At 39.3% G+C, this 131902-nt stretch overlaps 3 protein-coding genes and 1 long non-coding RNA gene across 9 annotated transcripts; 2 read left to right on the forward strand and 2 right to left on the reverse strand.

Annotated features, from left to right (window-relative positions):
• Nucleotides 1-11746: 11746 nt before the first annotated feature.
• LOC147601836 (uncharacterized) lies at nt 11747-15192 on the reverse strand. The gene is made up of 3 exons (XR_015257723.1): nt 15135-15192; nt 14741-14797; nt 11747-13468 (listed from the first exon to the last, which is right to left on the reverse strand). It is a non-coding gene; the product is annotated as an uncharacterized LOC147601836 (long non-coding RNA).
• A 32859-nt stretch (nt 15193-48051) lies between these two features.
• CIBAR1 (CBY1 interacting BAR domain containing 1) lies at nt 48052-69777 on the forward strand. Its single transcript, XM_086741016.1, has 8 exons — nt 48052-48190; nt 50216-50450; nt 52968-53036; nt 57618-57719; nt 61437-61541; nt 62662-62775; nt 63422-63541; nt 68958-69777. Exons 1-8 carry the CDS (start codon nt 48159-48161, stop codon nt 69063-69065), a joined length of 885 nt encoding a protein of 294 aa, XP_086597142.1. The 5' UTR covers nt 48052-48158; the 3' UTR covers nt 69066-69777.
• A 3801-nt stretch (nt 69778-73578) lies between these two features.
• On the reverse strand, nt 73579-80287 carry RBM12B (RNA binding motif protein 12B). 6 transcript variants are annotated; one of them, XM_086741015.1, is made up of 4 exons: nt 80095-80287; nt 77059-77104; nt 76818-76985; nt 73579-76315 (listed from the first exon to the last, which is right to left on the reverse strand). In XM_086741015.1, exon 4 carries the CDS (start codon nt 76285-76287, stop codon nt 74191-74193), a length of 2097 nt encoding a protein of 698 aa, XP_086597141.1. In that variant the 5' UTR covers nt 76288-76315; nt 76818-76985; nt 77059-77104; nt 80095-80287; the 3' UTR covers nt 73579-74190. The 6 variants fall into 6 exon arrangements, with proteins under 6 accessions (XP_086597141.1, XP_086597136.1, XP_086597139.1 ...); XM_086741010.1 differs by lacking the exon at nt 76818-76985; XM_086741013.1 differs by having other exon boundaries at nt 76818-77104.
• Nucleotides 80288-81694: 1407 nt separating this feature from the next.
• Nucleotides 81695-115125, forward strand: TMEM67 (transmembrane protein 67). Its single transcript, XM_086742480.1, has 28 exons — nt 81695-81908; nt 83787-83875; nt 85350-85443; nt 86925-87024; nt 87475-87544; nt 87655-87729; nt 88985-89047; nt 91427-91581; nt 91703-91811; nt 93680-93766; nt 96265-96330; nt 98542-98698; nt 99091-99214; nt 100657-100762; nt 102736-102792; nt 102898-102996; nt 103477-103575; nt 103936-104022; nt 104767-104866; nt 104968-105107; nt 107421-107561; nt 108041-108121; nt 109419-109535; nt 110700-110816; nt 110899-111003; nt 111368-111470; nt 114014-114156; nt 114606-115125. The coding sequence occupies exons 1-28, from the start codon at nt 81722-81724 to the stop codon at nt 114684-114686; spliced, it is 2952 nt and encodes a 983-aa protein (XP_086598606.1). The 5' UTR covers nt 81695-81721; the 3' UTR covers nt 114687-115125.
• The last annotated feature ends 16777 nt before the right edge of the window (nt 115126-131902 follow it).

The following is a 131902-nucleotide window of genomic DNA, read 5'->3' on the forward strand; positions in this document are numbered from 1 at the left end:
GCTCTGCATGTGAAGACTCTGTGGCAGTTTCTTTGATTATCCTTAGTGCTATGTCCATTTTGAGATCAGTCAGATGTTCTCATATGGAAAGTTCCACTGTCAGAAAATGTAGAAAAACAGTTCATGTAAATGCACAGACTTCAAGAGTCTTTCAAAACTGACTTCTTGTCTGTATGGAATCACCAAGCCTTTTAACAAAACTCTACCCAACTATGGTCACACCAAGATTTCCATTTTTTTAAATAAAATATTTCTATTCCTTATCAACAAAAGTCCTCAGAATTTCCCTTAAGTGGGAAACACTCAGATTCCCTCTTCGTACTCCCCAAACCAACTTAGTTATTTTTCCAGATCCTGGAATTTCTCTAAGATGGCAAATACCCTCAACAAATCTGATTAATTAATTAATCCTTCCCTGCTTTCCTATCAGTCACGATTCTACAGCACTTAACTCACACTTTTGTCCAGGCAATTATATTTCACAAGGCTGCATTAAATCCTTTAAAATAGTTTGGAGAATCATAAGCTCTTACAACTTTAAAACCATTTAAACTCAGTTGGATACAGATTAGGATGAGGATTCTCAGCTGTGGAGCTCACTGTAGCTCCACTCATTCGCTGGACCACTGTCAACCTATGAATGAGCAGAAAATCTTGCTTATAGTTACTGCACCTCCAGATGATCATCCAAATATAGCCTAACCAGCAAAATAAAGCTTAATTTTTAATTCACAAACAGAAAGGTCTGCACTTTGAGAAAGGACCTGGTTGTTCTGAGTAACAGCCTTGAAAGACATTCTTTATTTTAGATGTCCCTCATATCTCTTCACTAGTTGCAAAATGATATTAATAAGAATCAGCCCTAGAACCAGAACATTTCATTTTTATTAGTCAGTGTAAATGATCTGTTTAGTACCCTGCTTCTGACAGGTCTTGGGTTTTCCGTTAACATGCACCAAAACCTGTCTTACGAGCGTTCAGCAATAACATCCTGAATAATCTCATCATCCTTTATCATTAAAAAGTCATATCTCAAAACTGGAGCATTGAAATAACAGTCTTATATTTAACCCCTCAATAACTCAGCTACCTGAATAATTTCCAAAATATATCTTTCCTTCCCCTAGGCTTTCATTAGAATGACAAATATCTGTGTTACTACGTGAGCTAGAAGTTCCTTGGAACAAGGCGTCTTCCTTGCAACGTTATCACCAGCTGATGCCAGAAGCTGGATGAGGGATTTGTTTGCTTTGTAAGGCTGGCTTTCATCGTCCTGAATTCAACACTAACATCTTGCTAATCCTGCGTTTAAATCTATGAACGCTAATGCGTCTCTTTTTGGATCTCCTCACTGAAGTATCAAAGGCTTAGAAAGGCTAACAATAATTTCTCCATCTGCAGGGCTCGCAAAAAAAAAAAAATAGGATTAAAATCTTTGCAGTGCATAGGTTGTAAATTATGTATTTCTCTGGACATTACTATGAGTAATTCTGCTTTACTTGGAGTGCTATGATCCAAAGTCTGAAAAAGATTAAAGGATTAATTTCCTTCTTGATTCATTACTGCACGTTTTGTTCCTTTTTTCTTATGTTTCTACTCTGTTTATGTACTAAAAATATTTTATTCATGGATCCTTACGCAATTGTCCATGACCATGGCACAAGATACATTCAAATACCTTGAGGCTTCAAATACAAATCTCATTTTATACCAGTCAGGATTACATAGACATTAACTGCATCATGTTCTTTTATGCTGATGGTATGACATCAAAACAGTTAAGAGTCTTCAGGTTCAAATTCTGCAGCATAATACTGACTTTCCTACTGCAAAATGTACAGATGCAGGTCTGGGCTGATTGCTCTAGAAGGCTCTGTATGTGACTGACTTTTGTCTGGAGCTTTTTCACTTTTCTTTCTTCCATAGCCACAGAGTTAAAAGGGCTGTGGGTGGGGGACAGGGTGGGGGGCAGGAGGAAATACTGGAAACCTACAGAAAAATTTTCAAGGGATCATAATATCTTGCATTAGCAGCTTTTTCATCACACTGCCAATTATGATCAGAATACAAGTTATTTTTGCCTAGGTAAGAATTTGCAGTGCAGTTGGAATGGCACAAGATTCTGCTAATGCACTCGCACAAATGTATAGTCATAGCATCCTATAAAACCTCTAATTAGTTCAGATATGACATTGCTCTCTATTCCGGTTTACTAGCAAAGTTAAGAGATGGCGTGTGCTTGTTTTGAATACATTAAACACTTTGTTCTGATTAGATTCTATGCACACTTCACAGAGGAAAATACATCTGCTCCATCAGTGATATAAACCGGGTATTTCCTCAGGGGTGTGTAAAGTGTGTATAAATCTCTGCATCTGCCTGAGATTTGCATAGATGCCGGTACATAGGTCACTTGTGCACTTAGTTTTCTTTGTGATCTGGGAGTAATGCTGGTTAGCTCTCAATGCTGTAATGAGATCATAGACATTTTTTGCTTACATGTATAGAGCTTTATTCTGTTGTGCATAGGGCTCTATGTTGCATTCCTGGTTGAGTCCAGTGTTTTTACGTATTTAGAATGAAAAGCGTACATTTCTGGCCAAACAGTATTACTGGCCAGCGTTTATGCACCCAGATTAGTTTCATCTTTCATGTTAAATTAGTAATTCACGTATTTTGTCTATCAAGTAATTGTAAGAAGTCTCTATGTTGAAAATATTCAAAACAGCTCACAGAAAAGGACCCTTTTTTATAGTCTATTGTCTCATATTAACTCACTTTTTTTTTCTCAAGGAATTCCCTCTGCAGCAATCCCCACTGTAAGCCATTAGTTGAGCACATCTGCCCACTCTAATGACCACTCTAGTGTACACATACCTGACTGCCATCTAATTTAGACATCACCCATAGGACACTAATACTAATGTCTCCTGGGCCAGCTAAGTCCTGGATTATTGACTAGCTACAGTTATCACTTCATTTGGTCTTTGGAGGTGAACCAAGTGCACCTGAGGTCATAAATAGGTGAAATTATTATACAGCTTGCAGAGGAACCAAGTATTTTTGTTACCCTAATAAGAACCGAAAATATACTTTCTAATTTGTTTTGACAGAGAATCCAATTGCTTTGCCTTTATGCAATGTCCCCTTTGTGCAGCTACGAAAATGCAGCCAATTAGGCATAACATTCTTTTTCAGTATGAGCAGCAAGTTAAATAAATTGATGCCATTTAAAATTAACACAAAAAAAAAAGAAAGAAAATTGGTGGTATCAAATGTCTGATAATCAATCTTTTATTTTATAAAGAAAAGAAAAAGGAAGAAATCAGGGCTGCTATTTCTAATTGAAATAGTAAATAGAGATGTGATAAACAATGGGGGTTATGATTGCTGCCTATAAATACGTTGGGGGGAGGTAAACACACAGAGAAGAAAGAGCTATTTAAGTTAAAGGAAAATGCTGGCATAAGAACAAATGGGTATAAATTGTTCCTGAATATGTAAGACTGGATTTAGAAGAAGGTTTTGAGCCTTTGGAAGAGTGCGTTCTCAAACAGCCCTCTAATATTGCAGTGGGGCAAAAAATTACATAATTGGGGTAAATTGGAGCTTGATAAAGAAATTCTGTAGCCTGTTTTCATTTGAGAGGAGGAGACTGCACACAATAATCCAGGATTTCCCTTTCAGTCCCAAATTGGCAAAAATTGTGTTTGCGCACTAGGTCAAATTCAGATCTGCTACAGAAAGCACAGCTCAAGAGATATTTGTGCCACTGCATATTTTTACACTGAAAGCTAATCCACTTATCTCTAGCAAAGCAAGAAATCACCTTCTTCCCAACCCTAAGAGACAAACTGGAGTTGATACCAGTTCTGAACTTGGCCCATTGTGGAGCAGATTCAAATATGCTCATTTATAATGGAAGCTGTCTAGTACAGCACCCTTTGGGGTAAATGCTCACTTGTAGGAAGCAAATGTGACAGAATGGAAAATTCTGGGTTTTCTTCTGCTGTGGATACTTATATACATATTAGTCTACACAACACAATCTCCATTCCAGAGGGAAAAATGTTAGGACCACATCAGAATGCAGCCTGGATTTCAACAGCTGTAGATTTATGAGAGAAGATAAATACTTGCTTAAGAAACAATTTATTTTTGTCCAAAAAAGGGAGCAGCCGAACACATGAACAAATGTATGTGAGTTTTCATGTATATCAGCAAATCTACAACAGTTGAGTGGGCTTGACCCTATACATCTCAAACCCCAATTGCCTTAATGTGAGCTTGTCATTTCCAAGCAATGTTTATAACCGGATTCATGCCAAGATGCCTGCATCAGAAAATCGAAGTGGATACAGTGCTATAAGATACTATTTTGATAACAAAGTATAAAGATAAAAGAAAAATAGTGTACCAAATCTCTGTCTCTTAATTTTTGTTGATTTCAGGGTAAGAAGTAGATACGTGGCTTTCTTTAACCAAATTGCTAAGAAAACCTGTATTGCAACAAAAAGGTCAATGCTAAAAGCGATGTGTTTTCCTTTAGAAGTGTGTTACTTTCACCTGCTATCATCAATGATTGTACTGAACATTGTGCAAAATCCTGGGAAAAGATAGTTATTTATTCACATTTCTTTGTTAGATGTTTTTCATTGCATGAAGAGTCATCAGCGATCAGCCCCTCACCTGCCTTTGAAGCTGGGTGAAAGCTGGCAACTGCTGAAGTATCTGCACAAGAGGGGATGAAGAAGGTAGCTGCCTATTCCTCTGATCCTCTGGAGAGATGGATAAGATGTGCAGAGACACACAGGAGTCGCTCCAAATGTGCAAACCTCCCTTGTTCTCATCACAAGCAACAAGTACCACAATAAACGGGAACTGATGAGGCTTTAAAAAAAAAAAGAAGAAGAAGAAGAAGAGGAGTAATATTGTTACAAACAGCAGTGTCATCCCCAGAGTACCACTGCAGCTCAGAGAACTGTTGTTCTGGGAATGGCTCTGCTATTAGTACTAAAAATTAAGCAGTCTCGCTAGATGAGGCTAACAGTTTTTAAACTGTCACAGTGTTTCATATACAGTATCTCGGTTTCCCAATTCCATTTTCTCATTAAGAAAGCCAGAAAAAAAATGACTGCAGTAATTAGTTCTCCTTCAGCTTTTTTTTTTCTTTCTTCTAATTACACTGGCTCCCCTTCCCCTGCTTGTATACATCAAAAAATTTCACCAGATTGAGAAGGAATTTTACAAAAGCCCTGGCTGAAGAATCAGGACCAGTGTCAGAGCAACACTGAGTCATTCTTTCTCCTATACAACAGCAGTACTAGAGATTTGAGCTCATTCCTTGAACACAGGAACACTGATCAGAGCCAACACAGCGGTTTAGCATCCCTAACCATTTGTACTGGGTTTGGCTGGGATAGATTTTCCTCATACTACCTATTATGGGGCTGTGTTTTGGATTTGTGATTAAATAATGTTGATAACAGGGATGTGGCAGTTTTTGTTGAGCAGTGCTTGCACAGCATCAAGGCCTTTTCTGCTTCTCACATCACCCCACCAGTGAGTAGGCTGGAGGTGCACAAGGAGTTGGGAGGGGACACAGCTGGGACAGCTGACCCCAGCTGACCAAAGGGATATTCCACACCATATGACATCATGCTCAGCAATATCCACAAGTTTTCTCACTTTTACCCTTCTGATTCTGCCCCGCATCCCACTGGATGGGGGAGTGAGCAAGCAGCTGTATGGTGCTTTGCTGCCTACTAGGGTTAAACCACCTCCCCATTCCCAGGGCTTTGCTCCTTGTTGGTACCCTGCTTTCTCCCCCAGCCACATTCTGCTTCTGCTGAGGACAACAGCCACAGCTGGGGCAGTGAGCAGTCCCCACCTGCCCAGCCGGGGCAGGGACCTGCCCGGCTGGGCAGGCAGGGACCCGTTGCTGCCCCAGTCATGGCAATTGAAACTGATGCACAGGGTTCCTAAGCATCTCCATCAAATCCTGCCTTCCCGCCCAGCTGCAGCAGCAGCTGTGCATGGGAAAGCCACATGCCTGCGATCACATTTTTTGCACACGGACTCCAGGCTTGCTAAGGCTTTTGTTAACCCCAAGGTGAAATAAGGATAATGCCCCTTCATCAGTGTTTTCCCCAATCTTACCTTCCTTTCTTGCTTCTCAACCACAAAAATGCCTGTTCTTTAGACACAACTTCATCACTCGGTATTTTACAGGGGAAAAAGGAGAGAGGAAAGAAATTGTTATTATTTTACAATTACCTTTACAAAACGGTAAGCACGTGCAAGGAGAAAGGCTGAGCAACAACAGCAGTACAGCTGCAGTGGCCGTCTGCGCTTCACATCCCCTGTTCAGCCTGCACTCATGCAGACTGTTGGTTTGACTTCCAAAAAAATCCCATTTAAATAATTATGTACCAAAAAAAAAGCTCATTTGCACTGCACAACACTAGATGTCATTTGATTCCATCAACTTGAGATGTTCGCTGCATTGCACGGACACCTGCGTGAAGAAACAGCTGTCTCTCTCTCTCACTAACACATACACATAATGTTCACCTGCAAATCCCCATCTCTCCTTTCTGGAATAAATTTATAGCATTAAAATGTAGGCATCTCTCAGAATTTTTAGAAAGGTCTGAAGTCCAAAAACTGAAATAATGAGATGATGCTTGGGTAGAAAAGTCTGTCATGCTATTTCATTATTATTATGATTCTTGAGAGGTACAACAGGAGTCCCAGCCTGCACTAATTGGGTAAATTATCTTAATGGAAGTGATGTCTGTCAAAACTGGATTTCACACAAACTACTTTCACTTGGCCAGCCAGCCACTGGCTGTTTAATTGATTGAGCTACCTTTCATCTTGTATCTAAACAAGGAATAGTTCCACACGACATCAGCCATTCTCTGAGCCTCCTATTAATTTCTCGACTTTGGTGTCCTGCAAGTGCTCAGCCCTCCTCTCCACTCAATAAATAAAAGTCTAGAGAGTGGACAAATTACCATTGTTTGTGCAGACTGCCAGAGGATGTGGGGATCACAGCCAAAGTGCTCTCTGGCATCCTCATCTGCATTTCTTTCCACCTCAGCGTGCACAAGGGTGTGCCTGAAAGCAGCGCCCGCTTCAAGAGCAAATGCAAGACAAGGCTTTTGCTCTGTCCCCAGTCGCCACTGGGAGAGTGCAGACAGCCACGTTTCAGCCCATGCCTCCAGTTCTGCTGTCTTTCCCTGCCCTTGCTCCTGCCTGTTGGGGCCTCTTGCCATGGGAAAAGCGAGAGGAGAGGGGTCACAAAGGACATCTTCAGGGAACAACAAGACAACCCTGCGAGCGTGCCTCAGCCTGAGCTGAGCCCTCCTTCCCAGCCCATGCCAGCGAAGTCACCGGTCATTCGCTTCCACTTACAGTCATTGTACATGTCTTCTTCTGCCCTGCCTCCGGGTGTGGCTGGCCAAGTGCCCAGTCTTCGGGCAAATATGTGACAGAAAGCATTAGATTTCAATGGAAAAGCTTATTGATTGACTTTATTGTGAAACTTTTAGAAGTTTTTGGAGGAAGAGTCATACAACTGAAAGAACTGACCTCTTATAAGGCAGAATATCCTCACTTTACTATTGGTTTTGGAAATGTCTTTCTAGGAAAGTTACAGATCTGAGCTTAAAAAATGCGGAACTTTTAATAAAAACACAGATTTTATTTTATTTTCTGTTTATACACCAGATTTATTTAAATAGGTTCTTAATACTGTTGCTTTGAATTGCTGAGGACATCTCAGTTTAGTTTAAAATTATTTAAAGAAAAAATGTAATACATATAACTATACAATCTTTGACTATTATTCCGTTCAATCAATAGCAAAAACTAAATCTAAGATCCCAGTATTATTAGATGCATAAATCTGCACCTGCCATGCTCTAAGTTCCAGCTCTGCAGAGCTCTGCATGATCAGGATTTCCTAAGACATAGCAACAGAGCATTTTTATCCTCAAATTTTGATATCATGAAGAAGACAAATGTTTTTTAAAATGCGCTACATTTTGCTCTTCCTTGCATTGGTGAAAATCTAGACTAACTTGAAGTGAGTTTCATCATCCAGGACTTCCTGAGTAGCTCGCAGTAGAATGCACTCAGTTCTCTACGTTAACTTGTCTCATCATTGAAAGCTTTTTAGCATTTTTGTACTTGCTCGTTTTGCAAGCATGTATTTTTCTATTGTAGTTTACCAAAAAAAAAAAAAAAAAAGAAAAGAAAAACATAATTTTTGTGGTTTCTTTGCCCATTTAGATTCAAGCACTATCACTGATGGTATCTGCACTCCATTGGAAGTAACATTTGGTCAAGGGTAGAGGAGTAGAAATATAATTTTGTTTTTCCCCACAAAACTAGCAGAAATATTTAAGAAAAAGAGAAGATCACTTGGAACTAAAAACCTGGCTTCCTCCTCTGCTATGAGAACTACAAATTTCTCTGTGATTAATGACAGGCCAGGGCTGGAACCTGTAATGATGATAACAGGCAAGTGAACAATAAAGGAATGAGCTTATGAAGTAGAAAAGTAATTCTTTTGGTGCATTTCTCAAGCTGCACACACCACACCTGCTAAACACCTAATCTAAGTGAGAATGCTTCAGGAGATATTGCCTTTCTAATCATAAAAACGCCAGGTCCAATCCATAGGTGTTTTCCATACAACCTGCTATTTCTTTCACAGACAAGATAGGGATGGAGGTCCAGGCAGGTTCCACTTTCTAGCTGATGCCCTAATAGAACATGTCTCTGTCATTCCAAATGTATTTCACTGTCTAATCAGCAGGAATTCTCTCCCTCAACCCGTGGGTTGTTGTTTTGTTTTTTTTTTCTTTTAATTTAAATAATGCCCTATTGCAATTTCATTCAACCATATTGATGTAGAATTGCCACATTTCCTTGCCTTTGTTTTGACTTTCCTCTTCCTGACCCTCAGATATAATTCCACCTTCCAGCTGACATCTTAATAAAACACAACTCCACCATTCCAAATGTGTTTTCTATTCCAAACAGATGCTTCTAGTTTCACTAATAAGACTCTGGTATTTGTATAAAACTGACTGTAAAACATTTTTGCACCTTGTCCTCCTTTTTGTCACAGATAGCATTTGGAAAACCTGGACAATCCTAACAAATCTTAATAGCCAAATACCCCTCTTATGCCACTGCATGAATATTTATCTCCTCTAGTGCTTATATACATCTTGTCTATCTATTCTGCGCTTAAACAAAGTCAGCAATGCTTCCCAGCAACAACACCATAATGAATCCCATTACCTTAATCAAAACTCTGCCTTTCTGTAACTTCTGGAAGTCACTGAAGCACTTCAAAAAGCCAGACTAGCATTTCATTTGCTTCATTTTGCAGAAAAAAAAAAAATGTTGGACTCACATCTTGAATTGTTCTCCTTTAATTTTTTTCTCTTCCTGTTTAGTTTCTGCTTCCTTTTCTGCTCTCAGTCAAATTGTACAAGAAGACTCAGATTATGCCATCAGTCAACTAGATCACACTCGTATCAGCTTTATTTTAGGAGGGAAAATGGTTGGTTGTATAACAGTACCCAGTTGCTTGCACCCATCACCTCTCTTTTACATATAACCCCTATCAGGACTCATCATGTGCACCAGAACTGCCATCTAAATCCTGTACCAACTGTGACCAGCTAATAACAAAAATCACTGCAGTCATCTGTTTGGTGTTCGGGCTCATAGTTGCTCCCACCAGTGGAAGGCGGAATCTGTTAACTAGCACTTGTTCTGATCTACAGTGCTGAAATCTCCCAGGCTTAGATCTGAATTGGTGGCACTACAGTTTTTGGAAAAACAAACAAACAAACAAACAAAAACAAAACAAAACAAACTATACTATGTTTGGCTTCACTCTTTTAACTCTTGGTCACTGACATCCTTCCAATTATTAGTCTCTTCTGCAACACCGTGTCACTCAGTAAGCTCTCTCTTCTCCCAGTTTTTTCCTTGCTAAGACAATTTGCAGCCCACCATCATCATACATCTATCTCTTTGAACACATCTACTTCTCTTTCTCATCCAGCTGTGAATTTTCATTTTCTAACAGTACTCCCAGAAAAAATAATATAGCAGCAACCTTTGTAATCTTAAATATTTCTCAATACGTACAATAGCTTAAAGCACATCAGTCCCATCTGCACTGTGCAGATGCCTAGACCACTGAAGACTTACTTTCCAGTCAAATGATACCCTTTTGCACTCTTGGCTCACTCATTTTCTTTCTCACCTTTGTGGTGCTTCACTTCTGGCCTCCTATAAACAATGTATTTTGTATAGCGCTTTTAGATACAATCTTTGTGCAGTTGCTAACTTTGTTTTTCAAAATCACCCTGATCTGCAATTGATACCAGTAGATTTTCAAAGCAAAACTTAGTCACTTAAAAATGGTTTCAAGTCTCCAGCTTCAGAATTACAATAAAAAAAAAAAACCTATAATATGTTTTTGCTTCCACACTCTTACCTGAAAGATTGTAAGTTTAAAATTACATTGAATTCATTCAGCTTCAAGTTTTTCCTGCATTCCTGTCTGCAGAAAAAATCTACAGAGTGGCACAATTTATTAACCTCTGTTTGCTGATACAGCAATAGTAGTAAGGATTCCGATTCTTACTTGCTACATTGAAATAAATTAATAGATTTACTCTCAGTTACACCACTTTAACACAAATCACAAAGCCTGACCTGAAGTATGTAGCATCTCAGGAGAATCTGTAACACAAAAAAAAATCAAAAGATGAGTTGGCTTTCCTCCAAGAAGGAAGCTAAGTGCCAGAAGAACAAGCAATATTACCAGCATTAACATGTTTATAGCTTTTTATATTCTCAGCTGTGCCCAGGATCTGCTGGGAAGAGCTAAGAAAAAGCTGCTGCAAAGAAATCAGTTTTGACTCCCTGACTCTGGATCTAGTTCCACCACACTCTCAGTTTCAGCTCTGTTAAAATACACTTAGGGTCACTCAGATTTTCTATTTGCTGGTGTAAGACCTATGGGAACATCTGCTAGTCAAGGGCAACCCCAGCATAGGAGACCCTCCTCATTCACAGAGACCCCATAATCCTGTCTCTGGGAGAAGGAGAAGGTTGGCTTGAAATTAAGTATGCTCATCCTACACCTCTAACACTAACACCATCTCAGGTGAGGGCCAGGCTTTCTGTGCTGCTGGGGCAAAGCAAGGTCCCCAGGTCCAGATGAAGGAACACACCCCAAGCTTTCCTCTGGCCGTAAAAGTAGTCCATCAGGTGAGTCACAGAGGATAGCTGAAAGGAGAAATCACTCACCAACATTGTACAGACAGGAGCTACTGCAGTAGCTTACACACTTTGGGATTCACAGAGCACAGTCACCCCTCAAAGCTTTTCACAGACCATAAGAGTGTCTACAATTTTCGCCATTCAACTCATTTCCATGCATCAGAGATATTAACATGCTCTGCGGTCCCTGAACCATGGGATAGGAATGACCGGACTAAGTACTTTTCATTCTTTTGTCTGAAGATGTGTCATAGTTTAGCCCCGCTCAGGAGCAAGCGACACAGTGTCTCTCTCACTCCCCCCACCCTCTGAGGGAATAGGGAGAGATAATATAACAAAAAAGGCTCAAGGTTTGAGATAAGGACAGGGAGAGATCCTTAAAGTTACCATAACGGGCAAAACAGACTCAACTTGGGGAAAACAATTTATTTATTATTAAAAGCAAAGCAGGATAATGAGACAGAGAACAAAGTAACTTCCCCTTCACCCATCCCTCTTTCCAGGATTAACTTTATTTTAAATTATCTCTACCTCCTTCCCCTGCCCCGAGTGGCACAGGGGGGAAGAGGGAATGGGGATTACAGTCAGTTCATCACATGTTGCTTTACGCCGCTGCTTCATCATCAGGGGAAGAACTCTTCACGTTCCTCCCCTGCTCCATCATGGGGTCCCTCCCATGGGCTGCAGTCCTTTGTGAAACTGCTCCAGCATGAGTTGTTTTTGCACAGGGTGCAGTCCCTCCAGAACGGCTGCCCCAGCAGGCCTTCCATGGGCCACAGCCTCCTTCAGGCATTCGCCTGCCCCGGTGTGAGGTCCTCCACGGGCTGCAGGTGGATCTCTGCCCCTCCATGGGCCTCCATGGGCTGCAGGGGGACAACCTGCTTCACCATGGTCATCGCCACAGGCTGCAGGGGATTTCTGGCCAGGAGCCGCATTACTCCTCCCCCTCCTTCTTCACTGACCTTGGTGCCTGCAGCCGTTCCTCTCACAAGAAATTCTTAACAATCCGCTCAGGTTCTCTTCACATCTCCTCTCCTCTCCACTTCTTGCAGCCAGGCCAGGCCAAGCCGGGCCCAGTCGGCCGCCCAGCAGGAGGCCAGAGGGTGAGGCCTGCAAGGCTCACAAGGCTCATGCCTCCCCCTCTCTGCCCCCACTCAGCTTCTTCGCATCATCTTCCTTTTTTTTTACTTATTTTTCCCCTTCTTAAATACGTTATCGCAGAGGCATTATCAGGGAACATTCCATCACCAATTGGCTGGGCCCTGGCCAGCAGTGGGTCCGCCCTAGGCCTGGCCGAGTCCACCAGACAAAGGGGAAATTTCCAGCAGCTTCTTTCAGTAGCTGCCACCGTAGCCCCTCCACTAAACAAAATCAACACAAGATGAAAAGCAACAGTTGTGTTTCACACAAACAGATGTTGGAAACAAAGAAGAACCCAAGATAAGACTAATTAGAAGCCGGACTGGTCCAACTCTTCCACAGAAGAGCCTGCATGTTTCTAGAGCACAGTTGCTGCCAGCTATCACAGCAAGCAACACTACACTCACTTAAAAATTATGTGAGTAAACCCATTTATTCATTTGTTTTAATTAGTTCTTTATGATCACGGAAACATTTACTATTATACCTATATTCTCTCTTATTCAAAAGCTGTGTTCACAACTTCTAAAAATATGTCGTTACTTCATCCTCACACAGAAATTTTCCTTGTAATGAAGCAAGCAGAGACTTTTGAAGACTCTGTAATGGTTTGAAAAAGGAAATGTTAAAATTATCTGAAGTTTGAACTGGGATAATCTCTGAATTAAAATTCCTAATTATGCCATTAGATAACTTAAGACCATTCAAGAAGACCTATTATCACCTACTGTGCACACAGCATAAAACTGGCTTTCAGCTGAAAAGCAAAACCATCAAAGTCAGACAGAAAAGGACTGCCTTGTGAGAGGGGCACAGCCTTCCTCTACAGTGTGGGCTAAGGCAGAGAAGGGTTCCCCACAGTAGTCTACAAATATACTTTTAATCACGGACATCATGATGGCAATAAGGCTTGAGAAGTTAAACCAGTCTGTCTGCCAGCCAGTCTTTCTCTTCTCTTGGACATCCCAGCAGGAGTCCTAATTAGACAGCTCTGGTTAGCATAAGCCTGTGGAGGAAGTGACATAAGATGATCTAATGTTTCATGGCTATATGACAATAATAACTTTCAGTCATCCAGAATCTGGATTTGAACAGATCTGCAAACAAAGTTCTCCGTGCTCCTTAATTCTGTAAGGCATCTACTCTCCCAGTTGATTTTAACACGGTTTGTACTTTCACCACCTAAATTCAGATTAACTCTTACCATATTTGATGGAAGCAAACAGGCTCTTCAAGAGGGTGATTTCTGAGGAATAAGGTTAGATTTACACTAGTTTACAGAAAGAAGTATTTAGCCTTTCCAGGCCTAAGTTGTAACTATTCAACAAAAGCTCTAACAAAAGGTAGACTACCTTCAGTGACTTGGTACCCTGTGTTGTTGTTACACAGCAAAGTCAGTGGGAAATTCTACATCCATTAAAGGCAATAAATTCCCCCTGCAGTGCAGACAGCCTTTCACTCAGTGAGCTTTGAAGTAGTCCACAGTTAGAAAGTTATCCAGCCCCAAAATCTGAAAACTAGGGTTCAGAGCAGGCACAGAAGCCACATGCCCATTACTACTGCACATGATTCAATAAAATTGCAGGAGAACACACCTTTGTAAATATTTTTCCAGAGAATAATAGAAAATTCTTACAAGCAATTCCAAGCCTTTTCATGCTTAAATGATATAAATTTGAAGTAACTCCACTGGAATTCATGGAGCTCCAGGGCTGTAAAATCTGTATCAGTAATCAGACTCTGATTTATTCATTTTTTGGCATACCTACCAAGTTTTCTTTATGTATCTGACTAGACTTCTAGGCATAATTTCACCAAGAGAATAAGCATTATTTGAATTTGTAGACTAAATGATTGCATGTCCTGGGAAATACTTCTGGCAGGTGCACTTTCATCTAAAGCAGATTTAGCTGGGGCATCGTTGCTGAGATTGTTGGCACCTGGCTCTTTATTGTATAACAATCCAGTAAGAGTTACGGCAAAAGAGCGAATCAGTTTTGGAGCAGATAACGTGCATTAGACTCTGGGTATCTGTAAACCCAACATACCCAGCTGCATTCTAGGCGTTAAAGAGTTATATATACCCACTGGAAGTATACCACAGTTCTGGCAGAAGTTCAAGAATCTCTGAACTTGTATAACCCCCAGAAGACTTGTTTAATAACCAAAGTGAGGGGGAAAAAAAAGGGTTAGCATATCAGTCAATTTTTGTTCTTATATAACAAGGCCTTTTTTTCAGCAATGCAACTGAACTTTTACTATGAAAGCCATAAATTACCTTCAAATGCAAAACTTGCAGAAAACCAATGCTGGACAATCCCAGGAAGAAATTGGTCTAAAAGACAAAACAGAAAGTTAATGAGTTAAAAAACAGAAAAAGACAAAATAATGGATATAATATCAAATGTATTTAAGAAGGGACAGAACCACAACAGTAAATCAGAAACTGTAAAACTGATAGCAGACAGAAAATAATTAAATATAAGAGCATGCAATAATTAATTTGTGCAATCAATAAGTTAACAAGTACTTTATTGGTATAAACTGTCCATTCCCCATATGTCAGTTGAAATGAACACATTCTGTGCTGAAAACTCATGCCCCTTTCAAAATCCTCTTTATTTCACAAAAGTTAGTAGAGCTGATGCAGCACAGGTTCTGAGATGACTTACTCTGTTTTGACTTTGTATTTTTCCACAGACTCAGGTAGTTTTGAGAGCAGAATCAGCCCTTGTTGCTAAAGTAGTAAATCTGCATAGTGGACACTTCATGCCTGAGATAGAGACAGATTAACTTCACAAGAAACAGATTAATTTTACAAGATACATCCACTACTATAAAAAGACAAGCACTGTTTTGTAGCAGATCTCACCAATCTCTTACTCAAACATCCTGGGGGTCTTGGGGGCCTGGAAGTGGTCACCTGCAGGGACCCATGTGGATCCAACTCCTTTACGTTCAAAGTGTTGACTGCTTCTTTCTTCTGGACACCTTTTAACTTTCTTCTTGGTTCTTTCTTTGAGGCTCACTTCAGTAGTTGCTTTTCCTCTGTCAGCTGTTACATTTCTTTCTACATTTCATCTTTCTAAGAACACTTTCCCCAGATTTCCTGTTCTGCTCCTTGTGTCACATAACAGCACATGCCAGCACCTATGCTTGACTTTGCAAGAGAAAAATGCTCAAGAAAAAATTATGCTAACTATAGCCCATGTCAGCTACCACCTGTTTGTCCCACCCTCCTTGAAGGCCCTCTTGTAATAAATGACGTTATCAACATCAAGGCCTGGCATGGCACATGTCTGTGCCATTTCAGGCTTACTTGGTGGCGGCCAAGGTGCTGTGACTGACCATCCAAAGAAAACCCCACCAGTGATATTCTTCCTTCTTTCAATGCATTCCAGTACCTGCCACTGTGAAATACAACTATCAAGGCCATTCTTGCTGTTTCCATAGCATTTCTAATAGTTGTTGAAAATTCACATGTTCTAATATTTCTTTTAAATGAGACAATTTTGTATCAGTTGCATTTAAGGTTATATTTTGATACCAGCACAGTATTTAATGAGTCATCAACTAGAAAACACAGGTGGTTTATACAAAAAAAAAAAGATGGCATCCAATAACAGCTTCACTGGAGTCAGTAAACACAGTTTGACTGGAAATGTCATTAATTAAAGCATATTCACACATTGTTCTGAAACACACACATCCTTTTCATACATAAGCTAATGCTGTTTTCTTATACTTCTGCAGACTAATCTTAAAATGATACACCAGGCAATCACTTAGCTGAGGACTTGATCCCGGATAAAAGTGAACAATTTCCATCAAGTCTGTACTTGCCACTCTTTATCCATAGCGGAATCCAACAGAATTCTTCTGATCTCAGTGGGGAGGACTGTCTCCACCTCAGTGCATCTGCTCCAAGTGCCATATGCAACTAAGAACAAGGGAGCATTTTTTTTTCTTTTTACTTTTTAATACCTTCAGTAACGCTTGATCTTTTAATTTGGGTTGGTTTGTTTTTTTTTTCCAGACAGGCAACATAATTCCTAGAACCACTGTTCCTGTACAATAGCTTGGCTTTTGTTCAGTTAGGAGGACTTAACTATCTTGGACAACACTGCAGCCTCCAGGTAATTGGCAAGGGCTCCAGCAGTCATGCTACTGACTTGCCTGAGTTCCCCAGTTCCTGCTTCATCCCAATGCCATGGCTAGCAAGCAGGATTAGCCAGACTTCATATATGAAGCCACTGTGAAGCCAAGTCAACTATCCTGTGTCTAGGGTAGACAAAAAGGATGTGTCATGTAGCCTGAGTGTTGAACATTGGATGAGTTCAAGCTTTTTTTTTTTATTTTATTTTCATATTTCCAGTATCTTTGCACGTGGGTTTCATATCTCGGCCAATATGTGCCACTCTCTATCTGTCTTTTATTTAAATAAGCACTGGACTCTGGCTCCTTTGTAAGAATGTCTTTCCAAAGGGGAACTACTACCTTTCCTTTTAAACTCCTCACAGGTGTGTAAGTTTAGTCAGGTGCACCTTATACTCAATGCTATACATCTACCAGCAACCAAAGGAAACCTTGAAACCAGACATTTGAAAGTACTCGTACTCAAACAAGGCTAGAGATGCTGTGAGGTTTATCATTTTCTCAGTCCCAGTCAGGCTCCATTTTCATTTTTCTGCAAAATAAAAATGAAATCCTCAGCCTCATTAATCTATTTTCCATGCATTTATATTTGAAAAATTAAACTTTTTTTTTTCTGGTCTTTTTTCCCCTTCTCACTTTTAGCTGGTGGGGCTTGCCTTTTTGTTATTTCTGGGATGTCTCATCCTCTGAAGTCTCAGCATGTGTTTTTTTCCTTTGGCTCTCTGTTACTCAATTCCCAGCATTTCATTCTACCAGGTGCAGCAAACATGCTACTTTATCCATCTTTTCAACATTTGCTTCTAATGTATGCCTGTTTACCTGGTGGTGTGTAGCTGACACTGTCTTTAGCATGCCTTGAATCCATCTGTCTGTTGGACCATATGGTTGTAATTTATTTGGCAGCCACGCTCCTAATCGCAAATGGAGCATCCTCAAGTCTCTTCTATTCCAGGAGATGCAGCAATTCCTTATTCAAGCATTAGGATTATTGGGAGATTCACTTCTCAGGCTTTCCCTTGCTGCTTTACAACTTCTCTCAAAGTCATCTTCAGCATTCAGCAGTTCTCCCTGGGGATGGCCGGCAACACGAAGCCTTTGTGCAAACCCTAATGCCAGATGCAATCATTTATAATTTTTCCTGTGACATACAGGCCCAAGTCACAGCCAGTTTCTGTCAGAGAAACATCTGTCCTATCAGCACCCAAGCAGCTGTGCTGGGTCTTTTTACCGTAAGTTGGAAATACTTCTGTCAATTGGTGAAACGATCATAAGTTTGGGATAAGAAGGGTCCATTTCACAACCTACTCCATAGTCTAGAAATCCTCTAGTGAGTTTATTACTTCTGTATGTGGACTGCTGGTCATATAAGTTATACTATTCCTAACACACATCTCTACATCTTCTCTTATCTTAAACCATTATACACCACTCTGTAATCTTGTCAAGGCTTTGTTTATTCCTGAATTTCCCTGAGGATAAGCTCATGCTGTCAACTTGATTTGTGCATGTTCAGGCACTATCCAGCTTTTATATAAGTCTATAGACTTGTGACACACTACCACTTTCCATCTCAAACTTTTCCCTTCTTCCACTAAATCAGAGAGGGTTAGGTCTTGTGCTTGCAATACTATCTTGTCTAAGCTCTCTGTCCTTTTTAGTTGAGATGATGGATCAGGCCATCTCTTAAAGACTTTTTGGCTTTGTATGCTGAAGCTAAAGGAGGGAGGTGTACTCTCTGCTGGCTGCATGCCCTTTTCTTCCAGATCAAGAGCTGGTTCCTCACTGCACAATCTGAAACAGGATTCTGGCAGTGGCTGATCTACCAGAGTGTCTTTTAATGCTGCCAGCTGTCAGCCTGAGCATAAAGTGACAGCAACTTTCTCTGGATGATTTTGCTCATCATCACATACCCCATGTGAGGTGTTTTCCCTCCATAGTAATCTGGCCCACCCACAAGCTAACCAACATACCCTCTACTTTTTTGGCTGTGTCACTTTAACAGTGCCATTCAAAAAGTGTTTTCTGTGGTTTTGGTTTGAGCGGGAAGTCCTCATGGTCTTCCACTGCTTTTTCTTCATCCATTACCAAACCACAGACAGAGAAAGAGACAGATCCTGACCTCCTACTGTGACCTCTTTGTTCAGTTGTGGCAGTGACCACTTGGTTAGATCAGGGTTTGATGCGTGTCCCTTATCAGCCTTTCCTGATAACAGATGCATCACCAGGTATGCCACAAGTATGCCTCCTGACATGCCATAGGGGACCAGATGGAGAGATATACATTTGAAGCATGAATTGCTAACTTCCAGTTATTTCCAATCTTTTGTATGGTAAAGTATGAGGAGATAACCACTCCTATTTCAAAACAAAATTATCTTAGCACTTGCACCTTCTTACATTCAGAGAAAGAAATTGTGATCCTTCAAATCTCTAGTCTGGGAAGGTTATCTCTCTCAGTTCAGTTAAGCTTCAAGCCCACCCAGAAATGCCAAATCTATTGCCAAAGTGATAAATGTGGGTACTCGGCAGTCAACAGCCAAGATAAAAAAGTCCATCCTCTAACAGACAAGGTTTACCAGAACATACACAACTACGCAGAGCTAAGCGATGATATGTAGCCTCTGTTAATAAAATCTCACCAGTCTGTTGGCCAGATGTCCTGTGAGTCTTGAGAATCTGGAGACGGTCTACAGCAGAGATCATGCAGATTCAACTCCTTTAAGTTCAAAGCATTCACAAGTTCAAAGCATTCACAAGTTCTCTGTTCTGGTCATCTTTTATAATTTTTTTCCAGTTATTTGTTTAAATCTGGTAATGCCTCCGCTTACCTCAGCAGTCACTTTTCCTCCCTCAGCTATTGCATTCCTTTCTTTATCTTTACAAGGAGGCTTTTTTTGGCTTTCCTTATCTCCTTCTGTTTTGCTTAGGGAGTCTTAGATAATGCAATGGCAACAGCTACTCTTCTTCATCAGGAAAGGAGGAGGAAGGTTCAACCATAAATTAATGATGTTAGCTGTTGCTTATGCCAGCTACAGGCTACTTGGTCTACAGCCTCCTGACTTAAAATAAATTATAGAGTAATTTAAATTTAGGTTTTAATTGTTTAAATCTAGCCACACTTACTCATCACTAATAATTCTTCAATTCATCAGTATTCAATAGATATCAATAGCTTTTAAAATCCAAGCCAAGTGTGGCTACGAATCTGTTTATCTGTTTTTCTGTTGAAGTATTTAAAGGATTCCTGCTCTACACATGTAACGTTTTCCTTTACATAAGCATCATTCATGCTCTGTCATATCATGTCATCTGGATGCTTTATAAATAATTCTTCCTAGCATTTCATCCAGTTCATCTAAGTTTTATTGACTTTTTTAGGACCATCCCCAAATTTGCTTTATTCTCTTCCTTTGTGTGGTGGTTTTAATCAGTGACAGTTTCAATCTGGAAGCTTTAACCAATATCCTCATTACTGGGTGTGTTTGCAATTCCTGGGTGTTCTCTCACACAGTCTTGGAGTTTTTTTACCTCTTCCTTTGAAAAATTGTTCCTTTACACTATTCCATCTTTATCTGACACAAGTAAGATAAATGTAATGAACTCCCTGACATCTTCTAAAGGGAGAACATACACAAAGAAATTTTTCAGGTTTTTGGCAGCCTGTTCATCTGTCATAACCATTTGTTTAATTCTTTGAAAGCTGGTAAAAGCCATCACTTCCTTTATAGGTTTGCTGTTCCTAATATACTTAAAGGTTTCTTGTTGTTTGTGATAATGCCTCTGTAGAGTGATTCGCCATATCCCATTTCATAAGGGGAAAAAATAAGTCTTTAATTATTATGTACTCCAGACAACACAAGGTAACAATTCAAATATGCAAACACATGTTCAAAACCATGGAGAACAAGAAAAGGACTAGGAATAGCCAGCATGGATTTACCACAGGCAAATTCTGCCTAACTAACGTGATAGCTTTGTATGATGAAACGATTGACACAGTGGGCAAGGAGAAGCAGTAGGATAATTTATAGGTTGACTTTAGCAAGGCCTTCGTTATGGTCTTCTACAGCCAAGTTGGTGAGATATTGGCTGGATAAGTAGACGATGGAGAGAAAACTGTCCGATTGCCAGGCTCAAAGGCTTGTGATCAGCAGCACAAAGCCTAGCTAGCAGCTGATTACTAGTGGCATCTCTTGGGGATTAAAACTAGGGTCAATGCTGTTTGATGCAATTATTAAAGACTTAGAAGACACTCTCAGTAAATTCACACATGAGATCAAACTGAGTGGAGCAGTTGATATGCTGCAGGTAGAGCTGCTATGCAGAGAGACTTTGACAGGTTTGAGAAAAGGGCTGGCAGGAGTCTTACAAAGTTCAAAGGAGTTAAATGCCAAAACTTCCAAAGTAGATGTAATAATCCCATGCAGCAGAACAAGTTGAGAAAAAAAAATAAAATGGAAAAAATAAGCTTTGCCAAAAAAGACCTAGGTGTCTTGGTGAGCAGTACATTGAACACCATCAGCAGCATGGCCTTGCAGCAAAGGCCAACATATGCTAGTCTGTTCTAGCAGGACTGTAGCCAGCAGATTGAATCAAGTGGTTCCTCTGTTTGGCACTAATGAGATCACATCTGGAGGACTGTGTCCAGTAGGAGTTCCCAGTGCAAGAAAAACATGGACATACTGCAGCAAGGCCAGTGAAAGGCCATCAGTATGGTCAGGGCTGGAGCACAAGATGCATGAGGAGAGGATGAGAAACTTTATTCTGCCTGGAGAAGGAAGGCTCAGTGGGGCATCTTACTGCTATCTTCAGCTACCTGATGGGAGGGATGAAGCAGATGGAACCACTCTCTTCTCAGAGGTGAATGGAGATACAACCAAAGGCAACAGACACAAGCTGGACTATACAAAATTCCCATTAAAGATTAGGAAAACCTTTCCCACTACAAGAGTGGTCAAATGCTGGACTATGTTGCTCCAAGTGGTTATGGATCCTCCATCTTCAAATTGTTCAAAACTTGACTGGAGGTGGCTCTAATTAGACTGTCTTCAAGCCTTCATGCCAACCTCTATCTGTAAATATCACGGTGAGAAGTCCCAGGCTGTTTCCACTTTCTCTGAGATTTTTCTTTGCAATCCAAAGCTCCCAAATGACTCCTATTCCTGTAACATTAAATCTTCTGCAATGACAGCTGTGCTAGAAAGAAACTGGAATGGCTGAGATGTGCATCTCATTAATACAATTCAGTAGCTTCTGAGAAGCAGGTGACTTCTCTGAGGCAGAAGCTGGGTGCTTCTCAGCAGCTGTTTGTTATATATAGTACCTACATATATGGTACCTAAACTAAAGATGGCTTAGGTATGTCTTCTCCAAAGTATTCATTTTTTCTAGCTGATATTAATGCTTAGCCTGCATCCTTTCCCATTACTAGTGATCGGTAGCAGGAGGGTAGTGAGATAGTGACATAGTTTTAGGAGTTCTCCTTCCCACAGTTCAGATCTTATTCAGATCTCCTCTTGTATTTTGAAATTTTCCTCTCAAGCACCCCAGCATGATTTCTGAGTTAGTCTGAATTTCCACTTTGGTTACCAAGACCAACATTGACTCTTGTGTTGCATCCATTCTCCCTCTGCTTTTATTGTCACTTTGGAGAGGAGACAGAGAAACTACGTAGCTCCTATTATTTACAAAAGTGGTAGGGGGCATGTTTGCCCCAGAATAAATTAAAATAACTCAACACCTGTTAATTCAGCTACACTTTTGAATAGAAAGAAGTAGATTTGCCATTTATAGTCACAAGCATACACTGTCCAAAACAACAAACAAGAATAGCTCTCCACTTCCTCAATGGTACCTTTAAAGCTGACATTACAGTTAGCAAATCAATTGCCTCCTGACATGAAGAAGGGACAGAAGTTATCCAAATAGAGTAAATTCTGTAATTCTGTAATTCTGTAAACAAGTAGTCTTCAGCCTGGAGAAGAGGAGGCTCCGGGGAGACCTGATAGCGGTCTTCCAATACCTCAAGGGGGCCTACAGGAAAGATGGGGAGAAGCTGTTCAGTAGGGCCTGTTGTGATAGAACAAGGGGTATTGGGTTTAAATTAGAAGGAGGTAGGTTTAGATTAGATATTAGAAAAAAATTTTTTACAATGAGAGTTGTAGAGCACTGGAACAGGTTGCCCAGAGAGGTGGTGGATGCCCCATCCCTGGAATCGTTCAAGGCCAGGCTGGATGAGGCTCTGAGCAACCTGATCTAGTCAGGGATGTCCCTGCTTCTTGCAGGGGGGTTGGACTAGATGACCATTGAAGGTCCCTTCCAACTCTAACTATTCTATGATTCTATGATTCTCTGCAGTGGAGCTAATGACCCCATATTGATCTACATCTCAAGGGATGTAGATCTACATCTCACCTTCCACAGGGATTCTTTGATGTCTTTTAAGGACATCTGAGGATTTCCTCTTTAAGGATGTCTTTTAAGTAGCCTTCCCTTTGGTGAGGTGCCTAAAAGAGCTTCTTTCCTCTGCTTTTTTTACAGAACGTATAAGAACACAGTAACTGTAAGACTTCTATCTCTTTGTTAAATTTAGTAGAAATCAGTCACTAAATTGAAAAATTAATTGGGCAGACAAGCATTAAGGCACTAAGGCACACATATTCATATGCCTTTGCAAACATAATACACACACACGTATATGCCTGTTACCACATAAATCTCATTTCCTTAAGCAAGCAAAATAAAAATGTCTTCACAGAAACACACCAAAAAAGTCCAATGAATAATACTCATCCTCAGTGCTTTCATTAGAGAAGATTATTTTCAACAAAACAGTAATTTAGGAGCAATTATTAATATTTCATATCAGCAGACTACCCAGTGCCTACCAACAGAGACAGCACACAACTATGCTATAAAACACCAGGAAACAACAAGAAGAAAAGCAAGGTAAATCACTACCTTTTATTTATGTTATTTTTATTCTTCCAATTATGAAAATCGATTTAAGAGATGACGATCCCAGCAGGACTACAAAGGGTCTGTGTCAGCACTTCCAGCTGTTCTAGCCCTCCTTAACAAACACACGCAGTCGCTGCTCTCAATTACTCAACGTTCGTTGCAATCACCCCCACTTCCAGCTCCCCCCACCTAGCTGGAGAGGACTCCAGGCAGTAATACCCTCCTCTGCCCCCATGACCTTGGGCAATATGGGACGGGCCACAGCACCACCTGTGCCTGCTATCAAACTCATACTTCTAGCTGTGCCCACAAGGCAAGCATTAAAAATAGCTGGCAATATTGACAGCTCCAAGTCAAAAATTCATGGGACGCTCTTTAAGCTTGCTCATGTGTGTTTTCACTCAGTGCCTGTGCAAACAAGCAGCACATCATGCCCAGCCACTGCCATGTCCTCCCCACCGCCTGATCACTGCCCTGACCTTTTTGTCGCTGGGACCATCCGCCTCAGTCAGTGGAGACCGTGGGTGTCATCCATACGAACCAGACTTGCTGGCACCGGGCTGAAAGGTTAGCTTCTGCATGTAAAATGAAAAAAGCTGAAGGTCTTGAAGGATGTTTCAGCAGTAAAACTTAAACTGATGTAAAAACTGATACAGGGGAATCACTGCAAATGTGTACTGTAAACGCTGTCATATTCACTTAAGCCTAGTTTGCATCTTCTTTGTTTGTACCAATATCTATCAATTAAACTCAAAATTTAGTCAATATTCACAGATAGATTTCCACAGATTTATGTAACATTGTGACTCAAAATTGGCTTGGTTAAACTCATGCAGGTTTTGAGGCTAGAACAGGAGTAAATTGCTAGTATGATCTTTCCAACTGCCAGAGTATAAAAATTATATATTCTAAAGAATACTAATCATCTAAAAGAATTCTAAAATTATTCTAAGTGAAAATTATCATCTCTTTGGGACATGAAAGTTGTAGAGGCAAGCTTCATTAAAATGCGTAATTAGGTACAGGAAATACAAAAGACTGATCATAAAGCAGCACAAACTAAAGCCCTGATCTACTAAAGGTATTCCTGAAGGATTATCCCAGAGTCTTAAAGAGGTGATTTGGATTTGATCAAGAGATTTTAAACCAGTGAAGAAAATGAGCAGAATTTAGGCTGTAGTTATGCCAATGGGAGCTTAGTAACTTAAGTGTTGCAAGAACTTTGTTCTACATTTATAATATACAGTGAAATTTGCACATTGGCATTCAGGATGAAAGCCATGCATATGCAACTTTAACTTATACTTATCTGCTTTTCTGTACTTTCATAGCATGAAGGGTATTCTTCCTCCAGCCTTCCGTCAGCTCCCTCCTACTCAAGTCATCACTGAAAGTTCTATTCCATTATTTTTCCTTTGAGAAGTCTAGGGCAAGAGAGGTAATGAAAAGAAGCTGCACTGCTCTATTTGTACCTTGGTGCAGACTCATGTTGCCGTGTTATTGCCCTTCTCTTTCTTCTGGTGCATTCCCTGCTATTTAGCATACGATAAACATCATGAGTACAACTGTTAAGACAAGGACATGTTCTTGTTCTGTAAGGTGCCTACCATATTCTAAATGCTTACAAAAATACAAATGATAATATTGTACAGCCATACCTGCCCACTTTATCTTAAATGATTCTAAGTAAATCCTTTTCACCTATGGGTGATAGTGTAAGTCTGGCAAGTTAGCAGGGAGCTTAGTGAGTAAAAGGATGGATAATTAAAATAGCAATTTCTGTAAGTTTTTCAGAAATTAATTAGACTGACATACAACAGAACACTTTGTCTGTCAGCCAATTAAAGTAACTTCAGACATTAGTTAAGCTGTTTACAAAGCTGTAACTTCCCTCTGTGTTCAGCTAAAAACATCTTTGACCATCAGGGTAAGACAAAGCCTGCTGAAGTTAGTTCAGACAACAGCAGTTCCAGCAGAAAGACTGCAATTAAAGGAGCAGATATCATTTCACAGGCTAAATGAAATACTAGAAAGATACTTGGGACAGACTAGGATACAACCATTTATTATTCATAACAGATTAGTATTTATTTCCTTCTGCAGCTTTTTCCTACTAGAATAACAGTGGTGCAGTTAAACAGAGCATGGTCTATAAACAGTTTAGCCAATCGTGTATGTTTTTGACTGGTAATATCACTGTCTATTACATTTTGTAGGGTTTAGAATCACTTTTATAAAACTTCTATTTGATTAGTTTGACCTGATAAATTTCACCTCCCAGATTAACTTCTGCAGGACATTTCCATAAGGAGAGGTTTCTTTTTAAACAGCTAAAAGTCAAGTCCTTGTTGTTCTCTGCATCACAGAAGTGAAAATCACTGTGCATCTCTTCGAGTCCCCAGTACCGCATGGAGAGCAATATGGGTGGGATCCTACCCCAGGTTATCCACAAGGTACTCTTCCCTAGAGGCTGTGCTGTAGATGCCAGGAGCCAGGAGGCTCTGCACATAGACACAGCAGGCTTGTTGAAATAAGAAGGTGAGAACTGAGTCACTGAGCCTTTTGTTTAAACTCTTTTACAGGACTGTCCTGCAAGAACTCCACAAAACTGCATCCCCATCAACTGAAAAGGAGCTGATCTGCGGTTATCCTTTTTTCTTTGTAACACAGACCTCAAAAAGACATTCAGACTTCAGCATGTGACATCATCTTCCCTGTGCCACCTCGGTAACACAGCAGCTTTACTTTCCCTGGGCTAACATATACATATCCCACTCCAAAGTAGGCTTCTGTAAGTGGCATTTTGCTGTCAGCTTCTGACAGCCCCGCTCACCCACATGCACCCACAGCTGGGACCAAGGTCACAACCAGGTAGGACTGTGGCAGCAGTCAGTGGTCCTGGCACTCACGGTATTCTCACAAAATATTGCTCTGTCTCTGCCACGGCCTGTAAACCCTCAGAAAGCACACGCACATCTGCGCCAAGCTCTGACAGTACACATGTGGATGTTACAGGACTGCCACCTCACAGCATGTTACACTGGACAGAGGGATGCTGTATTTGATTTAAATATTTTTTCATTATCCTCAGCCAAGAGATGCTTACTCTCTCTTTTGTTTAACACTGTCTTAATGAGACTCTTTCTATTTTACACTAAAAGTGAGCAGTTTCATCCTGCTGCAGAGTTGTCCTTTTCTTTTACACGCATACATTAGGTCTAATTTGCAAGTATATCTAAAATTTCCTTGGAGATGAAAATCAGTCTTATCTTAAACTACACAGTACATTCCACATATAATATTTTGCTAAGAATCGTTGTGTACTTCCCTACCCACCATTTATTAATAGGCTTACGATCTGTATTCATCTTTAAATTCCACCAATTAATAGACTCAAGCCTGGAAAAACTGTGGGTAAAATTTTCATAATGTGCAAAATCTGATAAGCAAATCATTTTACACTGAGGAATTTAACCCAAGACCAAAGAGATTGTAAGAATAGATTTGTTGCAAAGGCTTGAAATAAATTTATTTAGTTGGATGAGACAACTTTCACAGGCATTCATTTAAACACTAAACTTCACTAGCTGCATAGAGTTAAGAAATGTGCTACAAACCTCTTCAACTCCTACACAAGCTGACTCACACGAGATAAGAAAACTATTAGTTCTTAAAAGAACTCTGTATTTTTTCATTATTGTTCCAATGACTTCCCTAGTTTTGAGGGGCACAATTTCAGAAGTGTACACTATAGAGAAAGTGATACTTGAAGATGTATGGGCGACCAGGTTACAAATCAAGGAAAAGAGTCCTGGTGACAAGTGGTTTATGTCACCATCTCAGCTGCAAAATTAATCCAAAACACAGTAATTTATCCAGCTGCATCCGTTATTTTTCCCACTAGCTAGCAGCCCATTCCAAAGCAAGCACAATCATTGCTGTGAATTCCGTCCTTTCACTGCATCCCTCTCATCTCATTTTTCTTTTTATGTTGCTGCCATTTCAAAACTTGTGCTGCATGTCCTCAGTTCATTTGCCCACACTAGTCATTTGTGGGTCCAAATGTTATTTTCTGAAACCCAGAACAGAAGTGTCAGACCTATCCATGACTTGAACCTTCAGGGGACTATGATTGCAGGGGTGCTGCTGTACCACATACACCAGTTAGTTTATACATAGCATTAGAAAAATAAACCAAATTATTGAACCATATGACGTGGATTAAGTCTTGTACAGGTAGCTCAACAAGAAATTCAGGAACACCAAACAGTAGTCCAGAACAAAAATGCTTATAAGAGAAAGCCTGCTGTTTTCGTGAAAGGAAGGACAAAAAACTACTCAAGTAGAGGTTTGTGGGAAACAATCAGAGAGAGGACTGAGAAGGGGGCTCCACAAAAGAGCTAAGCAGAGGAACCCAAGTGGCATGTGATGAGGAGCAGATGCAGAAATTCCTTAATGTGCCAGTCAGGTATAGAAAGAGTTGACGGTACGTCTGAAATGTGAAAAGAAAGAAGGGATGGAAGAAAGAGAACATCGAGTTTGGATTGAGATTAAATTTGAACTGAGAATGTAATGGGAATTGCTCAAGTCTGGATAGGGTTGTAGAGAAATTGAAGAAGGGGAGGAAGGGTATGCAGCAGGTTTTTTGATCCATCCTGTCATCAAGAATGGGAATTCTTGGGTCAGTCTTGAAGATGCTGAAAAGAAACAAACAAAACTCTGTGCTGACCTGGACATTGATATGTAGAAATAAGATTAACTGCAGCTACCACTTGATCTATTGATTAGATGCCACCAGATGATGAACTGCGAGCTAATGGCAAGCTATTACCCAATTCAGTCTAGGAGCAGTGGAATAAATCAATACAGACCAGATATCTGACTTTTTTGCTGGTTTTTGGGAGAGAAAAACCTGCAAGTTGCTACATTATTTTAGGGATGTACAATACAGATTTGCACCTTAGGAACTACATTTTGCTCTTAGATTTCATGGGACACTTATGTTGGATATCTGGAGAATCAAGGACACTTAGTGAACAATCTAGACCAAATGGAGTTGTTATGTTTGTGAGCAGCAGGCTTCAAGGATATCGCGGAGGCCGCCTGTGAGAAAGTGATGAAGCAACCTTGAAAAGAGGAGGAAGAGCTGGTGTACGTGACTGAAAGCAGAACGTGAAGCAGGATGCAGGTGGAGAGGACTGTGCGTGTGAACAAGAGAGTTAACGAATCATATTTTAGCTAAGAGTGCGTGAACAGATATAATTAACCAATTAGTAAAGAGCTTGTGCATGATAGGGAACTAGAAGGCCTATATTAACCAGGATGTATCAACAATAAAGTGGCATTTGCTTGATCATACTGGTTGTGAGCAGTGTCCGTGACTTCCGCGTCAACACATTTAAATGTTTTTTCTCTGCTGACTTTAGTGGACTGACTGGACCATCATTATAACAGCCTTAATCCCAGAAGTAGCAGCTTCATTGTTCAAGCTACACAATGGATTTCTGCCTGAGAGGTAAAAAGCGGGAAGTCTGCACAGTGGGTGCAGATAATACCTGGAACTTTTCCATCGGTGGAACAGCCAGCTTAAGTCAACTGTGGAATTCTCATTAAAATTCTGGAGCATGTAACTTTCATCCTGTCCCTTATGCAGAGATTAGACCTTGTTGCCCTTTAAACTTAATGAATTTTGACAATGTTTATGACATTATTTCTAGAAGGTAGAAGAAGAATATTTTTGCAATTGTCACTTTGAATATTTGGGGAGTTATAGTGCTCTCAAGTTGAAAACCCAAATTGTAGGATCAGCAATATCAGTGACCAGAAGTCATATACTTCAGTGCTGGGAATAAATAAGATATTATTGTCTCTCCAGATCTGAAAACTCGTTGAGATGACAAAAATGAAAAGAAAAGCATCAGTTCAAAACACTATGGCTTCAGTTTAACATGTTTCATTGCAGCAAACAATGGAAAAACATGGACGTACTGCAGCAAGGCCACTGAAGGGCCATCAATATGGTCAGGGCTGAAGAATAAGATGTATGAGGAGAGGATGAGAAACCTGGCTCTGTGGGGCATCTTACTGCTGTTTTCAGCTACCTGGAAGAGTATAAAGCAAACGGAGCCACTGTCTTCTCAGGGGTGAACAGTGATGTGACCAGAGGCAACAGACACAAGCTGGAATATACAAAATTCCCATTAAAGACTAGGAAAACCCCTTCCACTACAAGGGAGGTCAAACACTAGACCAGGTTGCCCTGAGAGGTCATGGATTCTCCATCTTTGAATTTGTTAAAAAATTTCAGTTGTTCAGTTGTTTAAAATTTAATAACTGAATATGGTTCTGAGTAATCTGATCTAATTGGACCTGATGTCCACAAATTTTTCTAATCTATTTTGAAGCTGCTGATACTGTCTCCACAGACTTCTGTAGCAAGTAAATCCAGTAGTTCTGTCTTCAAACTAAAGAAAGTATTGTTTCCTCTGTTTTAAAACAGCCTTCTATTGGCTTCCCCAAACTCCCTGTATTTCTAATACTGAGGAATTTGCTAAAAAGCGATTCTGCATTCAGCTTGTCCAGTATCTCCACAGTTTCCTAAAGCTTAATCATACCCCCACAGCTTGCTTTGTCTCCTGCTTGAAGAGCCTCAGCCTTTACAGTTTCTCCTCATAAGGCAACTACTCCATTCTCTTAAGCATCTTAGCTGTCTTCTTTGTACCTTCTTCGCTCTGTCCTTGATATGCAGAGATCAGAATGGTGTTCAGAAGCCAAGATGTGGATGCTACAAGGTATTATATAGTGATAAGGTTAACATCCCCTGCCTTATTCTGAATATCCTTTCTGATGATTTGTCATGGGATAATAGAATCATAGAATAGTTTGGCTTGGAAGGGACCTTTAAAGGCCATCTAGTCCAACCCCCCCTGCAAGAAGCAGGGACATCTCCAACCAGATCAGGGGGCTCAGAGCCCCATCCAACCTGGCCTTGAATGTTTCCAGGGATGGGGCATCCACCACCTCTCCGGGCAATCTGTTTCAGTGTTCTACCACCCTCATTATAAAAAATTTCCAACATTCTGTCAGCTATTTTTGCTGCAGTACATCAATCCAATTTAAAAAAAAATTGGTTTAGTCATTAAACAAAAAATAATTAATGTCATCACGCCATCTATTAGTCTTTCTGAGCTATACTGTGAGCTTATTGATTTACCTCAGCCTCAGTCTTGATGCTACCAAATAGTGTCATGTTTTGAATAATGTTACAAGTTCCTCACAACAATGAATGTGTCTTCTTTTTTATTGCAAAGTGCCCATGATAATCTTTAGCATCCTTCAGGCCTGGTACAGCAGGAATGAGAATAGCAGGTACAGTTTGAAGTGTGAACTACTGCACTTTGGGGCTAATAACAAGAATTTTTGTTACCAGTTATTTTACTAATGCCGGATAGAGAGAAATAATGAGGGGGTTTTAACTGATTATATGGTTGATCCTAATCAAAGGTGTCAACCCTGGAGGTGATTTTGGTATGATAAATCACGCAATTTAGGATTAATTGGATAATGCATGAAAAGGATTGGCACTACTGCCATTGCCACTACTGCCAATGGTAAATCCTGATTTGGAATGCTATGCATCAGCTTCGGACCCATTTTAACGAAAATTGGAAGATGCTAGAATGGTCTAAAAGAACAATTGGGAAACAAAATTAAAATAGTTAAAGAGCTCAGATTATTAACCCAGCAAAAAGAAGTCTCAGCTGAGATATCATTACTCTCTGGGGATATAAAACGGGTAACTTCAGGGCTGGAAAGAGCTATATAAATCAAAGCAAAACACCAACACAAATAGCCGTGAATAAATTTACATCAAAAACTGAAGAAGGTTTCTAACTGGAAGGAAGAGGGTAATGGGTTGCTACAGGAGGATATAATGTGTAGTGACTTCTTAAAAATTGCCCTCCCTCTTCAGGATTGTGCAGATGTACTTGAACAGTTCTTGAGAGCAATCACCTTCCTCAGCCCAGGACAGTCTAGCACCTTGACCCATTTCTCTGTCATAACAAGTTTAACAAACAAACAGAAGTTTCTGTTGGGTCTACTGGTCTCATAAAGAGGCCTCAGCAAACACTAAATCTCTGCAATTCCAGAAACTAGACAGTGAGGAAAAAAAAACCTCCCATGAAAGGTTACAAGAAGGTACAAAAGAGTCGAAACAAGATCAATATTTTTAGCTTAAAGACTACGGATTTTGTCAATCTGCCAGATTGCTGCTGTCTGTATCTGCCCTGAACTTGCTCTTCTCTCTCTCTTTCTAAAAGCAATGCTGTGGTAGAGGAATTCTGTTCAGCAAGAGACCTGTTCAGTCTCAGCTGGAGAACTTTGTTTAGCTGCCTTCAAATAGCTGTTTAGAGAATTCAGAGAGAAGGCACATGCCTGCACATACACATGCAGAAAACCAGTTTTGGAAAGTATCCTCTTGTGAAAGGACAGGAGTAGTAAATTTGCCCACCTTGGGGAAATAATCTGACATCTGCTCACGTATGTTGATGACCAGGACATCATGAAGAGAAAGGTTCTCACACTGTGAGATTCCTTAAGTTCTCCCTTCCAAGTGGAAAAGTACATGGTGAACTGTAGAATATGATTTCTCAGGAAGATAAGAGGCCATTTACAGAGGAAGAATCAAGGATCTCGTTCTAGAAGTTATCAAACTAGAGACTCAATACGTGCCAAAAATAAAGGTGAAGTCCTCCTTTCCCTTTAATTATTTTCATATTGTCTGCAAAATTTTTCACTCAAATATTTCACAGGTCAAGTATGGAGAGGAACATAAAGTTTTCACTATCCCTCTCCTCATGCTGCAGCGCTTATTCTGGAAACCAAGGAAGGTAAATTTTGTTATTTACAGCTCCTGATGATGCTACAAGAAGTAACACTTTGGAGCTTCTGGGAGAAATCAGCGGTTTTTTTGATTCATTTTGCTCTCCTATGTCAGTGCCTCTCCTTCTTATTAGAAGTCATTGCAGCAAAATTATTTCCACTGCAAAACTGCTTCATAATTTTTTCAGCCCTCTGCCTGGGTTTTTCAGTACATACAGCAGTCCTAAGGAAAACATGGGAAGGCAAATATTGGCCTAGAATATCAGATAAAGTCTATGAAGTAGGAGCATAACAAGACCAATCCACCTTGGAAAACCTCATCTTAAAATTTTTGTTTATTCAGTACTGCTGGATTCATCCACTTTGATAAAAGTTTTCAGACAGTACAACAAATCATGATTATACATCAGCTAAGTGCTTAAATTGACTCTTTTTCCATGGCTTGAGCAGGAAATTATGACCACTCTACTAAGAAATTTCACAAAAATCCTTCTTATGGAGAAATATAACTTTTTTGTTTGAGAGATGCAGAGGTTCCCATGAATCAGATAATTCTGCCTCTTGGCAACTTTTCAAAAGTTACCAACGTCAGGCAGAAAGTCAAAGTGTTATGAACTGCATGAGGGCAAGCCCTCCAAGGGAAAGAAGAGAAAAGCTTGAGGACACAAGTACAGGCCCTGCAGGGATGCTTTCAGATCAAGATCCCTTCTGACTCATTTCTGGTGTCAGTTCGGTATAAGTTAATGATCACTTTGATTTTTCAAAAGAAGCCAAAATGTCTCTCAGCTGACTACTAAAGCTGTACATGGCATATTATTAACCAGATAAAGGCCCAATTCTGCCACTAGTAGCAACCAGGCTTGCTGCTCTACCTGCATCTCATAAAAGCTGCGTGAGTTTCCTGTAAACTTAAAAGTCTACTCCAGAGCAGGCTTCCCAATGATCCTTCTCAGAAATCTGATGACTGATCTGGTCCAGAGCAGAAGTAAAAATGAGTATCAGGTGACTCCTGGGCAGAAGGGCAACTGGTGGGATCCCATCAGAAGTTTCCTAGCCTTGCACAGAACATGGCTCACAAAGGAGCAACGTGTGGACCTCTCCAGTGCCTCCAGGCCTCTACATCCAACCAAGACTTTTCAACCTCTCTTCCCCATCCAAGCCCCTTGCTCATTTACAGCCAAACTCACCATCATCTCATTGCACTTTCTCTGTGGTCATTGAAGTAGCTTTCCACCCACTAAGATAAATATTAGTAAGTGGTCATACAGCTGCAATATGAAAATAAAATACAACCGCCCACAACAAACTAAGTGTACTGATGAAACAGGCAGTTAGTTTAATTCAAAACCTGAGTGAAAATATCAAATTCCTACTCAGAGAGCACAAGGTTGACAGAAAAAAAAATCCTGTCTAGTTCCACTTGCATTTTCCCTGGGAAAAGAGAAGATCCAGTGCACCAAGTGTCTTTTACTATAATATAATTATTCAGGGAAGGCTCCTCTCTGCTTTTATTTGGTGTTACCCCAATAAAAGTTATCAATTTTTTTTTAAAAAAAAAAAAGGAAAATCAAGAACTTATGAGCTGAGATGGTCAAAAAAAGAAACAGTACTATCTTATTTTAGAAAAAAAATGAACAGTGTTTTGTTTTAAGCAACATTTTATAAAATTATCATTTATTTTTAGCACATCATGCACTTTCCTGTTAAGTATGGATTCCTCTTATATCAAATATAAGGTTAAATTAACCCAAACATCAATTTATTATTTAAATTATACTTAAACTGTTAAGTAATATAGTAATATAGTTCAGTCTTTTGGTTTTCTAATCAATTCTTAGAACTCCTTACATATACAACCCAAATTAATTAAATTGAAGCACAGCTTTAGCAAAATCAGTCTTTAGCAGATTTCTGTAAACTGTCCAAGTATGTTTGCATTAGGAACGAATCCTCCTACTGCCATACTAGAGATAAGAAGGGACTTTCTGACTCCCAAAACAAGCACAAACACTCAACTAAATCTCTCAGAACCCACTATTTTCCAGCCATGCTTACAATTTACTAAAATATCAGCATTTTTTTTCATCATCTCTTCCCATTTTTTTCCTCTGTTTCCACGAAGTGTGCTTTATGTATGAATGCCTAGAGCCAAAAATTGTCACAAGCTTTTTGCTGTAATTCACTGTTCAATTAACGAATTATGTCTTAAGCTTCAGCACACACAAAACCAAACTGTTTTAATTTTGGAAGTGTATCTATAGAAATCTTTTAGCACATTTTGAAAGAAATACAAGTAGTAAACTATCACTGGAAATATTTCTGTGTTTTACTTATTTTAATTTTCCTGGAAGAATATAAAATTGGAGTTGTGCAGTTCATACCTAACAGTAATTTATATGAAATAAAAAACATATTAAGTTTCTCCCTACTACACAATATAGAATTAACCACCTTATGGGGACATGCTTCGTTATTTCCCCATCTTCAAGGAAGACAACATTACATCTCCCTTGTAATTCTTAAACTCTTTGACAGATGCAGTGCAGTATACAAAAACTTAAATTACACAACCTCACGAATAAATAATAATGTAGCTATCAAATGTACATATGTATTATGTGGTATACAAAATAAACAATTAGTTGGAAACAAATAACTTTCAAATTTTCCATTAATCTGTATACACTTCAGCATTATCTGTTACAAATGAAACACTATCATGATGATGCATTATCAAAGTTCAAAGCTGGAGTATATCTCTTTGAGTTGGAGACACTACTAATGGAGCATTATTAATGTCTTGAAAATAATCTTGCATATGGTGGATGATTCTGCTTTAAACTGTGTGGTTAAAAACAATTATGGGAAACATTTTGCTATTTCCATGATTTGAGTCCAAAATAAGGAACATGTCCATTTCAAAAGTCTTCATTTTCTCAGCTGAAAAAAAGGATCTAATATATTGTTAATATACTGAGTATCTGCCGTACCAGGATTTATCATTTCAGCTAAGATAATCTTAGAAAACAACACTAATTTGTCATAATTATCACACACAGCTCTGCAGGTGACTATAAGTACTATTGTACATTTTTTGTCAATTCTTAAGCAACTCTTGCAATTTTATTTTTATAGGCCTTAAGAAAAAGTTCCATGCATTTTATTTGAAGCCATACTCCAACTTTTAAGATCTGCTTTTGCCTCATGGCTGGCAGTCCACTACAATTAACTGAGAAACTTCTGTGTAACTACAGAAAGCGACACACTTCCATTACCATCTTCACTGAACCAAGCAGCTCATTTCTCCTTTCCCTCTAGAAAGCGAAAGGGTTGAGCATTCGGAAACACGGCAAGAAGGTGACATGATCAGGTGCCACCTGGTTGGCGGCTGTGCAGCCAGAATGACAAACTCTCTTGGAAGAGCATGGCCTCAAGATGGCCAGGCCCAGCCAAAACAGCCCTTGGCACTACATTTCCAAGGCTTGTGGCAAGCACTAACTGGACCTCTGCAGTAAAAGTATCTTGTCCCTGTTGGCACAGCCCTTAGCACACATTTCCAGGGGTATTTTTCTCAAGTGTCAGTTCCCTACATAAGTTTAAAAAAGCAGAGAGGTCAGGTTTAATACAATCTTTTAGAGGGAAAAGATGAACAATCATTTATCTTTTTTCCTCGAACTTTATTGCAACCTTAGCTAGAGACAATCTTTTATTACATTATTTTTAGGGTATGGCATTTTCTTCATAGCTTTGAGTTTACGTTTTGTCAAAAGATTTCATTTATTTGGGCTGCCTTGATCACTGAAAATAAGGTTTAAGCAACGGTTCCATTGCTTAGGGCTGCTTTTTAAAGGTTCTTTTGACTAAGTCAACTTTTACCTTACTTATATAACAAATCAGGGTATGTTAACGTATGGAACCTGTAGAAAAAGCTGTCTTCATCTGATAGCAGTGTCTGTAGGAGAACTTAACATGAAAAGTTGCAGACTGTATAAAACAAAGTAATTTTCAATGTAATTAAGCAAAAATCTCTAATTTCAATAAGTTTCTGCTTGAATTGGAAGGGTTTTTTTGAAGTTTTACATATGTGTGTGTGTGTGTGTGTGTGCAAGAAACTCCAGCACGTACACATGGATAGTTTGTACCTCATGGACAAACTGGGATGAGTTTATTGCAGTTCACGTTATAGTACAGCAAGAGTGCCTCTACATGTGCTCTGAGTGAGATATTAGACAGATTTTTTTAGGAAATTCAAAGCAGCATCAAAGGCTAATTTCACTTATTTCACTCCTGTCAATCTGAGAAGGGTTTTTTTTTATTGGCTTGTAAAGATGGCCAGTTTTATTAAAGTAGAAGGGCCGACTTCCTGCTTGTTTGCAGTTCTGTGCAATAAACTGGGAACGGATCATAACCATTTCTCTGTAGGAAAACAAGGCAATCTCCTGTCCAAAGAAAGAAGCCTGTTGCGAGGATCTCCAGGTGAGCTGCCCTGTGCACAATGCACTGCTGTGCAGAGACACCAGCTCACATCCATCAGCCACCACAGCCAGCACACACCTCACTGAGCTGGCTCTCGGAGACCGTGCCATCCTCCACACCCCTGGCTGCACTTCCAGCTCCAAAGACAACACACAGCAAAGCTGACTCCTGTGCCCACAGCTTGTTATGCCCTGATATAGCTATAAACTGGGAAGGCATTGACACTTCTAAACTCAGTTTCAAATTTTCCTTAGTTATTCGGTCCTTAACTTCCCGATTGCTTTGTGTTTGAGCTTGTGCCTGTCAAGCTAGCTTACTCCTTTTCTTCTGTATCAAAATGAAAGCGTGGCTAGTTTAAAAGGACTGGCAACAAAATCCTGTAAACTGAATGAAAGAAACCAAAACATACAAACAAAATATCTACCTCAGCATAATCATTTCTCTATAGCATGAGAAATAAAATAGTGACAGCAACTCCCAGATTTTTAAATTATCCTTATTGATTCATGGTGATGTCATTGCTGAAATGTAGATAAAAGATTGAGTTTGCTTGCTGATACCTAGTCAAAACTTTACTGATAGTTTAACAAATAATAACTATATTAAAAAACAACTGGGTGGAGGCAGACATCCTAAGAGGTAGCTTCTTAGTAGGGGAAGAGCCTCTGTAGGGCAGTATACTCACCCTGGAGTGCACCAAATGCATTTCCTGCACTGAGGCTGAAGAGAAAAGCGACACTGATGTCACATTTTTACATTGTCAAAAGTCTTAATTAATTTCTTGTTTATATTCTGTCAATTTAATATCAATTTAGTATTTCACTTGCAGCACCAAGGATTATACTAGAGCAAGGCAAAGCACTGGTTGACCCCATTTCTGGAACTTTTCATGCCCCAACCAAAGCAAGCGTTTACCAGCACAGGCAGACTCTGCCGGTTCTGCCCTGCTAAGAGACGGGCAGATAGGGATATTTATTTTTGTTAGTAGTCAGTTATGATTCGACTAGCACAAGGAATTTATTTGTTGAATTAGTTGCTATCATCTTAAAATCATCACTTTTCAGAGTAGAACCACACTTTAAATAGGGGAAATGTTATCTGCTGTATATGTATTATGTTATTAAGCATAATTAAAATTGAAAGCCACAGAACCACGCTCAGTGCTACTGCAAGACTACGAAACATTTCTGTGGCCAACACAATAAAGTACCATATGCTGAAGACATCAGCAGCCAAGAAGTAATACACTTAGTAGCCTAAACTACAGCATGGTGTGGGCCAGTATCTGTGCAAATATTTCAGAAATGAGTAATGGTTAATTATTCCGAGAAACAACTATGCCACTGCAAACATCGTAATTTCTATATACACAGACTGCCAAAAACTAAACATAAACCTTGGAGAAGAACAAAAACTCTCTTTTTGTGGGTGCAAAATTCTGCAGTATTTCCCCATTTGAGGCATCTCAAAGGTATGATATCTAGCTAAAGTGTTTCACCTCTTGACTTTTCTAGAAGCCTTGCTGTGATTTTTTTCAGGCACTAAGTCACACAGAATATTCTATGTTCCCTTTGTACACTTCAGAAGTAGACAACAAAAGCTTTTTTTCTCCCCTTATGTTTTATTCATAACCACTGAAGAGAAAAATTGAAACTATGGTGAGAGTCACTCTTTAGACTTGTCTCTATTAGCAAATTGAATCAGAACTGTAAATGGTTTCAGACACAGATACCCAGGACCAGAGTAAGAACTAATGCAGACCTGGAAAAGCTAGTTCTAGTATAATTTTTTTTAAATACCATTGGAATGAGATCAGATTTGCACCAGAGTTGCCACTGAAATCCTTTACTGGTGAAAGAGTAAGGGCTGTCTCTGAGAGAAAGAAAATAGCTGTAGGCTTCATTAGACTCCAGAAGAGCCATGGTTTACAGCACACATCCCCCTGCCAGCAGTTCTGGACTCTGAGCATCTTCAAAGGAATGAACTCCCCCAGGAAAGGCCAGCATTGGCAAAGATGCTGTGAACATGATCTACGGTGGCTCTTCCTCAACCAGAGGCATCCGATCTGATGCTCTAGGGTGTTGGTCCGCTGAGAGAGAGTTCCTCAATCTGTATTTGAGCAATCCCATTTATTGACCAGCACATCATTGAAATCATGACAGTCAGGGCCTGATTCTGTTACACTGACTGTTGTTTCTGATACTCTGACACTTGGTAAAAATGCCCTCTAGGCCAGAGGATACACAAGCCATGTTTCCAGACAACAATGCAGATTTTGCATTATCGGAATGTATTGAACCATGGCTGGTTTCAGTCTTCTGCATTCAATGTCACTAGCTTATATCTGCAGCCAGATTGTTCCCTAGGTATGTACAGTACAAAATTTAAGTCCTTCCTAAGCAAAGGCCCTAAGCAAAGAGACAAAGAGATAAAGAGTCAAGAGACACTCTCTAAACAAGATGCGATCTGACCAGTTCCCATTCCTCCAGCTCTGCACAAATTTGACTGATGTAGTTTTGAGAGGAAATCATGTATTTTTCCTGAGAGAAAAGGAAAAGGAAGTCTAGCTGAAGGTATCACAGGGGCTACAAAGTTAGAACAACTTCTAGAGAGACAGACGGTAGACTACTGCTGTATGCTTACATGTGAATATACCAGTGTTACGGTAAGGAGGGCTATAGAAAAACCTATGCATAAATAAAAGTGAATTACATTTAAAATAAAACTTTTACTTACCAAATGTCTTCATTTTTATTGCATTAAGCAACAACGTGAATTTATCAGTCGGTTATTTTCCAAAAGACGGGCACTCCCTGCTATTCTCTACCGTGTGTGGGCAGAGGAAAAAAATCATTCGCATTCCTCTAAGTACCACAAAACAAAACCAATTAAAAAACCCAATGAGCTAATATTTAGATAAATACTATTACAATTATGTCATGGACTTTTTTATATCAGATGAGTTGTAGCCTGAGAATGTTAATAAAAACCATAACGTTTGCATCCACAGTTCACTCTGTTTAAAACAAAGACAACTGATAACAGCAGTCCCATGTATTTTATGCACAGTACTTCTCCGCTTAGAAAGTGGGGGTAGGAAGACAGCAAGGAAAGCAACAGGGGCCTGATCCTGTTCCCATCAAAGAAAATGGGAAGTTTGCCATTAACTACAAGATGCTGGGTTGTGCCTTTGGTTTGCTGGCAGAACTGTGTGAATTTTGTATGTTCTCCTGTGGCTAAAACACAGTCATTTGCTGCCCTCTAGAAGCAGACTGACGAATATACTTTGGTTTTCTTCAATACAGGACTCTTCCTGTAATTTTTTTAAATGTATATAACAACAATGCAGAGCAATGTCGGAGGACTAGAGAGGTACTGGGAATTCTGAAGTGTTCTCTGAATTCACAGTCATTTGATAACACGACTGATTATTCTGGTGGAAATGCAGAACGGTGTCATGTATTGCTCCTGGGACTGACTCAGTTTATTTATTTACCCTGTTTAATAAAACTGAAAATTAGCAAAAGAGGATCATGACTGCGTTGTTTAAAGCACAACCCTCACCACAGTGATACAGGCCACAGAGAGGAATGGGAGATTCAGCAGGTTATGCTGAAAAAATCACAAAATAAGTCAGCAAGTTTCAATTATGTTTTAATCGCTAAATTTTTTCATGCCTTCAAAAGTAGCAACGATCTCATTTATTAATAAGGACTACTTGCTTATCAAGTTTTTAGAAATTTTTCTTCAATTTTATTTTAGTTTTATAAGTAGGAAAAAAAAAGTCTAAAAAGTGTTGGGAAGTGTCTGGTTTCCACCAACTCTCCAATTACCTAGGAATGGCTAATGAAATTTCCTTTAAATTTAAAAAAAAGACAACTCTCAAACTTTCTACCCTCAGTTCCAAGCACAGGTCAAAGAATCTAGGTGGGAAAGAAATGAATAAGATTCAAATGTCATCTACCATTCAACTATCATCACATAATGCAATTAGATTATGAGTGTACAGTTTTCTTAGGTTTTTTTTTTTTTTTTTTTTGCAATTTCACTGTCATCACAAGTGGATTTTATGAGTGGAATATTCAAAAGTGGAAATGTTGTTCTAGTACCATTCCACAAACTGCCAAATGCCATTTATTTAAATCTCACACTATGCTCATTACTACTTTATGTTCCCCAAAGTGAGCAAGGACTTGCAGACCAAGTCTTGAACAGCTGAAAAGATCTTGATTCACCTTACATCAGACTAGTACTATCATAAAAAAAAACTACCCACTTAAGGATATCTGCACTAAGCTAACAAAAAATTTGACGCATTCATATTTACCAGTCATTTTAAAAAAATCTTGTCTTGCTGCTTTTCACAGAACTTTGACAACAAATACAAGGAGGATGGGCTTGTAACTTTAAATCCAAAGTCGGGTACTGATGAGAATCAAACTGAATCAGTTGTTTTGCCATGTATCATTTTAGAGACAGATATTTAAGATTTTGGTTAGTGAAATATATTTCTGATGTCTCATTTAAATGTCAGAAGTTAGATAAAGTGAATCTGTAGCTGTTTACATCTCCTAATAAACCTTAATTTATTAGTAATGCTAATGTTACCCACTTCCCAGAATGAGTCTGAATATTCTTCCTTTGAAAAGTGCAAATCAAAGACTCAAGAACTCATTTCAAGTACACTCTCCTCCTACACAGATCTATGCTGTTTTTGCTTCTAATTGACTTGTCTAAAATCAAAGCTTTTTTTTAAACCAAGGGGCATGGCAAGGTTAAGACCAAGGGTCTAAGAGTTTAAACAAGTTTTCTGTGAATAAAAAATAGTTGTACAATCTTCCAAAGAATAGGACAAAGATAGAGATTAATCATTTTGATTATTTGAGTCAACTGGAAGGTCAGTAAATGTGCATACTCCCACACAAAATACAAGCAGAAGGTGGGTCATGCACATGTCAAGCCCTGGGCATACCAGTCAAGACCAGTGTAAGGTTAACTATTTTAAATACCCATAAAGAATGTCAAGCCAGGAACTCAAGTGAGTTTTCTCAGCTTGCTGGCTGTGGAGTTTTCAGCTAAATAAAGCATGGAGTGGATGCCACCAAGTGGTAGCTGTTGTCACATACCAGTATCTTCAGCATGACCTCACCTTCGGCTGCCACTTCAGCTGCAGAAAATATTCCCAGTATAGCATTTTCTTGGGAACAGAATACTAGTATTGGAAAAAGAGGAAAACAATTCGCTAAGGATAAAATTTTATTCATACTGCTAATAACAGAGCTGTCACAGACTTAAATGAAACCAGTGTCAACTTCCCTTTGAAGCCTTAAAAAATAATTTTAATCTTCTGAGAGCAAATCCAAGGGTGTCCAAAAGACCAGATCTGCAGTTCAGGTAGACAGCAAACCTGCAAGAGAGCCCTGAGGTGCACCCGGAAGAGACCCTCTGAGTATAACTGATTATTTGGGTATATTGACACTGCTAAATGTTGTAGGGACATAAGATAAAACCAGGTATTGCCTAATTGTTTTATCACTTCCCTACCCTTGCCAGTTCCAAATTGTTCTCTCAGACAAAGTACAGGCACAGTGCTGGGAACAATTTACTCCAGGGAACGATCACAAAAGTCAGTTGGCTGAAACTGCACCAGTTTGCTGCGTCCACTCTGCAATTGACTCCCTCCACTCTTCACCATCCTTCAATATTATTGCAGCAAATTTTGCCCCTCAAATATCTCATAAAGCACATCCTAGGACATATATAGCCTCAGTTCCATGCTATAAAAACACTCAGGAGGGCTATTTCATGCCTTTGCATTATTTCAGCTACAGTGGCACTATAAGAGACCCGGAGGACACATCCAAGCACAGTACGGATGCAGCCAACCTGCTCTGCCACCAGTACTGAGGTAGTAATTACGGTGAGAGCATAAGACAATCTCTGCCACTTGGTGGTGGGACCTCTGGGAAGCAGTTGGTTATATGAGAAGCAATTTAGAAACATGCCCTGTCTAGAATCTCATTCTTGAAAAGCAGTATAGACATCCTTCAGGAATCCTGCCACAACTGCCAGTATGAGTCCGGCATAGAAGACATGAAGAAACTTCCATCAAAGGTATTGCATCTGATAGGTGTTGCAGACACATGAGCTCCATCCATCTCACCAGTCTTTCAGTCTTCACATCAGTTGTGAAGGATCTAGAAGAAATTCCCTACCTGCTGAATGGGGCAGCAAAGAACTCTCTGCTCTCCAATCTGCTTCTCAAGCAGCAAAGTGACTTACCACTGGTTTCGTATTTTAATAAATAAGACATTGAAAAAGAAGAATTCTGACTTGCTTGTTCTTGTTGACTCATACTAATTTAAAAAAAAAATGTCTGGAAAATAACTATTTAGTAATTAACATGATGTACCATGTTAATAATACAAGTGTCTATTTAATTAATGTGTGTATTATCACAATTATCTGAAAGCAAAAGGCAGATTAGATTGCTTCTGCCACTAGCCTAAGGGGAATGACAAAACAACCTGGCTTCACTGCCTACCTTCATCAATCAGAGCTCCAGAAAGCCGAGCAGGCTGCTTCAGTGCTACTGCCATTGAAGGAACAAGGGTTGGTGCGGCAAAACGAGCAGCAGACGCACTCCCGAAAGCTTCTTCTCCTCACTATTTATACCCTAATTTCAAATAAATCTTTTGCTTCTCACCAAAGATTCCCACAGAGAGGTGCAACAAAACTCTCCTTCCAGGAGTCGCCTCTGGTCTGTCTTTCCAGCAACACAAGTAGATTGACATAGGCTCTTAGTCTTCAACAATGTTCACAAGGTGCCTACATGATTCAGAAACATTGAGCAGGCTTCAGTAAAGCACTTCAACAGCTTAATCTAGGATTTCTGCAGTGCTACCAACAATAACTGGAGCACCATTCATTGACAATAATGAATAAGAACATCTGGAATCATCTAGACCACGGATCCAGGAAACAGATGTTTTCCAGTGCCTTCCCTGGCATACAAATCGGTACTCGCTGCACGTAACTGAGATCATGGTCTGCATCACAACAAATGTGATTACCTTAAAGAGAGTATCAAACATCATAAACAGTGTCAAGATAGTACATCTTCACCTGTTGATATCTGACCACCAGGTCTTAGTGATAAACCAGAAACAACGTGGATTAGCTATATTGGGGAAAGAACTCAAGGAGGTATGGTCCTACTATGTAAATGAGAATCTGGAAGAAACAAGTGTGAAAATGTAGATGGTATAAAGAAGTGGCAGTAAGTCTGAGGCAAAGCCTTACTTTCTTACAGACCACTGAAAACAAGAGACATCAAAAAACCTTGTATACCAGTGTGTTCCAGATATATTTTGAATTTCACCTTTGAATTGTTTCCATAAAGAGAAGCACAGGAGCAGAAATGTACAAAGGTAAGCAAGGAAGGAAAGAAAAGTACTCCTCTTAGTTTATAAAAAAACATAACACCATAAAAGCATGAGTGTCTGTACTGAATAAAATCTAAGGTCCTGCTAGCCCAATATCCTACCTCTGACAGTGGCCAAAGCTCTTTTTAAAAACTAAGAACGCAACAGGCAAATGCATAAATCATCAAGAGGCTTCTTCGCTCTAACCAATACTGACAAAATGGATGACAGAAGGTTATATCAGCCTACGGGTATTAGCCTGAGGAAACGATGTTTTACTGTTTTTCTAATTATGTTGTCAATTTTTGCTCTAAGAAACTAGCTGATTTTTAATTAAGATACCCAGAACTTGATATTGAAGACTTGTGCATCAGGGAGCAATGGTTTCCACAAACTGCCTCTTATTCTTAAGAAAAAAAGAGATAGGAATAACAGGTGGTCTGGATCCTGGATTAAGTAAGGGAACCACAGATCCAAAGAAGTGAAATAGCAGGAGGAGGGGAAATATTGCAGCAGAAAAAAAAAAAACAAACACTTGAAATTATTAAATCACAAAGAACAATCCTCAATTCACTATGAGCTAAACTTGTATGCTAAAATTAAAGTTGTTTGACACGGTCTACAGTGATTGCATTTCTATTAATATAATGCAATTTGACAGCATAGGTGGAGGTGAAAATGGAAAATTATTTTAAAAGTTTAAAGATTGTAAAAAACATTCTAAAGTTACAAAACAGTAGGAGAAAAGAAGTGGTCACACAAACATATACGCAGCTTATCAATTACCTAGAGAGACTCAATCACATAAACTGTAGTGCACAGATGAACCTCTGGACCTGTATGGATCAGTTTGTAATTAGTACACCATATAAATTAACATCGGGTAACTCAAATGAAAGTAACTGAGTATTCTGTTGGTATTTTACACACACACACATATATATAGGATAAAATCATTGACAAAATGTGAAATTCCAACTCAGAAAAATGTCCCTACCTTACTAATGGATGGAGTTTTCCCTAAATATTACAAAAGAAACTCTATTACAATTTGTGTGTTTGACAGAAATGCATACTCTGTTTTTTTCTACTCAGCAATGACAGGCTGAAAATTAAGTTCTAGACTGTTGTTCAATAACAGCAACGCAAAGAATTAACTCAGGTTCATTTAAGTCAGGAAGACACTGTTGCTTACGCTCTGGAGGAATATTGGAAAACACTGCCAATTGGATATTTCAGAGCTTTCTTATCTTCAGGATTTGTCATTTATAAGATGCCATCATCTTTAGTATGTTATTCTGGAAACTTACTTAGAGGTAATGAGCAGGAAATTTAGCATTACTTTCAACATCATTCTCCATAATTATTTCTAAATCATAGTACAAAATATTTTTCCACTCCATGATTTATGCAGCTTGTGCTCTTGTGCACTCTCTGATGACTCAAAATTTCAACAGGCCCTCATGACATTATTTTCAACTTTCTATGTGCAGCTGGAGCTGATGGGCCATACATTCTAGGACTATCTGTAGCATCATATTAAGAACTATTAAGTCAAGTCATGTGCGAAATCAGCATATACAAATTAAGTTTTCAAAGTCTGTGCCAAGTCCTATACTTGAGGACTGAAGTAGATTTAGTTTGCAATAGCTGAAGATAAGCTATCATTCCTCTTTTGTGTCTTGTTCCAATGACAGCTACTTCTTTGATCTTAATCACAAGTAACTTTTCCTTATTTTCAAAGTCTTTTACCCTCTCATTAAGTGTCAGTCTCTCTCTCACTGGTCGATAACTTTAAGCAAATAACTTCATATTTTTTCTTGCAATGCTTATACAGCACCTCATACAACACCATTCTGCTCTTTATTAAGAATTTCTGGATATTCTGGTATTTGCTTTGCTTGAGCTTTCCTGGGTGACCATGTCTGAACATGCTTTAAGTAGCAGAATAGATGTTTTCAATTTTCAGAACCCTTAACACTACAGAAGTTGTTAGAATTTGTGAGCTAGAGGTCCTGCTGGAGTACAGGACCTCATGAAGAGACAGGATCGCTGCAAGAGACCAGGAGACTGTCCAAAGAACATGTCAAAGACAATAATTTGTAATTAAGCACTTAAGACCAGGATGCTATGTGAGCACAAAAACAGTGGAAAAAGCCCCATGTAACAGGATAAGCCTTGCTCTGGTATGTCTACTGTTTGCGTATAGGATATAGTGCTTAGACTTAACTGGAGCTAGGTAGAAGAATCAAGACTAAAGTGAAATGGTATGTCTCAAGAAAGTGTGTAAGACAGTATGAACCAGATAACTGAAGAGGAGCTTGGGGGATTTTTCTCGGGAAAAAAATTTCCCCTCAATAAATCCACCCAGAGACAGATCATATTGCACCCCATCAACAAGCAGCATGACATGGTAGAGAGATGAGTGATAGAGCTGTAATTAAGTGGTAGTTGTCTGTAATGAGAAAACTTAAGAGTGATAAACTCAGAAATTGCTACCATGTGGGGAACAATAGAATTGTACATTAATAATAGTGATGTCATTATTAGCTAAGTCATTTAATTGATTTATTAGATTAATAGTGAGTTAATTTAACAATAAACATTACAGCCTCTCATCTCAAGCCTGCAGTCAAAAGAAGACCTTCAGGTAAGAGCTGACCTCTCACCCTGTGTCCTCTGAAGGACATTTTGAGATTAGGTCTATTAGTCTGACAAGTCCTTAAGGGCTGCAAACTGTTGAGGTGAGTTTTGCCACTTTCACATACAAAAGGAAAAATGGCACCATTTCATTTTAGCCTACTCAGTGCAAACCACTAAATAGACCTAAACATATCCTCATTATTTGAAGAATAGTTTGCTTTAGGTGAATTAAAGCTTCAGCTTAACTGAATTGATCTAAAAAGCCTACTTTTAACAGGTAAAAAATTATGAAACATTAAAAGCCAAATCTTAACTAGATCAGTTTCTATTCACATGCTCAGGCAAGCCTGTAAAATTTTCTGATGCATGATAACACTTGTGTAATTACTTAGCTCTAGTGCATCGCAGTATTTTCGAATGGGCGTGTATTGGGCCCAACACCATTCCCCCTCCTTCAGAGCCTTTTCTGCGTTTCTCTTGCACAACACCCGTGGGGACTTTGCCAGCTGCCTCTTCCTTCAGCAGGAATGAGACAGGATGATGCCCACACGGTCCCTCTGAGTCACATCGGGATACGTTGTCTTCATGGAGAGGGATTTGGGGGGAGTTTAAGTTTGTTTTTTTCTTTTCTTTTTTTTGAAGACCTTTGCTGGTGCTGCACGGGATTTCTCCCTGCAGCTACCGGCCCTCAGCAGCTCTCCCTCAGAGGAGCAAAGCAGTGGGCCGCTTCCCCTGGTACTGGGTCTCACTTGCCAAGCCTCGATGTGCAAAAAAAAAAAAAAAAACCATAAAAAGAGTATTTACCAAAAAACACGTTTTCTGACTTTTTATTTATTTTTTTTTTCTTATGAGCTCAACACGAGCCTTCCCGCTTTCTGCTCCCGCGCCGGACTGGGCCTTGGCTCTGCACTTCTCCCGGGGACACCCAGCTGGGGAACGGAAGGCCTCAGCCCCTGCCCGCCGGCGGCTGGGAGCCTAACGACCCTCAGACCGCCGAGAGGGTCGGTGCCGATCCCGCGGAGGCCCCGTGGAAGCCTCCCCAAGCGGCGGCGGGGCCGACCGGGGGTGGGGCCCAGGGCGGGCGGTGACCATGGAAACCGAGCGCACGCGGAGCACCGCCCTCCTTCCCGCCGGGCCGGGGCTGCCTTCGCCGCCATGATGCTGCTGGGCCGCGGGCTGGACGCCAGGTAACGGGACGGGGGGAGGCCCCGGGGGTGCCGCCGCCCCGCTGCCTGTTGCGGGTCTCTGCTCGTCCACCGGAGGGCTGCTCTTGGGGAACTGCGTGGCGGGGGCTGGCTGCGTCGCCTGGCCTTGCCGGGCAAGGGGAGGAGGCCCCGTTTCAGTGCGGGTACCCCGGGAGTGGGGTGGGGGTCTGGGGGCGATGCGGGCCCGGTCCCCACGACGGCAGCTGACCTCCCTGGGGCTGGGGGGTCCGCCTCTGTGTTCGTCACGTGGAGGCCGTAAAACTTTTCAAGGCAGAGTGTGCTGTGCAGAGATGAAGGAAAGACTTGCCGATTTAATCGGGCCTCTCGCTGATGATTTTGTGGCCACCTCTAAGCTGTTACAAATAATTAGGAGTGGGGATAAAAAAAAAACGACTTCACACGCCCATCTGAGGAATGTAGTGTTTCATGTCCCAAAATGAAATATGATTTGCATGGTAGTACTGTGAGATCAAAATTGTAAAGTAGGTGAGGAAATGTCCTTAAGGCTTCCTCCCGGGAGAGGAGCACTTTCTGACACGGAGATCTTCCAATAAAATAGGAAAGATGTACATCTTCTGAAGATTTTATCAGATAGAATTAATTTTGAAAAACAACTTTATTAATACTTAACGAGACTCTTACTTTCCCACTCACAGGGTGAAACCTTTCCTATTCAAATGGTTCTATGCTCAAGCATGTCTTGGAGATCTGAACAACTTACTTGGAATTTTTTTTTTTTCTTTGAACAAAATCTCTTTTGAACAGTCTTCTAGACTGCTTGCCATGAAGCAACACAACTGGGTTTTTGCCTGTAGCAGAACTTTGGCCTGAAATATTTTTACTAAATAGTTATTGAGTTCCTGAAGAAATATGTTCTTCATTTGAATTGACTGCATGGTTGTTTAGTCTTAAAGTATTAAATTTCTTCCAATTTTTTCTGATTTTCATCTGTTGTGATATTAAGTTAATAGTTAAATATTGGTCACAATTTGGAATGGGGATAGCCTAAGGATGGAAGCTTTCCTTTCTGTCCCTCACCAAGATGGTGGTACGAGTGAATTCTCTTGCTGAGAATTCCACCACATCACATGAATCACCCGATGTAGATCATGGAGACTTCCTCGGACCCAGTATCTGGCAGTTACTGTTAGCTGAATTGTCCTGTAGTTGATTCAGTCAGATCAACAACTGACATGAATTCACTGACACTGATTTGGTTTAATAGTATCACTGAAACATAAGTAAGACCATCAAATGATACAGGAATAGGAAAGCAAAATAGCAAGTAAAATACATTAATTTTAAATTCAGAATGACTTATCTAGATCATTAATAAGAAAACATACAGGTATTTGGGTCAAATAAAAAATTAATTCAATTAATGTAATTTCTTTAAAAATGTTGCTGTGATCAATGTTTTTCTGTGTTTTTACAGTTTTTACCTCTGTACGAGCATGCATTCACTTCTTCTCTAGTTCCTGGAATTATTTATCCACTGTACTGCTGAACAGGAGCAGTTTTGGTACCTGTTCACAATTTAAAGAACATTTAATACCTTTACAGCTTTGCTCTCTACTGCCTAATTTCTCTGACCATTGACTTGGCTGTTTAGATTGCAGGAAGCTACATGAGCCAGCCTTGTTTGAGACCTGTAGGTGTTACCACTATGTTAATAATTAATACCAACATAGTGAGCTTTTGCTTAAACACAGGAGGAAAACTTCTGAGCTGATTTTTGTGATTTTTGTTTTGCCTTTCTTGGATCTTTATTTTTAAGTATAAATCCTGCTTTTTATTTAGTTGTTGTTATTCATTGATAAATAAGCACATATTACATCAGACTGATACAATGTTATCTTTTTAAGAATAGATTTCTGTTTTGCACTGAAATGGGATGTCCAAATCCTATATAAATTGTTCATAATATAATTACATAGTTTTTATTCTGTATGTGTTGTAACCATTTGTCCTCTTCCTATTTTTCACTTGTTTTTCTTTGGTAACCAGGGACAATCAGACTAGACAAATACAAGATGCTGTTTCAAATGTGGAAAAACATTTTGGTGAATTGTGCCAAATATTTGCTGGATATGTACGTAAAACTGCCAGACTACGAGACAAAGCAGATCTTCTAGTAAATGAAATATATGCATATGCAGCCACAGAGACACCAAACTTAAAAGTTGGACTGAAAAACTTTGCAGATGAATTTTCCAGACTTCAGGATTATCGCCAGGCAGAGGTACAAAATTAAAGCTGTACATGTTGTGTTTGCCATCTGAACTTTTCAGTTACTTGTCTGTGATTATAAGGGAAAAGCTATATACTCTGCAGTCATGAGATAAACATGGGAGAAGCCACTTTTTAAATGCATTAGTGGCAGAGCAGGATAGGCTGCCAAAGCTTTCATAATTCACTCTGCTAATAACTTAGTGAAAACTACCTGTGATTAGTCCTGTTGAAGTCAGTGAAATTATCCATATGAGCACTCGCAGAATTTCAGACAGAGCAAGTCTTTTACTCGCCTTAGGCTTTGGTTTATTATTTACAGTTAATAAGGTGGTTTTTTAGTTTTGTGACTCGAGTTGTCTAGCAGCAGCTGAGGTAAAATCAGTCATTTTCCTTTTGCCAAATCTGTTATCGCAAGCAGTATGGAAGAGAATACTAACTAGAATCCTTCACTGGGCACTGACAGCCCCTCTGAGGTGATGTCAGGGACCACTGTAGATTTCATAAGCCTGTGGTTCAATGCTAGAAGTACAAACTTGATTTGGACCACGTGTGACAATGTAGTCACATTTCTGCTAGGTAAGTGAGAATGTGAAGAAAGGTGTTTATATCACTTACACATCTATGTGCAGAGCCTGTCAAACTGTAACTTATGATCCAAAATTCCAAATGCTGAGATTTAAGAAAGAATAAATTAATTCACATGTACTCAAACTAGGTTTGGAGTACATATCTATTCTTTCAGTAGGGCATAGAAAATTCCCGTATGTAGTTTTGTAAAGCTAAGAAGCACTATAATTTTAAAAAGAGACTGAAATAGTTGACGTTCTTGATGTTTTCAGATAGGACTTTTTTTTTAAAAAAAAAAAAAAAAAAAAAACATTGCCAGTTGTATTTCTGTATTAACGAAGCAGAAAAAGAAAATCTTTTAAAATAAGTTAATCGATGAGGTATCTAGTCTACTAAGTAGAGAGTTTGAAAAACAAGAAATACACATGGATCTTTAACAATGTATTCAGAGCCAGATTTTTAAGAAGTAGTAAGAAATCCAAGGGTGTGGATAGTGAGATTTCCACCCCCCCCACCCCATAAACTTACGCATCTGGCTCCAGCTAAGCCACATTTAGATCCTTATGCTTCAATTGATGTAATAGCAATTTATCCTTCTGTTAAGAGGGTAAATTTATATTATGGACAAAAGTTTATGTGAAGTCAGACTGCATGATCTCTCTCTCAGTTTTCATCTTTAAACTATGAATCTGTAATTTCGAGATACCTATGCAACAACTTCAGTTTTACTTCTGTTGATTTTTAAGTGTGTTTTAAAAAACTGACATTTGGCCTACATCCTCCTGCCATGCCTATCCCCAAACCACCAATGCCCTTTGAAGGAAGAAAGGCAGAAGCAGCAAAGGAAAAGAGCAGCTTTTAGCCGTTAATCAAGTTCTCCTTTGCTCATGAAAACCAAATACGTAATCTCAGCTTTATTTCTTTTGGGCATCAGGTTAATTAAGAGTTAATGTATACTGACAATATGGGCAAGAGAAAATTAGCTCATAAGGGTTATCGATTTCTGGTCTTCAGCTGCAGTGCTAGGTATATAAATGCTGAGGTGTGAAGTACTTCCCCAACACGTGGAAGGGAAAGCAAGGAAGACAGGCAGGTTATTTGGTATGTCTATATCATGTGCTTCGTTTAGAGCCTTACTGCCCTATTCCGTTCTGTTCTATTGGTAGTTTAAGTTAACTTGTTTGACAGTGCACTGGTAGAGTGTAGTAAAGGAGAAATGCTTGCTCAGTTGGCATAGATTTTGACTGGCTGGTGACTGCCAGTTTAGAAGGGAGCGTAATGTCTGTCCCTTCCTAGTAGAGGTATGCACCTTATCCTAATTTGGACCAGATGGCTCACTGGTCCAAAGTCATCAGCAGCTTATGCTGGAGCCACAGGGGCAGTATTGCCAATTTTAACAAGCAGACAGGTCTTATCCGATTGCCTGTCTGACCATATGTAGCTGTTTTTCTGACTAGGAGAACTGAAACAAAAATTCAGATGCACTCATCTGTGAGAGCATTCATGCATTTTACACAACCTATTGTTGGTGGTTTTAATATTTTCAGTACTTACAATGCTCTTTCCATTATTTTTAAGAACAGAAGTGTCTATCAACGAGTGTAGATCAAATACATTGATCTTTAAATTTAGATAGAAAGCTACAGATATCCCGGATGCAGCTGATGTATTTAGTACTCAGTTGTTAGAATCTTCATGTTTTATTTATCTTTATGTATTGCCAATGAAGAAAAAGGAATGCGGCTAGAAATCAGCTTGAGCTCCTCAAAATACAAATGATTTACTGGTTAATTTAATTAACTCTGATTTTTGCACTATTTTTAAAACCTCCATCCCACTGTATTTTCAGCATATATGGACTAAACTCCTAATAAGATGAGTCACTAGTAAATGAATTGTTTCCTGTTTCTGCACACCATAGATGCAGATGATTTTAGTGACCTTGTGATTTCTTTTGTAGGTTGACAGGCTTGAGGCCAAGGTTGTTGAACCTCTGAAAAGTTACGGGACCATAGTGAAACTTAAAAGGGTAGGTTAAATGTCTGTTTTCTCAAAAGGTACATTTTAATGTTCTGGCCACTCAGCTGAAAACTTCTGCTTTGCAGGGAGGAGTGGTTCTGATTTTTCATATTGAAGCAATCAGTCTAACTAAATTATATAGTAATACACCTGATGAATTTAAGCTACATATATGTTGGAGGAAAAAGCTTTGATGTGAAGACAAGGATATTTAGACTCCTGGAGCACAAGGAAATGCTAAAAAAAAAGGCATTGTGGGTAGTGTGAAATTTCCTGCATAGTGCAAATTGAGGACACTTTTCTTTACAAATAATTTAATTCTTTTTATTATTCAGAATTCCAAAAGGTGAATTACATGTAATGCTTTTGGCTCTTAGTTGTCTAGATGCTGCTTTTAACAGATTTTCTAACTTAGAATTGCGTTTTACATTGAAGTTGATAATGTAGAAGACATTTTTTGAAACTGATGAATAGGTAGTGGCCTGAATCCCTCTCTGTGGTGCAAAGTCATCAGGATGACTGAAGATACACAAAAAAACTGAAGTCTCTTCATTTGCTATATTCTGGAAACAGTTTATAAATATCAGATGACAGTTATCTATAAATTTCTTTCCTCCAGGAGGAATAGCTTGAGCAAGTAAATTTTAATACGCAAATATTAGTTTATGGGATGAAATCAGTTCTTCTGAATACTCGTATATCTATTATCTAGAGGTTACCTTCATCCTGTAAACTCTAATCTGTAATTGATGTGTATATCTGTATCACAATCTATGTAAAGCAAAAGGTAAAATGATTAATATTTGATGTTATTTTACATGCAAAGATCTTATCGTGTGTTCATCGTGGTTAATTTGAGTACCTTGTGGCGCTGCACCTCAAACTGAAACATTTTTCATATGTTTTTGTGCTCATATCTTTTCAACACCGTGAAGAAGTGAGTACAGCATTCAGAACTTACTGCATTGCTATCTCCCTTGGTTGTTAGAGAAACAATCATGAAGGAAATACATCTTGCACCTGAGTGGTGCTACATGTGGCAGTCCTTAGTAGAGTTGTAGACTAGAATTTGGTATGTTAATAGTCTCTCTGAAACCCAGTCTGTGAGACCTAGAAATGACTGAGTGTATGCTATAGGATATAAATGTTGAGGGTGGAAGAAGAGTTTCGTGTGTTTGTGGCAATAGCATTTCTGAGGAGATCAAGCCAAGTCATCCCTTGCAACAGTGAATGGCATTTCCTGTGGGTTTTGCCATTCATAATGACAGAAAGCATTATGTAATGTTTACCATAGCTACAGTGAGTACAAGAACATTCTTAAACTGTAGATGGGACTAACTATTTTATCAAGGTACCTTTGAACTAAACATGTAGGCCATTAAATTATCATCCCCCCCTCCCTCAGTTACTATAAACTTTGATCAAAACTTCAACTGTTTGGTCTTCAGTTATTACCATCTCTAGACACTGGGACATTTTTAGTGAAAAAGGAAGTTTTGTCACTCATATAAAGCTAGCACAGGGTGCTAGTTGTAAGACTGCTTTACGTGTAACTACGTTAGCTCGTGAAGTAAAACCAGGCAGAATATGTCATCACTGCAACTTATTGGATCTGCTCCAGGGTGTACACAAACTGGTTTTGTGCTGTATCTAAAAAGAACTGTTGCTACTTCTGTCAGGTAAGACATCACTGTCCTGTGATACTAAATGCTTTGAAGAGGCCCAAGTCAATCAGAATAGAGTTGTCATTTAACTGCTAGTGTAATACGATTGTTTCATTCATGTGTCCTGGTTTACTATGCTGAGTAGCTCTCTGGGGCAGGATTTGGCAGCTTCAGTGGAAGCTAGTGTGATATCCTTGTCCTGTAATGCAGCTTCAGTGTAGGATTTCAGGATTTCCTTCTGTTTCATTGTTCTATATATCAATCTTCACTTTTCTGCTTTTTGGCAACTCTGTTCCTGGTTCCTTTCCTTCATCTAAAACAGGACATCATAAAACCAAGGTGACCTACCTGCAGAAGAAAGAACTGGTTTGCTTTAATAACTTCAGTGACTATAACAGGTAACAGTACAGTGATGAGGATCTGCCAGCTCATTGTCTGGTGGATGGACTGTAGCTGTACTTCTGTATGGTTTGAAATTACATGGGTGACCAGAGTTCTTACGTGTGACATGAATTCATAGTTTAAAGCCAGAGGGACTATGAATAATTTTATATTCTCTGTATCTCTCCTTTATCTCACTGGCTATTACATTCCATTCCATTTCTCCTTGGGTGTAGTTAAAGCATGTTTTCCAAAAACACATCAAATCTTGGTGTGAAGATGGAGGAGGGGAATGTTAGCGGTAGTGGTTAGTTGATACTTGGTGTTTGACCTGATCTTTGGTTCTTGTTGTATGTTCCACTGAGATTAAAGGGTTCTGTGATGTGCTGTTTCTTTCTGGGTGAAGGTATTTAGATGCTAGTAAAACCCATTTTTCATTCTTTTCAGTTAGCTAAAAATGTTGACCTTAATTCTTGCACCTTAATGGCATTTTCCCCAGCTTCTGAATATTTTTTCAATTTTTTTTCTGCACCCTTTTTAGTTTTTCAACATTTTAGATAAAATATGTATGTAACCATGCCCTGTCTTTGTACATCCAAAACTTATATAGCTCCACCACTATAGCCAGAGTAGCACCAAATCTTTGTCAGGCTCTGGCCAGCACAGAGAAGTATCATGGCTCTTGTTGCCACAGAGAACAGAGCTAGAAAAAGGAACAGTGCACTCCCTGTAGGTATTTCCAAAGTCACGGTGTGCTAGAGAAAAAAAAACCCTGAATTTTATAATGGTCACTCTAGTGGTTTCCTTAGCACTTTCATGTACACTTTGCATGAAAGTCAGAATGCTTTCAGCCACGGCGTTAAATCTGATTGACTGTTTTAAGTGGGCCTAGAAGTCAGGCTGTTAACAGGGCCCAGTCATTAAATAACAGTAAACATGCAGCTGTGACCATTAGATACAAAACTATGGCAAAAATAAATGGTTTTATCTTCTCTTTCTCTATCTATAATTTAAATTTTAAAATGTAAAGCATTAAGAAGTCTTTTTGTTTCTTACTTTTCTTGAAGCTGCATGGTTTCATAAAGCAGTCTTTCACATGGCCCTAAAGGTGGTGAAAATTCCCTTTTGAAAAAACAGCAGCAAAACTAGTTTGGGTGGCCTAAAGATGCGGTTGTTTTTATTACCAGAAATGAGCTCTGTGCCCCTAAAGATGAAGGAAAATGACAGTCATATACACAAGGACAAACAGACAGTAAGGACAGAAGCAAAGGGGAAACTGTGTGTTTTGATCCTGACCTCATGTACAGAGTCATAATTAAAGAAGCACAGCAATTTGGCATGCTTGTGCTTGTCTTTGACTAGTGATCTGGTCACAGGATCACAGAACTTTTTCAAAGAGACACATTCTTGGTTGTGTGCCTGTCTGGGTGAAGGAGACATATAACCGTGTTAACAGTTTGAAACCCAGGGAAGGAGCACAGACAGCCTCCCAAGATGAGAGTTTTTAATAGCTTTGATCCACTCTGTTCTGGAATGGTAGATAGACGGGAACTGCTCTTTTTAGAGGAAATGACGGTTTGAAATGCATGCCCAACTACTGCCTCAGATTTTACGACTGATTCATTTGAGCTGTATTTCTGCTTTTTCTAAGGTACTGCTACCTGCTTCTTGCAGGGGGACTGGACCAAATGACCTTTAAAGGTCCCTTCCAGCCCAAACTATTCTATGGTTCTATGCTCCTTTAAATTAGAGCCATCAAAATTAATGTCATTTCCCATGCCAGGGTCAATGGAATTATAAATATCTGACTGACAATCTTAGATTCCATGTATGCCAAACTATTTGCAAAACACAGTTTTATAGCATGAAAAATAATTTGAGAGTAGTATGTTAACATTCTTAAATTGTCACAGATATTCCTAGAAGTACACCCTACTTTTCTACTATTCAAAATGCAGAGCAACATATTTTATCACCAGTTTCTGCCTCTTCTGTATCACTAAGTTTCGTTGTCTCCAGCTACATTATTTCTGGGATGTCTTTTGTTCCAAATGTTTTTAAACACCTTTCTAACTGCATTATAAATACGCAGTTTAGCCCTTTCAGCCATGGATCTTCTATGGCACTCTAAGCTCTGTGTAGCAGTTCTGTGTTCTTCAATAACTTCTGATTGGTATTGACTGCTGCCTGCTTTGTTTTTTTTCTTACTGGTTTATTTGATGCCACTTTTTAGTTCTAAATGCCACCTTTATTCCATTCCTAAGCTGAGAATGGGCCTGTTGTCTTACTGCTTTGGGGATCTCAGATTTTGACCATCTACTGTACTTTTCATGAAAAGCTGTAAATATCTTCTTTTTTCCCCAGAATTTATAGTGTGTGTTACAGAGAGTTGTGCAAGGTACTAAACTCTCTTGGATAACATCAGTAAAATCTGATCTTGTTTAAATCAGAAGTTTCGTTCATGTTTTCTAGGCATTGCATGTATGAAGAAAAGTGCACTTTGTATTAGATCTATTTCAAACATGTCTAAAACATTTTATTTCCAGGATGATCTTAAAGCAACTTTAACAGCAAAGAACCGAGAAGCCAAGCAATTATCTCAACTGGAAAAGACACGTCAGCGGAATCCATCCGATCGACACATTATTGTATCCTGTATTTCTAGTGGCTATAAGAAATATTTTTTAAATTTCTCAGGAATTAAACTATCGTGCTTAGAAAGTAATAAGAGAAGAATGCTCTTTAGAGGAACTGCTTCCTATGTTGAATCTTTTCTTAAACTTTATGATGGGTTACAGGTTATAATAGCTGCTTTGTTACTCCCTTTTTCATTGAAAAGAAACTACAAAGTATTTGATAAGTTTATGCAAGAGAGGAGGGCATAGATTGCATCTAGAAATTTGGAGGTTTTTGAAAAGAATTATAATCAGATAGCTCCTTTTTAACTTCTGTGGATTTTTTGTTTTATTGTTTTTCCTCTGTCATTGTGGTAGTTGTTGTGCTTCGTTGTACCTAGATGGGGTATGAGTTTCCTCCAGCTGTGAGTTGAAGTGTGAAAGTAAAAAGTGTTCTTCTGTTAGTAGAATACTCATCCAGACTCATCTTCCTTTCAAAAGACCAATGACCCTCCCCAGTATACTGTTCTGTATTATAGAGGGAAAAATTAAGCCTCCACGGAATTTCCATTAAAATCTCATTGAAGTTTCAAATTCTGAAGCAATCGGAATCTAGGAAATGCAAAAATAAAGGTGATCAGGGCAATCCTACTTCAGTCCCTTTATGCCTATGGATGACACAGCATCTAAGTTAATGACAATGTGCTGTTCATTTTTTCTTACACTTTAGCAGTGGACTCAGGAGTGAAGCAGTCCTGTTCTTTGTAGATACTCATTAACTTTTATTTCAGAAATCAAAATCTTTCTAGTGACTGGACCATGGGACTGCAGAAAGAGAGAAAATTATTGTGATGCCACGCAGGAGAATTACATTTTATTTTTGTCTCTGCCAAAGAATTCCCATTTAATATCAATCAAATTAGTTAAACCAAGTGATGGCTAATGCTAATTAGAGTTTGTCATGTAATAAAGACACATGGATGTCAGCTGTAGGGTTAGAACTTGAGCTGTGATGCAGTTCTCTTCCATCAGAATTAAGGGAGTAAATAATGACAGTAAGCTATTCTCCCCAAAGAGAGCCTGGTCCTATTTTTCTTTCTCTTACACAAATTCCCATTGATTTCATGGCACCCTAGCTCGTTCCTTCTTGTCTCTTTGCTAAGCTACTCCCAAATATTCTTCTGTGGCCTAGCTTCTTGTAACACCTGTGCTTCCTGTACTTAAGACGTTGCCTGAAGAGTTATTAAATCTCCGTACAGTCTGGTTTTGCATATGGCCAGAGGCACCAAATGCTACATATTTGCATTTTAAAAAGATCAGCACAAAATGCATAAAAAGTATTGGGAGCAGGAATATGTTCATTTGCTTTTGAGCATGTGTGCAGGTCCGATTTTATGTCTGAGAGAGGCTTCATCATGTTTGTTGATGATAGCATAGTTGTTAGGCTCCAGCAGTGGTTCTTTTGTTCTTGAGCAACTGTGATGTTTCAGCAGACAAAAACGTCAGCCACACATAGCAAAGGATCTGTACTCACTCCCAGATTTCAAATCCATCTTATACAACCTGGAAGTAGTACAGCTTTGAAAATAAAACCTTGCTAGATTTTTTTTAAATACAAAAATGCATTTTTTACAAATAAAAAAAAAATGATGTTTTTTTTCTGAAATGGTCTACCTAGGTTGTCTAATTAATTTGTTTACTTTTATTTCTGTTTCTTTGAACAAATATATGTAACCGAACCCTAAGTCCAAGACAAACAGCTGTCCTGAAATATTTTGGCCTGGATACTTGAATTCTGGCAAAGCTATAACAGACTGTAAGTAATGTCTTACAGCAGGAAGTTTCAGGCAACATAATAATAGCACGCTCCAAGTACACAGAAGTTTTGAAGTATCTGAGGTAAATCATAATATATTAAAAGTAGAAGTGAAAACAGATACTTTAATGAATATTAATTGTTATTTTACCATTTTTTCCTTTACTAATATTTCCAGTCACAGGTGAGTGTTCCAGAAGAGAAAATATCAAACTGCTGTTGTGCAAACTCTGCAGGTTCTGCAAGTTTAGACACATTTTGCTCTACAACAAACAAAATTCCTTTCCCAAAGCATCTGTGCAGAAAATCTGGGCAGTCTATTTTAAGATGGATCGAGAAGATATATTTGATTATCATAGAAATAACATACTGTATTTGTATGTGTAATGCCTGCTTATGCATAACAGCTGCCTTCATTTACAGAGAGTGACTGATGGTAGTAATTGAGAATACACAAAATGTCTTTTCGTACCGTTTCCCCTCTGTGTTTTGGGCAAAATCAAGAAAGGGAGAAGAACCTGTTACGTACTACTAAAAATCATTACCAATTTTGTTTGCCCAGTAATGGCAGAATTGTTTCTATGACTTCAAACTGGTTTTTTAAGGAGATTGTTTCAATTGAAAATCTTGTAATGTAATGTTACCAGATTTTAATCAAAGAAAAAGAAGTGACAGAGCATGCCTTATGCTTTAGGTTTCCGTACCAATATGACACTAATGACTAGATCATTGGAACTGGGTCTGTGGTGTCTATTTCCATTTTTTTTTAAAAAAAAAGTTCCTCTCTTAAGTAGCTGTGTTGTAGAAATGGGAAGAATCCTACGTCTTGATTGTAGGATACAATTACTTGATCTATATACTAATTCAGAATCTCAGGACAGAATAGATTCCTGATGATACTGACAGAACCTGTAAGTTAATACTGTCTTGAGTAGTCTATGACGTTTGACCAGTAATGTATGGAAAACAAAATAAGTTTACACTCAAATTTTATAGTCTTCAAGTGCAAGCTCCTACATCTTTACACCATTATTTTGTAATAGTACATAGTTTTCAGATTTTACTTAACCAGATTAGCTTCAATATCTTTATGTAAATGGTAGTGTGCATTTTTATACAGTTCATAGTTTACATCTAATTAAAATAGAGATCTAAAATGCTTTCTGTAGTAACAAAATAAGAAAAACTGTGTATTTATGTATTTATGCATTAGAGATTGATTCGTGTGTCCCCTTCCCAGTGCCCTGCTGAAGATGTTTTTATAAAGTATTTTAATAATAATATAAAAATAGCAAAAATATAAAATACCTGAAATGTTTTTGGATTTAAAATTGTATTACCGCTAGTCTGCTGATTGAGATATTTATGGGAGAAGTGCATTAGTTTCAGCTGCTGCTCTACTGTCTATTTAAATAATTTATAAGAACTTAGTAAGACAAGGTTCAGCACATGACACTGGAAAAGATTTGTTCTAGACCCAGCAGGTTGATCTGCACTTGGAAATAAAGCGTGATCTTTTCTGCTCATCCATCAGTCTGGCCTGTGCATTCCTGCCCTCTCCTTTACTCCAGCTTAAAAAAACCCTTAACTTTTCTGAAGGGTAAAAAAAGGTAATTCCCTGAACCAAGTCACTGTCATCAGCTGAGTGTCAGAGCTGGCTAAGGGAAATTAGCAGGTAAGTATTACAGAAAATGGATTAGGGTAGTGGAACTTTCCCAGTTGGCTGCAGCTGGTCACTTCTCACGTTTCACATCCAAGTCTCAGTGGTGTAGAAGGCATCTTTACTTGTTTATTAAGCTACAAGCAAATTTACAAATACAGAAACACAGATGTGTAGTATTTGAAAACCCAGACTTAAATGTTTTCATGGCAATTAGAGCAAATACCTTTGTATCAAATACAGGACTAAGTTCACCTTTATGTTACTTTACCAGGCTGAAAGTGAATTACAGAGAGCTTCACTGGATGCAACTCGAACAACTCGGCAATTAGAGGAGACCATTGATAATTTTGAGAAACAGAAAATAAAGGACATAAAAGTAAGTGTGCTTGTGTTTGAGTATATGACATATATGTTTCATCTTGCGTAATAAAATTACTGTGGTTACTCTTTGGCAAGATTAGCAACATTTAGTATTAACTTAAGCCTACATAAATTTAAATTTTGTGGTATTCACAAATATTTCATAATCCAAATATCATTTAATTCTGCAATGAAAAATCCGTTAATTAGTCTTCTTGAATTCAGAATGTTCCTGTATCAGACTGTTTAGCATCTGCACCTTCCAACAGTTCCTATATTCTGCTTGACTGGTAGCTGCATTTGTTAGTGTAATGATATATGTGGATTAATATCTGCAAATTAACAGAATGATAAGTAAATAATATGTTTTATCCATGCTGAAATTTGTGTAATTACTGCAGTTAAAAGTTTTACCGATGCAAAAAGCACAAAATGCTTAGTGACTGCAAGTAATCAAAGCTTTCATTTCTCTCTTAATGTCAAACATTAAGTGGCTTAAGTCACAAAGACTAGAGTGACTGAAAAACACTTACATTATGCGATCTCAAATTTAATTATAAAATTGCTGAAGTTAGATACTTTTTTTTTTATTGGGGGAAAAAAAACTCAGACTAAATAGGAAAGAATGAAAGATGGTTGAAAAACTTAACCAAACCAACAAGTACTTGATGTTAGAAAAATATGAAAAAGATTGTGAGTACTGAAGATCTCATCATTAACTCTTCTTTAATAGATAAAGAATATTGTATTATATAAAATTATTGGTATATTATAGATCTGTATAGAATTTACAGATAATTTATCCCCAAACAGTTAAAAAATATTGCCATCAATACAACATCTTCTGAATATGTATCAGGGAATATCAAGTAAATTTTCATCATGACATTTTATTTATTCCTAATGAGTCTCCTCTTCGCTTTTCAAGCATTTATTTAGAATTTAGTATGAAATGACAACTGTCTAAGTGACAGCCCAGCCAGCATTTATTCAGGTCTGTCTACTTAAAAGTACTAGGTATTGTGCAGTTATTTGTATCGTATAAGCACTAAGTACAAAATTCAGTAATTTCTTGTATTTGAAGTGGAAGTGTGCTTTACAGCATTAAGAAAACCTTTGTTTTCATTTTCTTTTAGAACATATTTTCTGAATTTATAACTATTGAAATGTTATTTCATGGGAAAGCTTTAGAGATATATACTGCTGCCTACCAAAATATCCAAAATATTGATGAAAATGAAGATTTAGAGGTAAGAGTGATTAAGATTTGCTTTTCAATTTACTTACTGCATAAAAACAGTTTTCACACTTTGCAGCTAGATGTTTCCCAGGCAGAAAATGCAACATATGTTTCAGCTTCCCAGAACAATCTTCTTATGTATACCAAGCTAGTTGTTACCCTTCTCAAGTAAGAGCATGCAGATTTATAAACTCAGAGATGTTAAAAACACAGAACAACTGCAGTGGCTCTTCTAATGTTTCCCACAAAATACAGATAAGAGACTTTTCCTAAATTAACTGCCACTCCAAGCTTAGCTTGGAGCTAAGCTAAGCTTAGCATAGTTCTTAAAGAATACCTCTGCAGTGACTCTCACTGTGAAGATGCACAGTAAGAGAAAATCTTACACTGCCCTGGTAAGATATTCTAAAGACTAATGACTTCATTAAAAATGTCTCTTTTCTTTCTTTTCTGAGTTTTGTTTGCTTGTTTTCATCTTTCAGTCATTGGGTATTTTTATTAGGCTGTTCTAGGATTAAGAGATATTTCTTACAAAATTGCTTTTCTTGCAGGTTTAATTGTCAAATGCTGCAGTTTTGTAGAGCTTCAGTCTTGGTGATTGTTAGCTTGCAAGCTGTATCATGGCATCCAAGTCACAGCTTTCTTTATTTGAACAGGTTTTTCGGAGTTCACTTTATCCACCAGACTATCAATCTCGCTTAGAAATAGTCCGTGCTAATTCAAAGTCCCCACCGCAAAGAACTGGCTCCTTAAAATCTTCATTGAGGACAGTACAGGTAAGAAAGAAAAATTAAACGCTAGATATCTGTATTAAAACAATGTCTTATGTAGAGCCTTAGCTAAGATAAATGTACTTGAATCCACTATCGTTACTCAGTTCAGAACAGTTACAAAGAGAGACTTCCAAGGGCATAAAGATCATATTAAGCTTTCAATAATGCAGCTTCTAAATATAATTTTTATTTGAGGAAAAAGCAAAATCAGCTTTTTATGTGGTACTGTTTACTTTTGAAAACTGCTGTTTCCAGTGCTACTATTTCTTCCATCAACAAACTGGGCATCTTCTAGAGGAAAGATCTAGGAGCTTATTAGAAAGAGAAGTGACATTCTGTAAGTAACACTTGCATATTCTTAGTCCCAGTATCCAGATCCTAGAGTGTGGATTCTCTACCAGATCCTAACTCAGACTAGTGATACTTCCTAGCAGCAGAGCAAACCCATGACCAACAAACCTCTCCTCCTATACTCTGAAAATGCAGAGCAGGTGAGGATTATAAAAATAAGTGAAAGATGGAAAAAGTGCCACTGCTTTTGAACCAGCTATCTGACACTTGTTTACAGCAGTAAACTTGCAGATATCATCACAAAATGGCTAAATTATTTTTTCTTTATTGCAGCCTTAATCATGTAACTAAGATGATTCTTAACAGTGTTTCAGTTAAAGACAAAGATGGCTAGATTTAAAATGTACACCTGTCACTTTTCTTCTTTGGATAGAATCATGCATTGGTATTGTAATACTAAAAACTTTCTTGACTTCATACACACCATTACACCTTCTCTGCTCTGAACACAGAAAGGATCAGTCATTACAGTTGAGTTATTGTGTTGCTGAAAGTATGAGTTATGCCATCTGAAAAGATAAAACAATCCAGTGATTCAGTGCATGAAGACCAACCTTGACTGTGAATACGTTGCCTATCCTCCCTATCAAACAAGCAAATTTCATGTTCAAAGTACTTCAGAAAATGTTTACCCATTCATTTTTTGGAAGACCAGAGGAAGCTGTCAAAAATCTGTTGCCATCTTCCTGGAGAACTTCCTGCAGTGCTGTAAAACTGTATCAAGGGTATAGAAGCATCTGTAATTACTTTGAGGTTCCACAGATAGCTATATTTTGGACTTCCTGTTAAAAAAAACAAAAAAAAAACCAAAACAAAAACCAGAAAACTGAATGTATCTACACTATGATTTATCTCAGAGATGGTGTGGAACTCCATTTTTATTAACTTACAGGTTTAGCTTACTTCTCTCTTAGACCTGTCTTTTAGCTGTAATTACAGATGTTAGTGTTCTCTTAACCTCTCACTAGAATATCTGAGAAGAACTGGAAGTCACAGTCATCTTGGATCTAGAGGGCAACTGCAATACATTTCAAAATAACATCACCTTACTCTGCTGTGCAGCAGCATATCTGCAGAGGAGGATCACACGGCAGAAAAAAGAGGTGGAACACGCTACTAACGCAGTCACTAAAGTGCAGTAGAGGAGAGACAGGCATTGTGTTCTGTACACCCCCTGCACTGCCCTTCCAGATTCTGTGAAGGGCATCAGGATCAGCACCTTGAATTACATGAAAGGCTCTAATCTTGGAACCCACCAAACATCTCGCTAGCAAAAAGTGCTGCATTCAGAAAAACCTTCAGGTGACTTGTTTTACCTTTCTGTGGATCTTTCACTCCTAAACTTTTCACAAATCTGGTTTCATGCTACATGTAATCATTTACTGACCATACTGCAGTACTTCAGAATTTTCAGTTTAACGCAGTACAAATAATATGGTAAGCAGTTCACAGAATCGCAAAGACTAAGACTACAGGGGGGGAAAATAAACACTAACCGGTAGGTGGGGGGGCGGGGCGGGAAGTCACTGCATACCAGATGGGATAAACTGTGCTGGTAACACAATACTTGTCTTTCAGAGGATTTAGCACATACCATCCTGGAATTTATTTCTGGTTCTGTGGACTACCTTTCTTTATTATTTCCATCTTAAAAATCTAAAGTACTCCTTGAGCTTGATTCATTTCTTCACAAAGAGCTACATCCCTTTAAAGTTCTGGTTCTTAACATGATGTCAAGTTGCTTTGTCAAGCAACATGATAATCTAAGTGTGTCCTGTCACTTACTCCTGGAGTGAGTATTCTGGAAGGGGTACTACAGGCCTAATTACCAAAAGCAGGAATTTGCAAACACCACTATCTTTTTGTGTGCATCTTAATACTTTTGTCCCTCAGCTCTTTCCCCCCTTCACTTGCATAGTTGTTTTCATCTCAGACTAGCTGAAGCAATTGAGATGCTACTTCCTCTATCCTACCTGACAGACTTCAGTTAGCAGACGGTACTGTAGAACCACAAGGAAAGGAGCAATGAGCAATTCTGTTAGAATTAATCTCCCAACCTGCATTGACAGTACAACAATAAGACTTTCATTTTGCCATTTCTATGCAATTAGTATGATCAGGAGAGAAAACTTCTATGTACCAGGAAAGCTGGTTTTCACAGGAAGGCTCCCCATTATGAGAAAGTCTCTTCAGGGCTTTAAGGGCTTTTTTTAAACATGATTATTGCAACTACTTAGTTTTACACAAGTTCTGAAAAGGCTATTTAAGTTTGTCATGACAATCCTTTGTAAATCCCTTAAATTGCCAAGTGAAGTGCAAAACTATCTCCAGCATTTTGATTCAGGCTGGCATGCTATATTTTAGAACTATAGCAGAAGAGAATGACCTTTTCCAGATATTTTAAATCAAACTTAACTAAACAAGTTTTATCACATGCATTAAATATAGCCATCTGTTTTGCCTCTGCCCTCTAACACAGCAAAGTATCACTTTAACCATGGTTGAAAACGTCTGCATGCAAGTGTTTCAACACTGCTCGCTGTGTAAGACATGAGAGAATTGCCATGATTTCTGTAGTAGCACATGCAGTGAAATGTGCAGCTTAACAGCTTAAGCAAGGACAGTCATCAGACATGCAAACTGAGAGAATTCATTTTCACATAAAAATGTTTATGAGCAACAAATTATCAAATTCCATTAATTTTTTTTAAATTAGACAATTTTTTTAGCAGTAAGTAATCAAAAATTAAATTTTCAGGTACTGATATGTTCTAGCTTTATGGCAAAATAAGATAGATTTAAACTCCCTAGTTTCCTTTCTCATGTTCCTTTCTCTGATCCAGTTTGGTTCTTAGATTAGCCATCTGACCACCACCTCAGTGCCATCAGTGATAATATTTGATTCATTATTTACCTAATTACAGCACAGAATCATAGAAGGGTTTGGGTTGGAAGGGACCTTTAAAGGCCATCTAGTCCAGCCCCTCTGCAAGGAGCAGGGACATCTCCAACCAGATCAGGTTGCTCAGAGCCTCATCTAATCAGGCCTTGAATGTTTCCAGGGATGGAGCATCCACCACCTCTCTGGACAACCTGCTCCAGTGTTCCACCACCCTCATTGTAAAAAAAGTTTGTCCCTGTCTTATAGGCCCCCTTTTGGTACTGGAAGGCTGCTATAAGGTTTCCCTTCTCCAGGGTGAACAGCCCCAGCTCTCAGCCTGTCGTGCTCCAGCCCTTTTATCATCTTCGTGGCCCCTCCTCTGGACCCTCTCCAACAGGTCCATGTCCTTCTTATATTGGGGGCTCCAGAGCTGGATGCAGTACTCCAGGTGTGGGGTCTCACAAGAGTGGAATAGAGGGGGAGAATCACCTTCCTCAACCTGCTATCGCACTTGCCCAGGATGCGGTTGGCCTTCTGGGCTGCAAGTGCATGCTGACGGCTCACGTTCAGCTTTTCATCCACCAGTACCCCTAAATGCTTCTCAGCAGGGCTGCTCTCAATCCCTTCATCCCCCAGCCTGTATTGATACTGGGGGTTGCCCCAACCCATGTGCAGGACCTTGCACTTGGTCTTATTAAACCTCATGATTAGAGGTACTTAAGAGGCATAGTTAGAGGTACTTGAATAGTGAGCAGAAAAAACTGCCAAAAGCTAAACCAGCACCCCTTATTTCAGGAAATGGTAAAGGGCAGCTTTTATTCAGAAATACGACTGAAGCTCTGCTTAAGAATTTCAGATGCTCTTAACTAGAAAAAAAAACTTGGAAAATTAGTCTGTCCATTGAAATGAAGCTACCTTAACAGGCTCAATCTGCAGCACTCCTTAATCTCAAATTCCAAATCAGTGTCATTGTCTTTTCCCTTTTTCACAGAATGAAAGATTGCTGGTTTAGGCATTTAGACTCAAGTTAACCCAGCTTCATCCAATGATTAACTCCATTTTATGTTATGTTCAGAGATTTGTAAGCAATCATGTGCTTCAAGCTGAATTATGTACTTTGTGAGCATCAAGACTAAGGATTCTTCTGCTTTCATTAGTTCAATGATTGCAGTTTGCTTTATGCTCACACAAAAAACTTTTGTTACATACATAGCTGTATGAATTATGAAATCTCAGAAGTCAATTTAATAACCAGCATTTAAGGACTTATAAAATAGGGAGTTGTTTGGGGAAAAAAAAAGGGGAGGGGCAAGTTTTGTCTTCAATACCGAAGTTTTATTATATCACTGTATGTGAGATATCTCAGAAAATATAACCAAAATTAGAGCTGCAGATGCCCTTAAAGAACTGCTGAACCTAAAATCATTTTTCAAAAGCATTCCAGATGACTTGGATAACTATCTTTTGAGCTTAATGTTCCTTTTCTCATGAGGAAAGAAAGAAAAATACATATATTCTACTTTAAATTGTAGATGTTGCATCTTCTGTGAAGAATCTGTCTTCAATAGGAATTAGATAGATGGTAGAATGTGTCAGATGAGATGAAAGCTTGGCAGCTGGCACTTGTTTTTAACATCTGATGAACCAAAAAAGGACTATAGTATCATTCTGAAGGGCAAGTGCTGATGGGCAGGGAAAGAAGCTCATATATGAATCAAGACTCTTCTAGTAAAGTTTGTCTGATTTATTCTCAAAAAGTGCTTAGAGCAGCATAGTGTTGAGATTTTAACTGAAGAGGTTTGATGTCTTCAAAAGATTAAGGCTTAATACTTATCTTCAGCCTGCTGTCTCAACAGCCAACCCAGGGAAAAAAACTGAATTGCGACCTGTTGATTTTAAACATTAATTCGATCAATGCATAGTTTTTCCTATCCTGTAATAGTTTTCAAAACTACAGGGATTTTTTTAGCTTTTAAAAATCATTATTGTATTTATATTCTGTGCCATGTATCTTTGTGTTGACATTGTGCATGTTACTAGAAGTTGAAGAGTTAAGGCACAACTTCCCCTCCCTTCCCCTAAATAAAAAACCTACAAGTACTTGGATCGGAAATGCCAACAGAGAAGAGTTTTTCTTTCAGGAGAACAAACACTTTATTTACTTTTGATGGATTTTTGTTTTATCAGATTTGCAGCAGTATGCTAAGAAAAGATGACGAGGAGGAGGAGGAGGATGAAGATGAAGATGAGGAAGAGGAGGAGGAGGAATTAGATGCTACTAAGGAAGTGAGATAACAAAACTGTTCTAAGAGTCTTTTTTTTTATTAGGGGAAAAGAGATTTCCCTTTACATAAAGGCTTTTGTGAGTTAATCAAAAGCTTCACTGAGGCTGTATTTTTAAAATTCCAACAGGAGCAAGAATTGTCACTAATTTGTGTTGAGTGCCAGAAACAAATGGTGAGTTTCAAATAAGGGAACAGAATCTGCTGAAAATGGACAACTTCAGTAGCTAGAAAATTAAATATTTAAATAGAATCCTGTGTTATATTTGCTTAGATGTTATATTGCAGTCACATTTGCTTAAACTTACATGATGAACAGTGTCCAAAACTGCACTGAGCTGACAAGCTGTTATGAACATAAGGGTTTGCTTGTTACTTTGCCAATACATTTACCTTATTCTCTAGCTACACACCTCCTGGATTTAGTAAGTCCTCCAGCTGTACCTGTCATAATTGGGTTTATACATCCTAAAGTAACTGTACTACCTAAGAAACTCATTACAGCAACAATCTTGTTACATTTCATTTTGTTACCCACCTTGGATGGCAGAAGGCAGGGTGAGGTGTATTGTTTTCTCCTTCTCATTTTCCTCAGGCTTGACTAAGATGACTTGATTCCTTTACACATACAGAGTGAACATTAAGTACCTAGCCCAGTACCTGCTTTTAATGCTGCTTTGCTTTTAAATAAAAGTGCCTTCATAATAAAATTAGTTGATATTTTATATAGTTGACATTTATTCTATTAGTGACATGGTTGATTCAGTTACTAATTCCATCAGATATACAAGAAATTACACATTTTTAGTGCAATTTCTTATCCTGTTTGGAGATGGTGGTTACATGTCTTCATTTTTGAACAGCATACAATTGTCTGCGAGAAAGCTGCTACCATACTGTTTGTCTCCAGCTTTAGTATCTGCTAAATGTAGAAAGAACACATGTATAAATCTACAATTTAAACTCGTAACTGGGAAAATAATCTTAAGTTATAACCAGATATTCTTTCAGTTAGGGAAACAAGCCACGAAGTGCATTTTTAATATTGATGCTGCCTTTGTCCATTCAAGCAAAATATGCAATGCATACTTGTTTGGACAGGCTTTGCCAAAAATTAATGTGATGAAAGTAAGTTAAAATGTCACAATACAGGCCTCTGTTTTAAACTCAGAAAACAATTTTACACCAAAATTACATACTATTGACATTGAACTACTGTTGACAGGGAGTAGAGTACTAATAACCAAAACTTTAAAAGTGTCTAAGTAACGAATTCCCATCTATTTCAGCAAGTAGGGCACGTCAATAAATAATTGTATCACAACATCAGAATTAGGGTCACCACTTTGCCATTTCAGTGAGGTCATGTAATACAAAACAAGTAGTTAACTTCATGACTACACCAGGTCTTTGTAGAATGCAGATATATGCAAATAGCAATGATTTCTGTACTACGCCCTGAAAAAGGAATTCTGAATAAAAAAGGAAGTAGTGCTCAGATTAATTCCCACTAAAAGATTAGCTGGGATACAGAAAGAGATTTTTCTTTTTTTTTTTTTTTTTTTTTTTTTAATCTTCAGCTGCTTCAAACTCCTTCTCCCCTACCTCACAAAAAAAAAAAAGTCAACTTTAGGAATTGCAGAAAAACTTAAAGAGAGAAATATGGTGTTAGGCAACTTTGTCCTAAGTTTGTCTTAAGTTTGCATGCTAGACAGAAATTGTGACCTTGAAACTACAGATGAAAAAGTCACTGATTAATTTATTTTAAAGCCTGAAAAAGAATTTAGAATGTAATTACATAATTAAATATTACCCAAAGATACTTTTGGAAAGATTTTTCTCATGGCATTAAGTGCTGACTGCTAGGCTGACAGTACTCCATTTGTTCATATATATTTTTGACCACTGACATGTAAGTGCTGCAAGTGTGTATCCATTCTTGCTAAGAGTATTTTGCCACTCTATTGAACATGCTGGCCCATCCCTTTGGGACTAAGGATTACCTTATTGTACTCATCAGATTGTCATATGTTATGGCTGTCCTGAATGCCATAACATGGCAGCAAAAGCACCCTCAGAGTAAGCACAACTAAGGAAACTAGCTGTATTCTGTGTCAACACCATAAACTGCAGCATTTCCTTTGTTATTCTTTTACTATATGGATAATGCTTAAAAGGGAAGAGCAGTAATTCAAGCCATGTAATCACAGACTGTGACTGATGTATCCTTTATACTGGAAGTACAAACCATGAAATATCTAAAGTTATAAACCTCTTATTATCGGGAAATGCTGTCAGCACACTATGCACCTGTACCACCCATTTAGGCAGAATAAGAATATAATGCCTATATAAACAAATGCACATCCCAATTGGGGGGGTGAAAACCCCAAAATACCAACCAAAACATAGCAAGATAACAGCTATAAACCGAGAATCAACTGTCCTGTTAACCTTATTATTTAACTGATGCTAAAGGCATCCTTTCCTAATTTCCCTCTGCTTCAGATCATCTATACATATGTTGAAGTACAGCTTTTGTGTTTATAGACCTTAAAAAAAAACACAAACCTTTTTTGGCCTATCAATCAGACATTTCATAGAATAACCTAGAGTAGTCATAAACTCTAATCTGGCTTTAAATTAAAGACAAATTAGCTATAGGGCAAACAAAAAACATTCTGAAATGCCTTAATTATGACCCCTGTCCCTATAAGCTTTGTGACTTTTTATGCATTCACAGGGTGGGTGAGGGGAGGAGTTTACCATCCCAAAAATTAATGGTACTTATCAGCAATGACTCAAACTTTCTTGAGAACAGATAATACTTTTTCTTCTAAAACATAATCTCACACTTAACCAGCAAAATACCTACTAAATTCCCCTGCCCTTCCAGCCTCCAAGTCATTTTTTAATTACAAGAATTAATGTGTGTGTACCAACACTAGACTACAAGCATGGTAAAATTTTAGCAGTTTATTTTCAGTGTTTGAAATCTCCTTTTTGTAGTAGCTAGAAGAACTTTAAAACCAACAAATCATCTAAAGCTGATTAACTGGAAAAGTCACTTGCATTCACATTTACAAAACAGCTGATAATACAGAGGCAAGAATTAGTAGCAAAGATGATGTTTGCTTACAAAAATAATCACTATTAAGTTTTCAACAGCACGATTAGGTCAGAAAAATCTATTTTGAGGATTCTTGTAACAAATCTTGTATTTTCCTTGCAAGTCTTCTGGCTCCTTGATCTCTTTTATAGCAACTATGAAATGAAAGCACCAATTTGTTGTGAATATTTTTAATTTTAATTCCATTTAAATTCAGAGGATTCAGACCAGTATGCTTCTGAAACTGATTCCTAGCAGACAGCACAAAAAAGGTGTTCAGAATTTAAAAATTTGGCCACATTTAAATTTCTCTGCTCAGAGGAATCTACATATACAGACTTGGCATTATCATTCAATATGCTTTTTCATTAGCACTTAAAAGAGAGGACAAATAATATGTAGAGGAAATGAAGCTACACTAGCCTTTTAAAAAGAGTTTACATGGAAGTTTAGTAATGGTGATGACTTTACATAAACAAAGTAAGTTTTGATCAGTGCAGGTGATCAGTCACTGGACAGGCTCCCCAGAGAGGCTGTAGTGTCTCTGTCCTTAGAGATACTAAAAATCCAACAGACAAGGCCTTGAATAACCTGTTTTAGTTGATGCTGCTTTGAGAAAGGGGTTGGACTACAGACCTCCAGGTTCCTTCCAACCTCAACTACTCTATGAAACTGATTTTTTTTGGTATTGCACAAGCAAAGGTTAAAGCAAGTTTTCATCACCAAGTTGCAACTTTGTTGTCTTAGTTTGAGAGGAGACTAAAACTTCATATAAAATTCTTTAGTACTCCAATTACCATCTTGTACAGTTGCAGTGTCAGCAATGGTACAAAGTCCTTATCCACACAGCCGAAGTATTCTGCTGAGCCTGAATGTTGGAGATGCAGTTTTTCCTCAAACAGCTAGCTTTTATTTCTTGCTAAAGTTTAATATGCTGGTACTAAACCAATCAATGCATTCTAAATACTGACATAAACATTTATTTTCTTACATAAGAAAATAGCACAGTTGGTTGCCAGCCTGGTTACCAGTGAGAGATGTTAGTTAAAACTAATCAGAGATTGACCTGGAATGCATCCAGACGTCATTAGCAAGGTAATATTCATATTACAAGCATGTGGAGATAAAGCACAGACCACTACAAAAGCTCAGCCTGAAGTCAAAATTCTTGATCTAATTCCAAGGTTCGTTTTCTGCCTCAAGGTACTACACTGACCAAAGAGAACAAGTAAGCCTATCCAACTAATCAGTACAGATTGTGCAGCCTTTGTAAACTGCATATTCATTGCTGTCTTGACAAACTGTAGTAAGTTCACTCTTTCCAGAGGAAGCAGCCAGCATCATTGTCGTCAAGACCCATGTATGCTGAGCATAAGATTTGAGATCATTAACTATACAAGTTTTAAATGTAAGGCACACATTTAATGGCAATTTCTTTTTTATTAAAAAAAAAAGTTGCGAAGACAGCTAATGTGAACAGGAAGGTCTTTTTTCTTCCTTTAAGAGGAAATGCCTGCAACCACATGAAATCAAACAAAACCTAAACAGTTTGCACACAAAAAATCTGTTCTTTTTTAATTTTATTACACTAACCTCAGTAAGAAGTGTTATTTACTAATGCAGGTAGCACTGAAGTTCGTCTATTTGAACCGTTTCTGTGGTCAATCAACCAGCACTTTACATTTTATTTGATGTTAAGTCATGGGACAAGGGATTAAAGCAAACTAAAAAAAAAAAAAAAAAAAAAAACCCAAAACATTACAACTCCATGCTTTTATACTTTCATGTAAGACATTCAATGTCCTCCAGAATTTCTAGGCTCTTCTCTGCCACAAGAAGTAGGCACAATACAGTTCTCGTATCTTAACCATACAGATTTTTCAACCAACAGCTAAACAACTGAACTAAATATTATTTACAACCGTTGATGGAAACTGTTTCTTCTGCATCTTCTAGTAATTAAAAAAGTGAAAATAACTGTCAATACTGTCAAATCTAGAATGGTTTATTCTAGAGCATCTTTTCTCCTTTACAGCAAGCTCAACTTAACTTTCCGAGGACCAATTGGCCTATCATTCAGTTCATTAATAGCAGCCATAGCTTCCTCATAATTTGTCATTGCAACAATGGCATCACCCGAAGGTAATCCTTGTTCATTATACTGTACAGAAACTGACTCTGGTATCACTCTGTAGCCATAGAAAAAATCCAGAATCTCATTAGGAGTAGCTTTAAAAGGTAAATTTTTCAATCGAATAGGAACAACACGTTCAGAACCACCACTGAAATTTGGATCCGGCATAAATCTTCCTTCAGGAAAACTTCCCATTTTATTATTCCCAAACTCCATTCTGCCAAAAGGTTCGCTCTCACCACCAAAATCCATGAGGGGTGGCGGACCTCTAAAATCCTTAGGAGGGCACATGAAGTCCTCAGGGGGGTGCCTAAATTCAGGATGCCTGAAGTTCCCAGGGGGACCAAATGAATGCATAGGTGGCCCTTGTGGTGGCCCAGACGGTGAACCAACTGGACGGGAAAGATCACCTCTGTCATACGGATGTGAGTGACCCTGCATTTCATTTGGTGCAGAGAATGGCATATTTACCCCAAACTTCCGCATCTGCTCTTCAGATATAAGTCTTATTAATACCTCTGTTCCCAAGAATCTTCGACGATTTAAATTTTCTGCTTTCATGGCTTCTTCTTCAGATTTAAACCTCACTAAGGCTTCTCCCAGACCAACTCCTTTGTCATCACAGAGCAAGTAAATATCATCTTCATCAATATCAAATCTTGCAAAGAACTTTTGCACTTCAATTTTTGACACATCAAATGGAAAATTCCTTACATAAACACATGTCTTGGGGCCGGAATGACCTTCCCGATAACTTTTTTCTGATATCGCCTGCCCAGAATGATCTCTCTCCTGTGATCTTTTCCTCTCACAAGAATCAATTATTTTCAACATTGACTTTCTTGAAATCGGAAAAATATAAACGGAACGATTGAGAAGAACCTTTCTATGACATTGCAAAGCAGCCTGATAATCTCTCTCACTCCTTAACATCACAAAGGCATCTCTAGTTCTCCTCTGATGTTTATCCATTAGAAGCTTTATTTGTTTGCTGCATATATCCAGATCAGGGAAAAAAGCTTTCAAATCCCTCTTCTCCAGATTAGTAGAAAGATTTCTTAAGTGTATGTAGTATTCCTGGCTGGGAGGTGAACGAGAACGTGTTCTTTGTCTCCTTGGTGATCTTGAATGAGAATGCTTCCTTGAAGGAAAGTAGCCTGAACTTCTTGGAGAACGGTCTTCGCACAAAAAGTGATCCATTTCATTTGGCATGTCTACCCTCCCACCATATTCAATCCACCGTTCCTCTGTAGTTGGGCTAATTTCTATGAACCTCTGACCCATGTATTGTCTATGACGTTTAAGTCCTTCTAAGGCATCACCAGGGGTAGCAAATTTTACCAAGCAATCACCATTGTTCAAACCATTGCGATGCTTTATCAGAATCACTCCATCCACACATATCCCAGAAAGGAAAGCACGTACTTCATCTTCTGTTGCAGAGTAAGGTATACCACGTAGAAATAAGTAAAGATCATCTGGGTTAAATGGATGAGAATCCTTTCTTGACTGATAGCTTGATTTAGGCATACCTATGTCACCATGTCTTGTGCCATTGGTATGGAAACCAGCCTCCGGATGATTTGGTGGACCGTAACCAGGTTTACTTATTCCTTTTGGAAAAGCCGTGACTAAATGTGGAATGTCTCCAACACCTGATGCACCAGAACCATTAGTACCTGTTCTTCTGGAGCCAGGCATAGGTTCTCGTCCCACACGGTCAAATCGTTTCCGGCTCATTTCTATGGTATTCTGCATTTCTGCCTTGCTGCTGAGAAAGAGCTCTACGCGTGAGTCCTTGATAAACCCTCCTGAACAGCTCATGGCACGCCGTGCATCTTCGTCTGTTGCAAATATAATAAAAGCCTCCCCAATCTCTCCTCCAATAATATGTACGCCTCCATCAGGAATATTCAATCCCAAGAAGAAACGACGAATATCTGCCGGACCCGCAACAATAGGAAGCCCCTGTAAACGGATGACTACAGCCATGCTGAGCTCAACCCACAGCAAAAATCACCTGCAGACAAAAAGGTACACATGATAGCACGTCTTTAGTACTCAGCTGTTACAGTATCTTAACACTTAAGAAGCTAGAGCCTTTTTAATGAATGTCCTTGTCTCAATGAAGAGAGAAGGAATCAAAAAACTCACAAGTTCACAAGAACAAGATTAAAACCAGATTCACTGAAAGTTCATTAGTCAGAACAATTGCTACTCCACCGGCACACGTGCACAAGCACAAGTCTATCAATATTCCCTTTCCTAAGGGCAACAAAATCCACCTAAGTCACTCCTTGCCATCCACAATACCTAAAGAACACCTAAAGTCTTTCACAGCATAGTTACTGTATGCCAGAGATCTCTGCCCAGTTCTAAGGAACAAGAAAAACAAAACAAAAAAAAAATCCTGTTTACTTCTGAACAGGACACCTGTGATCATAACACAGGAAATACTAGATAATAAAAGGAGAAAGGAAAAAGGATAACTATGTTACTGGAAAATGAATTAATTCACCAACAGTGATGACTTTACTGCTTTGACAAGTTGCTCTACCCAGTGATCAGTTCTGTTCAGTAACGTATGTTTTCTCAGCGTTCAAAAACGTTGTCTCTTTCCTGTAGTCAGAGTATTAACCGCAGCAGCCACATGCGCTCAGGAGACCATATCCTAGTTCCCAGCCACAGGTCTGTGAGAAAAAAAGGCCGTGTATGATCTTGTCACAATATTCAGTGAGAAGTGTTAAGCTTTTGGCAGCTTACCTGTTTCTGCTTTGAAGACCTGATAAATTCTGTAAAATCAACTTAACTGTGGAAAGAAAACGAAACATAATTAATGGCTGATATCTGTACTTCGCTTTACATACTGTGCTACACTGCTGCAACTCATCCATAGCAGTGGCCAATATTAAAGCCAAGCATGTAATAAACCCACAATTTGGGATACTATGAAGAACTCCATCCATGTTCCAAGATGCTATGCACTTCATCTTTCTGTTTCCATTTTTAGAAGCAAAGGAAATTAAAAATGTAAGTTGACTTCTGGAAATGATGAAAACACGATGAGATTACTTGGTCATCAATTGTGCCACAGTGAACTGTTGAAATGAAACAGACTGACAGTAAATCGAGGGAAAATCTCTCAGTTCAATTTTTCAGTCCTTGAAAGATACGCAAGTCCATCTCAAGATTACAGGATGTGTCCATTCTTCTGAAATCCACCTGCTTTCAAAGTTCACAGCAAGAGTATGCTACTCACCAGTCCAGCACTGGTGTAGTACACAGTGAAGACTATCAAATGAAAAAGTAAAAATATCCAACAAGGAAAAACTTCAGGGAGTACTTCAACTTACAAAGCAAACTTCAGGATTTTCCCTATATGTTTACTTTCTTTCAAACATAAGAACAAGAATCACTTTAATACACTGACTTAAACGTATCCTGATTTTCAACGCTATCTAACAGGACACAATAGACAGCACAGTACTCTCAGCACAAACACAAGCTTCTATAGCAAATGACTGCATCCCTTTAAAAAAAACAAGAGCCCAACAGTCCAACAACAAGTGTCTGAGACTATCCCTTGCTCAGTAAAAAACATAAAGCACTAGATCCTGATGTCAAGTTATCTATTGATCACAGTAACTATCACTCCACCTGAGCTTAGCAGAACAAGGGCAAAGCCCAAATTCTGAAACTAATGGACTCTATGTCAGTTCTACATCAGCACTTTGTAAACATAACAAACTGAAAACAACTGCCTATTTAGTAGCTTCACTAAAGATCATCCATTCTATTTTTGTGGTGGGTTGACCCTGGCCAGCAGCCAAGCACCCACGCAGCTGATTGTTTGCTCCTCATCCCCACCAGCAGGATGGGGAAGAAAACAGGAAGAGCAGTCAAGAAAACTTACGTGTCAAGATAAAGACAGTTTAATCAGTGAAGAGAAAAAAAAGTGAAACAAAGGAAAACACTCACCACCTCCTACAGGCTGACTAATGTCCAGCCTGCCTCCGAATAACAACCACCTTGGAAGCCAATAAATAAAAAATCCTCCCAAAAAAAAAAAAAACCAAAACAATCAAACAACCTTCTTCCTCTATCTCAGTTTTTGTTGCTGAGCATGATGTTACATGGCATGGAATATCCCTTTGGTCAGTTTGGGTCAGCTGTCCCCGCTGTGTCCCTTCCCAGCTTCTTGCCTACTCCCAGCGTATTAACCGGAGTGGCAGAGAGGGGAAAAAAGAGAAAGCCTTGACACTGTGCAAGTGCTGTTCAGCCGTAGCCAAAACACTGATGTGTTGTCAACACTCCTTTAGCCACCAATCCAAAACACAGAACCATAAGGGCTGCTATGAAGAATGTTAACTCCATCCCAGACAGACCAGTACACTTTTTAACGTATCTTCTCAACAGATGTGATGGCAATGCCAAAAAGCAAGGAGAATTCAAGAGCAGAATTTTCTTATGGAACCTTCGTGTCTTGAAAAATCAAATCCGCTGCCCTGCTACTTCATGAGGTATTTAATCTGTAGTATTTCTCAATTTCACAACTCTGCGTTCTTATCCCAATTTTCAAAACGGCATTCAGATCTCCTCAGTATTTCTTCGGTGATAAACGTCAAGTTCTCCACGATGTACCATGGATACAACATACAACCTTCAGTGGTGACAACTAGACAGTGATTCCAGATCATAATGTGATATTTAAGAAGTCCACAAACAGAAACGCAAGTTCAAACAATAATCTTTTACTGACTGTATATTAAGCAATCAAGTACTGGTAGAAAGTGTAGACAAGCCATCCAACAATTTAAAGTGAATGACCAAAAAGAGTGACTTTTGGGATGACAGTGCCACACAAAAATAAGACCAATTCATTAACTGAGCAAAGACTTCAGAGAATAATGATTTAAATAGTAAACAGACTGACAACTTCATGCCTCCAATTTAAAAGCAAAGTGTGCACACCATTTTAAGAAATTTTATATTTGAATTAACTAGAGAACAGTACTATACCTATACTTTCGCAGCCTCAACAAATTCCTAATACCAGGAAAACGTCACTAAAAAAAAACCCCAACATTGTAAACATTGTAGGAAACTAAGCCTGCACCAGACTAGTATTTTTAGGGAAACACCGAGAGATTACATAATCTGCATGCAGTGAGCATGCAAGCTAGAAAGAACACCCACAGAAATACGTCAACTATAGAACTGGACCAATTCGAGAATAACTAGTGGATCAAAGATCGGTTTCTTAATTCCAGTCTTCCTCAAAATAAGCCTTATCAGTTGCAGTTTTCACACTGCTGACAAAACATGCGAGTGAGCTCTGCAGCCGGGCCCGCGGCACGCCCGGCTTCAGCACGGGGCCGCTTCCGAGCGCTGCGAGCGGGAGAGAGCCAGCGAGGGACCCCGCCGCCCGCAGCGGCCCTTACACCGCTCCCGCCCCGGACGGCGAGGCACAGGCCCGGCAGGGAAGCGCTGTGGACAAGCTGAGGGTGGAGGCCGACCCCCGCCACACGCGCTCCGGCCCGCCACAGGCCGATGGGGATCCGACCCCGCGGAGAAGCCCGACCTCCCCACGGCACCGGGACAAGGCTGAAGGGAGCCAGCGGGGAGGGAAGGGCGATGGGCAGTCAGGCGGCGTGAGGAGGCCGCGGCCCGGGAAACCGCCGTGCAGCAGTTCCGCGAGGGCTGGACTGCCGAGAACCGGCACACGGCGCAGACCCCACGCCCTTGGTTACACGTAGCGCCCCGGGAAGCCGGGCGCTCTCTCTCACGCCATCCACCCACCGGACACGCCACTAGGACCGGCTCGGCGCCGAGCCCCGCTCCCCGCAGTTCCCAGCACGGCACCAGCAAGATGGCGTCCTCCGTCGCTCCCCCTCCACAACGCTCCGAGGAGAAGCTGCTGTGCGCCTGCGCGACCCCCTCCCCTCCACCCCTACGGTTGAATCCGCACCAGCCCTTCCGGCCTTCTCGTGGCGCGGCGGCACGCGGGACCCTATGCGCGCATGCTCCGAGAGCGCGGCGCTCCAGAACGCCGCCGGGAGGCGCGGCGGAAAACACTGCTTTCGTAACCCCGCGTTTTTGCACCCGCGCATGCGCACTCTCACGCCTGGGTCATGGCAACACGCATGCGCGGCGCTTCGGCGCGCGAAGAGGGCGTCGGCGCTGACGGGGGTGGGAGGAGCCGCTCTGCAGCTGGTGCGCATGCGCCCTGGGCACGGCGGCGGTGGGCGTGGGGTTTGCGGAGTGGGCAGCGTTAGTTACATCGGCGCTGGGTTGGCGTGGTGGGCGCTGCCTGCAGCCTCTCGTTCCCGTTAGTCTTGGTGTCTGCCTAGATGAGGAAGAGGAGCAGGCAGGCAGGCAGGCAGGCAGGCCCGGTGCTGACCGTCCTGAGTTTGTGGGTGCCTTGGGCACCGAGGGGGAGGTTTGCACCCGCTGCTTTGCTTACAATGGCTGCAGACACGGCTTTTAACCGAACACGGGGCTGGCTCAAGTGTGGGTTTTGGGAGGGAAGGCAGGCAGGAATGGAGGGGGGGAAGAGGGGAAGGAAAGGTGTCAGGCTGTGTGCACGGGAGAGGCAGGTGAGGTAGTTATCCTAGTCTTTATACCACCTGCTTTCCCCCTGTTGTTTTTTTTTTATGTATTCTCCCCTGTATTTCTAGACATAATCAGTACTTTTCTGCTCCATTTTGATAGATAAAATTCAGTATTATTTATAGTAGATTCACCTAGTAACTCAGCTTTTAAAAACTTGTGGAACCCAGCAGAAGAAATCTGATGAGGGATAAAGCATTTGGTGTGATAAGGATATAGGCTTCTAAGCAATGCTAATACAGGGAATGAGAATAGTTAAGCAATTGGCGCACAAAAAAAGGGACAGTGAGGAATAATTAAAATGTAGGGCATGAAGTGCCCTGCAAAGTTTTGGTGATGTCTGAAGGGATGTGAACAAGAGCATCCTGGCAGGTGAAAATGTAAAAGGGAGTAACGTCAGCTGCGCATGCATTCCTCAAGGCGGTTTTGTGTTTGCCCTGCTAGCGGTTTCCCCTTAGGGGGAAATAGCACATGCGTACTATGTTTGTGTTATACATTGCGTAACGGTTTTAGAGAGGAGGTACCAGAAAGCACAAAACAGGCCTCTGCCTTCTCTCGGTTGTTTTTCTCGCTGGTCTCATGCAGCTTCACGTTGTAAAACAAGCCAAACAAAGCCCTCCTAACTCCACTTCTCTGCTTCCAGCTGTTCCACCCCGCTGGGTTCCCCGAGTTCCCTGCCCCCTCGTAGCCGACACCCTAAATCCTCTCCCCGGCCTCTGTCCCCCGCCCGCTTCGCTGCCTGCGGCGGGCCCCTTGCGCTTGCCGTACGAGAGGCGAGTGACCAATCAGGGCGTGCCGCTGGCGGCCGCGGGTAGTCATGGCGACGGCGGCGCACGGGAGTGCCGCTGCTCTGCTGCTGGCGATGGCGGTGGCCGCCCCGCCGCCCGCCCGCGGCTTCTCCCTCCCGCTGCAGCGGCCCGCGGACTGCGGCGATGGGCGCTACTTCGACGTCTCCCGCCTGGCCTGTGGGCCCTGCGGGCCCCACCAGCGACAGAGCGCCGGCGGTGAGCGACCCGGCCCTGCAGCGCGGGGGGAGGCGGGGCTGCCCGGGGCGGTGCGGGGCCGGCGGAGCTCAGGCAGCTCCGCGCTGAAATCCGGCCCCCAGCAGCCGGAGGTGCAAAATCCAGCCTCGGGTTTTGGCGGTAAAACAGCTGTTCGAAGGGGCAAGTCGGAAAAGGCAGCGAAAAGGGCCAGGATCCCACAAAGACCTAATGCGGCCACAGCACAACTTTGATACCCGTGCTCAGAGATATCTCCCGTCAGGCGTCTGTGTGGTCATAGGTGTTCATGTTTCATAGGGCCCAGAGTTTCTCTTCACTAACACTTCTGTACCTTGAAACTTCTTGTCAAAATTTCACTGTCTGAGATGTTAAGTATCTGAGATCTTCAGGCTGTGTGTGTAGTAATCCAAGTCCCACATGGGAACTTGGAGCATGCACAACACACCTTGACAGTACTTAATGTGTGTACAGAAACAGCTTCAGGACTAAAACCCAACAGCATTTCTCTTCAGAGCTGATACTCCAGTCAGATGCCGTGACCTGGATGGCTGTGTTCACAACTGCCGTGTAAAAGCTGGTCACCTCTTCCTCCACCATCATGGTACCTTAAAAGAGTAACCCTGTGTAGCTTACTTGCAGAAGAAAATGCCCCATAGTGGTTTTCAGACCCTCTTGATAATGTGGATGTCTAGATCCGTAACTTTCTTTTAGGCCTGAGTCTTCCCCTAACTCAAGGGCTTCAAGGAGAGATAAATTCCAGGGGGAGGTTAGGGATTTAATTTTTTCCACAGCATCTGGCCAGAACAATGTAGGTGGCTGCCACTCAGTCTGCTGTTTGCATCTTGTTAGAATTCCACCTGGGATTGCACAAGTCTGCCGGTGCACTCCCTAGCCAGTTCATCCCTGTGGATTCTGCTTTCGAGCAACATGTCTAAAAATTCAGGTGTCATCACAGTGAATGTCACAACTCAAGTCTTTTCATCCATCTAATCCTTTGGGGCTTTTTCTGGTTTATAGTTAAGTAAACCAGTGACTGGTTGATCACATTGACTAATATTTATAAAAAGCTGGTCTCACAAGGATGTACTTTAAGGTTATAAAACTTCACAAATTTTTACATGATTTTACATAACAGTTCAATAAGCTTAAATAATAATAACTACAGTTTATTAGTACATAGAATAAATTTTAGTTTGCAGTGTGTGTTTAAAAATACAAATATAGGTCTACACATAGTGAGATTGAGAAAGTTTCTGAAAAAAAAGTTGTTGAGCACCAGCAGGTGTCCACCATACTGTGCGATGAAAGTAGTGTTTACTTTAATTTCATACTAAATGTGCAGTATGTTCTGTTATTCGGTGAAAACCACTGAAGGTTGATCATAAACCATAATCCTTGATCCTCCTACACAACTTTAAAAGCTTTGAGTTTAAAATAGCTTTACAAACTACAGTTGTGTTTTGACAAACCTCTGCATATAAACATGTTTTGTTTTTAGGACTGGCTTCCTATTCAAAGGATAAAAACTGTGTACAAACATATAATGCCGGTGTTGTAGACAGGATGAGCTAAGAAGGGCAGTGTGCCGCGATTTATATCTGGTTTTAGACCAACTGATATAGTTTTAAAAACCCCACAAAACCACAAGCTTTTGGTTCCTGTTCCCCTCTGGTATATCAGTCAGCCTGGTAACATTTTCCTAAAACATCTTTACATGAACATTTTTTAAAAAGCAAGGTGATTTTCATTCATTCAGGGCATTTATTTGTCTGTCTAATAATCTATATTAATCTATTCAGAACAATAGCAATTGTTCATAGTATTCTTTGAAAAAAAAAAATCAGTTTCGTATAGATTAAAAGTGTGGGTTTTTTTTTTCAGGTAGTTCATGTATATGTCAACCAGGATACAGGATGGTTTCTAGTAGTGGAGGGTCCTCCATCATTTGTGAAAAATGCCCAGAAAATATGGTAAGTCTTGAACTTTTTGTACTTAACCATAATAATACTACTTTTAGAATTTTGAATTTCCTCTTGAATGCAAGTTATTTTTCATTAATTTAAAATTATTTTGCATAATAGTCTTTGCTTGGGAATTTTTCAGGCCATGCGTGTAGGTAATAAGGAAGTACTTTTTTTTGTCTTTAGAACTGTTTATCACTACTCTTTTGCAGACATTTTTTCATTATAAATTTGACCCCACAGACAAAGTAAGAGTATTTTAGATGTTTAATTTCCTTCCACTGCTTTTGTTTTCTGCTCCATGTTGTGTTATCCTTGCCCAGAGACCACTGTTTTATAGAAAGCTAAAGATGCCTTTCAGCTCACAGGTATTTTGTTTGATTATTTGTATAAATCCTATTATTGTAATATTTAGGCTCTATCTTTGTAGTCCCTGATTCTTTATCTTTTTACTTCAAAATGAGCTGCTGCTCTTATAGTGCTCTAAATGTATGTAACTTTGTAGTTTGGTCACTTCTTTCTACCTTTTTTGGCAAATCTAAGCTATCATTTTGGGTCATATTGACAGCATTGAGCCAGATGCACCAAGCTTAACCAGCTTTTTCCTGCTACAGTAAACAGAGAAACAATTTTTCTCCAGCAAAAACAACTTTTCAGAGTGAGAGCCTTCCTGAATACTTATTTCTTTCCAATAACTGTAGAAGAAATCTCAAGAGACCAGCTTAGTTGCCTAAGTTAGGTGTTTAATGGCTAATAGGTAATGTAAGTAATTTCCCTCTTCTTTCCGTCTTCTTACTGCATTAGACAAAACATTGGCAAATATCTATTGGCGTTTTGGTCATTCTGCTGTTTCTTTCTCTTTCCTGTAATGGTGCCATTTGTCTTTGATCCTATGGCAAGGCTTTTGCAAAGATAAAATTATGACAGTGGAGAAGGGAGTAACATCTGTGCCACCTGAGGATGAGCAGTTACCTTCATTTTCTTCATTGGCTTTGATCTGTAGTGCAGCTACTTCATAGTGTACAACAAGTGTAGATGTGAACTGTTTGGGTATGTGCAAAATTCCATGCAGTTACATAAGCTGCTTGACTTAAGACTCTTCAATTTCCATTACTTTTGTAAATTTATATGCAAATATGGTTTTTTAATGCAGTTATGTTTATTGATATTTTTTCCAGTGTAGAACCCCTATATCTTTTTTTAAACTTTCCACTTTTAATCAGCTCTTATTTTCAGTAAATGGTGTTAGCTAATGGGTTCAGAAAAAATTAAGAACACTTTTTTTTTTAGTCTATGTCTGCATAGGAATTACTTTTGACAGATTGTTTAGCCTATTTCATCTTTAAGAGCTTCAGGAATGTTTTTGATGATGTTGTATCTGAACACATTTTCTAGTAAATAACATCTGGATCAGGCATTCTTCACAGATATTTGGTAATGTCTATAGTTCTGAAAATTGTAATAGTTTTACATTTTATTTTAGAGCGGAGTTACTCAAGATGGATGGAATTGTATTATTTGCCCTAAAGGCCTAACTTCAGATGGAAAATGTAAATGCCTCGATAATGAAATATTAGGTAAGAAATATATACAAGTTATTATTATTAGTGCTTATTTTAGATATTTGAGTCTATTAAGACATGCTCTTCTATTGAATAAGAAAGGAAATTTAACATATGTTTACATAGCTAATGTAAAAATTCAACATCCCACTTGATTTTAAACCTCATTCCTGAAAGACAGCAGATAAATCTGTTCTGTTGTTTATGGTGATAAAAACCAAACATTCAAAAAATGAATACTGGTGTATCATTTCCTTTAAGCTGGTTGACACTGGGTGAAGGCATTAAAATTGGGATAAAAACAAGATCAATGTAGATAAGAAAAGAGATTAAAATGTTTTGGAGAATATGATGTGTAGGTACTTCACAGTATGGGAATTATACCTATATGAGTAGGTGGAACAGAATAGTCTGAGCACACCAAGCAAACTACTATCCCATAGTATCAGTGAATTTCATGCCTCCCTGAGTCATATGCCTATATCTGTGATTTTCTGCTACATGGTTCTGTGCCTCTTACTTGATGCTCTCTCATAGTTGCAGATGAATTTCTCTAGACACAGAAAATTAATTTTAATGTTAACTTTAGTGTCTGTGTTAACTGTATTTTTGCTTGTCTTGCGTAGTAAAAAACTAAGAGCAAAGTATAATTTTCATCAAGGGTGTAAACCAAAAAAAGCTCCTGGGAGCTCTAGTTTTCCTTATTATCAAGACACGTGATGGAAAGGACTTTCTGTGTGCCTGTAATTCTTTGAATTAGTATTACTAATGTCCACTTCAGTTACATTTGTAATGGAGTATACTGAGGGAATCACTGTTTTCCAAATCATTAATTTAAAATTTTCCTAGGAATCTGTAAAAAAAGTGAATACCAAATTATCTCGCTTAAACTTTATGAGAGTTACCAAATACATTCCAGGACTTTATGGTAAAATATTGAGAGCAGACCTGATTCTGTAATTTAATGTGCAGAAAGAACATGAGTATTGTAATTTTTTAGATTGTCTTTGTGTCTCTTTTTTTTTATATATGTAATTAAACTTGAAATCTCTTACCAAATTATTTAATTGCTGGAAGATGTAGTTTTGAAACTTTGATTTTGTTACATTTATATGAATTTCAGATTAAAATTAAAAATATTTTTTCAGTAATTTGTAAATTTGATGTTTTGAGTTTTAGCTTTGCAGTGAAGCCTTGGTTTGAAAGTTGTTTCAGAATAAATAACAAAGGAACAGCAAAACTGGACATGAAATACTGCCTTTCTCATTAAAACTAAACTGCATGTGCATAGCTATAAACAGTGCACATATTCAAATATGAATGTGCATTTATAGTGGATGTTATTTGCAAGTTGTGCCCTTGATTTTTTGTCAAATAAATTCTTTGCATTTATTTTAGATGCACATAGACACTTTATTTTTTCACACTTTTCTTAACCTGTGTGACATGCTGTGCATCATGCAATTTTATGACAGTTGCTTTTCTTTTCCACTTAGTGGAAAGAAGTGTCGATGGCATTTTGCTTGATGAAGCGTTGTGCAGACGTTGTAATGGAAGCAAGCAATCCTTCTCTGCTCCAGATGCATCAGGAAATAGGTGAGTATTCTTTCCTTTTTGTGATGATAAATTTGTAAGTGTCATGTTCTGTTTAAATGGAATATTCTTGAGGAACAGTCTGTATCTTTGGGATGATGATGGTTTTAAAAGCAATGAATTGCAAATCCTCAACTCCTTATCAAACTCAATATGTTTTGTGTTCACTGAAGTCCTTATATGACCAGTGGCTTGGTTTGTTTCTTTTGCTTTACTGTGACTACAAGAAGGCTGTGGATTTGAAGCAGCAACAGAATTCTTTTGATAATTAACTGTTTCATTTCTTTTCTACTTCACTGGCGGTAGATACAAATTGGTAACGTCTTTCGGGTTTCAGTTCGAACTAGTGAAGATGCTGACAGTGTTATCAGACATACTATACAATCAGCTTTCACTAAGTACTAAATCTCATATTTATATTTTAAGTTCATTCTTCATGTTTGTGATCCATAGGTGTGTAAGATGTGATCAAACATTCATCAATGTAAGCAAGTCCTGTGACTGCAGCAGCCCAAACATTTTAGTAAGTAGAAGAATGCTTGTTGTATTGAAGCTCAGAAAAAGAAAAGTTATATTGGAAAATGTATAAATTTCCAGATTTTTATTTCTTTCTTTTTCTTTTTTTTTTTTCAGGCTGGGGGATTGTGTTTCAGTGCTAGTGAAAGCTTACCCCCAAAGGGAGTTGCAACTGTTCGTTTTGGACAACTAGTAAGTGTGTTTATTCTAAAACGTTTTCAAGCTATCTTAGTATTTACTTTCAGTAAGTCTTTAAAGTAAAGTAAGTCTTTCTGCTCCTGAAAAACAAAGGTGGTGGTTTCTTGTCTGATCACAGTGATGCAACATAATTTGCATCAATATAGAGTGTAGACATGTAGACCAGGCAAGCATTATTCTAATGGAATACATTTAAGAAAATTCATACCTTCTTGGAAACTGTAAAAGTGAAGTAATTTACATTAATTTAGTATCCAAACAAGTAGTATGTGGCCTACTGTATGTATATAAAACACACACTTCGTATCATAAAAACATGCTGAAGAGTCCATGAGAGCCTCTGGGCTTTTTAAATTTCTTTGTATTACGTAAAATGGGTATTCATATAAAATATTTGAAAGAATATATGACGATTGAAATGACATTTTAATGTGTTAGATGGTTAAAACTGATAGAAGAAAATGGATACCTTTACAATTGGAGATTGTGTATGAAATTGTTGAACTCCTTGAATTGGCTAATGATTGAAAATACATTGTCTTGGGAAGAGTGAAGGTATTTTCATTGTTTTACCTAATGAACTTGTATTAGTTGTGAAATGTGCTCGAAGTTAGGACCATTTTTCATGTAATTCTCAACTCATAAAAATACTTTATGGGCAATAAATGTAGTTTTTTCTTAAATGAATTAAAGTTAAAGGCTGCTGCCTGAAAGAAAGCAAAAAGCCGTCTTCAGTTTTCCTGAGAGCAAATATTGGTCTTGCTTTCGGAAAAGGCAGTCTTCTAAATAATATTTTATTGAAAGCATGTATTTTCAGTTGTTTGTAGTATATACAAAAGCTATTTTTATTTCAAATATGAGTAGTTATATAAAAAAAACAGGTTGTGAAATAATTAATTTGGCAAATTTGGTCCTCAGTTAAATTTGTCACCCAGTCAACACCTCACCCTTGAACTCACTAGTACTTCCCTTGTGCAGTAAAGAAAACTCCTTTGTCACAGAATCTGTATTCAAAACTTGAATATTTCTGCTCTTGTTCTGTATATTTTGTCTAATTTAGTGAAGTGAAACAAATTACTGCATTATGGTTGTGTTTTGAACTGAGCTGGTTTGATTTAGACATTTACAAAGGACAGAAGACTCCTAGAAAAAAATCAGTAGCTTCTTTTAGCTGACGTAGTTTTCCAGGTTGTTACATTATAGATAAATTGTTCTGAACAAAAACAGTGAAGCAGTTCCTTATTTACAGGGTATAACACTGACATCAGCATGGTTTCTGAAAAACCTGCAATCCTCAGCCTCTGCCTGTTGGGTGAGTTTCATTAATGTTTGCATTTTACTTTTTTTTACAGAGAAGTGATACTCTGTATAAAAGCATGGCAACTTCAGTTTTTGGAGGTTAGCTTGCTTATTTTTAAAGAATCTGATTTTGGGATGACAGTAGTTGAGAAAGAAGTGTTTAGAAGGGATATTGAGCACTAGTCAATGTTAATGAAAGTATCCAGGGCTGGAACGTTCACAAGGTGAATGGTGGTAAACAAAAATCCTGCAATAGTCGGTAGATATGTGAACTATTATTAAGTAAGGGATCACTCAGAAAATTAACTTCTTACATATTCTGTATTGATTGGCAGCTGATCTTTACCTTTTATTTGGCTTTCAGTTAATCTTTCTGTTTTGTGATGGACAAGGATAACCATAGAATTGTCCTTTTTAGCTTTGCTTTGATTTACGCATTCAAGTGTTATTTACCATTGTGTTGTTCTGAGTGGCAGAAACCAGGGGTGGAAGAGTGGCTGCAGCCACAGAATCAAACACACTTGTGAAGGGGATGTGCCTCTACCTCCTTTTTACCAATTCCCTTATCACACGTTCTCATTTTCCTTTTGTATTCCTCTCCTCAAAATCATGTTTTAACTTCTCAGGCCCTACCTTTTCTCCCAGTCTGTCACGACCCAAAGGGTTACCTGGCCTACAGGTGTATAAAGATTGCAGCAGTGGATTCACAGGATTCTGTAATACACAAGCACAAGTATTATTTTATTTCCAACATTTTTTTTTATTACAGACTACTACAAATTACTACTAGTAAAGTGAGTATGCTTATGATTAATAAAGCAAGTATATGTATATTCCAGTAGTAACAGCAATTAATAGTAGCAGCAAGCATTTATTTCAGTATTACAAGTTACTACAAAATTATCACTAGTAAAGCAGCAAAACAGTTATGATCAATTATCTACATACATGCCTATGTAGGTATATATTATTCAAAATAGTACCAGTACAGTGCTTAGCACACCACTCCCAGGATTGCGGCCTCAAAATCAACGACAGAGGATGTCTCTACTTTGCAGATGATCTGTGTCTCGGAGTCTGGAGTCAGCCAGGCGTCCCCAGCGATGGTCCGATAACTTGCCTAGGAGAGCTCATAGAAGAGCTTGTGCAGGGGGAGTTCTGTGTGTGTGTGTGAGAGACAGAAATAGACAAACAGGCAGGGTCAGATTCACTCTCCATTTTGGGCAAAAATTAAGTTGTTTTGATATTGCAGAGACATAAGGGGGCGTAAGACAGCACCACCTGGAGCAGCCAATAGTTGATGATGTTTTAAATTCTCTCAGACCAGTTTTTATTTTTCCAGAATGTTTTTCTGCTCTTTCAGATAGAATAGCCAATAGCAGTTGCTGATTATTGCTTTCTTAGAATGTTTTCCCTCCTTTCCAGACTATTTTTCACCTTTCCAAATGATAAGTTGCTGTTAAAGCTGTTTGGTTTTGTGCTTATCTATGGTATCTCAGGATGTCTCTGGTGTTTAGGTACCCATCTGCGCTTCTTGAGGGTGTTTCTGGTTCCCAGGCTAGCAGTTGCCAGGCTGGCAAGCATTCTCTCTGTCAGCATTTCAGCAGACTTCTCTTCAGTGTTTTCCCAGATCGCTTTTATGGCTGCTCCCATCACCATCTCATACACACAGCTCTGAGATGTATTCTCCTACTTATCCCATTCTTTTTTACAAACTGAGGCTGTGATCATCACTTACACACGTTTATCCTGCTTGTCTGCCTCAGCCTGCTCAGCTCTGCAAAGGTGCTGCCTGAATGTAACATGCATCTGACCCACACAAAGGCGATAGCTGGTGGCAAGTTAATACTGGTGCGCTGCACAAGTACCCACAGATGCCAGGCATCACTTCTGCCTACCACATGGCAGTGATTTGTTTACCAAAATGGAGCAATGGTGTAAATACAACATAGGTTAGGAACAGCAGAATAAAAGAAGTACTAAAACTGAAAAGAAGATATTTATGATGCATGTAACTATAGTTGTCATTCTTAGGTCTTTGATGGAATCATCTTTGTCATACAACCTAAGTGATGTTAAACATTTTGATTCCTAACTTCATTTTCTAAATGCAGATTTTGACATTTCTGTCACATCATACCATCTAGCTGGTGCAACTAAAATAAACTGAAAAGTGAGAGTGTTGATTTCATGCTGCCATCTGCAGACCTATAAAAACATGGAACCTGAATAACTGGAAGAAAATATTAGCTATTGACAAGACAAAATCACTTTCAACTGAAAATGAGGGTTTAGGAGAGGCTTATTAAAGATAACATTAGTTTTTTGACTGCCTCACCAAAAGAAAAGGTAAGTAAATACTTTTCTGTGTTCTTGTGTTTCTCCACTGCAGCTGTACTCCAATCTAACAGCATGCCAAGCTCTTGGAAATATGTGTGTAATGAATATGAACTCATTCAGTTCTTCAAGTACTGATGCCTGTGGTTTATTTCGGTATATTTATGTCAATACAGCAAGGCTAGGCATTGTTCATTCAATAGCCTTCTGGTAAGTTACCTTTTCCATAACTTTGATCTTTAATCGTGTATTATAGAAATTATTATTCTGAATGTTCTTTGGTGCAAAATGTTACATTTTTTTTTAGAGAAAACATTGTAATTGTTTTCAGGAGGCATAATCTTCCATGGCTATATTACGGTGATCAGCCAGGATTAGCATCCCAAGTGCTTGAGACAAATCATTTCCCTACAATCTTCAGTTTTAAAGGAACAGATAAGGTAGGTTTTGGGTAGTAGACGTGGGCAAACAGACAATTAGGAAGAGGACATAACCACATAAAGTGGTATAGATTCATTGCAGGTGTGGCTCCACTGAAGGTAATTTTTAGATAGTGTAACAAAACTCTGTGAGATCTTACGGAAGGGGAGGGTGATATTTATGTAAAAAATCTCTAGGTAAGATGATTTTACTGACTTACACTCACTTGCTCAAACATTTATTTTGCTTACACTCTCATATCCACGTCCTCATAACACCAAGATGTGCTTGCCTGAATGGTCTGACCAGCATCAATTGTGCGTGACACAAGGCACAAGGGATGCCAGATATTAAGTCCTCATTATGTCCCCAAGGTTCTCTGGATTGGCAGTGGTGAACTAGTAATTACACAAATCTTTTATACCCCTTAGGAGTTAATAGTTGTTTTAGCATCGTCCTTTGCTTCAGAGTCTTGTTTCTTTCAGTTTCTATAAATCTGAGGCAAAGTTGGTCTTTGTCTTTTCCCCTTGTTTGGAGTATATCCATCTTTTTGTCAGTTTTTCTGGTAAGCTAATTGGAAAAAGAGGAGTGTACATGGTATGCTGTAACATTGCTACTATTCTCCTGGTGCCAAGGTACATGAGCTTTTGCTGACAAGTTGTCTGTGCCATGGTTTTATCAGAACCCATTTCTCAGCTTTATTGCTGGGAACGGTGTTCTTCATTATTGCTGTGTGGTGTTTAACCCTTTCCTTTCGGTGCTTACACACACATTTCTATCCCTACTTAGAATCATAGAATGGTTAGAGTTGGAAGGGACCTTCAAAGGTCATCTAGTCCAACCCCCCTGCAGGAAGCAGGGACATCTCCAACCAGATCAGGTTGCTCAGAGCCCCGTCCAACCTGGCCTTGAGTGTTTCCAGGGATGGGGCATCAACCACCTCTCTGGGCAACCTGTGCCAGTGTTCCACCACCCTCACTGTAAAAAATTTTTCCCTAATATTTAATCTAAATCTACCTCCCTCTATTTTGAAACTTAATTTATACCAACATTAATATCTGTTACAAATCTCTAGAAGTTGAGTTGTATCAGCGATCGATTCCGTCTATTACTCCAGGCTTTTCCTGTTCCTACATTGAACTACGGAAAAAAAAAAAGAGGTGAGGGAAAGCAGTTATTTCGGTGTTAGCAAAGCCAGATATCCATTTCTGGGAGGGATGGACACCTTAAGTAGCTTTTTAACTGCCACAGTTCTAAGAAGGAATCAAGCAGTAAATCAAACAGTAAAGCATTTTATTTGACAGATTAATTGTAAAATTAGAATAACTGGAATAATTCGTTCAAATTAAGCTAATCACAGGAAGTAAGTAGTGCTAGTGATAACCTGGTTTTTGGTTATACTGACAAATTTATGTTAAGTTTTCTTATTGACTCAGAAATAAAATAATAGGGGTTTTTTTTCAGCCATATTCTAAAACTCTGTGTTTTAAGTTAAACAATGTTGCAATGTAGCTTCAGTTTTAACAACTAAAATACTCGTTATTCTTCCTGACACTGAAGGTCCTGGATGCCCTCAAGATACCACCAGCCTGGCATACAGTAGAAATCTGCATAGATTTCTGATTAATTTAGAGGATGTCTACCTCTATAGAAGTTCCTTTAGAACTTTTTCCACATCACCAATGAAGCTGCATAATTGTAAAGTATGGTTTTTTTAAAAAAAAAGTGAACTACCAGAACCAAGATAAAAACATAAAATCAGAAGGACAACATGAAGCATTATGCTCAAAGTTTTAGGGAAGCATCAAATGATGAGACAGCAGTCCCCAAAATATGCATGTCCACTTTATGGCAGTTTCATTGTTTCTTTATCTTTTTTCATCATCAGGATGTAAAGCTGCAATTTATTGCAGCCTCATTTGATGCAGCAGGAAACTTTCTTAAGTGGCAAAATTTGGAAGGAGGCATCTTACAGGTACGTTTTCTTATGGAAATTACGCATGCAGCCACCATAACAGGGTTCGACTCTAGTTTTCCACATAAGCCGAAATATAGATTTTTTAATTAAAATAGTTTTTATTAATAGCTCTACAGCTCGAGCTGGGTTACCTCCAAAGAGGGATCCCGAACAAAGAAACCCCTGGGCAATCATACCCGTACAATCTAAGTTCCACATCCCTCATGCATTACTTCAGACCAATAGTTATATTAAGGTCTGGGGTCGTCTTGCTTTTTTATTAGTTTGATTTGTTTGCTGGTTCGTTACTAAGCAGTTGCTAAGTGGCCATCTTCTTATACAATATCACAGCGTCTTAGGTTGGTTTCAGCCGTTTTTGTAGTTAGCTATTCAGCATGTTGTAATACAGTCGTTACGGTTCATATACCACCATCTATAGGCTTTGACTACTCTAGCTATTAATGTTTAAGCTGCTAGCTTTGTCTGCTGTAGCTGTTATTAATGTTTAAGCTGCTAGCTCTAAGTTTCAACGAACTTTTCTACAACAGTTTGATTTCAATTCTCTTTTGTTGATACCATAACATTCTGATTGCCTTTACCCAAATTAAGCCAGAAGCCAGGAGTTTGATTACTACAGTAGGGACAGTTCATAAGATAACCATAGAGCTAGATTAGGGAAAGTAGCCCTTGATTCTTGCTCACAATGATCTCTACAAAATCAAAAGTATAAATTCAGCAGTGTTGCCCTCATCCATTGGACAGTAGAAATTTGGAATATTGGAAAGCTCTGAAAAACAGCACTGGTCATTTAGAACCAATGACCTCTTTCTTCCATTCAGCATACAGTTACCCATATATGTAATTTATTATTAGCCCTCTTTTTCTTGATGAGAAAAGTATATTCTTTCACTCTCAGTCCACATACATTTATAGAAAATTCTGGGAGTATGCCCCTATTGGGTATCGTCACCTGTTTTTATACGTTATGGTGATGCCAAGCAAATCAGTTATTATGTCACTATCAAGACAGGTAGAAAAACCACCTCATTTTCTTTCAGTTCTCTTGGGGTTTTAAAATAAAATATACACTTTGGCCAGCATCTGCCTGGCATTTTTGTAACAGAAAGTTATAAAAACTTGCTGAGAGACTTTACACAGAATTGGGGAACATTGCCTAGAGGATTCACAATACCCTTGGGCACTCTACCCTCAGATTTCAGTGGCACATGCACATTCTACTTCAGCAGTACCATACTGTGTAGGGTGTGAAAAATGCAAGGAAGAAGCAAGTGGAAAGTGCAATAGTAATTAGCCTAACAATTAGCAGAAATTGGCAGCTGCAAAACATGGTACAAAGTAGAATTGTTTAGCAGTCCAGTGGTGATCTAGGGACTCTCAGCAATTCCCTAGGCTGGCAACAATAGCAAGAACAATTGGGAATTGTCTGTCTGCTTTTCTAGGCTCTTCATGTTACTCTTAGAGAACATCACTTTAAATACTCCAGTATCCACAGAAGAGCAGCTGGCATTCAGGATTTAGATAGTGACTGGTATTCTTTTGCTATTGTCTCAGGATGAACTGTCTTGCATCTGCCTCTCAAATTTTAAGGAAAACTGGTGTCTGAGAAAACAGGTTACTAAGCCAAATACTGTCCATAGAAAATTAGATATTCTGACATAGATCTTAAGCTTTGTTGGGACACCTTAATTTCCTAAGTGCAGAGCTTTTAGTGGCTATCAGAAATCAATGGGAAAGGAATAGCTTTTGCATTCAAAGCCTCTTATAATTTAATAGATTTTATGTGTGATGATAGGACATCACAGTGCTAAAGCAATCTCGATGCATAATTTTAGCAATTCCCAGAATTTCAGTTGCATACTAATATAACTGTGGGTTATATAAATTTAGATTAGATTTTTATTCTGGGAAAATGACTGTGCCCTACACTAAGTGCCATGCTCATTTAGTTAGAATTTGGCCAATTTTTCTGGGTTCTGCTTAGAGTCACTTGATCTTTGCAGAAAATGTAGAAGTGATATTGGAAAAGGAAAAAAATAATCTGTTATTTGCCATGATAATTTTGATCGTCTGAGAATGCTAGCTTTAGGGAAAAGGAGCGATATGAATGTGGAGTTCTTTTCTCACGGGATTCTTAGATTTGGCAGAAGTCACTAATAAAGCTTGAGGCAGCACAATCCATTGGACATTCAGTCCCCAGGGAGATTATTCTTGCCTGGTTGGATGCTACTGTCCACAGATTTCAACTTCAGTGATGGAACTGAAAAATACTGTGCAAGTATGAATAAGCTAAAACAGTGTTTTAAGAACACCAATATTAGTACAATAAATAATTATATTTACTCTTCAAAATCAATCCCTCTCTTATTAAAAAATATGACAAAATATCTTTTGTGAGAACTGTAGATACTGTAGATACTGCTTGGAGTACTTGTGAATATTTCATATGAGAAAGTGATACTTTTGAATTAACATAATTATAATTATGTTTTGTTCAGCTTTGTCCTGATACCCAAACTAAATTGAATGCAGCTTATGCATTTGGAACAACTTACCAACAAAGTGTAAGTAAGAGATAAAATGCTATTCTGAATTTTGAATTAAGTTGCTTTATACATTATCTATAATTCAGTGCATGTTAAAGGACCTCTGGAGTTTAGCCGTAAGCTGCAACATGGACTTATTTTTATTAAACTGTTGCTTATTTTAATTTCTTTACTGTTGAGTGAAATAAATATATTTTTAAAAAATTATTTAACTATACATCACAAAACTTGTTTACTACATAGGGTAATCAAAATAAATTGAACTGGCATGTATTAGTGAGGTTGCTGACTTATCAGTTGAAGAACACTGTCAAGAATTCTGACAGTCATATACTTTGCATTGTAACTTCTAATTTTCCTGCCTCAATCTTTGGCCAGGTTTCATATGAAAAGAAGGCATGTGCAATCATGCCATGCCTGTTTGTTGTCTCTATGAAATCCTCCTGATTTCAGTGTATTCCCTGATTTCAGTGAATTCAATAAAGAGATTGAAGGCAAGTTTTAATTGAACAGATGACTCATTAGAGAAAAGAGATTCTTTAGCTGTCTTAACTAGGGGAAAAACTGTAGAAGTTTTCACACCTTACTAAACACCAGGAAGGGAAGAGGGGATAATGCACTTGAGCTTGTGTATACTTAGATGCTAAATTCAGTCAGCCATAGACACAGTTCTGCCAGCAGTAAAACTTCATAAATTTTTGTTACTTAGATGTTAAATGGTGAGGTGGTTGTCTTTTTGGTGGCAGAGTGGAGAAATAACATCTTTATTTTTATAAAACTTCATATGTGTGTGCAGCATCAAATACCTGTATGTCCGTTAATATTATTTATTATCTCATCTACATTCAAAACTATTCCCCCCATTATATGCTGCTGTGTAAAAATTTATAAACTCTGGCTGCTCTTTGAGTGGTGTGAGAGTCTTGTAATGAAGGTAATAGCTGTCTAAGCTTTAGTCCTTGAAAACGGAAGTGTTTACCAAATAATTTTGACATATCTTTGTTAAATATTTTTGCTCTTCCATATTGTTTAATGTTGTTTAATCCATATTTTGCTGAAATGGAAACTTATTTCCTATTTAGGATCATTAAACTGGTGAAGTATGGTTATTCTTTTTTTGTACTTTAAAAAATCTTGTATATTGATATAGAGTCTGTAGAACCTGTTGTTAAGTATTAACAATGGTTACTATTACTGGGTCTAAATACAAATACCAATAAGTATTAACTTACTGCGTATTTTTAAATGTAATTATTTTCATGGATTGTATGCATTACTTGTTTTTTTTCCTACAGCTTTGGAGAAAACATGGTGGACATGCTATATGAGTATTTAAAGACTGCATGGTTGTTCATATATGCAAAAAACTACCTGCTTTTGTATTTAATTTCTTCACACAATCACAGAATGTTTGTGGTAGGCCAGGGTCCTCTGAAGGTCATCTCATCTAGCCCTCTACTCAAGCAAGGCCCCTTGGAGCAGGTTGTTCAGGACTGTGTCCAGACAGCTTTTGAATATCTCCAAGGGTGGAGACTCCACAACCTCTCAGGGCAACCTATGCCAGTGCTTGGTCACCCTCACAGTGAAAAAGTGTTTCCTGATGCTCAGAGGGAACCTCCTAATTCAGTTTGTGCCCATTGCCTCTAGTCCTGTCACTGGGCATCACCAAAAAGAGCCTGGCTGTGTCTTGTACACCCTCCCTTCAGATATTTGTACACATTGGTAAGATCCCCTCTGATCCTTCTCACCTCCAGTCAAAACAGTCCTAGCTCTCTTAGCCTTTCCTCTTAGGAGAGGTGTTCTAGTCCCTTCATCATCTTAGTGGCCTGCGCTGGACTGTATCAAGTATCTCCATTTCTCTCTTGTGTGGTGAGCCCAGAACCAGACACAGTACTCCATGACTTTAGCGTTTGTGTTTCTTGACTTTTTTATACTGTTTGAAATTTTATGTCTGTGAAATTTACTACGGTATTTTTTCCTAACCTGTTGAAAAATGTTAGCAGCGCTTCATTCTCCACATTAGTCATTCTAGTCAGTTGCAGTCATTTCCAAGAGGTTCGTATAAAATCATGAGTTCTTTGTAGTTGCTTGCAAATAGCTGGAATGCCTTGTCTTTTGCAAAGAAATGGGACCATTTCCACAATCATTTTGTTGAAGAAGAATCCAAAACTTGATAAAATAATGTACTGGCTAAAGTGATCTTTTTATTTTAACATTTTTTTCTTATAGTGCAAAATTTCAGTTTCCAAGATTTTATTGGATTTTGCTAATCCAATATTTTATGACTTATTCCTTGAATATAATGGTGACAATGGACAACAATATCTTTGGGCTGTGCCAGTTTTAAACTTGAATCTTCAATACAATGAAATGTCTGTTAATCAAGGTAAGACTGTCATAGTAACATTTCTGTGAATTTCAGTAATCCAAATAGCTTCAAATTGAAAGAATTTCTGTTAGTTACTGTTTTTGAGTTGTTTTTAAAGGTAACACAACCCACCATAACTTGTTTCTGTTTTAAGAATTTAATATTTTGTGGACAAGTTCTGATAGTGTTAAATGCAAGCTTTGATTGCATACATCGGCCCAATCAATACTATGCACAAATAAAGTAATCAAATTTCATTATGTGTTTGTTTAAGTTGGAAATAAATATTTTTACATCCTGAATACAGTTGTATGTATCATAGTTATGTGTGTTGTTTCTAGTAGGTGTCATTCTTTTCGTGTTTTGAATTAGTTTTTAAAATATTATGTGACTGTCATGTTTTTTCCAAGGCAGTAATATGAACAACTGGCTTTTGACTCGTCGATTTTTTTTGGTGGATGCACTAAGTGGAAAAGAGAATGACTTGAGAAAACTACCAAGAGTAATTCGAGTTGCTAGCAAAATAACAATAAGGTGATTAATTGCATATATAGTCTATAGAGAATAAAGGCAATTTTGTGCAGTCTACATTTTATTGTCTTAAAATAAAGGTATTTTATTATATTGTTTCTAATATGTCCTATGCTGCTTTTTCCGTTGCATACTTGGAAATAGCAAAGGGTTGCCATAGGTTGTTCTAATGAGTGAGTGAGAAAACATAACATTGACTTGTGGAGGTAAAAATTACTGTGATTACTTTCCAGGGAAGATGGATCAGACTATGTACGTAGAATGCAAGTTAGCAGGCATTCAGTCACCTCTTAAAAGCAGGTGTCACCTGGAAAGACCTGAAAACTCCTCTTAATTCTTTTTCAATGTGTATATTACAGACTATACTAGGATGATGTTTCATACTCTGTATTCTTTTTTGCAGTATTTTTACAAACTATTACAATTTACTATTACTATTTACCATTACTATTTACAAACTATTCTGTTGTACAATCCAGAATAGGCTTGTAGTCATTACACTGAAAATGTGAAACTACCTGTTAAGGTCATTACTGATAGTTCATCTCAACTGGAACATGTTTTGGAAGAACCTTTTTTCCCCCTTTTTATGTAATGTCTTCCTCTGAGATGACTGCCTAAAATTTGAGATGTCCCTTTTCCTTCAGCTCTTCTTCACAACTTATTAGTTTAAAAGATTTAGATTTTAAAAGATTTAGATTTAGACTAGATATAGAAAAAAATTTCTTCTTTATAAGGGTGATGGAACACTGGAACAGGTTGCCCAGAGAGGTGGTAGATGCCCCATCCCTGGAAACATTCAAGGTCAGGTTGGATGGGACTCTGAGCAACCTGATCTGGTTGGAGATGTCCCTGCTGCTTGCAGGGGGTTGAACTAGATGGCCTTTAAAGGTCCCTTCCAACCCAATCTGTTCTATGATTCTACAATTCTGTTTTTGAATAGCACTGAGTAGTGATCCATACAAGTAATTCCCTTGAAGATTAACTTAACATACTAACTCCGTTTGCTGAGAATTACTTATTTCATTATATCATAAAATAAATATTAACTTATGTATGTTAGGAGAATCCCCTCCCACCTCTCCTTGGTAAAAAGGATAATGCCAGAAATTCAAAATAAATGTAAAAAAAGGTCATTCTGTAATATTTTGAGAAAAGTTACCTTTTGGAATTGACTTCAGGTGCAGCTATCATAACATGAGCAGTATGTAAAGATTGATTCAGGTATTTTCTTCCTAGCTTTTTCTTTTTATATGTGTACTTGCCTTTGTACACTGGTTGCTTTTAAAATGTTAATTGCTATGTCATTGGATTTGAAACTCACATTTTATTGATCAGGTTGTTCTGTTTATTTAGTATTTTCTTATTAGTAAAAGTTTCAATCAATACTTTCCAAGCAATTAATCAATTTTCTGTATTAAAAATAGTACTTTCTGTTTCTGCAGTATTCGTCTGGTATCTCAGACTCAGAGAGGAGCCATTTACCCTCCTTTGCTTACTATTGCGTACACAGATGTGCTTGTCCAAAACCCTGAAACCCAGAGTGTGATGGTGAGATCTTTGTGCTATCTTAATTGAACTGGTTTGTTAATCATACTTTTTAGTTCTGTTGGGATTCCACTTCAGTGAACATTTTTGGGGGGTTGTAAGAATCTAATAAGCAGTTTCTACTCTGTTCAGTTTTGAAGTTGCAAGCTTTCACTAAAACTTAAAGCTTTTAAAATAAAGCAGTTAAAAATATTTTCTTTTTAATTTGGAGTATTTTTATTTTAAATATTGAGTATTTTTTAACTTAAAATACTTAGAATATTACAATTGGTTGTACAATGCTAAGTTAGGCTACAGTTCAAATACAATTATACACAGAAAATAACAGGAAAATTACTCTTTATGCAATGCACTGAGAGCAGCAATTTATGCAAGAAAGTGAATATTTTTATTCAAAGCAATGCATTATGAGGAGATTATTATGACATAGACATTTCAAGTCACCTGCAGTTTAATTTAGAATATTGGTAATGTATCTAAAACATCCTTTAGTGTTTTGTCTGTTGTGTATTATTTTACAGCACACCTCTAAGAATTAAAGTATAATAATCCAAAAATCTGTAGCCAGAGGGATAGGGGACCAGTTTGGGAGATATTCCTCTACTGAAAGCCGCCGTGTTCTGCTGCAGCAGATGCAGAAGGGGCATTGCCTGTTTGCCCTTTTGCCTGCCATGATGGGCAGCAGCTCAGATGTCCCATTCCTGTGTGTTGCTTCTTAGATCACAGTACTTTAAAAAGTGAAAATGTTGAGCTTAATATAATAAAATAATCATCTGCTATTTAAAAAAAAAAATACAATACTGACATTTTCTGCTTATCAACCTTCAACAGTTCAGGCTTCCAGTACAGACAGACACCTAGCTAGAAATTTCTGGTGCTAGAATCACTCCTTGTGTTCCATGTTAGCTGCATTTAAAGAAAGAAGAGACACGGAACTAAAAAGATAGAAAAATTAGTCAGACACTTCTTCCCTGCCTAAACGATGTCTTTATTTAGCCACAGAAACAGCACTGGTTTTAAAAAATAATTCTTTCAAATGTCGATGGCAGGAACAATTGTTTTCAGTTTCTCTGTCTTCTGTAATACTATTTCATCCTTGTATCTACATCTGATGTACAAAGGTGTTGTCAGTTTTGGATACCTTGTTGCATTTAACGAATTTCATACAGGTAAAAAGATACATTGAATTTCATTCCAAGTTCTAGAAACACCGAGCTTTAGTAACTGAGCATATTTAGACATAAATGCAAGTGAGGTGGTAGAATGGTTCCTCTGACAGGAACAAATGTTTTGAGAAGCCAAGCCGGGGGGCATGAGGGGTTCGGTTTGGGGGATTTGTCTTTTTTTTTAAACTAAATTAAAAGTACTATTCATTTTCATACTTGTGTTAACTTCAGCTGTGCAGTGACAAAGACTTAGGCCAGAATGTTACAAAACCAAGACAAATATTTCTCTTCCTTGCACAAATCTTTCAGACCAAAGTCAAAATAGGTCTTAGGTTAGATAGATGTTTAAGCTAGAGGCAGCAATTTTGATGCTGCATGACAATTTTTATTTCATTCAAGCTGGAAGAAAAAAAATTTGTGTCTGAGCTATGTAAGAGCTCGCTTTACAGTTTTGCATATTGTGTAATTAAGTTAAAGTTACTTTTAATCAACACTGATAAAAGGGAAAGTATCAAACCTTTGGTGTCTCCTTTCAGAAGGAAAAAAAAAATATGCACATTTGAAAGGATTATAATTAGGTACAGCTAGTAATTTGCAGATAGCAAGCATCCATCCTCAGCATTACTGTTGGTAAAATCTTCATTAAGCGTAGCAGAGCACATGCTAGTACTAAGTGTGGCACTGTAGCACACCAGGGCAGGTGTATACAGGGAATTCCCACCAACTAGGTGTGAAAACTACCACTGTCTATAATGGTTGTAGCATTTCAGAATTTCTGTGCGTATTTACTTTTTGTATCTTAATATTCAGGTTTCCTTCTCAGTCAATTATGAGATGAATCAGTCAGAGGCTCAGATTCAGACTGATGTAAGTTGTATTTCTCTTCAATTTGTCAATATAATTATTTACTTCTATTTTGTGTTTTTTAAAAATATAATATAATATATAAATATAATTTTTCATTCTCTTCAGATCACGTTGGGTGTCTTGGGTGGGCTCGCAGTGTTATGGTCCCTTCTTAAGACTGCAGGCTGGAAGAGGCGTACAGGAAGCTCTATAATTGACTTGCAGGTATAAACAGCTGGCAACCTGAAAAGGGATACGTCTTCCTCTCTTTAAGGAAACCTTTGCTGTCATTCCCTATGGTATAACTATTCCGCTTCTTAAGGTAACTGGAATAATTTCTAGCCTAGCTGCGCAGAACTGTGACCTGGAGTTCAGCTCACTTGAGGAAGTAGGTTTTTGCATTTTTTTTTAATTCTGATGCTATCACTTAGGAAATACTTTTGCTAAAAATAAAGGTATTTACAGAGCTGTTCTGCTCTGAGTGAACTTAGTTTTCAGATTAATTCTTTGTTCAACGAGTAGCATGTAGGAGTTAGATACTGAACATACAATAAATATGTGACCACAATAGAAAAAATTGGTTTGAGGCTGCTTTTCAGTACTAAAATTTCTTATAGTGTGAGCTGCATAACATTTTATATGAATGTACATATGCATTACTTAATTAGTTTTGCAGATCTCTACAATGTGTTTTTATAATTGCAGACAGTTTTGAAGTTCATACTGTTTTATGCTGGAGACCTTGCCAACGTTTTCTTTATCATCACAGTGGGCACGGGGATTTATTGGCTTGTGTTCTTCAAAGTAAGTGTTTTTCCAGATTTGGGTGTTATAAAAAAACTAATGATATTGCATATATTTTTACACAAAAATTCGTTTTCTCTCTTTTTTTTTTTTTTTTGCCTTTCTGGTCAGACTATTGAGGCAAGTTTTATATCATATTCTGTTTTGTGTGCTTTAATTTTTGTGTTCATCTGTTTCTTTTCCTTAGGATTCATTGTACTTGCAGTCTTCTTAATAGTCACTTAAAAAATATTTTACAAATTCAAAATGATTGCACATTAAATATTGGTCTTTATCTGCAAAATGTTATTCACTCTTAAGCACTTAGTATGTTGTTACATGTGCCATCCATACTATTTCAATGTGACTTCTCAATTACAGGCTCAGCAGTTTGTCTCTGTCCTTTTACCACTTCCATCTCAAGAAGAAGGTTTTGTTACATACCTCGCATGTGCGTTCAGTTTAAAGGTAAATATTTTTTTCCCCAGACATTAAAGATATTTCAACATATGCTTCTGTATATTTTCAGGAGGCTTGTTTTTAAACATCTTACACATTTCAATTTATTAGTGTATAGACATAAACAATTATTTTATTCTAAGAATTAAGTAATTTTTCCATAGAAATTTATCTTATGGAATCTTTATAGGGAAACAAATGTCTAAGGAAGATGATCTATGGAAAATTGTTCTTTCCAAGGATAATAGTATAAAGAACCCCCCCCAAAACAGTATCATATCAAGAAAGCGAGTGCTTTCTTTTAAAGAAGAATACAACTGCTGTCAGTTCCTGATTAAAAAGAAGACAAATGAACATAATTATGTTCAAACATACTTGTAGAATTCAGAGATCAGTATTCTGTCTTCATGGAACGTACAAGTATTATATTAATTATGGGTATTGTATTGAATTGGAATTCATAACACAGGCTAACATGTTTTTGGAAAATGCTTAGTTTTTTGGAATTTGTTACTTTGCTGTATTTTCTTCATAATTTTTGACATCATCGCGGGACTTACCATTATGCCAACCTTTTTTTTTTTTTTAAAAAAAAAAAGTATCAAAAGTTGGTAACAAAGTTGCAGTCTCAAGTATAGTCAAGTATATTACTTGTTATGCTTAATGAATTACATGTGCAATGACTGTTTCTTCATCTTTGTCTATATGCTGTTGCTGTCCTTACTTCTTGTATTTCTCCTTTTTCTTTCTCAGGCTCTGCAATTCTTACAATTGCTGGTTTCACAACTTACTATAGATATTTTCTTTGTTGACTGGGAAAGACCTAAGGGCAAAGTTTTTAAAGCAGTTGAAGGTAACTCAAACTATGCTTGTTTGTATAAATAGCTTTGGTTAAGTTTGGATATTACTTTAAAATATTAAATTTCAGAGCTTTATTTTATATATTCTTTTTAGGTGAAGGTGTTGTTAAAAGTGCTGCTGCACCTGTGAGCATATGGAGGACATATTTTATAGCAAATGAATGGAATGAAATTCAGACAGTGAGGAAGATAAATCCCCTCTTTCAAGTGCTTGCAGTTCTTTTTTTCCTGGAGGTATTATTACTACAATTATTACTGTTGTTATTTTTTTATGATTCACAACCAGAGTGTAACATAAGGTTCTGGTTTTTAAGTCTTGCATTCTCTGTGGTAATGGTAGATGACCTTCAAATTCACTTGAAAATATGTAACTTAGTAAAATAATTATTTTAATACATTTTTTTAATTTATATGTATGTATGTATAGGTCATTACAATATTTTATTAAGGAAGACTAATTAAAAAAAAAACAACGAAACAAAACCAACTTTTATTTACCTTAAAGACCTTTGTTAGTTTTGTTCAGTTTATTTTAAGGTAATGAGTTACCCTAAATGGCTTAAGAAACTGATAAATCTGTGTACACACTCAATTGTTTATTTGCCTACTGGCTCCCTCCTGCCACAGTCTACAGCTTTATTTCTGGTTTCATATTTATCTGAACTGAGCTTCCTTCCTGGTAATTTGCTATAGCAACCTTTTATAAAGCAGGAAATGAAATGTGCCCGTTCTGTTCCTGGTGGCATAAGACTAGGCAGTATGCCTTCGGTTACAGCTCAAGGATGTGTGGGAAATTGTCCTTTAACATTTCAAAAACATTTTGTTTTGTCTTTTCTGTAGTTTGGCAAGTACCGCTATTTTTGGAAGTATTCTTAAAGCATGTAACATATAGTTGTTTATATGAGATCCTTTTACATGTTTTTAGTACTTTTATTCATGTTTGTATTTCCAGTTTTAATTTTCCTGTTTTTTTTTTTAATTAAATACAGTCAAAAAAACCCAACTTTCCTCATTTGCTACATCATTATTTTTGCTGTTGGTAAATACAGGCCAGGACTAAATCAGGTGCCATGTTACAAGGAAGGAATGGAAGAAACAAGAGCACTTATTCCCAAAACTAGCTCATCTCTTCAGGTTACTCTTCGTAGGCTCCTGGTATCACTAGAAGAGCAAGGTTACTCTTAGTAGAGAGTGCTTAGCATCTTGCTTTGTAACTCCTGCTATGAATTTCCTTCTGAAGAATCCCTTTCTTGCCACTGATGGTGGAGGAAGTCACTTCAGGACATGGTTTAGTGGACACTGTGGTGTTAGGTTGATGGTTGGACTTGATCTTAGAGGTCTTTTCCAACCTTAAATCTATGAAGTTGGAAAGCATAGAAGAAGGAATCTCCCTGCCCTCAGGCCTCATGTCTGGCACCAAAGCAGCTGCTGGTTGGTACTGGTTACTGTGGCAGTGTTGACTACATGGCTACTCTGGCAGCAAAACTGAGCTTTTCAGTACTGTACTGGATTTGGCTGGGATGGAGTTAATTTTCTTCATAGCAACCCACAGGGTGCTGTATTTTGGATTTGTGGCTAAAACAGGGCTGATAACACATCAATGTTTTGGCGATTGCTCAACAGTGCTTGTGCAGCATCAAGACCACCAGCGAGTAGGCTGGGGCTGCGCAAGAAGCTGGGAGAACACAAGCAGGACAGCTGAACCCAACTGACTGTATAGCATCATACTCAGCAATAAAAATGGAGGGGAGGGGTTTTCTGGGGACTGGCTGGCATCGGTCCACTTGTGAGAGGTAGTCAGTGATTGTCTTTACATCACTTGTCATGGAGGAATTTTTCACCTTTTTCTTCCTGTTTTTCTGCTTATTAAACTGTCTTTATCTTGACCCACAAGTTTTCTTGCTTTTGTTTTTCCTGTTCCCTGTCCCATTGTGGTGGGAGTCAACCCACCACAAATATGTTTCTGGTGCAGCTTCAATTCTGTATGATTTTCACAATTTTTTTCATAAGTGTTGCAAGACATAGTGTTTCTGTCATCTTTTTTATTTGGGAACTTTTTCTAGATTGTTTGTTTAAAATAGATTCAACCATAAAGACAGTGGAGGGAAATATATTTCTGTTCAATAAAAACAAAAAAGTCAGTTTCTTACAGTTGCAAAACAGATAAATGGATTTGTTTTAACACTGGAATATATAGAACCAAGAAGCTGAAATTTTTCAGAAATAATATCCCTGTGCAGACTAACAGTAGAATCTCTTGGAGTTTTTCAGTAAAAATCGATGTTGACTTATGTCATGAGATTTAGCTGCATATGTTTTTTAATTAATATATCAACACATATATGTGCAGTTTATGTTTTTAATGATGTTTCTCAGTAATAACACTGGTTCACACAGTTGGGCTCTGTCATACTGAACATGCTACTATTCCCAGGTCCATTTTTCCTAATTTTGTCTTCTTACTTCCTGTTATGATGGAAACAACAGGGTCATAATTAATATCATTAAATGCCTCATGTTGTTATGTTGACCTTCTTATCTCTTCAGGTAGTGGGATTTTCAAACCTGGCTTTAATGGATTCCTCTTCCAGTCTTACAAGAAGCAGTGAAAGTTACATAGCTCCTTGGAGCCGCATTTTAAGATTTGGTGTGTCTGCTGCACTCTGGCTAGCCATTGCCTTCTTACAGGTATGTGAAGCACAGGACATACTGAATTATCATTTTCAGGCTGATCCTTGGAAACTAGAATATGTCACTAGGCCATCCATATTACGTACCATAGCACTGTGTATACTCCTAACTGTTTTCCTTGATGTAGACTCTTAGCTACTTTAGCATGGTACACCTTTACAACTCAAAATGAATCTTCTGAGCTATGAGATGTCTTACTCTGTAGTCAGAATTTTAATCCTCTCAAAGATGTGAATTTATAAAACTGCTTTGTTTTGTTTTGAACAACTTTGAAGTATCTCCAAGTTCAAAATGAAAAGCCTGTTATTGCTACTTTACTTCTTAGAGGAAGGATATCAGTCTTGTTTCGTAGAGTCCAATGCAGTGGTAGCCACTACAGAAGTCTGTAGTTTGTGAGTGTTAAACTGTGAAGTGAATTGCTTAATAAAGTCAAATCTGATGAACTAATAAAAGAAAATGTGATTGATTTATTTCAGGTTATATTTTTTTCTGTGTTTTATGAAAGATTCATTGAAGATAAGATAAGCCAATTCGTTGATTTGTGTTGCGTGAGCAATGTAAGTATGTCTTTTTTTCATTTGTACAGTGGCGTTTTTAATAGAATAACACATAAGATAGTTTTAAGAATATTAAATAATATGTATTAATTTAATTTAATCAGAGATTACTAGCTAACAGCCGAAGTCAATGTTTTTTTCACCTCATTTTATTGGTGCAATCTACAGAAAGATTTCAGTTCAGCTTTAATTGAAAAAAAGATTCTGGAACCATAGGTATCAATATGTTCTTCTAGACATGTGATTTTTAGGTTGATTTTGAAGTTAAATTAGTTAGGTATGCTCATATAGAATTAAAAAGTAACAAATTATGACAGAAATTAGGTGTGGAACCATTTGCTGCCATTCTGTCTACTGGTTTGCATTTTAGTACTTTTATCTTACAGACACAGCTGTCTTGGTTTTCTTTAATATGTTTATGTTCAATTTCTGCTCCTATCTTGTGGTTGTCCATCACCCACTGTACTTCATGGTTGTCTCTCTTGGACAGTTATCAGCTTTTTCATGCATTTTCACGTACTCACATAGATTCATGGAATGGTTTGGGTTGGAAGGGACTTTAAAGATCATCTAGTTCCAAACCCTGTGCCCTGGACACCCTCCACTAGACCAGGTCGCTCAAAGCCCCATCCAGCCTGGCCTTGAACACTCCAGGTTTGATCTGAACTACTTCTCTTTCTGTAGTTTAAGTATGGGCCTTGAAGCTTTGTACTGCAGGAATTCCTTTTTAACCAAAGAAGAGTGCAGTCAGAACAGGTTGGATTAGCTCATTTGTCCAGAACTTTTTAAAAATACAGAGATTAACCCCTTTTATCAGCCTTTCCAGCTTTGGTTATTCCTCTTCCATGAAACACTCATGTAGTGCATGGGTTGTAGAAAGAGTTGATTTTGGTTTTTATGTGATGTATACGTATTGTATCATACTGAATGAAATTCTATTAAACACAGTCTCCTAGGAGCTCAACTGGAATGCTATGTATGTATTATCTATCACAGAAATAACTTTTGAATAAAAAGGTAATAACTTTGCTTTATTTTTTTGGCTCTGTGGAATAAAGTAGTGATCCTTGCTGTTGATAAACTAAGCTTGAAGCTGGTGTGTGTTTCTAGTTAAACATAGATAAAACTAATCAGTAAAAGAGTTATTAAATATTTTTCTGCCATATTGATTTTGGTACCTGCCTACTTTTTATTTGGAGAAGGGCTGTCTTGCTGAGCTCCACTGTGAATTCAAAAGTTGAAAAATAAAATTATAATGTTTAATTAAAGTATTCTTCTCTTCCCCCATCTCTTTTAGATTTCAGTGTTTCTCTTGTCACACAGCTGCTTTGGTTATTATATCCATGGTCGCTCTGTGCATGGACATGCAGATACCAATATGGAAGAAATGAATATGAACCTAAAGAGAGAAGCAGTAAGTAAAAGTATTAAAGTTTACACCTGCTCTAATTATTTATTTTATTTTTAAAACCCCACAGCTTTGCATTATGGATCTGCACTTGTGCATTACATTGCACCAAGTTACGATACTTAAAAGATACCGGCTGTTGGTGTGTAAATATGTGACTCAATAGTTCTTTTAACCAGCTCTTCATCTTTCTTCTTCACTATCTCTTCTTCTCTGTTACTTCTTCAGATTTCATAGATATAAAATTCCTGTTTGTCTAAAAGGTTTTTTCATGTATTTAAGAACCTTCTTTTTGATATTAAAGCTTTTCATAAGCTCATGGCTGCCTTCAAAAAGATGCATATGAAAAAACTTCCATAAAGAGACAAATCTGAAAAACTCTTCATAAAGAAACATCTACTCTTCCAATAAATTCCTGTATTCCATCTCTTCTCCTGTTCTGATATAACTTAACCTTTACAGAAATTAATTTGAATAATTATTTTTTCTAGTTTGCCAAATGTTGTATCTTTGCTGCAAGATCAAGCAAATGTAAAATTCATGATGTCTTGCATCTTTGTAAGGACAAGTAGGAAGAAAGTACCTTAGACAAAGGATATTGCTATTTCAATGATAAGTGGGTAGAAAAAAACATAACCGTGTGAAAATTAAATCACAAATATTGAAATGTAGAGGAATCTTTTTAATAGTATTTTTTAGCTGTGTATTCCTATATTTTTTTCCTAATTGCTTATTTTAATATAATTCTGGGAAAAGCAGTTTTTTCCCTTTGCAGATGTTGAATTTTCTATTTTGTTGGAATTTTTGAGATTAATTGAATGTGACCTGAAAAACATATAGAAAAAGTCAGGAATCCAAAGCACAAAAAAAGCAGGGCAAGTATAGAATGAATGATAAACAGAAAAGAAAGGGCTTCAGAGTAAATGTCAAAAGATGTATTCAGAACTGAACAGAGGTGAAAAGAGGAATATGACTTTGTAACAGCAGGGGTCAGGATTTCCTGTCCTAAGACAATCTTGCCATAATAGAACCAAAAGTGCAGTGGATTCAGATATTTAGAGGTATTCGTTACTACATAGACATGAAAGAGAGGAAATTAAAAACTTTTTACTTTTTTGAGTCTATAAGTGACATTAATAATGTTAATTTACAATTGCTTTAATTGTATAGGAAAATCTATGTAGTCAGAGGGGTTTGGTACCGAACACAGATGGCCAGACATTTCAGATTTCCATTTCAAGAAAAATGCGACTGCACTATGACAGGATTCATGAAACCCTAACAAGAGTAAGTGAGATATTTGTATTCTGTAAATGTTGTTTAAAATATGTAATTTTTCCACTGAAGTCATGATCATGTTATATTTCAGAAACGTGGTCCTGCTAGACTTTTGGACTCATCTGCAAATACTTTTGAACAAAGTACAAGGGCATACAACACCATGAACAAATTTCTCAGTTCTTTTATTGATCACGTATGTATATTGACACTCCTGTATTAAGGAAAATATAATTATACTAAGTAGAGATTAAAAATTGTAAACCTTGAAAGACTATGATTTCTCTTTAAGCATATGTGCTTAAAGACTTGTTGTTAAAAGACTTTATGGCAGCTGGAACAGTGCTTCATTCAACAAAATAAAAATGGAGTACTGTCCAACAGTGCAGCCTGCTCTTAAAAATGACAAACCCTTTGTTGTTATGTACTTATTTTTGTCTTAGACTAGACCAGTGCTTTCTTTCATTCATAAAGGTCTAAGTAGCTGTACTTCACTTTGTAACAAGTACTTTTTCTTTGAAATCAAAAACGAAGAAGTATTGTTTTTCCTTTTGTCATAGGTTCATAAAGAAATGGATTACATTGTTAAAGATAAGTTGCTGCTTGAACGGATTCTTGGCATGGAGTTCATGGAACCAATAGAGAAAAGTATATTTTACAATGGTAAAAAGATTTGTGACTTGGTATTTGTACTGTTATAAGTATGTAGGTTTCTGTGTAGATTTCCTTTCCAGGATTTATAATCTAAATTGGACTTTATAGCAGGAGGAGTCATTAAATGATCGCTTGTCTGGGATGTATTTAAGAGAAGTTATTCAAGTTACAGAAATCCTATTTATAATTTGTCACTCAACTGCAGTGTTTGTTCTTTTAGGCAACTGAAAGGATACTGTGTAGAAATATGAATGTGTTTATGAAGTGCTGCTTTGACTTGCTATCTAGATCCAATATCCACTTTGTAAATGGAAAGAAGACTCACAATATTTAAATAGCTCCATACTGGGTTGGATTTTTTTTAATATAGAACCAAATTTCTTACAAAACAACTAAAAGTACAGAAAGACAATTTCTTTAAAGAGGATATTGATCACAGTGAGGACATTGAATACTTGATGTTAACGTACCACTCATCTCTGCAAACTCCACTATGTAATTTGGGTTCTTGAATATTTTAGTTTGAAGCTTTTTAAGCATTGCCAATACCTACAGCAAAAATGAGTATTCCAGCAGAAACAGGGATGATACTAGTTCTGATTCTGGTCCCTGGAGCTATGCGAAATCAGTCAGACTTGGGTTCTCCAATGCATCATCCTGAATAAAATAGATTTACTATGTACTATTCACTATTCACTATTTACTATTCACTAAATAGATTTAGTGAAAGTTCTTGACCGTATCTCAACCTTCCACCTAGGTTCCTAAAGCAGAATCCCTGGAAGACTGACATTGTGAAACACCAAGGCTCTAAAAACCTTAACCTATTCATAATTACTGCCAGGTGACCCATGCCTGCGTCACTGGAATCCTCATCCAGTGTTAGGTCCTCCACTTTCAAGGTTCTGAAACCCTGAGTTCTGGTCTCCTCCTGTTAACAGCTGTGATCTGGGGACCAGGATCTGCACTGCAATGAAATAAGAGCTGTGAACTTAAGCCTGATACCAGTCTGCTTCCTCAGTCTCAGACCTGTATGGAATCCATCAGAAATTATCTTTGAAAACCTTAGTTCAGACCCTGATTCTACCCCCAACCATAAATATGGCCATCACCTGCATGAAAACTAAATATTAACTAGTCATCCAAGATGATGCAAGCCCTCATTTTGAGCCCCTCAAGTACTTGGCTCTCCAGCCTCACTGTTCACTGATAAACCTTATCAGAACCATAGCCCAATCCATAGATACTATCAGATGACTGTTACACATCCTAAATAAGCCATTATTCTTATATAATAGCAATCTGCAGATTACATCACTGAGCTGTGCAGAACTTTTCCTGCTCTATGACACCGGGGCTGCAAAAGCTGAAGCCTAATTTGAATCTCAAACCTTGCAAACCATTCCTTCAGGAGTGCAGCACATGCTTTCAAACTAGCCATGGTTGTAGTCTGATATTTTTTTCCCAGTCTAGGTGTCTGAGCTACACTAATTCATTAAAGGCTTGGGCTCTCCTCCCCTTCATGCTAAAATACTATCTTTAGTAATAAGTGTTCCCAGATAGCCAGTATCTACCTTGAAGCTATAACTGGGACTTTCTTCAGCCTCAGCCTGTGGTTCCACACCTTGCAGTATCAGTCATTCCAAAACCCTATTCTAAACCCTAGGTCTGCTCAGCCATTAATATTGTCAGGTATAAGCATGATGTGATGTCTCCAAATCGCGCAGTATTCAACAAAGGTTTGGTCTTTTGACTGCCATTGTTTCAAAGTTCATAATCATAAACATTGGTATAAATAGGTTGTTTGATGGTTTAAACTGCCATGGTTCCTGGAAGTTTAGATACAAATCAGAATTTCGTGGCAGTATGACCTGTATCATTTGTAATGAAAATATGCTGTTTCCAGTAAAACTTGCATTAGACATTTTTCTGAAAAAGTAGAGAGGGAAAAGAATCTGTTTTCTGTAACTGTTTATTTTAAGTGTTCTTTTCTCTTTTTAAAGTGGTGCTTTTTGATAAAATAAAGAAGTGGATAAGTGGTCTAGACTACTTTGGCTATGAAAAAGGTATTTTAAACTTAAAAGGCTCATTTTCTGGGAAACTGCTAACCAATGAACAAAGATAATGTTAAGCTCTGAATCTCCTCCTAAGTAAGGCTTTAAGTGTATGTTTTTATTATTTTGTTGAGTTGGGGCCAGAGTTAACACTTGCTAAAAATTTCAGTGATGAGGAAGTTACATCTGCTTCTCGTTCAAAGCAGCCTTCTTTAAACAACCTGACGGAGATTTCAGGAGTGAATAAAGTTGTGTGTGGCACATGGGCTTTTTCTGTTGTGTTCCATCAGTATTAAGCCATTTTGTAAGTGAAAAGGTTTGTATTATTTTGTTTAAATAGAATGACATAACTAGCTCTTATGATGCCATAGAATGCCATAACTAGCCTTTGCTCTGACTTTACTTTTTCTGATCAGCTTTCTCAGCATGGACTTCTGAACTCACAAACTTGCGCTTCACAGAAATAATCATTTTTCCAAAATTATTTTCTTTCTGTAGATGAAGGACACTCTTTCAGTGATGTTCTCTATTATGGCAATGAGACAACACTGCTCATCTTTGATATCCTGTTTTTCTCCGTGGTGGATCTGGCTTCCCAAAGTTTTGTTTTAGCAGCTATTCTAACATATTTGCAACAAGAGGTAAATTTCAATTTAAGAACAAAGTAATATTTTTTTAAATGTGGGTTAGTATGGAGGTTTATCTAGTTAACTAGATAATTAAAGCAGTAAGGTGGCAGTATGCACTGACAGAAGATTACACCGAGAGCTTATAAAATAGTTTTTGATTTTTTTTTTGTGGAATGGGCTTGTGAGAAATTAATTTTATTCACGTGTCTTTCATTAATAAAGAGGCTACAAATAACTTTCAATACAAACCACAAATATCTGTTAAAATTAATCACACATAATTATATCATATTTCAAGGTGGAAGGATACTGGAAAATGTTTCCAAAATGCTGAAGTGAGTTAAGGACCTAATTCACTCGTGTTATTTACAATTTAAAGATAATATGGAGTTATTATTTTATGTTAGGTACTGAAATGAGTATTTCTTTATTTATACTTTTTTTTTCTGAAATGTTTGCAGATATTTAGGTTTATTCGTAATACACTTGGGCGGAAGAATTTGGCATCCAAAACCTTGGTGGATGAAAGATTTCTCATTTAATTAAGAAGATTAAAAACTTTGTTGAGGAGTTAATCGTGGAATTATGTCCATGATCAAAGCATCTCTGACCTGCAGATTAATTGTAGTGCGCTTTTCAATAATAAGAATAATGTAATGGTTTTTAAATTTATCAATTTTTATACTGTGTGCTATTAAGCTTTATTTTTGTATATATATACAAATATATATATTTTTTTTTATTTGTGAACACTAAGCCATAGGCCTTTAAAATGAAAAGTACATGAAAACAAGACAGAAGTAGACTTACTGTTGTTATTCTTAGAGTAGGATAAAAATTATTTAATGGCTTTTGGTAAGATATGGACAGCTCACTTTGAGGCAATAATTTGAGCATTCTGGCTGGCAGGAGAGATTGTCAACTGAAAATCCCTTAAATCTTTTTTCTTTTTTTTTTTTATTTTATTTTGAGGTTTCCAGTTTTGCACAGCACAGGATTTTTTTTCTGAATTAAGTTAATATTTCAAGAGGACTTTTTAAAGATCACTTACTTACAGCGACTCCAACTTGAACTTTTAACTTTTCTTTGTTGTGTCATAGTATTGTATACTTTTGTCTCTTTTCTTGGAGTTTATCATTGTTTTTCTTGGGTGTTTCTGTTACAGCAATGCAGACAAACAGGCTAGTTGTGATAGAGCAGAGAAGATGGTTGTAGGTATTTGGAGTACGTTCTTGATCTCTATCCTCTGATGCAAGATGCCCAGGGAAATACAGTAACTCTTCTGTGCTGTTTCCACACAAGTGAAATAGAAGCAATTGTTCTTATCTTTTTAGAAGTGTTTTCACAGGTGCCTATATATACTTATGTACCTCTGTCTCTCTTAATTTTCTGGCTGTACTATCTTTAGGTATAACACAGAGACCATAATCTTTACACCATCATCATATTTTTGGAATTTAGACAAGTTAATAATTATTCAACTGCAACTTCTTAAGTGTTAAGGGAGATTATGAATGGCCTTCAAAACACCTTGAAGTGAGGTATCTACCTCCCATTTGTATCTCTGAAAATTCATCCTACCTTTTTAAAAATTATATTTTTTCAGTAAATGGTTAAGCATGAGTAGTGTTTGATGGTTTTACAGCTGTTACTTGTCCTTAGATGATTCAGCAAGGGACTTTCGCCAGCAAAAACACCATAAAAATTTAAGTTGAGGTTAGCATGCTTATTCCAAAGCAGAGACATAAGGGCATGATTAGTTGGACCTAGCAGATTTACAATACAGACATGCTTATTTGAGTTAAAGCAGGATTCTTTCGGATGTTTCTTGGCTTCATAAAGAGGAACATGTTCTCATATTGATACTGTATCATATCATGTCGTTATATTGAACTTACAGTAACATGGACCTAAATCTCAGGGTCGCTATTGCTCTAATGCATTTGCTTTCGGTATTGCAAAACCTGTGTATCTTGCTAGTCTAATATAGTTGCTGTTAACTGATAGAATGTGCCTGCCAGTAAGGCTGTAACAACGTAGGTAACTGAAGAATTGATTTTCAGTGGGACATCAATTTATTAATATGCAGTTTAGCATGGACACTTCCATGTCATGCTTTCCTTACTTTTGTCTGCTTATGTGCACGATTCTTAGTTTGTTGGTGCACCCTATGCCTCAAAAAAGGTGTGAATACAAAACTTCTGACAGAATGACATGTCCACTATAATGAAATTAAGGTTGTTGCCTTTATAGTGAATGTGGTAATTAAAGTGTCCATTAGGTTCTGGATCTGTTAAAACAGCCAAAAATTGTATTTCCACTGAATACCATGACTGTGTGACTTCACTGGTTGTGAGGTTTCTGTTGTATTTCTTAGCAGTGATCTATGAAGTGCCAAAACTGTAAACTAAGCTAAGGAGCCATCTGAAAAATGCTCTGCAGTAGGACATTTGCAGGGCAAAGTTAGGCTCACATGATGTCCCTGTATTTCCTTGGTCAGTATCTTTGCATAGCTTAACTAAACTTTACTAAACTTTCCAGATTTTACAAGTCCTACTGCAATGTCAGTGTGCAAGAGGAAATACAATCTTTCTCATGTCACCATATTTGTTCAAGATGACTGACTGTGTCATCTGTAGACACAGACATGTAGTTTTTAGTTAGTCCAGTACCAGCAGAACTGGAGACTTTTCAGTGCGTGGGTTCTCACTCTGTACCCTATTCTCAATGCTTTTCCTAACCAGGTACTCCTTTCCATGCAAAAATCATACTTTGAGTTTGCTTTAGATACGCCTTTAATTACCTGCTGCTCAGAAGGGCATGTGAAAGCTTTAATGACCTTGCAATTTGCAAGAACTGCTGCTAAAGGCAACTCTTGTTACGGATAAATGATAAATTAATCTAAAAATGTCATGTCAAATCAGTTAGTTGCCTGGCCCCCTCTTTTTCCTCCGTGCACACGCTACTGTGTTGTGTTTTGTTTTTCCAGGTCATTTATCTAAAATGTTAATAGAGCTAACATAGGCACTCTAGATGATTTAGGAAATAATTACAGGAGTCAAAAGCTCCAGGAATTCATAGAAGCGTTTCTTCATTCTTGCTGTCCAGTGAACACTTGAAATGAGTTGGCTGTGCTTTGTTCTCCTATTGCTTGACATTTGTTCCAAGAAATAGCTCTTGTGATTATATTTCCAACTTAAAGCTTTTCCTTTTTCAAAATTGATATGCAGCTACAATGTGTTGTTCATGTGATGAGTGTTTTTCAAGTTTTTAAATGTTTTATTTAATCACATGGCATTTCGAACTCTCTTATCTGTCCCTCTGAGCAATAAAAAAAATTTCAAGGACTGGAGAAGTTTTTTTTTTCTCTTATTAAATCAGTTGACCCAAGCCTACAACACAGGAGGGGACATTGTGATATGCTTCTATGAAAATTGCGAGTAAACTGGGATGGTGGAACGAGGTAACTGTCAAAGCTCTCAAAACCAGTCCCCCTCAACGACACCTGCTTTCCCCTATGTCTCTTCTTTTCTCTAGCCAGGATCCCAGTGTAACACCCTTTTTTTCTGTACCTTTTCACGATTTAAAAGCACTAATCCCGTCCCTCTCTCCTGTGCCTCAAGCCCCCCCTAGGCTGTACCTGCCACAGCCTCCTGCTTCACCCCACCACCTTCAGACCTGCCCTTGCCTGCGGGTCTGGCAGCAGGGCCCTGTGCCAGTGCAGCAGCTGCCTGTCCCCGCTTCCCGGGGCAAATGGGGAAACGCAGTCTGGCAAGCCAGAGGCTGAGGGGAGGTGGCTTTTGTAGGAGAATGCTGCCAAGCTGGGTAGCAACAAATTGCGTGCCAAGGTGCGCTTTGGGGTAGCAGCACGGGTTCTTCGCTAAGAAGAATGAAAATCCAAACATAGCATTATAAATCAGTTAAAAAGCATGACATCCCAACTTCTGTCTATGTCTGAAAGGAAGAAGGAATGAAAGCAAGACACCTGCAAACGAACTGCTCTTTGAGCACTGGCTTCCTCCAGCTTTGCTGCCTTTGTTGTCTACATACCATCTCCACACCAGCACTCCCAGCTTCCTTGTGTGACTCTTACCACACTACAGCAGATAGATGACACCTGCCACAGGTGGCTTGAAAAAGCCACTGTCCTCACTGGCCCACCACTGGCTGCCAAGGAGAGCAGGACCATGGATGCCACCCCGCAGGCAGGATGGCCAAGCTGCTGCCAGCCTCCACGGGCAGGAGTGCCCGCATGGTTCCGTGCTCCGGTGCCCACAGGAGGACCTGAATCCACAAATTGGGCTGGGGATCGCGGAACCTGAGGGAAGTTCCCCAGGAAACTCCATGGGAGATGCATTTGCCTCTCTGTAAGATTAACGTTTCGATCTTATCCTGGTAGACCCTTGATGGTCCAGACCATCTGTATCGCTCTCTCATCTAGACTGGTTTTCCTGGGCAGGCTCCGTCACAGCAGGAGCAGCTGTAAGCCTGGCAGCTGAGGAGAGGTGAGGCAGCCCCTGGGGTTAGTTAGGAAGTACTCCATGTTCAAAGCTCACCTGTGGAATAGCTCGGCAGCTTGGTGGCTCTGCAGAGATCAGGAGGCAGCACAGTGTTAGCTGATATTGAGAATTTCCCTTTGAATGGTCAGAGTTGTTCTTTTTTTTTTCTTTTAATCTGTGAAAGCTGAGCCTACGCCAGACAATCTTCTCACAACCTGGGGTGTTCATGGTATCAAAAGCAGAGGCTGTATCTAAGCAGAGGGAAGGAAACGTACTTGTCATAGCACTGCAGCGGTTATGCCTAGAAAACATACAGCAATTAAGAGACAGATCTTGATGGTTTCTTTCTCTGATTGGGTGGGGTTGTTTTTTTTTTGTATAAGTGCCTGCTATTACAGCAGTTTCTGCATTTCCATTTTACAGCTCTTTGCGTCCGGGTGGCAGAAAGGCTCCTGCAGAATGGAAGAAACTGGAATGAAAAAACCGACCTGTAACCTCATGGTGTCCCTGACCTTTTCACCCTGGTTTACAACTGCAGGAAAATAATCCCTTTCCAATCATGCAAAAAAAAAAAACCAAAACTCTCCAGTTCTTCCTGCAAATGCTGGAGATGTTTGCTTTTGGCTTTGCCTCATCGCTGGGACAAGAGGAGCTGCACTGACCTTCCCGAGCAAACAGCTCGGTGTCTCCCCGAGTCTGGCCTGATCCCCCTTTCCCATCCGTGCCTTGCCGGGGGCAGCCGAGCTGGGATGAATGGATTTTGCTTTCTCATATGCCCCAGAAATCTTGGCAAGGGGATGGAGGAGTTATGCTCCTATCTTTATGTTTAATAACAGCTGTGCTGAAAGCTCGGTATTTATTACATTATCCCGGAAGGTCAGAGCAGAGATGATGTTGGGAGAGGGATGTCTCAGGTGTCCACTTCTCCTAAAAGCGTACAGTCAGAAATTAGTGTCTGATTGTTCCACAGTTTGAGACAGAGTGCACTTTCTCCTGGGAAGGAAAAGGTTGCATTTCCCATTTTCAACATTTCCTTTTTCTGTGTCTGTGTGCATGTAAAGGTCTGAGCTTCAAGTTGCTCATCTGTACCTTATATGCTGTCATTCTCTCTCCAAAGACTGGAAAATATGACTGTGGTCAGACACACAATAGGACATGCAGACAGTGTTTTCTGTCACAATTGCTGTGCAGAGGTGGGTTGTGTCATGGGGCACCCAACCTCAGTGCAGAACTTCCGAGACTCCAGGTTCCTCCTGCAGCATCGCAAACCTCCAGGGACAAGGAGACATCCCTCCCCACAGGGACAGAGACAAAGCCTCACAAATTCTTCTCTGTAGACATGATTACAGTTCTCCAAAAAAAAAAAAAAAAGAGAATATAGCTGCCTGGTTTGCACAGGGAGCTGCAGCTCTCATTCCTGACTAATGCCAATCTTATTGCATTTTATTTCTCTTAGATCCCATCCTGCCTTTGCATTGGCCGAGAGCCCAGCCATTTGCTTTTTGGAAGGCAAAATACTGAATTCCTTTGAAGGCTGGAGATGCTGTGATGGCTCCCAGGGGTTTGTGAGCATGGTGATGGGAAAGAGCTGGATCGGAGACCTGTGGATGAGGACCATCTGGTCTGGCAACAGCAATAGCAGGGCCTAACAGTGATGCTGTCTGGTTTGCGGACGCAGGTGTGCCGCTGCTACAGCCCTGTTACGCAGGTTGCTGTGACGGAAGGGCGGCTGCTGTCAGCGGGGAAGTTTTGCTTCCTCACCCCAAATACTGCGAGCAAACTACAATTTCCTCAACCTCGTTTGCTGTTTAGAGCTAGCGCTGCTCCCCAGTGGCTTATTTCTGACAGCATGAATAAATGCAGAGCGATGCTTTGATGACACACTTCTTGGAAATAATAATACTCATTGCCCACACCCACCAGATGTCACGGCAGAAGGTGATGGAGCCTCTCTTGGTGGTGCCACCCGGTGCTCTTGGCTCTTCTGATCCAGCCCTCCCCATCACTTGTCATCAGGGGTGACGCTACAGCCTCAGCAACCATTAGCAGACAAGGGCTGGGACCCTTAGAGATGCCATTAAGAAGCAGACGCATTTAAATGTATCTAGAGGGAGCAGCAGAAAGGAGTCGATCCCTCTGGTAAATGGCTTTTGTTTCCTGAGGCTTTTGGCTTTCTCAGCTTTCCCTTTCTCTCCAGTGCTGCTCAGTTGCAGCAGCTTTAACTGGGAGAGCTTGAAATGGGTGCAGAAAGTGAAAGTAGCAGTTACAGAATTTGGGAAGCTTAAACCCGCCCCCCAGTCACTGTCATGCCACCAGTATAAAAGCTGTACTGGAAACAACAGTGTGTAATTAGAGGAGGTGGATGTTTTCACATTCTGTGCCTGTGTGTATGCTGGAGAGCAAAATCCTATCTGCTTTTCACACCCCTTGCCAGTCTCCCAGCCCAAGGACGGTGTAACAGCAGCCTGCAAGGAAGGCGAGACGGCTCTGCGGCTGTGTCTGCTCCATAACAACCACGGCAAGGAGCCAGCTCGCAGCTGGGAAGGAGCCCTGGCCCCTAACACCGTCTGTGCAATGGGGCTGAAAGGCATCTAAAGGGACAAGTGGCTCGGGGGGCTGTTGGTAAGCCAAAAGCCCTGGCAGGGTTTGGTGCCGCGCGGGGCCAGGACGATGCTGCTGGCACCAGGTGAGGAGAGCAGCAAGTGGAGGAGCCAGGCTGGGAAGAGGCGGCTGTGCTGGTGGGGCCCAGCCAGGCCCAGAGGCATCGGAGCAAAGCAGCACAGCGTCAGCTCAGGCACACCAGCTCTTTGGGCTGGTTTTTTGCATCACGTGGGAAATACAAGGCAGACCATTCTCCTGTGCTCCTTCTCTGCAGCCCCTTTGCCGCTAGAAGAGCGTGCAGTAAATGTGAATGCTGAATGCACAGCACCGTCGGCATCCCTGGCTGTCTGCAGTCTGCGTGCCTGACGTGCACTGCGCTGGGATGAGAGCGAGGGGTCCAAAGCTGATGCAGCAGGGATATTCACCTTGTGATGACACCTTCTCACATGGTTTTGTATTCAGACCTTGCCCAAGAATCACCAGAGAGATTCCCCGGTCCCAATGCTGCCTTCTTCAATCTTTTCCCTGTGTGACAAAGGCTCAGGAGACCTGCAGTACATACATGACTGGGACCTGCAGGTCTGGTTTGTGGAGACTAAACCCATTGATACCCCTGTTGGATCCCCGGGCTCCCTCCTGGGTGTGTGGCCACATGCATGCCCAGCCAAAGCAGCCTGATGTGCTTCCCCAGGGAGCCCTGGGGACCCTGCAGACACCCCCAGAGTGAATGAGCGACCTTTGGTGAACCACCAACCCCCTCATTTTGTAAGCAATCATAAAACCATAGAATGGTTTGGGTTGGAAGGACCTTCAAACATCACCATGTCCAAAGGCCCTGCCCTAGGCAAGGACACCTTCCACTAGACCAGGTCACTCAAAGCCCCGTCCAACCTGGCCCTGAGCACGTCCAGTGATGGGGCATCCAAAGCTTCTCTGGACAACCTGTTCCAGTGTCTCACGCTCTGACTCATGACTCCGCACCTTGTTTTACTCCTACATGAGGAAAAAAACCACTTTTTTGAATAAGTTGCTCCTGCCAAGCTCCTCTCTGCTGAACACTGGTTACATTGGAGAGCATCTGCTTCAAGAGCAATTTAGGCTGAATTTTTCACTTGGGGTGAAACCAGCAGAAATTGCACGCACAAAGTGAAAAGCCTCCCATGATGTGGTAAACAGCAAGAGAAAGTGCGCGCGTGTCAGGTTCAGGGGAAGATGGTGTATCTGGTCGCTCCTGACAAACAGTGAAACCATCTGGAGCTCCTGCTAAGAAACAGGGAAACTCGGCCGCCTCTCCACGGGACATCTTAACAGGCCAAATCTCCTTAGTTACAAGCAGAGTTTAAAGAAACAGGTTGCCCAGAGAGGTGGTAGATGCTCCATCCCTGGAAACATTCAAGGCCAGGTTGGACGGGGCTCTAAGCCACCTGATCTGGTTGAAGATGTCCCTGCTCCTTGCAGGGGGGTTGGACTAGATGATCTTTGAAGGTTCCTTCCAACCCAAACTATTCTACAATTCTATGAAACATGTATTTGTCGAGAGAAGACGTCATTTTAAGAACAGAAGCCAGTAGAGAGTATGTGCAGCTAAATAATACAACGCTGCCCAGCCTGCTGGGTAGGTTTGTCTCTCACGAGCCTAAAACCCATCCCTGAGACATTCCGAGGACTTGTCTCTTCCACCCCAGGTTCATGGCTTCAGCCCAGGTCTCCCCGCGGGACCGCAGGCAGCCCCCCAGCACATGCCCTTGTAGCCTCAGGTGGCTACAGCATGGCTGGCTGTTGCGGGATTTTCCCAGAAGTGTCAGAAACCCTGGGGATGGCTGGCGACAAAGCCTGATCCCTCCAGACAAGCTGCCTGCTGTGAGAGCAAAGCTCCTTTTCCCTCCCAGAGACTCCCTGGCAGCTGCCCCCTCCCCTGCTTCCCTGCTGATTCCTGCTGTCCAGGGCCAGGACCAGTAAGGGCACTGGGAGCTGCTGGCACACTCAAATTAAACTCTGTGGTAGCACCTACGCCATCAGCAAGGTGGGAGTAGCGGGCAGCTTCCTGCAGGGCTCCTGCCAGTGGGTCTGAGTATCCCCAAAGTGGACTTTCCTCCCCAAAACCACCTCTGCAAACAAACCCAATGGTTCCCAGCAGGGTGGCCACGCTGACAGCTTAAAAGTTAGATTCCCCCGGCCCCAGGTGTTCATAACCATTAGCCAAAGAGCCAGTAGGGTCCAGTTACTCTCCTGGCTCCAAGGTGTTGCTTAAGAGTTTAAAGGAAGCCTGTAAGCAATCATAAAACCGCCCCAAAGCTCATATCCCTGTCCAAAGTCTGGTGATGCTGCAGCTCCCTGTCTCCTCTGTTGCCAAGGTCTGATTCCAGCTAAAGGAAAGGGGAAATCGCACTGTTTGCTTTGGCCGGTGACGCTGGTGCCTGTAAATGCTTTTTTCAAAAAAAACCACCCCACCAAGCACACGCTGACACCCCGCCGGTGGCCTGTTCCCCTTGCTGCCTCATAGCACAGGCTCTCGCACAGTTTACTCCCAAAATATTTACTTTTAGGGTTAATTTCTAAGTGGGGGAAGGTACGCATGCTCTCGACGAACTACACTGTTAATCCGACGCAATTTTTCTCTGGGTTTACACACACGTCATGAAGGCTGTACTCCAGCCAAACCTGGAACAGAAATGTTTTAAACACCCTTCCTCTTGTTTGCTCAGTCCCGGAGCGTTATTGACTTAAGAATATTGTCTTGCCAGTAACCTGTTAGAAAAGTTTAAATTTCTTTCATAACCTGGAGAGAAAAGGGGGCCTCTCAGCAGAGCCCTTTCTTGGCAGCGGTAGGAGTTCGTGCTGGGCTCATCGCAGTCCCCCTCCCCGAGATCAATTCTGCTACACCAGCCCCTCGCAGGGGAAGCGGGAGGGCTCTGGAAAAGCACAAAGCAACGTAGCTGATAATTCCTCCTTTGCCTGTGTCTGAGCGTGCAGATTTAAATGAGATACAGCTTCAGATAAGTGATTTTTGGAAGGTTCTTGCCCGGGCTGAGCCAGCACCCAAGCTCTGCTGTGGTTGAGCTGGCTCCTGGGCTGGGGGGCTGCACAGGGGAGATTTCATCACGGCCGGCATCTTTGGGAGTGCATTAAAAAGCGGGACAAAAGACACACTTCCGTAAGCTGTGGGGGCTGAGGGAGGAAGGGTGTTTTCTGGCAGCCCTCCCAGCCCAGCCCCAGCAGTGCTCCCACACCCCTGCGCCACCCACTCGCCTCCAGAACAAAACGGCCCTTTTGGCATCAAGGCAGCGCGTGAGGATCAAACTCATTGCGCAGCAGCAGCTCTGCCGTCAGGGCCAGCTCTGCTCAGCAGGAAACTCCTCCAGGCCACCGCAGGAAAAGAGGCTCTGCCATGCCAGCCAGTGCCCAAGGGACAAGGAGCAGTTTTCACACCACTCTTGGACACATTGCTGAGAGTTGCCTGGCTGTCACCCCAAACCCCCCTTCCCTCCTAAGTCCACAACTCCATTCCTTTATCTCCTCTAAGGACATTTCCCCATCCTACACAGCTGCCTCTCCCACCTATTACATCCCTTCCTACCACCATACCGTGAAACACCAAGTGTCCCCCTGCCTGCACGTCCCGTAGCAGGACAGATGCCAGCCCTGCAGCCCCTCCGCAGGGACAGGGCTGCCGTTGGGAATGGGCACTGCCAGGCAGCTCAGGGAACCACCATCCTGTGCAGTTACTCTGGGGCTTGGATGCTGACCAAAGTCAGGTCACACAAAGCCAGGCTTTTTCTTGGACAGAAAGCAACTACAGGACCACCTTTGGCCCAGGGAAATTCTGCATCCTGAGCCATACATGATTTCATTTTGCTTCCTGGGATAGAGGGGGCCAGGGAGATGACAGTAAAAACATCTAGGAACACAGGAGAAATGCCTCTGATGAAGTTTGCTGTTGTTTTCAAAAAATACCTGGGCTGAAGGCTGAAAGCATTGGTGTGCCAATTTAACTTGTGTGATGCCACTGTAGCAGACAGAGTTGGGGATGCCTGCTGAGAATGGTGGCCAAAATGTCCCGAGCTCCTCAAATACTTTGCAAAAGTTTATCACCTCTTTGCCATCAGATGTGCTCCTTGCAGGGGGCTTGGACTAGATGACCTTTAAAGGTCCCTTCCAACCCAAACCATTCTATGATTCCATGAAATCTCCACTGAGCACTTGGAGACCCCTGGGCCAAGCCTGCTCTTGCACAGGGACAAGGCCAAACCCAAACACAGCCTTTTCAGCAGCGACCCCAGTGCTGCCAGCTGGGTTTCAGTGCTGAGGCTTCTTCAAAGCCAACAAAACAGTGATCTCCTCCAACCATCCTGTCCATCAGCTGCGTATCAGACTCTGTCACTGCTGGCTGCTGAGAGGATGATTTTGAGGCAGAAGCCAAAGGAAGAGCCTTCCGCCTCTGCTTCTGACAACCTCTGCATTGAACTCCAGCCAAGTTTTTAAGTGTTGTAGAAAAGAAAAAAAAAAGTGTCTTAGGATCTGGTATTTTAGAGAGGTAAAAGTGAAAGGTATACATCTGTGTGGCCAGAGAACAGCAGATGAATAAATATAAAAAATGCTGCAAAATATCAAGTTATAAAACATCCCCCTGCCAGTAAATTACCTTAAAGACTTGCTGTTTTATTTGTTATCATGAATTTGCTCATGTTTATTTGCTTCAGCCCGCTCCATGCTGTGTCTCTGGTGTCTTATTCTTATGTCTTTCTTATTTCCCCCGCACTCCTGTGGTCCTGTAACTCCACCCCGTCCTGTCCCTGCTCTCCGTGCCAAGTAAGGAGGTTAAAGGGACAAAACGGAGAAAGTGTGGCCCTGGAGCTAATTAAAAACAATCATTTCCCTGAAATTGTCTTAAGTTTGTGTAATGTTATGCCTACAATAATCTGCGCTAAAGCTGTTACAGTGTACTGTTACACGTATATGTCATATATATGGATTGTTATATGGACCAACAAGCAAATCGCCCCAGGGCCATCAGCCTCTTATCACTGCCATCTACATCTGATGAGATTTACTCAGAAAGTACGAATTGAGGCAAAATAGCCAGACATTACCAAAACCTCCGTTATTTTAGGTCAATTATGATCAGAAATACACTTCCATGAAATGGTATGCCAGAGCCATATTCCCACCTGCGTGCACACACATTCCCTGTTTATGTACTCGGTCGATTCAGTGGTTAAGACCACATTTTTCTCACCCCTGGCACAGAGAAATGTAAATAGGCAACTTGTTTTGCTGCTGTGCTCCGTAGATCATTGCTGAGCATCCGCCACACAAGGGTCCAGGAGTTAGTGCTTAGCTGGCAATTTTGCTGATAATGCAGGAGGCAGAGCAGCTTGCTCGTTTACAGCCACCTCAGCTCTGCTGACAGAAGTAAAAATGGGCTTTTTGTCATTGTCAGCAAACAAATTAGAAACTGCTCTGGAGATACATGAGTCCCCGTAGCCCCATGGCATCAACAGGGAAAGAAGGAGAGGGCCAGGCCCTTCCAGCAGCTGGCTGCGGGAGATGTGAAGAAGGACCTGCCTGCCTGTGACCCTGCTCCTCACCACTCCTGGCCTCGCTGGATATCGACCATGTTTCCTGGCTCATGGACACCAATCGCACTCCCCGGACATGGGGGCTCAGAGCTTGCAGACGCTGGCCACTGCAGCTCTGCCAGGCAGTAACGAACACCCTATGGCTGGCGGGAGTTTCTCCATCAAAACAGCAGGTTTTCACTGGAAAACGCCAGTTCATCAAAACCAGCAGGCTTTGAACCAGCAGAGCAGTTTCTAATGAACTTCTGAGAAAAAAAAGAAACAGGTTCTTTTCAGGACCTGCCTCATTCCTTGCTGGTTTCTTGAGTGGCACTGTTGCCTAGGACTCCTACATCCACAGCTCCAGGGGACTCCTAATCTTTCAGACTATTTTCCTGGGCTTAGCAGCCTGGAAAAATCTATCAGGAATAGGGCTTGGCTCCCTGCAGTGCAGGGCAAAGCCTGGCATCCCGGAGGATACCATCTCACACCAAGGACATTAGGGTTCCCATGCCCACACCCAGGGAGCCTGGACACATTGAGAAGGACTTGGATAATGCAAAAGGAAATTCCTAGGAAAAAAAAAGGAGGTTTACAGGAACAGTAAACCCTGAACAACCAACCTAAACCCCAGGATTTCCATTCAGGTCTCGTACATGTCTACATATTTATCCAAACTTCATTTTGAAATTGGGCATCTACTTTGTGGTCTGTGAGGAACAAACCCACCAACTGTCCTCCCACTGCTGGGAAAGGAGAGCAGTCGGGGTTTGTAACTCTCCATCCCTTCCTCTCACTTGTTGCAGGAACTGCAGGCTTTACTGCAGATTTCTTATGGGAAAATGTATTTCCCTCAGTGCTGGCTTCACTGTATTGAAGGCACACAATTCATCCTTTCATCCAGGTGCTTATCTCTCCTGTGTTTGGCGTTTATGAGAGCTATTTGCCAATGATTTCCAAGGTGTTATAATAACAGGTGTATGCCAGAGTGAAATTACCTGTATGAGATCTAGCGATAGGGCCGAATAAGAGGCATACTCCTTCGGCTGTGGCTACGATAGTCTTTTCTTCCGGGTAAACGTTCCTCCATAGACAGGGCAAGAGTGGTCATCAAATTGGGCTGGTCTTTTAACACTGCAGGAGGGAGCAAAGCCACTCTGCCCAGTCCAAGGGCTTTTCATATGAGGTGAGAAGCCTGCAGCCCTCATGTCCCTACTCAGGCCGAGCTGTTCAGATGCCTTACCAGCGCTGAGCACCCGCAGCTCAGAGAAACCCGGTCTCCAGAGCTCACGCTAAAGTTGACACTGAGGGGCATTTTGCAAAACTGCAGATACCTAGCTCTGACAGACGCACTTCCCAGGCCTGAAAGGGATGAGGCACACACTTAAAACCTCCCTCTAAAGTGCTTCCTTTGCTGTGTCTGGTTGATTACCTGTGGTTAAGAGTCCACTTAGTCATAAGCACTGGCTTGAATTCCTCATTAACAACCATACCAGATGCCCATAGGTTCCTCCAAAGGCCTGCTTTAGCATTGTCCACTGCAGGTGTGAGTAAACCAGCACCAGCTTCAAAGGGTGGCAGGCCCCGAGCAGAGAGCAGAGAAGGTGTCCTGTAGCTCTGGCAGGATTTAAGGAAAGGCAATACATCTCGTTTCTTTTGCCTGCAGAAAGTAAAAGGAGTGACATGGGGAACAACAGAGAAGAGAACATGAGGAAAGACCAGGGGTTTGTGGGGAGAAAAGGTTTCCCATTGTTACCACTGAGGCTTGTGCCTACAGCAAGGGTTATGAGATGCCTTCTGATGTCAAACATATCCTGGCCTTATGTTATCACCCTGTTTTCCCTACTGTTACTTCAGTACCAGACCTTGTTGCTTTGGTGTATTAAAAGCACCTGCCGATAAGGTTGTAGCATTATAGCTCCACCAGAAACAGGCAGAAATCCTCATCGTGTTCAGTGTGGTGCCTTTTTTTGGTCCATCAGAACAGCATGCAGCTCAGATGACCCTGCTGCCCTCTGTAACCAGGTGGCCACCCCCCAAAAAAACAGAATGAGAGTAAAAAATAAAGAGTTTAGAATAGGCTACGATTCAATAAATGGAAAGACAAACGCTTTGATTCAGGGAATGGCCTGTCCTTTTCCCACCCTGATGGACATGGGCTTACTGAACTCGGAGACACACAACTGACAAGTCCTTCACCTCTTTCTCTTCGGTTGTCTGCTTTTGCCATGTTTGCAGCTGGCAGAGCAAGTTCTGTGCTCGGCCGCTCACATCCAGATGTCATGAGAGCTAATCCGCAGAGTGCACAGACACCTGAGCGCAGAATGTGCCCCACCTTACTGGCTGACCTCCAGTTCCAGCACTGTTTCACTATGGGAAAATTTGGGCACTCCTTCCACTGCTTTGGGTTTAATCAAATCATGGTTTTAATCCACTCATTATTTTGAAGAACTTGGGTAGCTTTAACTGAGTTAAACATGCATTTATTCCTTTAAAATATTTTTTTTTATCATATGACTTTCATCTTCTAGTTACTCCATCAAGGCTTGAAAAATTACAGATTTCCTATGGTCCGTGTTTCCGACGAGGGCTCAATGCTAGTTTGCTACGGGGAATTAAATATAAAGCAAAGATGAAAGAATAAATGCAGTCCTCTGTGTCCGATACAGAAGCTGACCCTACTGTTTCAGAGAGAGATGTGCAAACTGATTTGGAAAGGAAAACTCAGCTGTAGGCTGAGAGAATTCAGTGCTAACTGCAGCAATGGTATCTCTCTCTTTCTTAACTGAACTTTATCAGAAAAACAGAAACATCCTTAATATTCCTAGCACAAACCAGGCATGGATCCAAAAATATTTTACCTCTGAGTAACTGGGAAAGAGAGCTTTTCTACTGTGCATTCTACTCCAGTGACTCACCAAGCAGCTCAGCCCCCAGCGTAAGGCATCCTTCGCATGGCAATCCGTCAGCAGCAATGCTCAGTCAAGCATATGTGCCATCGCAGTTCACGGGCTGCAAGTAAAAACTGAAGATTTATTTCATTACGAGTAGGAAACACATATTTCATTATGTGCACTATATAGGTGTGACGTGCATATAAGCTCCAGGAGCTTGATTTTAATATTAAAGTATGGTAAATGCTGTTTTTCCTTAATGTTGTATCAGTGTTGCATCGAATATTGTGTTCAAAACAAAGCCTTGTCCATCTCAGTTTATAGTGGTTTGTCCCAAATAGCCAGTGGATCCCTTCTGTAACGTACACACATGCCTTATTCCAGTCTGGGAAAAAAAAAAATCCCAGAAAAATATTCACAAGACAAAGGTTGGCCCTGACCCTTCTTGCATGTGCCCTCCCACCCACCACCTCGGGAAAATAAAGCATATTTATTCTCAGTGCTGTATTAAGGAAGAGATGCTGATTCTTTAACAAATCACGTGGCAGCACACACCTTTAAGCTCAAAAGGCACAGCCTGATGACACAGAGGAGCCAGGAAGAGAGGCTGACCTGCTTCCCTTGCTCCCTCTTGCTTCCCTCGCCCCAGCCCAGCAACCTCTGCTCTTCTCTGGGCAGATTCAACTCACTGAACCAGCGGTATCTAATGCAACTAGAAAAAAACCTGAATAGTTCTCTATTGCCAGCTCTGGGAGTCATATTGGCTCAGAAAAGGCTCCATGGAGCATGTTGCTGAGCTGCTGCCCCGCTCCCCGCTCAGATCCATGAGCAGCGGCAGCCCGGAGCAGGTGCTGGTCTCCCCGGTGGGCATGGGGCAGACCCAGATGTGCCAAGCCCTCGCCCGCAGGGCATTACGACCCGGCTCCCAGTCTGCTTTGTAGTGACCCAGAAGCCTGAAAAAACTGCTGAATCATTAGGAATTATTCATGTGTCATCTTCAATGTGTTAGCAAAGAGCTCATGGTCACAAGTGGTTCTGACAGTAGGAGACACCTTGTCGTTCCTCATCTAGAGAAAAAGGCATTCACTTTTCAGTAGATATTATATGAATTCCTGCTTACCAGGAAGATCTTAAGACCTAATCCAAACCACACAGAAGTCACTGCTAAGACCTGCTGACTGCAATCACATTTGGATCTTTTTTTTTGTCAAAAGAAATGCCAATGTAATGCAGGTCTTTACACGCAATATATCCTTTATAAAAGGAAGTCATGGGCGTACCTGTTTACTTTATGGTGTATATTTTTGCAATGAATTAAAACGTCAAACTAAATTTAAAGGATGAAGCTAAAGTTATGCACAGCAAGTATGCAGACTGGGTGCAGGAATGGCCATGTTGCTCATTGGTTTTGGTGAAAAGAAGAGAAAGAAAAATGTCCTCCCTCCCACATTCGCTGAAACATTTTTAAACAAATGAGCAAGATCTTTCACATCGTGGTTAATTACAGAGATGGAAACGCTCTTTCATTGTGTCAGAGCAAGAGGAGTGAGATAAGAAAGTAGAATTACAATACAATAGAGTTCATTTCTGAACACAGCTGCAACTATGGCAACCTCCATTCACAGTATTTAACTGAGAGTATAGAAAAATAGTGCACTCAGGAGGCCTGAATAAATTAGTGGCTTACAAACATTTCAAAGACATGAACTTTTACAAAAATTAAACTTTCTAAGTTCGTATTTGCAGAAATTGTTTTACATTACCTGCTCATGTTGACTACAGGGACAAGTCTTTCCAGAGTGGCCAGGTGTTAAGGGAGATGCATTTCAAGATGATAGGCAAAGGCAAAAAAAAAAGAGGTGAAATCCGAGATTAAGTATGAACATAAATTCTAATACAATGTCCTGTAATTGTGCCGTTAGTGTTAAAAGCTGGCATTGTCAGCAACAGTATTTTAGTTTTTCTTGGTCGTGCAAAATCAAAAAGTGACACTGGGCCAAATTCTTCTCTCCCTTAAGTGGATGCATTTCCCTCCTACCTTCATTGGCGTCAGCAGCCTCCACTTGCTGTGCTGCCACAATCCCCAGTGCTCCCCATACGTGAGTTTGAGTAAGGGAGTATTGAGGTATTAATAGAAAACAAACCAAAACAGAAGTAATGGATCAATACAGTGACATTTCCTCTCTGCATCCAGCTCCTCTGATGT

Source organism: Chlamydotis macqueenii, chromosome 2, assembly GCF_036417535.1.
Source record: "Chlamydotis macqueenii isolate bChlMac1 chromosome 2, bChlMac1.mat, whole genome shotgun sequence".
NCBI lineage: Eukaryota > Metazoa > Chordata > Aves > Otidiformes > Otididae > Chlamydotis > Chlamydotis macqueenii.

Excerpts from the sequence above, each read along its gene's own strand:
- TMEM67 (XM_086742480.1), top strand. The coding sequence starts at position 81,722 with ATGGCGACGGCGGCGCACGGGAGTGCCGCTGCTCTGCTGCTGGCGATG. Across the intron at positions 91,582-91,702 it reads GTTCATTCAATAGCCTTCTG|GAGGCATAATCTTCCATGGC; the intron begins GTAAGTTACCTT and ends AATTGTTTTCAG. Across the intron at positions 103,576-103,935 it reads ATTGGCTTGTGTTCTTCAAA|GCTCAGCAGTTTGTCTCTGT; the intron begins GTAAGTGTTTTT and ends TCTCAATTACAG.
- RBM12B (XM_086741014.1), bottom strand. The coding sequence starts at position 76,287 with ATGGCTGTAGTCATCCGTTTACAGGGGCTTCCTATTGTTGCGGGTCCG.
- CIBAR1 (XM_086741016.1), top strand. The coding sequence starts at position 48,159 with ATGATGCTGCTGGGCCGCGGGCTGGACGCCAG. Across the intron at positions 48,191-50,215 it reads GGCCGCGGGCTGGACGCCAG|GGACAATCAGACTAGACAAA; the intron begins GTAACGGGACGG and ends TTTGGTAACCAG. Across the intron at positions 53,037-57,617 it reads CCATAGTGAAACTTAAAAGG|GATGATCTTAAAGCAACTTT; the intron begins GTAGGTTAAATG and ends TTTTATTTCCAG.